Here is a 136,806-nt window from a genome sequence, read left to right as displayed (position 1 = left end):
AGTCATCTACAAGGTTGTCTTTGGAATGGATGAAGGGTTCAGGGCTCAGCCAAAATGACTGCATGTCTGATGCATGTTATTTCGGCTCTCCTCCCTGTATGGTTATTTTGGGCTCTGTATAGTTGCCCAACTCTGCTCCCCCAATGGCTGCCCATACTGGGTTCTGGGTATGTGTTGCATGGACATGTCATTGACACTGAGACTGTCTCAGGCATCTAAAATTCACGTGCCCATCTTGTAGCTCTGCACATTCCTTAGACTGGTGTGTCTTCGCATCCAGTGATTTTCTGACTGCACAAAGGGTTGATGCATGTTGGCTAAAATTAGCAACAACACATCTAGGAAGTGGCAGTATAACAACATTCATTAATCATAATAATACTTGTAATACTTCCTCTAGTTTCTGAAACAAAACCTTTTTAACTATTCAAATGTCATAGGAAAATTCTGCTGTTGGGGCTCACCAGCAACACAAAGCAGACCCTGGTGCTGAAATTTGCTGCAAGAGTTGTCTTGTGCAAACACATTGCTCTGTCAGAAGCAGAAAAATAGATAATGAATTCTTACAGATTTTGGTCCTATTTCCCCTCCTTTGCTTCTAGATATGCCCTTCACAGCACTCCCAGCTTCCACCTAGGTTGTCTGATAAAGTAACAAAGTGTGATGCCATCCCTTCTGGGTCCATGCACTGAAGGGAGCTAGGATTACAGAGAGCTGATCTCTAAGTTGCTGTTTATCCATATGGTTTGCAATTTCACCATTTGTGGAGGTATGGTACAAAACAGCACTGCAGACACTAAGGCTTTGCCTCAGAGACCAGAGGAGGAAAGGAGTTGTGTGCCAAATTGTCCTTTTTGATATCAATTACAAGTCTTTTGAAATCCTCTAATTTAAAACTACTTTGGCATATTTCTTTTCTCTCTCTCAGGCTTGTTGGTGATGTTCAGTTTTGAAACCAATTTGCACTTTGCTCCATCCTTGGCAACTACTGAGTTCCACCTGCACACCAGCAATTGCACCTACTGTGGGCAAAAGGGTTTAGAGATCCAACTTGCCAAGTCCTACATTGTTCTGATTCAGGGGCTACACGTTTTTATGAGCACTCACAGATTGTTTAGATTGTTTTTCTTGACTATGCAAGTTCCCAAATAGAAATATTATTACTTATATCCATCAAGCCTCTCACTAATTCAAATTCTGCCCTCAGACAAAAAAAACCATAAAATTACTCCTAAGGGAGGAGGTTGCTTCTGAGTCACTGACAGAGCAGCTTGTTCCCTGTTCTCATGGGCTTCCCAGCATATCTGGCCTTTATTACCCTCTCTTTCTGGTTTTATGAGTCCTCTCTTGGATTACAATCAGCTGCCAGAGTCCTGCAAGGTGGCAAGAAATGAACAGGAACATCTGGGTATTTCTCTTAGAGCTGCCAATCACTGTCACTGCTGAGTAAATGACCTGAATGGTGCTCATTCACACTGCCAAGTAGCACTGAACATGAGTTTGGGGCATCTTTCAGCAAAGAAATGTAAAATTATGGATCTGTCCTTATTTTTGTGTTTTGGAGGCTGTTGGTCTGAAGTGATTAGGCACTGGAGTGTGCATGTTATAACACAGCATGATAGCTAGCCATTCAGTGACCTAGCTAATGAGGAAAGATGATCTCACTCTGTTTACGAGAAGCAAAATTCTTCCTGCAGTGTCCAGATGGCAAAACATTTTGGTGTGTGGTAGCATTTCACTTCCGTATGACTGGGTGAAATCCTGTGTGAGAAACAATGATGCTGAGCCTTAGTCCTGGAAATCCTCACACGTGCCACGCTCTCACCATAGAGGCAGTGCCTTTTGAACCAAAAGCAGAACTTTGGCCTCACCTTTAAATGCAGTAGCCAGGCTTGTGATTGCCTGCAAAGGCGAGTTACATCCAAGAGCTTCTGGCTGCCGGAATATGAGGACCATGGTGGGCTGTGGTACTTTCAGGGACCCCCATTGAAGGAAGGAAATGATGAATCTGATTCCATGCTCTTAGAAGGATAATTTATTATTTTATGATCTATATTATATCAAAGAATACTGTACTAAACTATACTAAAGACTACAGAAAGGATACAGACAGAAGGCTAAAAGATACTAATGAAAAACTGGTGACTCCAGAGCCTTGACACAGCTGGGCTATAATTGGCCAATAAGTAAAAACAATTCACATGAAACCAATGAACAATCACCTGTTGGTAAACAATGTCCAAACCACATTCCAAAGCAGCAAAACACAGGAGAAGCAAATGAGATAATATTGTTTTTCTTTTCTCTAAGGCTTCTCAGCTTCCCAGGAGAAGAATCCTGGTGAAGGGATTTTTCCAGAAAATATGACAGTGACAGTGGGCCGCTGCTGGTGTGTGATGTGCCATTCTCTTGTGACAGTGATGAGTGTCTCTAATGAACATCAGAGTTGCTCCCCATCTCAGATGAAGGCAGGAGCAGGCCTGACTGGACATGTTAGCATCACTGCTCACTTTCTGGCGTGCAGGACACTAACTGATTGTGACATGGGGAACAGCGAGATTGGGTTTGTAGTTTCTGCTTGTTTGTTTTATTGTTTAAGTTAAGAGAACTGTAATGAGATAAAGTACCCTCTAGGAAAAGCTAATTGGATTTGAATAGGTTAATTAATGGAGACAGTCACCTACATAACCCCTTTTTTTCCCCCAAGTAATGGAGATCTGCAGTCTGCAAGGAGTAAAAATCAGCACAGTTTATTATACAGTACTCAGGTATTGGTTAACAATGTTATTAATGGTTGGTGAGGAACTGGAAATAGTTTTTCTCTTCAGGTAGGACATATGTAGATTTCAATATCATGAGCCATACAGCAAAGTATTCACCACCAAGAGGTGGTGATATATATTATATTATACCTCAGATTATATTCTGAGGGTTTTTTTCTTTTCAAAAAAATACAACCCATTTATAAACAAGAATTAAATTATGACAAAATGATGAGCAACCAGCAGATATCTACTTCATGGTTGAAGTGCTGGTTGAAGGTCTTCATCTGAAATAAAAACATTTCCCATTTACCCTGAAGAAATTTTCTTATGATTACTGTTAATATTGATTCAGCTGATGAACTTGCAGTTGTAGCATTCTTGGCCACAATTTAACGACAGTGAAAGGAGAACATTTGTGTCACATTCCTGCTGCCTGTTGGAGCAGGAGGAAGATATAATCCAGGTATGGTAGTAGAGGTATGGCTGTTTTCTAAACTGTCGCCTCCCATAGTCTTCAGGAATCACCTGAACCAGGCAATGCTTAGCTGGTAGTAAATTTGATAATGTCTTTCTCAGAGTAAATGGGGGATTTACAGAGAAGGAGCAGAATTTTCGCTCCCTCAGACTCCACAGGAAAGAGGTGTCAGAAAAGAAAGAGTGTTGCTTTAGGCAGCTGGAAGGGAGGGGAGAACGATGATGGGATGGGACCCACAAAAGACCACTGGCTTGGGTGGGAGTTTAGAGGTGCTGGGAGAAACAGGTTAAAATACACAGTAATGGAAGGTACAGGCTGTTTGAAATTTCCTTTCAGCCTGCCAGACTGGTACTTTGATGGACCAAGGGACAGAGTTAAGGCTGTAACACTGACAATTCTAATTTTCAGCCATGGTGCTCCACACCATTTTCTCAGTGTTAGGTGGGGTGTTTCTAGGAAACACAGCTCTTCTGTTAGGTTTCCTTAGGGTTTTCCTTTAAAGTAGAACCATGCACTTAGCAGAAGCTCAACGTACCCAGGACTTTACCTTCTCAAGTCCCTGCTGGAACTTCAAGAAGGCTTCAAGCTGTTGAGTCAACTGGAATGTTCCTACCTCCTGAGGTATCTCTGACTATGTCCATGATGAGGGATGGCTTCCCAGAGACACTTGTTTTGGCACTTACATACTGCTGATTGTAGTGCTGACAGACAGACTAGCTCTATCACCCTGTGATGAAATCAGGCATCTTAACTGTCTTGCAGGATTTAGAGTTTTTAAATGCTCAGTGCTTATACCCTCTGTGGAGGTCTCTTTGGAGATCAGGTTTACCAGTATTAGGTCTTCTTTCAAGTGCAAAGTACAAGAAATGAGCTACTGTGCAGCAGTGTAAGAGAACATCTCTTCCCATTGTTTTCCCTTTGATTAAGAGACAAAGGAATCCATGGCTGAACTTCTGCCACTTGTCAGATTTCCTTTGGCTACCTTGCTAAACTGCACAGAATGCCATGATTTGATTTGCTTCCTCTTTTTTTTTCTTTTTTTTTTCTTTTTTTTTTTTTTTTTTTTTTTTTTTTTTTTTTTTTTTTTTCAGTCATAGCGGCCTAATAGTGAGAGTAAATATTTGAACCCTATTGTTCAGCAGATTTCTGGACATTTTAACAAATGCTTCATGAAAAGTCATACTGATATGGTGAGGTGTAATCAAGTGGTCTTAATGTCACTCTAATATTTCAGATTCCTGCAAGTCTTTCTGCAAACAAACTCAGAATCCCTTTAACTGTTGTTACAGCTTATTGAGTCAATAGGCACAGCTTCTAACAAACATGAAATCTAAGTTTGGCTCCTACTTATCCTTTTCTTTTACCTTTTTTCAAAACTCCTTATTCATCTTCACCATGGCATTTAATGCATTGAATGTCCTGAATATCCTTAACAGAGTAAATATGTTAAAGGTCTTGTGCTCTTGAAGCATCCTGTCACAAGGGGATTTTCCTTGGAATACAACTGACACCTTCAAATTTGTCTTCTTTACACCAATAAATATTCTAATGAGATCATATGTGCCAAGAGCATTTTCTGTCCTCCAGTGTTAACCCCCTTGCATGTCTCCTCAGGTCTTAGAGCAATCAGGCCCATCATTGCTGATAATCAGCCACAGCTCCCCTGAACAAACATGGGCCCTGCTGGTGCTTGGTCCACAAACCAATGCCAGGCTAATGAGGCAGCATGAGCAGGGCTTTTTTTCTTTGATTGAGCTTTGGGAATGCAAATTCCCTTCTTGACCTCCTTAAGCAATTTGGTTTTTGACAGATGTGGCAGAGAAATTCTGGCAAGATACAGCTCTCTTTAAAGCAGTACTTTTACTTTACCATGACCATTTGCCTACAAGAATGCCCAGGTTTTGTGCTGCAAAGTGTAGCACAATGGACAATCCATGGACAATCCATGCTGGGACAAGAGACCCAGTTGCACTGAACACAGAAAAGGGATTTAAGATGTAAGTGGAGCATGAAGGGGCCAACCATCTGACCAGGAATTATACAGAGAGTTCCCAGCAGATGTCCATTTCCCAGAGTTAACAGAAAACCTTGGGAAGCAGAAGATAATGTAGTTAGGCCTTGAAGCCCTGTTGTCTAAGATGGCTGGAAAAAAAAAAAAAAAAAAAAATAGAGCTTTTCCCACAGCTTCACTCCAGGTACCTAACTCAGTAGGAACAGAACCCGGCTTTTTCTTAGTGCAGGGCTTTATGTTATGTCTGGTAAACAAATTTGTACATCTTATTTTGAAAACCTACAGTCACAGAGATTAACAAAGCCCAGAGGTGACAAAAGTATTTAAATTAAACTTTTCCTCAGCCACCACTAACTCTACTTTCCAAATTAAATGTATAAAAGTATATACTTGACTATGTTTATGTACAAGAAGAGAGCCTATGTCTGCAAAATGTCCATTTACATAACAGCCAACTCTTTTTCTGAGAACTCATATAAGGAAACTTCTAAAATAAATCACAAAGTAAATTAATAATTCAGAAATCTCATTTGTATGAATCCACTTCATAAAATATGTGTATGTGTGAAATGGAAGTCAACTGACCATAAAACAAAGCAAAAAGACATGAGCTCACTGTGGAAGGAAAGCTATTTTTAGTCAAGTTTTAAAGAAATGCATTCTATTCAAGGCTTCATATGATGCTCTATTAAATCATAAGAGTGAAAAGAGGTTCTGATTTAAGAAGAGATAGCACAGCAAGATACAACGTGTCAGAAATGTAATTGTGTACTGTGTGCTGATGTTCTGCTTGTCCTCAATTTGTTGGAGCTGACCAAACAGGGAAGATGATCATAGCCAGGAGAATCTTAACCCTCAAGAGTCCAATTCCACAGCTCTTACATATAGCAGCAATATTCCCCCCTTGTGTAATCAATAGAGCAATTATTTAAGAATTCACAGGAAGTAAATCCTCCAAAGTACAATTTTAGTCACTGGGGCTGGAGGAGACAGCTGTCTTTGAAAATTAGGCTATAAAGATTAAACTCACAAATAATATTGGCATGGACAGAGTTCCTCTCAGTGGCAAATGAAGCCTGGGTGTCATGCAACTAAATGTGTACTGCAAATCTGGCTCCAAGTGCTGGTAAGACCCATCCCTGCCTTACCATGTTCCAGCAGAATTGGTGAGCCCTGCTACCTCCAAGGAGCTTGACTTGTCCCTGAGACACTCATGACTTCTCTTGTGGCACAGCAACCTCTTCTAGTCCCAGTCACACAGAATTCTTTTCCTGTCATGGTTGCCAAAATCTGACATACAGTCAGCTTGAGCAGAGGCAAAGAAACATATGTTTAAATAAGAAATGAAAACTATTCTGGGGTTAAAATGCTATCTCCAACACAAGGTTTGACAGCCCTGATCATTTGAAGGAGAGAAAGGAAAGACAGTACATTGCAAAAGAGGCTTCCTTGCCCAGAGCTTTTCTAAATTACTTGAACCACAGTTTCTTCTCAAACTTCCCAGTTTTGATGAGGTCCTCAGGTACCTCTGGAGTGAGGAAGGAGCAGCCTGTTTAAGACTATTCTTCCTTACAGACACTGAAAAAGGACTCTCACAGTGACAGAAAAGGGACTTTCTGAAACCCAGATGCCTTCCATCCTTCTCTTGAGGTTCCTGCTGGTGCAGCAGGCACAGGCAGGTGGCAGGAGGTTCAGGCTAGAATTTGCCATCAGAGGCTCTTCTGTGTCCTCTCCAAGATTAATAACTCTTTGTACCCACAAGCTGTACTGCTTTAGCCATTCCAGCACAAACACAAACGGACACAGCTAACCTGAAGAGAACATTTAGGACATACATCTATACTGCCCTAAAAAGTACAGGAAAAATACTTAAAGTTGCTTTTGAAGTTATTCCTGTGTCTCTTTTCACTGCAAGTCAGAGAAACAATTAATTGGTTCCCTACTGACAGCAATAAGTGACTTTTCGTTGGAAAATAGATGCTCCTGGTGACTTCTGAGGGTGTCGCAGAAAAGTGTTGGAAAACTAACAGGTCCTTAATATTTGTGTTCTTATGGTTATAGTCATAGTGAGGAGGACCAGAGAGAAGCCCTCACTATGCCAAAAAACTCAGCAACTGTTCCACATTGTTCATAAATTAGGACATCTTGTATCTAGAGAGGAATTGAATAATAGGCTCATTAAGCTTCAATTCATAATGGTTTGCTCCTGTTCTGCAGTGGTCAGGAATGGAACAATCCTGGAAAAGTCAGCCAGAAGAGCCAGCACATAGTTCCAAAATACTCCTATTTACCAAGACAACCATTCTGAATAGGTAGCAAATCCAAAGGCAATAGGAAAAATGGTAAAAGAAGGAAAATAACTGAGAACTTAACTTGATAAACATCTAAGGAGGCCTGCCTGAGATAAATTGATGGATATGTGTGCTGCTTGGCACTGTACTTACGTCAACCCTTGTTTGTTTTCTAGGTTTTTCCTCTTAACCCATAATATGACAGGGTCATATTTATTTAGTGTTGCCCACACAGCTAAAGGTCATTTGATGATGGGTAAAAGATAGAGAGGAAATCTCAATAAATGTCATTTGCAATCTGAGGGAGGGAATAACAAGAGTGACTCATTTTGAGAACACTGAGCTTTCTGAGCCAAGGCATCCATTTATCTGGAGGTCTGATGTAGCTCATCTTTGCTCCAGAATTTTGTCTTTGGTGGCATCTGACTTGCATAGGTCTGGGAAAATAAGTTGGAGGGAAAAACAAATCAGGTGGCTTTCCTCTCTTGCATCCATGCTGCCAAAGGAAAAGATAAGCAAAATCTGCAAAGACTCTCAGGAGACCTGTTTCCCTTCAAATTGCTCTATGCTTAGCATTTTTCTGCAAGCTGTCTGTTGGATATGAGTAGGTCATTTCATCACAAGCATGTATTTTACAAGCCATAAAATAAAATTTTTAGCTCCCTCAAAGTTCTTGCTTGTCCAAAGCTTTGCTTTTCCTTTAAAATTGCTCACATGCTTTGAATGCAGAGTGCCCCGTGTCTGACTTCACTACTCCATTGTGACACAGAGAGGGCAGATCAAGGGACATAATGGGGCAACAGATTGGCCAGCATGTGTGCAGGGCTGTAATTCCCTGTTCCTGGCTCCTCTGGAAACAATGGAGGAGCAGAAGCAGCTGCTCTGCAGAGGAGATGAGGCGTAACATCTCCCTGGGAGCTCTGCCTGCCCAAGCACCCCTGGCCCTGCCAGTCCTGGGCTGTCCTGCAGTCCTGGCGAGGGCAGGCCAGCTCCGAGGGCTGCTTTGGGCTCTGGTCTCTTCCTGCCTGGCTGCCATTTGGTACCACTGCCCAGCATGGGCATCTTGCTCCAATCTGCTGCACTTCTCCACGTGCTGGCTCTGACAGGAGCAGCAATGATGCTGATAGGGTTGGGTGCTGGACAATCTTGGGAAATGAGTTTGGCCCTTAGTGTGTGACAAGAGGAAAACAAACAGTGTAGAAAGCACCAAAGTGTGGCTTAAACAAAAAGACTTGCTAAAGATGTGTCTTTTTTCATGTCCCCAGCTGGACTTGCTGAGTTCATGGATTTTAATGGAGTTATTCCAGCCTACCTAGCTGAGATTGCAGCCCATTAGATGATGTATGGCCATGTAAAATTCCAGTGAGTGGTACAGTTTATTTTCTCATTTGTTGGTTCTGCCATCTGGCATGGCTTTCTTATATCCTTCTCCACTCACCATCCTCTGAAAACATATTTTGTGTTCTCTACAGACTGTCACTTTTCCCTTGCCAAATATTAGCTTCATGACTGAACACTTCTGGTTCCTTTTGAAATCACTTCACAACATCACTTTTTTCCCCCGACAATACTCTCAGGTGTCAATTATGAGATGTTGGGTTGTGTTGCCAGGTGCACTATGAGTTAAAAGAATACAGCTCCAGTTTGGTAAACATTTGTGCAGCTTCACAGCTTTAATGGGTCCTGGTGACTATAAATAATAAAGGGAAACTAAATAAAACACTACATCTTGTAAGTCACATGTAGGTTGGCTCCATTTCGGAATTCACTTCCTGAGAGAAGAAGGTTTTTTTCTGCTCCATTTTGGGGCAGACAGGTATCATCCTGTCTGATGGCACAGGATCATCCTGTAGTGGATGAAAAGTCATGGACGTCACATACTCCAGAAGGACACATTTAAACTATAAACTCTGTGATTGATACAGACCATGTTCTCCCAAATAGGCTTGTGCTCACCTACTGAGGGGTGGGACTTGGAATTTTCCGCAAATATTCCCACATTTAATTTCCTTTGACTGGATAGCTACAAGAGGTTGTTCTAAGTATGAAAAAGTGCTGCTGAGCTTTTCTCTCTTGAGACACACCTGAAGAAATACAACCACAGGTACTGGTTGGTACTGTCAGCTGATGCTTAGCAAGCAGGAAAGGTGGGAAGCAGAAGCATCAGGGTGAAGCCTCCCAGTCCTGCTCTGACAGAAGAGTCAAGGCACAGCACAGGGGGTTACTTTGAGCCCTCAGTTCTCATGGAAGTGGGAGGTACTCAGCAATTCTTGGGTGGTCCTCAGAAAGTTTCAAGGCCAGGTCTTTTTTTTTTTTTAGGACATTATGTATGGGTTGAACTACTTAGAATGGATAAACAGCAATTAAAATAAATTGTGAATATAATATTCAGAGGAGGTCACCTCTAGGAGCAAATAAAGCAGAACTTTTTCTGCCCTGGAGGGTGTCCTTTGGTCAAGTCTGTGTTTGTAAAATGATTAGAAAAAATGAGATATATTTAAAAAGACCAGGAGCAGCAAGAACCAAACACAAGAGAAAACATTTAAACACAAAGGCAGGGTGGCAGAAGGGCCATGCATAGAGAGAGAACTCTTCTGCATTTCATTGCTACTTCTTTCACACTTGCAAATACACCACTGAGAGATTAACTGAATGAAGTAAAAGCAAGGATGGAATGCAAAAAAGAAACTGTGATTCCCTAATAACTGACTGGCAAACTGATGTAGCGGATCAGTGAATGCCATGAATCATTTGCAGACCAAGACCAGAGAGTAAAGGGGACACAGTCCACTCAGCTGGGCATCTGTGCAGGGCTTTGACTAAGTGAAGCATTCAGAATACCTTTGTTTTTTCTCTTCTCAATTATAACCTTTTTTCACCTCTTTTCCTTCCAGATTCAGCCATGCACTTGTTAGTTTACCTTGCCTAGTTCTTACTTTGTTTCATCAAGTTAATGGAGAAGCTGAATTTCAGTTTGTTTCACTTGTTTTTTACCAAGAGGAAATCACACCTAAGGATTTCTATCATATTTTGTTCCATTTCCTCCAAGTGCTGAACCTTTTATTGGGTGAAATAGAAAAAAAATCTCATATTGGGAGAAATAAGCATTGACTGCTGCTGTGCCTGATACTATTTCATATTTTGCCTCCACCTGATTGTAGCATCTTGTAATTGGAAGACCTATGGAACTTGCAATCAAATTATTCTGGTGTATATGGAGTTCATATCCAAACAGTCAGATATGAGCATCCCACAAACATAAATCAAATAAATCTGTAGAGCAGGAGAAATTTGTCTTATCAAGATATCCAGAGCTGTCTGAAACCTCTCCTAAAATCAAAGTGTCATGCATAGCAAACAGCTTGGAGGAAGAGTAGCAATCAATACATCAGAGACAGACAAGAAATGGAAAACAGAGCTGTAAATTTAAGCATCCCTAATGCCACAATGCTTCTGAAGCAAGTTTGACACACCTCTCGTGCTTTTACACGAGATATACAGCTACATCATGCCCAAGATTTTCAAAATCCTCACTTGAATCTGCAGTTCTGTCAGAGTCTGAGCTGACCAAGGTTGCTGTTACCTCTTGACTACCTGCCCCTCTGCCCCATGACACTGATTGGATTTTTCACCTCTCCCTCACACTGGCAAAACCTGTACCTAATCCTGCAGGGAGTTGGAGAGCTAAACTGGAAAAAAATGCTTCTTTTCCCCTCTGCACACCTCATGAAATGATTTGCTCGTTTCTCCCCCTTAATTGGTTCTCTGTATGATCACACGAGAAGAGAAGAGAAGAGAAGAGAAGAGAAGAGAAGAGAAGAGAAGAGAAGAGAAGAGAAGAGAAGAGAAGAGAAGAGAAGAGAAGAGAAGAGAAGAGAAGAGAAGAGAAGAGAAGAGAATGGAGAGAGCATGAAAGAAAAGGAGGGGGGCCATCCCACTTTAGGTCATATACTAAAGTGCTGTGAAATTGTAGCTTTAGGAAAACAGCCCCACTCCCAGTCATGCATATGTGTGGATGTGGATGCTCCAAAGGGACTGCACGTTCACTTTACTGCAGTGGCATATGTTTACTTTGATACAGGATTCTTCAAACACTGGGTCACCTTGATTCATGAACCACCATATTCTTTGGCATTTATACTTCCAATTAAGTACAAAAATTGCTCTTATCTATCATGGTTGTACAGGAAATCTTCCCAGTAGGTTGAAACTGTGCAGTGTTTCCTTTCTTCAGTCCAGAAATAGTCTGAAATTATACTGATGAGATATAAACACTGCCCAATTTGCTTGTTTCTATTCAGGCTTTGACTCAAAACCTTATTGACAACATTATAAATGTCAACATTTGATACATAATACATGAACACATTTCAGCAGATGGAGAGGAATAGAAATGAAGCCAAGATGCAGTTGAGGCTGGTCTTGGAATTGCTGGAAGGAGAAGGATGAAGAAAGGAGAGATGCCAAGAAGGAAGTAGAGCAGAAAGAGAGAAAGGAAGATGGGAAGGAAGGGAAGAGAAATCACTCCTACTGAGTTTTGCTGAATCAAATACTAAAAGAGGGAAGGGATAATAAACAATCCATTACCTTCTGCAGCAAAAGGTGAGGCTTTGCCTTTGTTCATTCTGGGAAGCTCTCTTTGAGACAAACGGGAGCTGTGCTATGGACAGAAGGCAAACTGCTTGTCCATACTCATACCATAGTCCATTCTCCTTGTCCAGGGTGGAGTTTGCTCTCTTCCACAGGATGAACAGGGTACCCCCACCTTGGTCAGAGACAGCTCAAGTGAAACAGCCTGTTAACCACCAATTTTAGATTAGCAAGAGTAGCCCACTGCCCTGAACCAGTAGCTTGTACCAATACTACAAACTGCATTAAGCTTCTGGAAGGGTTTTGCCATGACTAAAAAGAATGATCATTCTAGATTAAACAGATACAGAATGCTCCCATTCATCACTCAGTCTGTTAAAAAATTCAAACTATTTTAAAAGGCTAATTGCTGCGCAGCAGAAACACATGGCATCGAGATGAACTGCCTGCAAAACAGTCATTGCAGTCTGCCAATGCTAACTATACTTTTAGGGGCTAAGAAAAAGATGCCAGAGGACAAGATGAGAAACAAGGTGAAAGTAAAAGGTAAACTTATGATTTCACATTCTCGGTACCATGTTACGATTAACTATTATCACTACCTGTGCATCAAACAGGCACAGAATGTGATTTTCAGAAACCCCTTTACATTTTCTAAAAAGGAGCTCTATGAACTTTCTCTTTTCTTCTTTTTCCCATGTTGCTTCTGTAATGAATATTCACACTTCTCTTCTTAGAAAGACAGTTGATTTGTCCCAAAGTGTCTGCATTTAAAATATAAGTGTATTACTTCTGATATTCACTATTTCCATGCTTTTCTTTCTCAAAATTTAAAACAATAACAACAATGCAATACTAAGAGGAAATTTCCATAGGAAAACAAGGAATCTTTTCTATTTTAGATCCTTGGTAACTCCATTTTCAGAGCCGATCAGTTTGTCTGCTTTTGGTCTCAGAATTGCTTTTCTAGCCTTCAGCAAGTGCAATGCACAAGTAAAAGTCTGACAAACTTGATTCATGTGAGGAAATAATTTTTCTGTTGTCATAGAAACCACTGCAAGACGATCCAGGCATGAGTAAAAAGTAACAATGAAAAGCAGGTTGCTGGTTCACCAATGAATTTCTCTTTGTTGCTGATGTCCCATCAGTAATTTCCTTGCCCTCTAAGGCAAAAAGGGCAAAAAGATGGTATCCAGAAGATTGGCTGAGGGGAAAAATTTGCCTAGAGGGAGGCTTCATAGTCCTGAGAGAGGCATGTCTCAGCCCAGAAGAGGGTGTGCAGCCAGCCCAACTTCTCCAGCAAGGCTGCAGCAGGGAAATTCTTCCCAATAGGGAAATTCTTCCCAATAGCAGTTCTTTCCAATAGGGAGCAAAGCCAGACTAGAAATCCCTCAAGCCTATTATAGAGACGTCCATGCCATGGTGGAAAGAAGCAGAATAATTTCCTTCTCTTATGCCATGGGTTTGCTTCCACTAGCAGGAATGAATCATATCCACATTTTAATGTTTGCATGGCTCTTGGCACCGTGCTATACATAAGCAATTTCTGCTTCAGTAAGAGGAAGCATTCACCTGCACAGCACCAAATACAAGCGAGTAAAAGCATCAATGAATGCAGAGCATCATGGCATGTCCATGCAGAAGCCTCTGCACCCAGCCCAGCACTGCCTGCCCACAAGCTCTGTGGCACAGCACAGGCAACTGCACCCTGCCCAATAGAAATGATCACTCATTGCCATTTTCGCACGATGAGAGCGCAGGAACGTACACTGTGTGCTACAACACCTACCCTCCACTCAGGCTCCACCATCAGGCATGTTAGGGGGGTCTATCCCCAAGATTTACAAGGGCAATGAGCATTGCTAGTACTTGCCACTACAGCTGTCAGACTGACTTGACATTATTTCCCAAGGGAAATCTGTTTCTGCATCTGCTACTGTTGGTTCAGTTTACAACAGGCTTTCAGCTAAAGGGCTGTTGCTGTGGATCCCCGGCCTCACAAAAAGGCAGAAGGACAAAAGTATTCCTGCAAAAAAATCAGAAAGCCTGCAACATTCTGTGCAGCCTTTGAGTTCCTTTAAGTAGAAAAGCCAGAGGATTTTAGTCCAGAACGCTCCACTGCTGAAATTATTACTGGGAACAGTCCAAAAAGAGGAGGACATGGATAGATTGTAACTTTTTTTGCCTCTCATGCTGAGTAGTTGCAGTATGTCAATAATTAGAAAAGAATTTCATGAACCAATATTACCTCTTTTTCAGCTGGTACACTGTCCAGACAATATTGTTTCCTCCCTATTATTTATAATTTGAAAATAGCTGCCAAACAATCTCTGAAAGTCCTTTCTGAGATGAAACTTACTGCTTATTAATTTTGCAAGTGTAGGAAACAGAGGTAGACCTAGCATTGATTCTGATTCCTGATAAAGTGGAAGCAGCTTTTAACACTGGGTTTGACACAGATTATGAAAAGGCATTCTGAATTGATATTTTCCAATGTTCTCTGTAAGATGCATTCTTGTAGGTTTCCATGCAGCATTCATTTTTTAATAAAGAAAAAAATACAGACTACAAGGGGCAGCAAGACAGATGAAATAAATGTGCCTGATCTTATAAGTGGACATTAGTGGACATTTTTGACAGGGCTCACTGAATCTTAGTTATAAGAATCTGAACAGAAAGCCTCATTTGCTCCTGGTCATTTGCTCATTGTAAATGACCATTTGCAATGTGGTCATTTGCTTCTTTTCTCGAGAGACAAAAGTGCACGGAGGATAGAAAATAAAAAAGAATTCTGTTATTGTCATGATCATTGTTGCCAGATGATAAGAAATCTGCCACTTCTCCCGTATGTGCACATGTACATGTCTCTTTTTATGTTCACTGCCTGTCCACAGCTTGTCTCACACATGCATCTCTTTATGTCTCATTATCACATTTCATTCCCATGTTCTTTACAGTGCAAAACAAGATGTGTACTTGGTTATGAAAATGCTACAGGGGGTTGAGGGCAGTTTTGCATGGGAGATGCTCTATTACCGTGTCACTCACTGCTCCTTCTCTTTCCTGGTCTTTGCAGATGAATCCTGGATGAGTTTCAGCTGGGGTGCTTCTGGCGCTGGGGAAGCTGAGATTCAGAGAGCAGGTTCTCAGCCCAGGTCCCCTGGCATGAGACTCACACACTGCTATCAAACTTGCACTGAGGAGCCTGGAGGTCTCCTCCCACCATGCTGAATACCGAGTCTAGAGCTTGGCATAACTGCTGGGTTGCTGGGGGAAGATGGTCCTTCCCAGTTGAACTCTTTCACTCTAGGCCCACATATAATTTATTTTTTTTTTTTCACAGAGAGAGGGCTGTTGGCTATTAACCAGCCTAGCTAGTGAAAGGGGAGTAGGGGAGGGAGAGCACAGGCTTTTGCTGCAGCATTATGCTATCCACTGGTGCTGGCTATTCCTAAGCCATTCCTACCTGTCATCCAGGCTCCTGCTGCAGTTTGTCCCCTGTGAATGTGAGTACTGATGAACCTTCTGCTGCTGCTGATCTGCTTCCCCTTTCTCTTGTGATGTTAGCTGTGTGTTTTGACCGGTGTTCAGCAGGGGATGCCATTACACATCAGGACCCAAAGTCTCTTGGAGAAAGCTTTCTTTTCTTGGAGGAAGCTTTGTTTTCTTGGCAGCAGGGGATGCAGAGGGACCACAGTGGGAAAGGATGTGGCACCTTCCCTAAGGGAGGGGAGTAGGAATGATTGGAGGCAGAACTGCGAAAAAAACCCCATTCAACTGGAATAGCAAAGGCTGCTGAGCAACGGTGGCTACTGTGACCTGAGCTGTGGGCATCGTGCTCAGCTGCATGACCTACACTCCCCAGAAAAAAGTGATCCCTGGAAATGAGTGCTGGAGTCACCTGCGTGCTCAGAAGGCACAGCCGGGACTGCTGCATCCTGGGGTAACTGTAGATGCAGCGCGTTCATCAGCTGTTGGTAGAGATGCTTACGGAGAGATGGGACAGGAGAATGGTTGTGGAGACATGGAAGAGGAGAATTAGAGGAGTAGCAGCAGCAGGCAGGTTGGTGGGAGAGAAGATGTTGTATTTGCTGGGATACAAATATAAAACGCACAGCTGCCAAATCAAACCGTTCCCCTTGCTTGTTTCCTTTTTTCTTTTTCTAATTTTTTTTTTTTTTTTATTTAAGGAATAACCAGTGACTTAAAAACAGAGAAAGATAATAGTACGCCCTCCTTTATATTCCAGAGCGTCCCCCTTCTCCCCGCTGTTTGGCACCGCGCCCACCTCCAGCAGGCACTTTCAGATGCAGATTTCTCCCTGAATAGGTGTGGCGGGGCTCTTTGTCCTCATCTCCCCACCTTCATTAGCGGCCCTGCTGCACTTGGGGGCCTCCCTCAGCTATCAGAGGCACCAGGGCCGGCCAAGGAGCGGAGCAGAAAAGGCTCCCTTCACACGGATTCATTACCATACAAATGGAGGAACACCCCAGCTATGCAGAGGGCGGTATCTTTCTAAAACATGCGTAAATAGCACACAAAACAATGATTACACAGCGCTTATGCTCCAGTTGAAATTCACCCTGGGTAGGCTGGATAAGGCACATCCATACAGGATAAAACGGGCTCTCTCTGGATCTGCAAATGGCTCATAGATGTCTCTTGAGATAGGGGCGCTGCCTGGGGCATGGGGGACTATCTGGGTAGTAACCTACCAGCAGGGCAGCAAGCCGTGACAAGAAGACAGATGAGGAGAGGAGATGATCCCCGGTGTGTCTGTTGCCCTGGTTCAGGCTAAATGTTGAAAGATGAGACATCTGTGTGCGTGTGGCTCAGAGGCCAGTCATCCCACATAAATGGTGCTCGGAGGTTTGTGTCAAGCAAGACTCTCAATTATCAAAATTTGCTTTGGGTAGGAGAGGGAAATGCTGGGTAACTCGTGTGCTCAAGAACTGAAAACCAAGCCTGGTTTTAAAGTGCTTTTGGTCAAATATAATCTGACCTCGTGCTTAGTGAAAATAGTGTATAAGAAACACTGTGAAAAGTCTATTTTATATGAATATATTACTTCTTTAGCCTTATTGATGTGTGAATGATAACACCATATAGAAAAAAAGTATTGCCTGGTGAGAACACACTCCTGGATGAACATGAGATGGGATGTCACAGGTTCAATTCAAGGAATTGTAAGGAAGAAAGAGATTGATTTCCTCAGGCCATTTGGGATATGTTCCCTCTCTGCTGGAAATTACACACTTCTCCATCAAGATTGCTAATCTCTCTAAATTTCCTGAAGTTACTTAAACTTACAATTGAAGTTACTGTTACAACTTACAACTGAAGTTACAACTGAAGTTAATTAAATTACAACTTCTGAAGTTGTAAATATCAGGGAAAAGTTTGGGAGGAAATAAAAAGTGAAAACAGATCTGACAGCAAAGAGAGGTCAGGCCACAAATGGGGTAATTAAAGAGCTGTCCATAGTCCAGAAACTGGGGAGCTCCTTGCCTGGGCTGTTTCAATCCAGCATTTCTGGACAGGGGCTCTCAGGAGGAAGAAGATAAGATATTGAGGCAAAGCCTGTAACCCTCCAACTTACAGGTTTGCAGAAAACAGATCAGAGTGGGAAGAGCCACGTGTGCCTTTGGGGTCAAACCCCTCACACAGCCAAAGGACCATCACAGCCAGATGTTGATAAGTTAGTATTGCCAGGACAAATAGTGTCAGTCTCTCTGAGGACATCTTGTCAGTACTGAGGGCACAACCACTCCAGAGGGTGGCTGGACACTGGGACAGACTCCCCAGGGCAGTGGTCATGTCCCCAGACCTGCCAGAGATCAAGGAGTGTTCGGACAAGGCTCCCAGGGACATGGTGGGATTGCTAGGGTGCCCTGTGCAGGGACAGGAGTTGGACTTGATGATCCTTGTGGGTCCTTTCCAACTCTGCATATTCTGTGATTCTGTGATCCCTGAGGGCTCACTCAGGGCCCTAGCTGGATGCTATGCCCAAATGTGACAACAAATACACAGCAGCTCATCCAAGTGTTTCCTTTGCACTGCACTAGGCTGGGTTATGACCCGAAATCCCTCTGCTGCCAACAGTCACAGTGGCAATACAGGGAGCACAGTTTAAAATCATTTAAAATCAGGGTTTTCCAGTCATGGCCTGAGATTCATTGGAAACAAATGACAGAACAGCTTGGGTTAGTGTAAGGCTGACAACTGTGGGATACACCCACAGCAGCTTTGACACCAAACACAAATGATAACCAAAGTACTTGTGCAGCTCTTCCACCTCTGTTCTCCTGCCCTCCTCTCTCACTGGAAGGCACTAGGATGGAGATGGGTGATGGCATGAGAATGCAGCCCTGCAGTGTGGCTGCACAGGCTCTGGCTGGGTCTGCTGCTCGCTTGAATTAGACCTAGAGTGCAGACAGATCCTGAGGGGCTAGAGCTGAACAATGTGGCCTGGGAAAATCCTGGCTCATCAATTCCAACTCTTTTCTTGCCACTATTAAAAGATTTTCTGAAAGCATTTTATAATGTCTACCTACACCAACAGCCATACAACATGCTGGATTTGTAACCATATAATTACACCTTCCAAAATAATATATTCTTGCCCTGTAAAGACCTGAACAAGTAGGTAATAGGCATTTTTTTCAGCAAGTACTCTGGAAGACCTTCAAAAGCACAGTCTGCTGTGGAAATGAAGAGGAACAAATCACCCTTTCTATCACCTCTTTGATTTATGGAGGGGAAAAACCTTAAAGTCCACCATGTTTCTTTGAAAACCAGCATAAGGCAATACTGTCTACAGAAATCTGCTTTATATCCTTTCAGGTTCTTACTTTTCAGGCATATTTGTTGCTATGTGAACACATATAAGCCTCTCAGTAACAGCTATGCTTTCAGATCTTTATTAACCAAAGAACTGGGAGACTGGCATATCCCCAGTCTGGAAGAGGAGGATAGGGAAGAGATCTTCTGAGCTCCGTGAAAAACAAAATTTGGAATCTAATTCAGGGTTTCTCGCAAATGTTGATCAATTGACCTGCACCTTGGATGTGAGCCATGGCTGTAGTCTCATTAAGAGATTCCAGATTAATCATATGCCTGTCAAAGAGGCATCTTAGTGAGACTTTTCTGCAAAGACTATTGATGTAAGTCCAGTTATGTTTAATTCTGGTAAATACAAGGGCAGGTTTTTTAGCATGTGTGTTACAGAAAGAGGTGAAGAAGTATGTCAGGCTAATTTAACCACAATTTTAGCACCAGTCTGGTTAAATCTGTTTCTAAATCAATCTAGCTCTGCTGCCTCTGTGACCAAACCACACACAGAAAGGCCTTAAAAACTGAAGTGATAAACCACCAAGGAGCAGCAGTTTTTAATGAAAACAACAGGGATGATAATTAAACTTCCATCAGTGGTCTGAATTGGCAGTCAGCTCAGCTAGTGAACTAATAAAGAGACGGACCAAATTCTTTACTGCCTGCCTGTGGGACAGATCAGCCTTGACAATGTTTCACCCTACCTCTCTAAAATGGGGTGAAAGACTATTCACCCAACAGGCAAAGCTGTTTCCATTTGGCATCTTCCTGCTTTCTCATGAGTTTTCACCTACTGTTTATTAAGTAGCTGTTCTGTATAGACCTCCCCACCCCATTTGCCTCTGGACTTCCAGCTAATTCTTGTCTCATTAATGCTGTTTTGAAGCGCACAAAACTTTTTAATAAGAATTAATTTCTTACCTGAGAAAGCCCTAATATGTAGTATACAGCAATATTAGCAAAGCCCAGTAGGTTTGGTACCATTTGATTTCGGGGATTTTGTGATTAATTGTGCAGCTTTGACAGTAAATGCATTTGGTTTATGCCAGCTGCTGATGAGAAAAAAAATTATGTCTTTTCCCCTAGTACAAGTCATATCTATAAATCACCAGGCGAATTCAAAAGTAGCTTCTTAGGCTGCTACAATCTCTACATGACAATGTATTTCTCTGACTAATTTCTTCAGAGCTATCCTACTGTATACGAACTTACAAGGTATTTTTGCTGAAATATTTATTGTATGTTCTGTGCTCCATGGCTCTCCTTAGCAGGTGAGCATTAGTGACATGGGATTTTTGTGACTGGGATTTGCATAACTTGGACACCATGAGCTCCCTAAAAGTTCTGTGTTTCCAAAGCTCTTCTTATCATAAGGATATGCTACAAAATGTATTGACCTTGTGTGCTTATTAACATGCTTTTACTTACTGTTTGAGCTTCTTGCAATTTGTAATGTGTTTTAACCTGACAAAATGATAAAGAGGTAGGGAGTAGAAAGGGAGGAACAGAATCAGCTAGAGACTAGACTGACTTATAAGTTTGCCAAATAATTAAGCCAGATAGCTAAAAAACAAGGACAACTTTTCTTCTGACCTATGCTGCTGCTCTTCAAGCATTGTACCCTCTTTCCTTTTGTTCCTTTTCTTCTGGGAAAATATACTGTCTTTCCAGTTTACTTCCAGTGGGAAGATATCTTTAATGTAAATAATTTTTGATTTAACAACATATTTTTAATAATTTTTAGCATCCTTATCCTTTAGCTCATCCTTATTCAGTTTGACTTTTTCTCTTCCCTTTGTAAAATGCCCTTCATAATAATAGAATTGCATTAATATTTCTCCTTCAGCCTCCACTGCAAACAGGGACCTGAACCAAAGCCCTGGTTTGAACACTATTAGTAGAGGCACATCAGTTCAGGTGGGTTACAGCTGTGAAACCTGCTCTGTAATACTGTCAGACAGAGCAAACTGTCAGATCATCAAATATGATTTTAAATGAAGTCTGAACTCTAAAAGGATTATGGAAAGAACCATTTTCAGATAAAGGCAAGGAGAATTACTCCAATTACACTGAAGGAGCTAAAAAAATGCTCCTGAGCTCCCTCAGTTCTAGGGGTTTTACTGTGTATTTGTGTATTTTCTAAAGCATTCTTTTCCTCTGTTGTCCCTGTCTAACACACCACACTGCATAAGTGTCACAGTGCATTTACATTTTTCTTTGTTGCTGAGGACAGCCAGCTTGAATTAGAGGCTGTTCATAGCCAAATGCTGAAGAATTGGGATATTAACTTGTGTGTGGCAATGGATTAAAGCAGGGCTGTCCCAGCCTTTCTCCCAGCCTCGCAGGGGAGGGTGTTGATGGGTCACACAGCTGCTCCTGAGCTGCCACTGCTCCTGACTGACATATTTTTTGCTTTCCTCTAACACATCAAGCTGTCTGTATCCTTCTGTCAGCTCCAGGCAAGGATGGCAGCCTCTGAGATAAGGGCAGCCTGATGAGGCAAGGTTGGTACTCGTGTCAGCCACCCCTGCCCTTTTCTGCTGCTGCATGGGTCTGCACACTGCCAAAACTCTGTCATTCCTGTCTTCTGGGCAGCTACTGCTTGTAAAACCAACCTACTACTTTACAAAAGTTATTTTTTGCACCCCAGACTGAGGACTTGTGGAAGTCCTGAGTCACTGGGAGGCCCCATGGAGGCTCTGTGACCTGGGTTGTGGGTGTAGTCCCACCCAAGTCACCCTGTTTGCATGAACAGGAGCATTCCCTTCGCTGAACCCCACTCCTAAGCAGAAGGCAAAGGACCAAGTAGGGGATTGAATGTTAAACTAAATTATTACTATTCAACCTAACTGGCTGCCTCCCCCCAAATATTTGAAATTCAAACAGATCGTGCTCTGCACAAAGCAAGCCAGTGCTCTTAGTTGGGAATGGATCTGTTATTGCCTAGTACCACACTGAAAAAACATCGATTTCCACACACTCTGCATGTTCCTAAAGGCTTAGGAACTCATGTCAGCTGACTGTGTTTGTACTGGCTGCTCAATCACTGCACCAAATGTGCTCTGCAAACTAGTCACCTTTAAAATGATAGTGGCACCTTCATGAATGAATTGCTGCCACCAGATTTCATGGGTTTCCTTTGGGTTTTCTCAGGAGAAAAAAGGAAAAGGATGAATATGAATATGACATGATGACAGTAATGTTGAAGTGATTTAATTCAAGGTTATTAATATACATTTGGAATTTTTCCCATGTTTTTAAAATTTCATCAGGGACGTTTACTGCATTCCTTTCTTGGCATTTCTTTCAGTCTTTCATTCTCTTTCTCTTTTCTCTTTCCTCTTTCCATTGTCCCCTTCCTCTCCTTTTCATTTACCTCTTCCTGTTCCTGTTCTTTTTCCTTCTTTTTCTTTCCCACTCTAGTCTATTATACATTTTTGGCTTTACTATTCTATTACTTTTTATTTCAAGAAAATTCTAGACATGTGATACAGTTTTGCATGCTTTTGCTCCTAATAATAATTATGGGTCAATATTCACACCCTATAAATTTGGATGGATAAATTTGGTGCAATTCTACTGATATTAAGGGAATTTTAACTGACATTGGACTCTAACCTGACATTTTAATGATTGATTTGCATGGTCTCAGCTGCAAGACAATTTGTCTGAAGCCCCCATTAAATCAGAAAATGACTGTTTCTGACTGAATATGCCAATCATTCTAGCTTATCTAGTGAGAGATGCCACATGCTTTCTCCTGCTTTAGCCTTATTTTTTGACAGCTACTTACACTATTTACTGTCTAATTGGGTCTGCCAATCCTCCGTGCACATCCCAATCTGTCCAGGCCAGACACAAAAGTCTGAAAACACTTCTAAAATCTGCATACTGTTGTTGATTACAAGATACAGGGGTAAAAAAAAAAATGCAGCCTAGATGTGTCAACATGCTTACTTCTTTATCATTATTTCCCAGAAAAATAAAAAAAAATGCAAAAACTGACAGAAGAAATTATGTCTGAGCACCTGGGCTGATTCTGATTATAAGGGGAGGAAGGGTACTTTGTACAGGACAAAAGCCACATTTTCTTCTGAGGCTTTCACACTGGCAAGGCAGTAAGGGCTAAATCCTGCCAGTTGTTGCTTGCTGTGCTGTGAAGGAGGAAGAGGAGGAGGAGGAGGGAAGTGCTGCTCCCCAGGCAGTACCAGGAGATGCAGCTTGCCTCAGTGTGTGTCTGAAGGATGAGGATGCCCTCACACACAGCAATCCTGGCAGGGCAGGCCCTGCTTTGCCTCCGTGCAGAGAAACAAGAACTCCCCTGTGCTGGGTCCCACTGTGAAATCCTGCTCATCAACACCAGGATTCTCTCCATGAAGGATACATCTGCCAACCTCACAGCTGTGGCTTGCCAAACAGCACACCAGCATTTGGACTACAGTTTCTCTGTGGGGTTGCCAGAGCTCTGACATCTGCCAGGACCTGATCCAAAGCTCATGGGATTTAATGGGGGAAAAAAAGTCCATTGATCTTGGTGGCTTTGGATCTGTCCTTTTGCTCATCTCCTTTGATGATTTATACAACACTGACATGCATATTTCACTTCTGAAGCACACAGAGCACATGGTTTTAATCTCACCATTTCCCTGATGACAGGGAAGGAGCTGTGTTGGCAGCTAAGACACTGAAAAACATTCATTATTCTGTATATTATTATTACTTTTTACTTCCCCACGGAAGGTAGAAATTACAATAAAAAATCATAAATATTTTGTTTTACAATCTTTGCTTGCTCTTAAAGGCAACAGTCAAATATTGTAAAGTGCTAATTTTTGTGTATGCGTAAAAATGATGAGAACGTTTTGTATTGAAGTGGGAGGTAAGAGAACATCAAGACCTAAAAGCCACTGAAAAATTAAAAAAAAAGCCCCTCTTCCCTAGAAACAGCTTAGAGAGGGAATCTTTCCAAAGTACCAGGAAATTCTCTTCTCAGGCTGGAAGGTGAGAACATTGCAGTCTTGTGAAGACTTTGTTTATAACATCCAGATTACTGGGCCAGTGGCAGCAGTTCTCTATCACTTACACTGATCTGCACCAAGTCCTACGGTAGCAGTGGCTACAAAACAGACGTAAAGTAAGTCACAACTCAAGATTCCTCCTGACCTCGAGAGCTGTTTTCAGGAGCAGCCAGAACAGCTATGTTGTCTGTCAGACCCAGTATCCCATGCATTTCCCCAAGGGATCCCCCTTCAGCACCCAAGTTCATGGAGACAGAGCAGCTCCTGCCCACAGGACAGACCCACAAACAGCAGGCATTTTCATAAAGCAGGAGGGATGCTTTGCTATATTTCTAGATTTTTCATTCCTAACCCAACACCTTTTTCCTTCTTTGTTTCCTCACTGGCTAGTGCAATTTTTTCAGCACTAGATGTCAGTGTGGACTTGCAATACCAGACTGCTCTGTAAGTTTTCTCTAACAGAGGAAGAATTGCTACCCAGAATGAACTCAAGCCTCTCCAGCCTCATTATATGCTTTCTACAAAACAGGTCTTTTTTTTTAACTGTTTAAACTCCACGTGGAAAGTGTAGAACTGCTTTCTGTCCTTGACTGGGATTGATATGGCTGAAAAAAGACCCTATCTAAATTGTGATCACATCATGACTGAGTTAAAGAGGAGTTACCATGAGTCCAGAGGAAAAGCTTTGCTTAGAAAATAATAAAGAAAAAGAAATGGTTCTGAATTATCTTGATAATTTGTGACCCTGCTAAGAAAGCATTGCACAGGTGGTCCATGGGGATGGTTAATCCTGAGATGAGTACTTGCTGAGTACTCATCTCAGCAAGAGCCTACTGACAAGACCGAGTCTTTGCTTTCCTACTGCCTAGAAAGATACTGCATCATCTGGAAGTGTTTTGCTACACCAGGCAGCTGCAAGGGCTGTTCTAACTTGCACTTGATTTACTATTTGCCTGGCATTTTCTGAATACTGAACTGAAACCAGCTTGGGGCAGAACAACCAGCCAGGAAGTGTATGTTGGCTTTCTGAAGTGATGAAATGCCTGGTTTCTACCACTCTTCGGAAAACATTTTGCTTCTTTAAGAAATTTAAGTCCCTCATTCCCTATGTTGTTATGGGAAGGCTGAGGAAGGTGGATGAACCCTGACTCCCCTCATTTGGCAAGCAGCAATCTAGAGCAAGACACAGCTCCTCTTGCTCCTGGAGAAGTACAAACTGGGGAAAGGCAAAGCAGAGAGAGGAGGAAGTGGGTTCACAATTCTGATTTCTCATCTCTCACGTTCATGGGTTTTGGCTTCTGTCGAGTGGATGAGAGCCAACACAGCAGATGGAGCCTTTTACACCACCCTCCTGCTTGGTTTCCAGCAGGCGTGATGCACAGAAGCCGGGGCAGAAAACGTTTCTGGCAGAGAGCACAGAGCTCTCTGACATCCTCCTGACCCGGTACCGCTGTAGCTGTGATCTAGGCCTTCAGAAAAATCCACTCATATGCCTTTGTGTTCCTCACTAAGCATCAGCTAATGATGTTTTATCCTGATACACGCATTAGAGTGCCTAGCTTTTATTGTACTTTATGGTTGTTACTGTCCCTTTGACTCCTGCTGCACAAAGTTACTGTGATACATGTGACTGCCCAAGCAGCTGTGCTTAACATTCCTATGTGTTTTTGTTTCTCATTATTAGGCTTATCAGTAGCAGACTGCAAGTAGTAGGCTGTAGAATATTAATTAATAATTCATATAAAATATTAGAAAATACTGTGCAAAAAATAAGGACGAAGGCATTTTTTCTTCTGGGCTCTGAGAAGTTAAAGCAATATTTTGTAGGTAATAGAGAACCTGAGAGAATACAGATTGTACTTGGCAAATCTAGTATCACGTGTCTTTACCACCTGCTCTCATTCCTGCATTTTTTTGCTGTTATTTTTCTGTAACACTGTTTTCCATATACTTACCTCTTTCTATAGATATCTGGCATTCAAAGAATTAGTATCAATAATGAAAGATGTATCCTGTAAAAGAGCCTTGCCTGCAACCTCCTTCTGAAGACCGATTTACCTGCGTAATTCTCACTGTGTCATGACTTGAAGTGTCTTCCTTATTCTTAACCATCATGAACTGCTCTAAAAAGCTCTCTGTTAAGCCACCTGCCTCTTTAGGTGCAGCAGAATTTTGTGGTCCCAGTCTGCATTGAGAAACAAATTAGCGTAATTCAGGGATATACCTCGAAAGACTACCATTATATCCCCCTGCCCAAGTAAAGGGAGTTTAAAGTGATCAATCCAATTGTCCTGCCCCAGCTCCCAAATCCACATCCAGCTGGCATTGCTGGGTACTGACACGACATCTGAAAACAAGAGAGAGTAAACGTGCTACCCATCTGTTAGTTTGTCCTCCACCCCCTCTCGGAAGTCACAGAAACAGAAAAATGAGCTGGATGGCACCTTTCAATGTCAGCGTTGTAGCCCGGACTGGCATGCCCACAGATGTGTGCATCATGCCTTGCCCAGATAAACATGCATCCACGTCACTTCATTGATGAAATGGTGCAGATTCCTCCAATGGGCATAGCCTAAGCAGCTATTTGTCTTCTCTTGTTTCTTAAGCACGTAAAAAAATGAGGGTTGGGGGTGGGGCTGTACCTGCATGAAAGATCAGGAAACTACACAGAGAGGTGATTAATGCAAAGCTGATAACAACAAAACCCCCACCAACAAGTAAAACTAATACAGTTTATGGCGGAACCAGTAACAGTACTGGCCTGATCACATACCAAAAAGGTAAATTTGTATGAATAGCATTTGGTATTGCCTCTGGTTACCTACATAGGTACTCAGTGGCTATGATAATACAACTGTGAGTGTAGGACAGCATAGTAACTATTAGGGTGAATACCCTTTCCTTTGAGAAATCTTGGACTGAAGTATATTTCCTAAAGTACTACTTTACAGCATGTGGTAATGAAGTGCACAGCACAAATTGCCATTTTGTCAAGTATGTTATTTCCAAGTATTTCTTCCTGTACAAAATGGTCAATCAATAAGTCCAGTCAAAATGTCAGCTTATTTTCAAGATTAAGTTATCTTCTTTGTGAACATCAGTTTTCTCTACAGGCAACTGTAGAGTACCAAACACAGCATATTGTTTGCAGTGTGATAGAAAAGTCAGAAAAGCATAAACTTCAAACAAAAGATGGAAGGCTTTAAACAGAATTTTTATAAAGCAAGGGTGAGCCTCCTTACCCTTGTGAGCATCACCACACATTTACAAAACAATTTTAGAAATCAAACCTTGAGTTTGACAAGCAGCTTGGTCTTTTTATTCCATGAAGATCTCAACAAGTTGCAGAATTGTTTTTCATGTGTCAGCGCAAGCATGTGCCCAAATCTTCATATGATTAACATCAATATGTGTAAAGAGTTATTTAATGCAAATAAAAATCAAAATCTGGATAATGGGGTCTCCTGCATCTATAAAAACACCAGACACCAGCTGGAGCATCACTGACACCAAAATCTATCTAGAGGGATTCCTACAATAGCTTTATGTATTGTTTGCAGTCACACTGAGAGGGATTATATGGGACCTATTTCCCTCAGTGCACAGATGTGAACGTAAAACAGCCTCATCTGCTGGATGGCCTACTCTAGCTGCAGATGAAGGCATGTACATTTCACATGTCTGATTTCAGGGGGATAAAGCAGCTCTGTTTTGCTTTCCCTATGAGCAACTAAACACATCAGAAGTCTCTATTTTCAGTTATCTGTGCAGAAGTGGTGTGCAGAGCTATTTCTTTCAAACAGATTAAATACACAGTAATGTAAAAACTGCACTGACCTCTTCCAATCACAATGTGCAGTTCTAGCCTGGTACCTGCTCAGAAAATCTAGTTGGCTAAACCTTTTTAGAAGGTTTTAGAAGCCCACAGTAGTTATTATAAAATTAAGCTGTATGTTATGAGGGTATGCCATTACTTTGCAAATCTTTCTCCTTTACAATAGAGTGTCTGATTGGTTCTGAGCAGAATGAAACTCTGGCTGGCTTTATTAGTTCAGGGTCAGATGCTTCTGTCAGTAATGAAACCTTGCTTAAATCCTTGTTTCAGTGTCCCTTTAAAAGCCATCAAAGAAGGGGGCAGGAGGGGAGAGGGGAAATTATCTGTCTGCATAGCTCACTGTCAAGCAAATTGCAGGCCCCTGCTCCATTTATCAGCACACATTTTCCAAAATGTGCAATATTATGAATTTACACCTAATTTTGTATGCTTAGGGCACACCTGTTCCCCGGTATGTTCAAGGAAACTGGTCAAGAATCAAGTTCATTATTTTCACGTGCTGATAGACAAAGTGGTGCAACCAGAACTGAACAGGAGGTATGCAGCTTATAACAAAGAGCATCGAGTATATTTGCCTGTCTAAACCAGTTTTTTCCCACTATCCTGGACAAGGAACAAATAGTGCTTATTTAAGTATGACTACGATTCCCTAGATATGTTTCTACAGGAACAAAAGCACCATTCACCCATATAGACCTCTACAAGTTAATTTTTATATAACTATCCGCTTTTCCACTGAGTTCTTGAAACCTGTAAAGTATGGTCAGCAGCAGGATATTCTACTTTCTCTCTGCAATGCTTCCTCTCATCACTAGTGCTTTTCTTTTGTAACTTACATAGTTTTTATGCAAGCTACTTCTGGAGTGTAGTAATGAACAAATGGGTGTAGGTTACAGTGCCAGACACTTGCCTCTACAAGACTAGACAGCTAATAGACATTTGTTAGAAGAAATGTTAGCTTGAAAACCTAACTGTACTGTTGCTTATATAAAGCAAATTTTCACATCTAGAAAAATTTCTATTCATTTTTCAGAGAGACCAGGAAGAATTGAGGGGAGAAAGCTGGCTCAGAGGCGTGGCATGCTTTTTTTCCTTAAGATGTAGGTGTTATTTGAGAGATGTGCCTTGTTTAGACTCACACTTGATAGTGAGAGAGCTACAAATATGTCCTAGATGCAAAACAAAAACTGAAGCCTACCAAAAACAAAAAAAAGAAAATCACATTGCACTGGGAGCCGTCATGCTGTCTGAGAAAGGGACACAGGCCGTCCTGTTGTTGTGATTTCTTTTCTGTGAAATATCCTAGGCTGTTAAATGTAACTTTCTGACTGTAAGACTGAGTAACTGGATGTCTTTTTTTGTAGGGCTTTTTTTCACCACAGGCTTCATAATTTAATCCTAAATTGAATAAAATGTTATTCAGAGTCAAATATGATCTGTATTTAATATCTGCTCAGTTCTTAAATCCACTGTAAAAAAAGTACAGAAAGTGCTGTGATAGTGTGTAGCAATGTACTATTTTCAAAGTGCTGTTTATTCTAGCAGCTGAACAGCTCTACTAACACTCAGTAGTGGAAATTTTAAAAACTCCATAAAACTCTGAGCATGCTCCCTGTAACCCTGCTCCAATAGGGCTCAACATGCCACAGGCATTCTGTGAGCAGCAGAAATTATGAGTCATGTTTGCAACATCCTTTGCCCAAGCAGATTCCTGGAATCTAGCAGGATAGGAATTCCTATGGTAGCTTTCCTTTCTGTGGGAACATTAGAATCTCTGTCTTCTACATTACCACTTATTTTCTATACTGTTAATGTCTCTGAGAGATTTGGCCGAAGCTGGACAAGGATTTAAAAAGTAACCAGTGGTGGCAGAGCAGACAGCATATCCACACTGATTTTCTTTCTGCAGGGAATTGAACTAGAAAGTGCTCATGATTGATCTACTTTGGAGTATCTACCACTGCCAGCAGAGACTGCAGCTTATAATTCACAAGTGGGGATGACATAGCTTGGGACGGCAGATTATCGACCCCAGCTGTCTGCCCAACACCCAGCACACAAAAGACTCTTCATGAGACAGCTGTGGAATCACTGCCTCTCGCTGAAATGGGCAAACAGTTTACACCAGCATTCTCTAAATGGGGTTCAGAGTATTCACAGAGCCTCTCAGCTATCCAGAAAAGTAGTGTTGGAAGGATGAGTTAGGGCTAGTACCCTCCTGTGCCACCCCCAATGATGGCACCTCTTCTCGCAGACCCAGCTGTGAGCTGCAGTGATGCCAGAATGTGATGCCACATGCAGTTGCAAGAGTCATGGCAAAAGGAGGTGGAACAGGAGGCCTTTCACATCTGAGAAGGAGCATCAAAGATGCCACAAGTGTAAATGTAATGCTTCATAATGCTTTGTATTTTAATTAAAGTTTGAATCAGTTTTATGGTATTAATTATAACATAGCTTGGATACTGTGCCACTGTGACATAGGTAGGAATGTAGATGGAATCGCTACTGAGACACTATGATGGAGAGTCCCGATGCACTGCTTCATGGTGACACAGTCTATTTTAGAGCAGACAAAAATCCATAAAACAAGCAGTTTTCCTCAGATGACCGACTGTAGGAATCATGTTTATATAAATTCAATGTATGGGACACTCAGTAGCAAACAAGGCACAAACAGTTTTATGTCTCTGAATGTTTTGTTATGATCAAACTGTGCCTACTATCCACACGGGTATTATTCAGTGGAATAAATTTTACAGCTTAGTTATTCCTCGTGTAAAAAAACGTGACTTTGAGTGACAGACTGAGGTATACAGGATTTTCCTGTATCACCTGTGAACCAAAGATGTCAGAGATTTTCGTCCTTCTAGTCCTGCTTCCCGGTATATCCATAAGTCACTCGGTACATCCAGGTTCTCGGAGAACAGAGACTCGCAGTCAGCCGTCAGGGTCGGAAGTCGCCGACCCGGGAGGGCTCCCAAGGGGAGCAAGCGGCCCTTTCCCCCGCTGTCCCGCCGAGCCGCGGCCCAGCCGGGCGGCCGGGAGCCGCCCCAGGCTCCGAGCTCGGGCATCCGGGCGTTTGCTGGAGCCGCAGTGGCGGAGAACCGAGCGGCGCGGCAGGAGGGCACGGGAGGGCACCGCCGCTCCGCCACGCCGGCCCTGTCCGCCCCGCCGAGCCGCGCCTCTCCTCCACCTGCCGGGGCTCGGACGGAGCGCGGACACGGGGGCCGCGGCAGGCCATCCCCAAGCACGGCCGGTCGCCTTCCGCCAGCGCGGTCTGGCTCTGTTCCGCTGCCCGGGCGGGCGTGCAGCCCACGGGACACGCCTGCGGGCGAGGGCACAACGAGCTCCCCTCGTGTGTGCGAGCGAGCGAGCATCCCGTCGCCGGCCCCATCGCGGGCGCCCTCCCTCCTGCCGAGGCGAGCGCGGCCTGAGGCCACGCGGGCCTCACCTGGCGCTGTCCCGCACCTTGCGGGAGGAGCGGCGCGGGAGGCGGGGCGAGCCGGCGGGCCCGGCCCGTTGCGCCGCCGTCGCCGCCGCCGGGGGCCGGTCTCCCGCTGGGCGCGGGGGGGGGAAGCCGAGGCGGCGGCCCCCGCCCGCCGTAACCGCTCCCCATCCCGCCCGCTGGTGCCGCCCCCAGCATGGCGACACGGTAGAGGAGCGGCTGCGCCGGGGCGACCGCCCCCTCCCGCCTCTTCGGCACGGGCACGGCGCGCCGCGGGTGAGCGAGCGGCCTCGGCGGCGCTGCTGTCGCCGGTGCCCCGCACAGGGCTCAGCGGCGGCGGACGAGGAGGAGGATGGCGGTGGCGGTCGCGGCGGCGGCGGGCACAGCAGCAGCGGCGGCGGGGCCGAGCGGCCGCGCGGCGGGAGCCAGCATCGTCCCGAGCAGCTCATGGTGGCGCCCCAGACCCGCCAGCAGCGGCCGCGCCGGGGCCGCCAGCTGAGCCGGATCCCGGCGGGCGGCTCTCCCCTCTCCACACCGACCCACCGAGAGACCCGTCCCTCTCCCCCGACGCTCCCTCTCCCCCCTCCCCGGCGCGACCCGCGCCTCGGATAGCCCCCGCCGGGGCCGGACTGCCACCACCCCCGGGCGCTGCGGGGAAGGCGGCGGCGGCGAAGGGCACCGGGCAGCGCCAGGCGGCGGCGGGACCATGGGCGCGAAGCAGAGCAGCCCCACCGCCGCCAATGGCCGCACCCGGGCGTACTCGGGCGGGGATCTGCCTTCCTCGAGCAGCAGCAGCAGCGGCGGCGGCGCTAACGGGACCGGCGGGCGCTCGGCAGGCGGCGGCGGGCGCTACGCGCACCTGGCGGCGGCGCCTCACGCCGCTCCCGGCGGCGCGGCGGCCGCGGCGGCCGGAGGAGCGGCGGCGGCGGGGAGTGCCGCGGGGTCGGCACCGCGGAGCAGGTCCTTAGGGGGGGCCACGGCCTCCGGGGCCCGGGCGGCGCAGTCCGCCTTCAACATCCCCCACAGCAGCGGCCCCTACGGCTCGCAGGACTCGGTCAGCAGCACCCCAGAGGAGGGCGGCCGGGAGCGGCCCGCGGGGGGCGGCGGCGGCGGCGGCTCCTCCGGCGGGCCCCGGCTGGTGATCGGCTCGCTGCCCGCGCACCTCTCGCCGCACCTGTTCGGAGGTAAGGGGCACTGCCGGGGCGGGAGGGTTTGGCTGCCTGTCCCGGCGCTGCGGGGCCGGGGTTGCGTGCGGTGGGATGGGGTGTGCAGGGTCTTTCCTCGGCTCCGAGGTGGGACGGATAGTGAATCATCACTCCGGGGAGAGCTGCGGCTCCTCCAGGCTGGCGTCCGGGATTGGAGACGGGGCTCTCGGGCTGGCGTCTCCCTATTGTCTGTAAGAAGAGCTGTGAACGGGGAGGTTAAAAATGAAACGAGCCCGGCGGCGGGGAGGAAGCGGAGCCTCTCCGGCCGGCGACTTTAGACTCTAATAGCTGTAATCAGTGCCTGTGTAAATACTCATGCCTACTACTTACATAATTAGAATTTAATTGGATCATGTGTCTCCGCCGTTTATTCTAAAATCGGACCAAACCCCTCTTTAGGCACTGATTAATTACTTGTTCCTCTCTCTAAGTTCTCGGGTTCTCTGTTCAGAAAGTCGGTACAGAAAAACAGAAGTTTAAGTAAGTTTCTTTGTTAATGCACCCTCTAAGAGGTGAGCAGAGCCGGCTAGCTGTCCGTGCCGCTGCAGTACAGGCTTGCAGCACCGGCACCCTGTAGCCTTGAGGATGGGCACATGTGCTCTTGAGGCAGGAGAAACACTCGGCTAGACTCTAAAATAACCAGGAAGCTGAGGCCCTTGGTGAAGCACAGTAAACACGGAGCACATTGCAGTTTTTTTGTCTATCTTGCGCTACTGAGATTAATTGGGCTGTATAGGACGAGTGTTTTACTGCCTGTATTTTTTACCTTGAAGTTGGAAATCATCTTGTTAGTTGCCAGCTGCGTTCAGAGTTGCTGGCTCCTTTAAGTACTGCTCAACAGCCTTTAGGCTGTTCATATAGGTCAAACAATGCGCAAATTTTATTGTTAACTGGATGTATTCTTCAGCTGACGTTTTTATTACACACATATATACTTACAAAAATATGTACCTGTATAAACTTAATACCCCAAAGCTTTTATTTTGGGGGGGGAAACAAGAGGCTAATGTAAAATTTCTACATTTCCTAATTTTTATTAATCTATTTGTGAATACTCCTTGTAGGAGGTTGGATTTCTCGTTTTCTGCGATTCGCCCAGCTTTTAGCCAAAGCAGAGCTGTGTGCAGCCTGACCCTGGCAGGGTACATGAGGTTTCCGTCACATGGCCTGCCGCTTCTGGCTTGGTGACCTCAAGTCAGCATAGCTGTTACTTCCTGTATCTAAAACTGCCTTGTCCCAGTGGTTGAACATTAACAGAAAGATGTCAAACCCTATTATGATAAAATAATCTTTTCCTCTAAGAAAGAAAACATAACTATTCTCATAGTACCAAGCTGGTGGACGGGAGTGCTTCATTGCAAGGATGTTCATCACACCACCAAAGTATCTTGAGGGGGAAGAAGGTGCATGTGGTGATGAAGGGATGCTCTGTCATGGAGTATTGTACAGCTCGTGCTAAGCACAAGGGAATCATTAGAATGTATAGCCAATTGTTGCTCAAAGGTGAAACTTTTTTTTTCCCCCCTCAGTGCTGAAATACTTTACTGCAACTTGCCTTGGTGCCAGGAGGGAGTGGATTAAATGTAAACGAAGTGATGAGGATTAATAACCTAGGAAGCTGTATTCAGATGCAGGAAGGTCTCTTCAGAATAACTCTGGATTTGATTTTTCTTTTCTATGGCATGTAATAATTTTTTAATTGCTGTACTACACTGTATTTTGTCCTTGGAGTGATGCAAAGCTTCTTGCTTTTACCAGTGCAGGAGGAGTGCCAGGAGGGGTACACTGTCTTCATCTACTCACTAATAAATAAGGATTGCCATATGTTATAACTGGCAAGTTTCAAGATACAGTAAGATTTTTAGTGAAGAAGCAACTGGATTCATGACTGTCTTGTGACCACATAAAGACATTGTGTCTTAGTGGGATGAATAACTGCTTAATCATAATACTGCAACACCTGTGAAGAAGACCTCACTTGAAGCATTATTCTTTCTTTCAATTTAAATATTTTGTGATGTTGATGATACATTACTCCTCATCCCACTCAGTGTTGCCATCTTTTTCTAGTTGCATGCTTTGTGTTTTCTTGATTTCTTGTAATAACTACATGGTCGGAAAAAGTAGCCCAACTGGAGATCATACATTAATAGCATCAACGTTCTGAAAAATAACTTGAAGCATTGTTTTTGTCCTGATGATAACTAGCTCAAGCTTGTCTAGGTGTGGTATCTGGCATTTATCTTGTGTATCTTGAGCATGCTTGAAGTCCCCTCCCTTGTTTTGTAACTTGCAAATTAGCTGGATTATTTCTTTTTATCCTGAAAACGGATGAAATTAATTGTGAGGATTAGCATAGCAATTCTGTGAAAATTAAAATAAAAAAAGAAGGACAATAATACCGTCTGTAAGTTGAACCGAATCTCCAGCTATTTATGTTTTTAGGTATACTGCTTGACTTGGTCAGTCAGTGCCATGTGGGTGTGGCATTTGTTAAATTACTGTAATTAATTTGCCATTAGTGAATTACACTCTATTGTCACTTTTACTGAGCTGTTTTGCATGCTGAAGTAATGTATAAATATTAACCCTCTGTTGTAACATGCTTAGATCTATACTAAGCTTGTTAATACACCATTTGAATGAGAATATAAAGGTTACGTTATGTTCAGCTACTGCCTACATTCCTTTAGTAGGAGCTGTAGTACTGACAGCCTTGCCTGACTGTGACGGTCTCATGTTCCCATCTGACCTCAGGCTAAGGCACTTTTATGAACAACACACGGTGGAGTAAATACTGCTGTGTAGCTTGGTCTCTTCTCAGCAGGAGTTCAGTTCACTCAATAATCAGTGCCTTGGTCTCACAAAAATACATATATATATGTATGTGTGTTTAACTTTGTGCTGTGAGCATGCCTGAAGTAGGCTTAGGGCGTTAAGTAGAGTGAGACCCAAATTCCATAAGATCTTAGGGCACTCCCAGAGAGGCCAAACCTGTGCGTGACATTCAAGAGCTTTCTTGCGACACAGTGCCAAGTTCCAGCTTCCTTTAAGGTGATAACACTTATCGGCAATTTTGACCAGTAGTTTCCCTGCTCTGTTCCTCAGTGAATGGGACTTCCCCTCTCCTCCAGCCCCAAAGTAAATATTCTTACCTTCTGTTATGTGTAGAAGAGTTGGCCCTGAGGACCATGGGGCCAGGTTCACATTAGTTTTTCCACTGTGTTTTTAAAGATTACATACTCATCAGCACTGCAGTGATGCTACCACTGTAGTTACTTGGTTTTGTCAGTGATGCAGTTGGTTCAGCTAAAAATGGACTTTTGGGATGGCCTTTGCTTTGGATAACTGCTGATGTGTTACTTCCATCACTTAAAGTGTTGACAGCTCCTTAGAACCCTCTTCGTGTTTTTTTTCCTGTTTCTGGGTGGTCATAACTGGGAGGATTCTTGGCAAAAACACCTAGTATAAGTATCCTTCTGGTGTTCAAATTTAGGAATGTTGTTGGAAGACAACAATGCCTTAAAATTTTTTTCTTTTTTTTTTTTAATTTTGTCATTAAGAGTCTCTTAGGGAGTAATATATAAAAAATCAACTGAAGATAGCAAAAACTCAAACATACTGAGTTTTTAAAATTTTCACATCAGTTCTTCTTTCAAGATGACTGAGTAGAGACTGTACAAGTATTATACAGAATCTCAGTTTGTGTTGTATATGGCCATAAACAATTTTATATGATGTTTTTACAGATAGATTTTAAATATATAGTGTTGTCAGATACAGCTGTTAACAGCCTTCATGCCTATGTCAAAATTGGGAGCAATAATTTGGAGATAAGGTTGCACCTGTTCAACTTTATTAGGAGAAGGAAGTTTGTTTGTCACGTTCTTCTTAGGCCAAATAATGATCAGACTTCTATTATTAAGTGCTTTACAGTGCAGGATTTATCACCAGCTACTGAATGAATAATATGACATGGGCAGAACCTTGTAGGTACATTATAGTAGCATCTGTTTGTGGTAATAGTTAGTATAACTAATGAATGAATTCTTCATTCTATAAATGAAAGTTTATGAAAGCCTCAGGTTATAACCTGAATTTCTAGTTGGATTGTGGGAAGAAGATAACAGTAGAAGAATGTTGTGAATTCTCAGAAGAGTTTTTTAGATGTCTCTCAAACTGCCTAGAAGGCCACATCTTGTTTTATTTCCCATCAGATCTGTTTAGTTATATGATACATTTGGATGTATTTTTGAGGTTCAACTGTCTTTTGGTCACTTCCTTGCCCTTCTCTTCCAGTATGACACAAGTACTATGGCTTTGAGAAATTATGAAACTCTGAAACACTTCAGACTTAATGCTGATCCCATTTTGCAAGCTAAAGGGGCATTCTGAGGTCTTTACCCCCTGACTTGGGAGAAAAATTGGAAAATGTGCCTTGTAACAGGACTGTTGGGCTGGTGGGGACAAGGAATAGCTATGTTCTGCTACATCATTGAGTTGACTTCAAAGTGAGAGAGAACAGTCACTTTTGCAGTCTCTGAAGATATGGGGGATTTTGTAAATACGTTAGCATCCCCTTCACTGAAACACAGGTTGAAAAATCCATTGTGCTGGGAGAGAAGTCCAAGGATAAGTCTATTGATAATGAGCTTTAGAAGGTCTGTTCTGACTGATGAGTTTGAGGAATTCAGTCCCTTTGCATAGTCTCACTGTTCCAGTGTTTAGTTGGGCTGCTCTGTTCCTGTGTACATTCATTGGGCAATATTCAGCTCCTGAGCTGGCAGCAAAGGTGTAAACCCTCCTGAGTCAGGGACAAGAAAAGGTAGCAAAACGTCCAACACCACCAGCCACCTGCTCCAGCTCAGTCAAGAGAGTGCTTGTAGTCTCAAATGTTAAGTGTTTGGACAAAGTGAGCTGAAAGAAGAACTGTTTGCATCTTCTGATGGCACTCATGAAGTCCCGGGGAGTCATCTTTCATTTCCTTCAGTTGGAAGCAGGTCTCTGTGCTGATGAGTAGCTTGGGGCAGTGAAGTAAAGGCTGAGGTGAGTGATGGGGGATCTTTGAAAGGCACATTTTTTTTTTTTTAAGTGCTTTTTTTTTTTCCTTTGTTCTCCTCTTTCTACTTGGTCAACAAAAGGGTTTGGGAGAAGCTAAGTAATAAAAAATGGCAGCACTGCATTTGTGGGAGAAATGTAAATAGTTAATCATCTGCAGGAAAGGAAACAGCCTAATTGTAATGGCATATATAAATATTTCTTTTGGCTATCAAGGTAGTGATAATACCTGATTGAACCTTTGCAGTGCCAGTTCAAACAAAGGCCTTTCTCTTATTTAATGTCTTTTGAACACCTATGCAAGCCTGATATTCTGACAGTGTCTCTCCTCATGTTCTGTCCTATAATTACAGTTTAGTCTCCAACAACCTCCCAAGTAATTTCTTTGTTTTATAAAGAAAGCCTTTTGTCACTGCTAGAAATTCAAAACTATTTTTAAAACATGTTGCCTATGCATCTGTTTGGGTAAGTTCTCCTCCCCTGTTCTTGTCAGCTGCTCAAGGAAAACTTCATCATGCAAAGATTCTTGAATTGCTCTCTAGGCCTTGCAGGAAACTTTCAAGTTTTAAATAAAGTTGTGAAAATTTTTGGGTAGGTTTTCCTTGCTATTTGAATGCAACCAATTTTATATTACTTTCAAGATTTTTCTGCAGTGTGTCTACTGCTCATTAATGGCTTAATTAGTTTCAGGAGAGGTGTATGGTCATTTCAACAGATTGTGTTCATTTACTGTGGTAATGGAGCATGTTGTTCTTGCAGATGTTTAACCTGTGAAAATAAAGTGAGAAATCCTTGAATGCTCTGAGTTTCTATTTTGGAGCATCGTTAAAGACATGCATCTTTTCAAACAAAAGAAAACAATTTATATAAAACCACAACTACCTGAGTAAAACCAGAAATGCATATCTTAAGCATCTAGGAGAGTGGTTTTGTTGTCTATTATCTGGATAGATATTTCCTGAACAAGTGCCTATGGTCCCAAGACTGCTTTTCCTTTGTAAATAATCATCGTGACTTTCATGAGGATATCTCAGTGTGCATCCAGAGGCTTTTGACCTCTGTTGTTTGGTAGGCTTCAAATCCCTGGTGCTTTCAAAAATGGGAAGGTAAGCCATAAAACGAATGAGGCTGGTTCTCCCTTTCACTCAGGACATGCTTCTATTTTCTGCATGGAAATTGAATAGTATTGACCTGGAGAGATCAGGAAGCACACAGGAAAATCTCATAGTGCTCGAGGTGTCTGACTGCCTGCCAAACAGGACACACAAGAGTGTTGTGTGGGATTTGACTTGTTAGCACTCTGTTGTCTTCAGGAGCTGACCTAGCTGGGTGTTTTCTTGCTAGTCTGCTCTGTCTCAAAATCAGACCACCACAGCCTGTGCACAGTCCCCAAAGGGTGGTGTGCTGCATACCATCGGGGATATTTTTAGTAGATTCTGTTTGCTGACTGACTTAGTGTGCTATAAATACAGAGTTCTCATCTGGCATGCACTTTGCGTGTCTTCTAGTAACTTGTAATAAATTCACCTAAGAATAATGGCAAGAAGCAAGCTGTTACGATTTGTTTGGCTTTCCATACAAAGTGTCATTTATATAAAGCAATTATTTAGTAACATTTTAACTGTAAATGGCTTTTAAAACTAGTGGTATTCCAAAACACTTCTTTGTTGGGTTCTCATAATTAGTCCTTACGTCAGATTGATTTATACTGCATTTTCATTATGGTTTTAAAAGTTGAAGGTGGAGTTTTTAGGTATGGGAGTTTACTTGAGCATCTGGAATACTGTCAATACTAGTAAATTACAGTCTTTTTTATACCAATGCTAGCATATTCCATAAGGGTTATTCTCTGGTAAAAAAATGAAGCTGAGTTATGACTCTCATGGAATTTCTTTCCCCTGAAGTATAGGTATATATACAATTTCTTGAGCTGAAATATAGTTAGGGCACTTACAGGATTCAATGCAGAAAGGGGAGGATCCCATGTCTTATTAAGATACAGATGCATTTGTCTTTGAGTGTTGAATTTGACACAAAATTGAAGGATAGGTTCTTCCTGAGTTGTACTGAGAATAACCTAAATGTAGTTGTTCTGTATTGCTAAAATAAATCTGTCATAGCATGCACTAACAGATGTGAAGTTTTCCACATGCAGCAAAAGAAAAGTCTGCTCAGAGGTGCTTTTTGTCAATTGCCTGAACACATAAACAGTGTTTTGAGAATCTTAATTTTTTTTATAATGAAATCTGAAAGACTATCACAAATCTGGTGATAGTCTTTCAGAAAACTTACAAACTAAATTGTCATGCTGTCAAGAATCTTAGATAGTCCCCTGAAAATTATGTTACTTTGAATCTTGATTTCCTGCAGCTATCAGAAGTTTTGCTTATTGTAGAATGAAGAGTATCACTCCTTTATTATTCAGTGTGAATATGGATAAAAGTTCCAGTTTGGGAAAAAAGAATCTTGCTTCTCTTAAGAAAATGCTGTGGCCACTACCAAATAGATCAGAGCATCATCAATTAAGCAAATGTCAGAGAGACAATGATGGACAAGCTTCAGATAATGAAGAACAATGACAGTACAAAAATGTGGTTCTCTGTGGTCATTTAACTGCTTTGCTCTCACTAGGAGGCAGTTCTCTTTCTTCTCAGTGTCTTTGCTACATCAGCAAGGATGACTGAAGTAGCCTAAGGTGCCAGACTTGAGAATTTGCTGTCCATTTTCTTGTGTCTGTCCTTTGGGAAGAATGAGTTTAAAATCACACCCCTGTGTTCTGAGTATTGGAAAGCATACTTTGCATGTGTATGAGTGGCTCAGGGCTCCTATATCATCTTAGATTGGATAATGATGGTTCATCTTCAGAGCTGATTGTGATGAAGTTTTCTAAAAGGTGGTATGGCTGAGTTCAGGCATGAAGTGCCCAACTACAGGGTTAGCTGTGCAACTTTCCTTCTGATTTTTCAATACTGTGATTGTTTTCAAACTCAGTTGTAGATTAGAGCTGGTTTAAGCGTTTGAGTTTTAGGGGTTTTTTTCACTCTCTTAGCCATGTGGGTGTAGTTGTTAGAGGCAGTCAGATCAGTTTGGATAGATACTTGTTTTAATTTTATATTGGGAGTATTACTCAATGAATGGCAAGTAGGTGGGTTGCCTGAGTACAAAGCAGAGCAAAGATGACCTGGTTTTTTATCAAACCTTTAGCAATCTATTAACAAATTACAATTCCGAAAAAATAAAGCATAACTGTAAAACTATTTATATATTTTTAAAGTGCTGTGTAAAGAAATAAAATACCTGGCTCGTCCCTGCAGTAGTGCCATAGAGCTGTTGCTGGCTGAAGAGAAACAATCTACTAAAGCAGCACATAAATGAAAACAGCATGAAATTCACATATGGAAAAGAGCTGCATGCTATCAAAGAAACATCCTTTGAATATCTAATTCAGCTGTCCTAACATTTGCATACTAGTTATCTAATATTAAAATACCAGATGACAAGTGTAGAGACATTGCCTTGCTTTTTGAGGATTGAAATACAGTTGAAATTAATTGAAGTAATGCATATTTGCTATAGCTTGGCTGTTGGATTAGTTTATATCCCAGTGTGCCCTATCTGTGAATTTGTGTGTTTTGTAAGTGATAACATTTTCAAAGACACATGATACTGAGCTTCTTCTAACCATGGATGTAAAAAAATGAAGTGTTGAAAATATTATTGAAATAAAATACAGTACTGAAATAGCTTCTGGTTTGGAGGAAATACAAATGCCATTGCTAGAATAATAAACTGTGTACCAAAATAAACTGGTTTTCATGCACTTGATAAGACTGAGTGTCAGCATAGAACTAGGGAGTGGAGGAAATGTTCCTTGGAAATGTGGGACTAGTTTTGCTGCAAACAAAGGGATAAGAAAGCTAATGCAAATAATGTGTTTTACAGTGTGCAAGGGCGGGAATGGATGATGTGTTCAGCCCAGGTTATTTCCTTTGTGTCTCCACTTGGCCTCTCCAGTTGTAAAGCAGACAGTTGTGTTCAGCTGATGAAGTCGGAATAAATTCATTTGATGAAGTTCAAATGATGAACACATTTGGAGCTGGAGGGCAAAAGTTCCTCCTGATGGGTTGGGCTGGTACATGTGACTTCTCTGGAGGTGTGCAGGCAACCAACCTTTTGCATATATTTAATGATTGTATATTTTGCTTTAAAGCTTTGTTTAGAAGAAATGTTTAAAAGCATTGTAAGCTTGGATGATGTAATTTCTTGACATTAAATGGTTTAATATGTTGGGGAAATCCATTAATTTGTGAAAAGTGGGCTGAAATTAAGCTCTCTAAAGAGAGCTTGGACTGACAGCAATGTTGAGATTGTTCCTATCCACACAGATTTGTGTGGTCATGGAGTGGTTGTCAAAAGCATTCTAATTTTTAAATTCTGGCCATTGTTGATTCTCTTCTGGGATTGGCTAGCCAAGAAGCAAGTTGCAGGGAAAGGCTGCCATGTTACAAAAAATATAAGGCGAGGCATACTTAGCATTGATAAAACTATTCAGAGTATAATTTTTGCCAGGAGTTAAAAGAAATAGCAGAAAATAATGTTTATTATTCTAAAAGCAAGGACCACAACAAAGGTCCTTAATCTTTTGCTCTGATGCTTAAACAAGTTAAAAGGGCAAATATTTAACAGGTTTTTAAAATAATTATTTAGCCAGTGGTCAAAACTACAGCTTGACAATACCCTTGTATTTTCCAAAGTGCTGTAAAATACTGGTTATAAGATGCCCCTTTAGAGACTCCTGTTTTTCATCACTGTTCTGTCATGGATTTGCACTATCTCTGGGCTGTTAAACAGCTGTGTCCCACGGCAGCCTAAAAGTTTGTTAGCTGTAGCATGCAAGCATTCTTCGAAATATGTTTAAAAACAAATATTTGTATTCAACATGTTCCTGGCCCAGCACTATTCACAATGATGCTGAATTAAAAGGAGTGAAAAATATAAGCGCCCCAGGAAATGTTAAATTATCTGGCAAGGATGCCAAACTTGTAAGCAAGAGAGAAGGAAAAGTCTGTATGGAATGGTGGTGTTCATTGCATTCTTACTTAGAGGGAGTCAGGATGCAGGGATACGAGTACTGATACAGTTTTTTTCTAATCTCTTACACTATGGTCCTGTGACACTAAAGCTCTGTGTCACTTATTGAGAGCCTCTCCTTTTTTCTTCCTTTTCCCTGCCCTTTTGCTGTTTTCTGTGTGGATGAGTCATCTTACTTGCAACACCTTTATTAGCAACTGTAGTGCTATTGAAAACAAAAATAAATATGCAGAAATACTGACTTAGCTGGATCTTAAAAATGCTCACATTTAAAAAGATGATCAGTGTTTAGGTTTAGGAATTGTTTCTTTGTTTTTCTTAAAAGACATAATTTAGGGTATTATATATAATTTGAATTTTAACTTTATTATCCTGGTTTTATCTAGCAATTGTATATCAGTACTATTAATGGAGGAATAACACTGAAGAGAAACCTACTGAAGTAGATAATTAGTTCTGTATCCAAGAGAAGAGGCCATTTTGATTAAATTATTTATTTTAGGGTATCTATTCATAGGTATTTTCCTGAATTCAAATTTTTCTAACTTGCATTTCCCCAGACTTGAAAATTGTGATGTAAATTTTGCTTTTTGTTGGCGGTGTTTTGAAGCACATATGAATTAAAACTGATTAAACTTGCTCCCTCCAAGAGCTAACCATGTAAATGGGCTGTACATCTAGCACAAGGCACTACAGCCTGCAATTTAAATGTCAACATATTAAATTCTAATCCTATTGGTTTTCTGTTTATGCCTTAAGGATTTGTAAAATTACAAAATTACACACTTGTGATTTGATTTCAGACATGTGAAATTTCAGATAGAAATAGGAAAGGAAGAAAAGCCTCAAGATAGGACCTTATTTTTCTTTTATTTTCCCTCCTGGAGTTTCTCTCTGACATACTAAGCCTCATGCTCCTTCAGGCAATGATGATAAATGTACTAGGTACAATGTGTTTGAGCTATTGGTACAGCTGAAACACTTTGAGGACAGTTTTACTCCAGTCATTGAGCCTTGCTCCTGCAGAACTTCTTGTTTGCTCACAAATCTACCTTGAAGGGCATAATCCCATTTGTCAGGAATTGTCATCTATAACTGACAAGGATTTCTTCCTCTGCTGAAGGCGAAGGAGCTCTTTCTGCAGTCTCAGTGTTCATGCTCTTAAATTGTTACATTTGTAGGCCTCTGCAGAAACTCATAAATTGTAAGTAAGTTGTTACGGTGCTTTCCTAACCTTGGAAGTCAGTGAATACTATGGCAATTGAACCCTCTGACTGAGGATTGCAAATATCACAAGTACTTGTTCACAGAGACCTAAGTATAGAGGAAAGATACTTTGCCCTCTATTTCAGTCAGTTGTTGTTGTAAGCAATACTTAAACATTGCTTTTTCCTTTCTCACAGTGTGTTTTGGAAAATAATTAATAATTTTAAAATTTTCATTATTATATTTAGGTTATGCATACAATGACTTTTCTCCAACAACTTTATGCAAATGGACTTGTAAAGACAGATTTAATTCTAATGAGTGATATGTGGGCTGAAGTCTCTCTGATGTTCATAGTACATGAGGAGACCTTGGGGTTCCTACCAGCACTGGAATATGGGATCAGCTGGGTTTAACCCATTCCAAGCGGATGATTTTATTCTTTCTTAATTTCTTAATGGAAAACCATCTAATTTCTCTGGTATTTTATTTGGACAACTGATTTTACCATTGGAAAAATTCCTAATAAGCAAATTACTCTTACTGTTTTGCAACTGATTTCTCATTTTGAATGCAGAAATTTGCAATTGATGCATTTTTTTTAACAGATAATTCTTTTCTCATTACCATCATGAAGGGCTCTTTGTTTCCTTTCTAATTGCATTTGACTCTTGCTAGCTATTAGCTACAGTTTCAATGATGCATATAGCCTTGAAATGTAACTGAAAGGACATTTATTGCACTTAGTACCTCTCGATTTTTATTGCCTCTTACTTTGAGTTAGGTTTGTAGAAAGCTCTAATTTGCTATTTGTCTGACAAATAAGAACCAGGGTGGTAATGAAGACAACATTTAACAATAAAGCAACTGTCTTTAAAAACATAGGTTGTTTGTTTCTGTCAGTGGCTGCCTGCCTAGTGAGATTCAGGAGGATAGATTGATAAGAGAATTCATTGAAAACAGGCTTGTGTGTAGAGTTATCTGGTGTTACTGTTTGTGTTAGCTAGTAAACATGAAGCTGCTGCTTCTTGTATCAACAAGAAAGCCAGCAGCAATTATTCTTTAAAACTAAAAGCAGCTGTTTGGGCTCTAAAAAAACTGTTTCCATAACACAGATGAAAGTACCATTGTGACTGTTTATACAAATTGGCACTCGTACTGTATAAATAGAGGAGAAGTTCAGGATTTCTCTTTCATTTGCATATACCTCATCATCCTGGTACACAAACTGAAGTTTTTATCTTTCTGCCTTTAAGCCATGAATCTCAGCCTAAGGCTGAGAGTAAAACTTTAAAGGGCTTGATCCTGGCCTGGCTGCAGAAGACAGACCTCATGTATTAATATGTTCGTGTCATTCTTGTGGTATTTGGCTAACTGCACTTAATAACAGGATTACCAGAAGACTGGTAATGAGGATAAATCGTTTGGGGTTAACAGCGGCTGTGTGGAGGCCGAGGAGAGGAGAAGGCCTTGCCCCAGGCGGGTCCCTCCCCGGGCCGAGCCGAGCCCGTTCAGCACCCGCGCCCTGGACAGCTCAGGCGGAGCTTCGGCCCGCGGCCGCTCCCGCCAGGTGCTGCGGGCCTGGGGGCCCCTGCAGCCCGCACGGCAGCCACGGCACACCGCTGGAGCCGAACCTGCCCCTCCGGCCCAAAGCTCTCGGGCTGGGCCACGCAATCCTACTGAAAGAGCAAAAGTTCCTGATAGAGCCTCATTTGCCCCAGTGCCCTGCGGTGCAGAAAGCGGCTGTGACAGCCTCGAGGGTAGAGAGGGTACACTTCCCTGGAAGGCTCTTAGTCGTTCTTTCCAAGTTTGGCTCGCAGGCCTGCAGTGATTTTTTTTTTTTTTTAATCAGACGTTTATCTACTAGTTCACTTTTATCTTAGAAAATAGGTTTCTTGTCACAGCTTTCCAAAATATTGCTAAACCAGCAGCTTCCTTCTTCTTAGTTTCATCTCTGTTGTTTGTCTTCCACGTGGTTTAAGGACTTTCTGGACCCAGTTCTCATTTTCTGCTGAAAGTTTTGTTAGGCTTGTGGTTTCAACTGGACTTCCCTGCTTGGTTCCTCATAATACGTGGAAGTAGAAAAGAAAACGCAAATTATGCAGATCCTTGCTGTTCTCACAAGGAACGCTCTGTTTAACGTTTAATGCTCTGTGACACCAATGTTTTAAAAAGAGAGAATTAAAGTATTTGAACTTTACCTGGAGAAACCTCTGATATGTTTTGAGTTAGTTTTAGAAAGAAGCCTTTAGCAGTAGGAGGCTCACTGAAAGATTAACCTTTAGAAATAATATTAGTTTTTCTTGTCAAGAAGATAAAATCTCCAAGGTGGTATTATGAAATATTTACTTTTGAAAAGGGATAGCTTTGTATTCAGTATTGCTGAGGTAACAAGACAAGATCTATCTTGTGTTTGGAAGAAGAAGAACAAAATGTGAATAATTAATTTCACTTAATAGCTTTCAAAGCCCAGATGGAAAACACAGCAATACTTCGATTCCTGCGTGAAAACAAGTTCTGTAAATACTTCAGTGACCTTTTTTCTTTCTTTTTACAACCCTGCTGCAGAGAGCTGTGTGGTTTGAATATTTTTTTTAATATTGTTAAGTGCAGTTTATTTAAGACAGTATGTGCTTTTTATCCCCTACTTGCTGTCATCTTTTTAGCAGTGTCTTGTAGGATTTGCCTTAGGGGTAGAAATCTTTAATAAATATGAATTCCATTTTATGCTGAAGACCTTTTGGTATACTACTATATAATTAGAGCAGGTTCTATAAGAACATTGGCAGGTTTATTTGGTTTGCTGCTAAACAAATAAAAAAGGAACACACATGCATTTCTTGTACTCCCTACTGGAAGAGATAAGATGAATTGCAGGAAGAAAAGAAAATAAACTGGTTTTGCTATTATAGTTGTTGGAGTGTATTTTATAAATAAAAAATGGAAATCCATCACTAAAAAAATTAATACTAGAGTTTTATTAGTGTCTTGGAAAAGATGTATTTCCAAATCACTTGTCCCTAAGTTATGGGTAACTTTGCTTTGTTTGGGTTGGGTTAGGTTGTTTAGGTTGGCCCCCTGCCATATATGTGGGAACTGTGGCAAGTTGTTGGGTGATTTCCAGAGCTGCATTCTACCTTTCAATGCTATTTTTTCCCCCTCCTCTTAATCCTGCTTCATTTGAGACGTGATATATGACATGATTTTATTTATAAGTCCTGCGGTTTTACTGAAGTCACATTCTGGAATTTATTTCCCTGATATTCTGATTTCTTAGGTTTGGTATAAGAACAGTTTTTTCCCTGAATAGTTACAGAAACATACAGAGATTGGACAGTGAATGAAATACTGTTTGTATTTTCTTGGTTGGGGATGGAACCCCACCATGCACATTTACATTAAATAAATTTCAAACCTTTTTTAACAGATTAGCCTGTGCAAGACAAAAGCTGGTAGTTTTATAAGGGTTTTTCTTTCCTTGATTAATTTTCAGTTTCTTCCTGTAAAACTGTCCCTGAGGGAACAGGAGTTGATAATACAAGTTGTCATAACTGGCACTTTAGAATATGTTCCTGTATCTTTTGTAAATTGCTTGTGTACAAGCCATTTGCCTATGAAAAATAAGGCAGCTTTGTAGCTGTCCATATTAATACATTTGAGATCAGGATTTTTGTCTAAATTGGTTTTAAAGACTCTGATTTGTGTACGCATGTTCTTGCCAGAATACTAATAGATTAGACTACTGTATTATTCTTTTAATATCTGGAACTGATTCCAGAAGCTGTTTTATTTTGTGGAAAGCACTGCCCTCAACTTCATGACAAACCAGGCCAGGCCAAGAACAATAAGGTACTGCAGGAGTTATAATCCCACCTGTGTTGTAGGTTAGTAACATGGTGAATTGACACACATTTGATTTTGTTTTTCTGAGCCTAGATCACCTGTTTCCCCTTGAAGCTGTCACTGTATGCCTCTAGAGTAACTAGGTGACATTGTAACAAGATCAGTCTCGGGACTCAAGATTTAGTGCAACCCATATGAATTTTATTGCAGGTAGACACCTGGTAAATGAATTTTAATTTTTCTTCTGGAAGCTATTATGTAGATGTTCAGTGCTGTGAACATCCTTCCTTAATTAAGGTTTTAATTTGCAATGTTGTTTTGAATATCTCTGATATCAATAAATATTGTCCTATTTACACATACCAAAGTAGGACAATTTTCTTGGTTTTGACTTCTACCCAAAAATGTATTCTCATGTATAAAACAATTCTATTTTCATATATATGACATAACCCTTCCTACTGCATCTATTTTTTCCTCTTAGGCCAGCTTCTGGATAATTCCGATGCAGTTTTCAGTAAGCACCAGTTTTACACCAGGAGCAGAATTTCAGTCTATCCCACTATGTTCTGGGCAAAGTACCTGACAGAGAATGTGTCAGTCTTCTGTTCACAGAACAAGTTCAGCATTCACTCATTTTGCAACCTGGAGCTGGAGAGACTCCCTGAAGGATTAGAGAGATGTTAATTTTCTGTGGCGTGCCTTGCAGAGATATCTTCCAGACCAGAACTGCTGTTGTAGGTTGTAGTATTATTAGAATAAATTGTACAATGTCTGCACAGTTCTGGAAAGAAGAGACATGAGTTTAATGGTTTAAATGGCATTTGCACTGCCCAAAGCCAGGAATCATATTGAGTATTGCTTCATTTCAAGGGAAAGATCCAATGAAAATAGGTTTCCTTAGTGGCACGTCTCTTGGTTTACTGATCTCTGATTTGATACAACTGCAGTAAAAGACAGGTATGGCAAGACCTCCTCTAGAGAGAAGAGTGTGCTTTTGTGGTGACTGGCAGGAATGCCAGCTTCCCTTAGGAGCTTTTATTAAGTGTTCCCAAAAATGGTAGTTAAAGGCAAGTTTTAAAATGTTACTTGATAAACCCACAAAGCCTGAAGGTAGGGGCTGTCCTTTACATGCCTATGACTTACTTCTCAGAAGTCTTAAATACAGATAGAATTTGCTATGGAAGAACTGGAACAAGTCTGTCTTTTCACCAGAGCTCATGACTTACACCTGGCTTAATCTCACTATTTTGTGTGTGGCTGTACTGTGAAATTTATCACAGGTGTTCTTGCACTTACCTGTGTACAGTGGACTTCCTTGCCTTCTGAGGGCTTCTTCCACAATGAAAGGAGTGGATTTAAACTTGTGTCCATGTGGGAAACAGCTATTTTGACCTCTCCTAAATCCCGAATAAGAAAGCCTTTTAGAAAACTGGTAACAGTTTAAGTGTGATTTATACTTCAAGACTGTCATGGAGATTTTATTTCATAAGACATTGAAAGCACATCTCCTGTCTACTGAAACAGAAGTATTTTTGAGGTACTAATGTTCCTCTTAGATAAAGGAGAAAATTTAATTTGAAAAAGAAAGTGCCTATAAATTATGTTAAGTGTTAGAATTAACAATGTGATAATTCAGTGCCTGAACACTTAACAGTGTGAAATCCTTCTTACATGGGCAATGGTTTGATTAAGTAAAAGTGCCTTGTAAGAAGTATTGTTTCCTTCACAGACTATTTTGGAAAGTTACAAATTTCAACCTAGAATGACAGGCTTCTATGGGAAAACATATACAAATCTGTGTCTAATTGGTTTGACCTTGGGGTAGTAGTTGTCCTAAGCAGTCTACCTCAGGGCTTTAGATGCCTAATGTGTGAGAGGCACTAAAAAATAATTTGAGTGGCTCTCTGAAGAGAATGAAATCCCAGGTGTTGGGTTATTTGATGTGTATTGTGGAAGGTTTTTTTCTTTAAGTTGTTTACGAATAAAGTATGTGTACAGAACATATTCTGGGCACATCTTTCATTAGCTTGTAGCATGGAGGTTTTTTTTTTAACTGTTTGTTTGGAGTTATGTCATAGAAGAGTTTCTTTGGATGCCCCTTACTGGTCTTTGCCCTCCAGCTTCTGTTTTGATCTTAATCTCCAAGTTGGCTAATACAGCAGAAAAGGAAGGTGAAGGGATGAACGTGTAAATAAGTTAGGAGTGCAGGCTCAAACTCAGGCATTTTTTATGCTGCCATCAAGAACTGTTCTAAAGAGCTTTTTAATTCTTTCAAAGAATTAATTTTTTTACAATGAGCATTTTATTATTTATGTTTAAATTATGCAGTCTACTTGTGGTAGAGCCTTGCTAACTCATTAGGTAAGATGCTGGTTAAGTAAGCAGTACTACCTAGAAAGGCAGAGCAAATTTATGTCACTGATTTACTTTTTCTGTGATCCTTGTCTCAATGGCATTGTGAGCAAATAGTCTCTAGCTGTCACCTTATATAAAAATGCCTTAGGAGACTTGTTTGACTTTCTGTGTAAGGTAGGGCTAGTTTCTTACTGCCTTTTTCAAGTATAAAATAGAGACATTGCTCCCATTGTAACCATTACTTGTTCTTGTCTATTTTGGAGTGTAAGCTCTTTGGAGGAGGGACTAATATATATATGTGAACAAACATATTTTTACCACTTGGCATGCTGTGATTCTGATCTCATATGGACATTCCTGAAACAAGAATACTAACTGTGATTGCTCCTTAATCACTTGTAAGAAAAACCAAAGCCAACAAAACAAAAACCACAATCCTCAATAACCCTTCTTTTTAAAGTATAATTCATTAGCATGTTGCAGTTGAGTTTTCAAACTCAAGACAGTGTCTGTTTTTTTTTTAATGAGTATTGCCTATGTATATCAAAGGGCAGGTCATGATTTTCTTTGAACAGTGAAGAAAAAACTCGTATCTCTTAAGTAGGTGTAGGTTCTTTTACCTTCAGTGGCCTTATGGATGAGTTAAGCAATGAAAACATGTAACACCCTAAGTGACTGTGTAATTAGAAAAGTAAAAACATTTGTGTTACTGTGTCATTTTTTCAAACTGCTGAGAAGTCAAACTATCATTCAGTCTATTTTTTTCCAACTGCAAATCCCTGTTAAAATTTATTTAGATTCTACGCTCTGTGTGTGTGTATGGATGCATATCTGCATCTTATAAGCATGATCTGGTTAATGTAAACAAGATGTTTCTCTTCTACATGCAGATGTTTAAAAAGGGATAACTAACCAACTTTCTCAACAGTTTGACTGATAGACCAATGCAGCAGTTGTAAACAGCAAAAAAAAAAAAAAAAAAAAAAAGGAAATGCTCAGTAGCATTTCTTACCAGGCATATTTAAAATGTGAGTGATACAGAAAATATGAGGAGTTTGTTCAAATGGTGTTTTCTTAGCTGTGAAGAAGGAAGAATTACATTTTCTGCCTCAGTTACTGTGGTAGCAGTGATGTAATATGTAATTTGAAAGTTTGGTAGGTTTGGGATTTATGGATGTTCTTAAAGATTTTGTAGAATATGTTATGGGTGCTGTGAAAGACTAAATATAGACAAATCTCTCATTGAGTTATTTAAAGCATGCAACTCAATAGCTTTTCTTCACTTGTTACTGACAATAAATACTTGGGGGGTTATATCTTTTTGACTTCAGTTCTGTCTTTTTCTAAACTAATAATGCATCTTCTTTACTGTTCCTCTTACTAGGCATTTTGGATGCTTTCTTCACAATGGTACATTCTCAAATGCTCTTAAAAGGTTCTGTTTTAGACATGGGAACTTTTGCAAAACTAGTGGTTGCAAGCACACTTTCCCAAAATACATTTTCCCAAAATTTGTATGCTGCTTATGTTAAACACTTAAATTATGTTAGTACTGAGGAATTTAATGATCTCATTCCAGTGTACACTTTTGAAATTAACATGTTTTGTAACCAACTCTTGGACGTCTCTGTATATTGTAATATTCTCTTTAATTATCTTAAATGTCTGGCTTCTTATGATCCAACACCCCTAGTCTGGCCAAGGGTCCATACATTAAGGTAAATATTCTCCAAGTTGGAAGAATAAATGGGTCAATGTAGAGTGAACTTCTCTTAGCTGAATTTTCCATTTGAAAACAAAAGGCTGCTTTATGATAAGCAGAGAATGTCCATGCTTTTAGATAAAAAGTTAATCCTTAAAGAAAATTCCTCTGTTCTGACAATGAATGGTATTTTTAAGCCAGACTTTTCTAATACGTTCTCTTTTTATTCATAAGCCATACTCTTACTCTGGAAAAAAGTCAAGCCAAACTAACAAAAACCACAAAAAACCATCCCCAAAACCCTGAACAACCTCCCCTCAACAAATTCAAATAACCAACCAACCAGCCCTCCTTACTCAACTCTCACCAGTTTCAAGTGAATGGAAGTAAATGAGCGCATTGGTTAGATATTTCCCTGCTGAATTGATAAATGATGACTGCTTTGTGGAGAGATAAAGGGGGAAAATACAGAGTATAATGATAAAAGAAAATCTGCTGTTATGCTTAAGTAATAAAAATTATTGTTGTGTGATGAAAAAATAGATGAAAAGCACAAGAAAACAAGTATGCTTTGAAACCTTTGTTCCTGGCTTTCTTGAAACTGTAATAGGTAAAATTTTCCTGTTCTACTGAGTAATAAATGTAATAATAAGTACTTTTGGTATATAATTTAATGCTGCTGTCAAAAAATGAATCATTATTCTGTTTAGAATTAATATATAAACTCTTGGGAACATTCCACATAATAATTTAACATTTTACTTACATATATTCTTCCCAGATGTAATCTTTTTATTTTGTACTCTGATTTTTTTGTCATTGATTGGTTTTCCCCTTTTTTTTTGTTTTGTTTTTGTCACTGCTACCTCTATTTCTGCAGGAACAAGTAGGTTATTGGTAAGTATTTCAACTAAATCAGACTTTACAAAGTTTTGCCTTAGTGAGGACCTCTTTTTTTTTTTTTTACCCTCACTTACTTTGGTAAAAACTTTGTAGACAACAGACTAATTGTCTGTAAATGCTGTGCTTTCTCAGGTCTCCATTATCGCCTTGTTTGTGTAGTAGAATAATAGTTCTCAGATTCTCCGAGAGACTTTGTCTTCTGCATGCTTTCAAGCAGCATCATTATCTGTGCTGTCTTCTAAGATGCTGCCTTCTCCTGGGGCTTGCTCCTTTGTTCCTGTCTGCTGCGTTTCAAGTGCAGTGTTTACTTTGTCTCTCCCATTTCTTTTTTTCATAAGACCTCGTACGCATTTTGGCCAGTTTGCTCAGAAGACTTCTCTGCGTCCAACAAGATGCTCTGTTTCACGTATTCAGTTTAGTCATCCTTGTCAACCATTATTCAGCCATTTTCACATCATACCTCTTCCCTTTTAGCTATCATTAAATATATTCTCAGCATGGTATAGCCACCCTCTCCTCTCTTGTTACCGTGCTTCATGTAATTTTGATCAGATTTGTTGTGCTGTACAGTACAAGTTTTGAAGATATTTACACCTGTGCCTTTTGAAAAACTAAGGCTTGATTCTTCTGGTCTTGGAGCAGCTCTTCTATACTCTCTTTTCAATGGTGTGATTTCTAATGGAAAATTTTCTTTAGCCCTGGTATGTTTTTGAATGTAGTGACTTTATTGACAGTGTGAAGTAGGGCAGGGAAGTGTAGACAAACTGGTTCCCTGCACTTAAAAATTTGTAGGTGTCTTGCCAAATGACTCAGTTGCCCAAGAAGTGCCTTCTGACAACAGAACACAGTTGTCCTGTCTGCCTTCCTCCATTTGTATTGTGAAATTCTGAGTGGAAAGACAAACACCTTTTCTCAAACACCTTTTTCGGGTGTTTGAGAAAAATGTTACTCCAGGCAGTAAATTGAGGGAGTAACAAAATTCAAGAAGAAAGAAAAAACCCAAATGTATAGGTTCAGGAGAGACTGGGAATGAGAGAAAATTCTTCCTCTTTGAACTGAGGTCGGTGATTTAAGAAAAAAAAAGCTATGGGAATATGGGGTATCTCTGAAGTAAGAGTTTTCAGGCATTTCATTTGCTTTAAAGTTTTCAGACTTCCAAGCTGGCCTGCAGTGGGATTGTTTGTCATCATAACTGAGCTAGATGAACATTGGCAGGATGATCTTGCCTGCTGAGTGTAAATAAAATACATTTTTGCCCTGAACCATTGACGGTGCTTTCTGGCTACTTGCTTTCTGAAGAAGGTAGTCAGTTGGGCTCAAAAATGTGTCCACCTGGCTGAACTTCATATTCAGACAACAGCTCAGCGCCATGAGGTTTCAACCGAGTGGCAAGTAGTCCCACTTGTGTAGAGAAGCCTCTGAAACGGTGATAGGGTTACTTTCTTCCCATACTCCTTATGCTACCCTGCTGATGAGGCTAGAGGGGGACCTTGCTCTTGTCTCTGCTTGCCAAAGATCTGATGATGGAGAGAGAAGAAAAGTGTATTTCCTTTCTTGTCCTTGAGTCAGATTTTGGAAGGGAGTCATCCCACCTACATAAAAAAGAGAAGGGTTCTCTCCCCTTCCCCCTCCTTTGGGAAAATACAATGGAAGTGAAAGATATTCTTCTGGGCAAAGTCTCATTGTTAAGGGGAGTTTTTGGTTGCTAGTTGAAAATGTGCTTCTCAAGTGTAAGCCAAAAGCTAAAATCTTCTGGGTTTAGGGTGTGGGTGGAGCCTTTTTGTATATGAAAACCAAAGCTTGCTCCTAACCGAAGTTTATATTCACACTTGTCAGTCTTCAGCTACTTCAGCTGCATTGAGAAACTTGTGGTGGATCTGTGATGGGAAGGGTGTGACGTGTTTCAAATGGAGGTAATGAAGTAGTAAGAGTGAATTAATGGCTTACAAGTCACTTGAACAACTGTTCCTGTTTATGAGCTTGTCAGTTTGAAAGTGCAGATACTCTAGGACTTTGGATGACAGAGACTTGAGCAATATCTCCTTTAGCTTGACTACAGATCCCTATGGATGATGGGACTGGGGTGATAACACTGACCCCACAAAACAGGTTGAGCTAAAAAGGTCTTTCCTTCTCCCTTTGTTGGGTGCTTCCATCGATCTGAAATGTCACTCTTAAAAGGCTGTTCCTCTAATGACAGCTGTTCTTATTGTTCTGTTTAAAGTTAAGATCAAGCTTTCCACGGGTCTTTCCTGCCTGTAATTTCATCTTCTGGCTGCAAGATATATTAAAATTGGGCTTTTTTCTCTCTTAATAGTTGTGTTCATTCTGTTTCTAAAACTGTGCAGCTGTCAATTATAATCATCATCACATGATACTTTTACACTGATATTAGACACCTCAATTGTGTAGTTGATAAAAGCTTTGTTTATGAGTCAGAAAATGTCTTATTCAATTTATCTTCTTCATTCTGTACTGCATTATTTTTCTATGATTGCTACTGAAGATCTAACTTTCCCACTTACCAAGATGAAGGGAGCTGAAGAAGTTTCTAATAAGATTTTGTCTTTCATAACTTTTTGTTTAGGAGATGAAGTATTATCCAAACATATATTTTCTTCTTATTCTGTGGACTCCTAAACTAAAATAGTTCAGATTTGGTTTTATTCCCCACTTTATATATCCCCCTTTCCCACTGAGTTCTGTGGGACATTTAAATCAGAAAACAGAAGAGAAAATCCCTAGTTTCCCTCAAGGAATTCACAGATTTGTTTACTTCAGTGTTATGGCAAAAAAACGGGGAAGAAAACCCCACTAGATTATGAACCTGAAATCAGTAAGTGCTTATTTGTTCTTACTGTGGTTCAGTTTTCTAGAAAAGACAGAGCTTAGAATGTTTGTACTGTGTTCCTTATTTCTGTTTGATTTCATATTCTCTCCTAAAGTGAGGGGAGTATTTCTTTATTTCTTTTCATCTCCAGAAGTCTTTCCAGGTGGTGCTGTGTTCTTCTGGCTTAGACAATTGACAGCAGAAGGAAGGATGAAAGGTAGAGAACTAGATGTGATTTTTCACTGAGACATTTTCTTCCTTAACAAAAAACTTAAGTGCATAAAATGACAAACTTTCTCTGAGTAGCTATTTCTGTGCCAGCTACAGCACCTAGAAATTTTCGTGTAGAAGGTTCCCTGGGAATTGGTAATGCTATTTTTTCTTTTGCTTTCTAACTTTAAGACTTTTTAAAATGTTAGTTCTTTGTTCTTGAATTTAGTGTGAAATAATTTTCATATTCTCTTTGATGGCTAGAGTAAACTTGTCAGGCAAGATCTTAGCTGTGTTAAAGCAATATGCTTTAGTGTACAAAGCTTCGTGGTTTTGAGCTTACAGAATTACTCATTCTCTTTTTCCATTTCAGCTGTCTGAGGAGAAGAGAGAATTCTGTGACCATATAACTCTGATAGACCGTGTGGCCTTTACTGGACAGCTTCTTTTTTTTGTTTTTTTTTTTTTTAAACTACTTCAATTTTTACAAATTAGTTTACAGAAGAAGGGAGTAATAGAATATTATCTTGACCAGGACTGTTACTTCAAAAAGAAGCTGAATTATTTTGATTAATTTTTCTGCTGTCCTTAAAATTTTACTTCATAGTCTTCTACACAGTTGAACAGAAAAGGAAGAAGTGGAATAGGCAGAGGCATTATGCTTTGAATTCAAAATATTTATGCTATTTTGATGTATATTCTTGTAAACCAACTTAAAAAATTTGGTATAGGTGAAAAAGTAGGTGGATGCTGAAATAGTTGGGGAAAAAAGATCCTACATCTGCTTTAGGAAAGCAATTCGAATCAAATATCACAGTGGTCTGCTTTGGGTTTGTTTTCAGTCAACTTCTTTTTTGGAGGCGGGGCACGTGAAAAAACTAAATAAAATGCTAAACTTGTAAGCACTATGGAAGGCAAAATTTGCATTCATAATTTTTTAACAAGTTAAAAAAGTGCCAATAATGGATTAAAAAAAACCGGATAAGAGTTAATAAATGTGAGCAGAAATATAGCACTAAAAATGGACCTAGCTAGCAACGGTTCTGCTGAAGATTTAGGGGTTGTTGTGAGACATGAGAGGAATAAGCCAATCACCTGTTGGTTTAAAATGTGCCTACCTATATACACACACCCATAAAAGAGATCTCAGTGTGTATAGATAGATCTATATATACTAACACCTAGTGTAATGGAACAGTGTAATAGGTAAGTATTAATGTATGCTTAGAACTTAGGAAGTCTTAGCCTGAAATCTCTGCCCAGTTCTTGGCAGTGCACCATGGTAAGATTGGAGAGAGGCCAGAGGACAAGAAGAGCAATAAAAGGTTTGGGCATCAGGGCCTGTGAGGAAACATTAGAGTAACCTGTTTGTTTTCAGACTAGGGGAAAAAGATAAAGGGTGCACACTTCCCAGTGTCTATGTGTGTTTTGTACTGAGCAGAGTTACTGACTGTTCTCCATGTCTTCTGAACACTTAAGAAGTAACCAACCCTTTTTTTGTGTTGTATTGTTTCCTTTTTGGCATCATTATGCAGGCTTTCTTTGTGTGATAGTGATTTGGCATACCACCCTCATACCATCAAATTTACTGGATGCTGTATTTCCAGATTGTCTGTACTTCTTTTTTGAAGTACCAAAGAACATTTGTGAATATGTAAGTAACATTTGTCAGGCTTCTTATTCTCAAATACACCTTAGAAAAAGTGTGTGGATGCAAGGATTTCTCTTATGACTTCTTTAACTGCAAAACAAGGTAGAATTATCCATCTTATTTGAAAACACAAGGATACAAAGATTTAAAATAGTAATATGCTGCATACATTAAAAGAGCAGCTGCTCCCATTCTACTTTGGCTTTGGCAGTGTTCCAGTTGATGTTTTCTGCTGAAAAGTTACCCTGATCAGGCTCATTCAGTCTTTTGTGTTGGTGCTGGTTTTATTAGTGCTTACTTCTTTCTACAACTGTTTAATATTGTCTAAAAGGATCATCCAGTCTTCTGTGCAAGTCTAATATGTTTCTTTATGTGCAATTCTGTGACACTCTGCCCTGTGTTGTCTGGAAGCTCTTAGCAGTTTGGTTTTTTTTGGTTTTTTTTTTTTTGAACCACTAAGTAGATATTCCAGAATAAGTGCCAGCATGATTTTGTAAAAATCTTAGCAATTGGGAGTTTGTTTTTTGTTGGATGTTTATGTTTGCTCTGCTGTGCGCTGATGTGCAAACATAAGCAGCCTGATGTTTGCAAAGCAAGGCAAACACAGTAAGGCATCACTAAGAGGTTGAAATTGGTGCTGATAGAACGGGTGGCCACCCATGAACCTGTCCCTGTGGGTAGTTCCCAAGTCTGCCAGAGAGGAAAAGTGTGAGTTAGTTAGATGGTTGTGAGAGAAGATGGGATTTCTTGGCTAACTGGAGGTTCACTTGCAAAAGATGTCAGAGCTTGAAGAAAGTGATACATTCAAGAGAGACTGAGACAGAATTCACCTCTGCCATAAGTCCTCATACTTAAGCAGGTTTTCTCTGTCACCTTGGGATTTTCTAGTAGCTCTGCTTCAACTTTCTGTTTTGTCTCCATTTCTTGTAATTGTAATTTTTTTCCAGGATTTTGGTTTTGTTTTAAGTAATGTGTTACTTTCAGTATTGTAGTTGGGGTTGTGAAACTATATGGTGGGAGCTTGTAAGAATTTGGCTCCCTGCTCTCCTAAGGATGCAGTTGCAAAAGTCAGCTAGAGGTGTGTGCTTGCTCGGTTCTGGTGCTCAGTTCTTTAGTGCTGTACTTCAGAATGTAGGGAATGGGGGGAGGGGTGGTCCTTCAGTTGATTTAGGGTGTGTCACAGCCTGAGTTCTCTGCTATGGGAGAAGGAAGGACTTTGCAGTGACATGCTGACAGTGACAACGCTAATACAAAGGTGATAGTTGTCATCTGGGACAAAAATAAGGGATGCTGTGAAATCAACACCTTCCTAAGAGCTGGATTTTTACCTAGAGCTGTATATTATCTGTTGTGCTCCTTTTGTAAAGAGAGTGAGAAAGTAGTTGATTGAGTTTCATAGGTTTTTGGAAGACACTTCATGTGACCTCATCTGATAAGTGCTGCCACTTTTTTGTCCAAATGTCTCTGAGGTATCTACTAAACCCAGTAAAATAAGTCATGTAGAGAGCAAGTTATTTCTGACCCGTTGCTGATTGTTAAAGTCATGTGAAATTTTCTGTAAGTTATTGGAATAGTTCCTTGAGAAGATGGTAAAAACAAACATAGGCTATAAATGTTGTTAGCCTGCTGGGCAGGGCTACAATAGAGTCTTTGTTCTTTCCCAGTACTTAATTGTAAACTGGGTCATGAAACTATTGCCTTCTGATTTGAGGAAAGGTAGGAAAATATGAGCTTTTTTAAGGATCTTCAACTGGCTTGTCAACAGTGTATATTGTTTGCTTATTTATATTTTACAAATACAGTTAGAATAAAGTAAATATTTTGTCTGTAGTCAAAATAATTGTTCTTTGTGGTTACTAAAAGGAGTTGGAGATGGTAATTTCCTTCACACAAAACTTCGACTTTGCATCTCTTGGAGAAGATGGCTAAATCCAGAAGCTGGATTGCAGTGGAACATTGTGAAGGAATGAGAAATCAGATTTCACTTGTGTTTAAAGAATGTTTCAGCAAGTGTTGTGAGCCCAAGGCTCTTTTTCTACTATTATGCTAGTCTCTGGCATACAGCTGACTGTGGTCACTGGAAAACCATATTTTCCACAAACAGACCTTTTACTTTGGTCAGCTGAGTTGTTCCTTAAATCTTAGTTAAACGTGATGTCCTCTGTTCTTTGGGTTCTTCAGTTCTGCACACTGAGTAGAGCTACAGCAGTCAGGTATCCCAGACTTGCTGTGTCAGGAGGATGTTTGTAGTAGTTGAGCCATTGCCTTCACATCCCCCTGACACAGGACAAGCCACAACAAAATGTATTGTTAAAATACTTACTGTACTGCTTTATACTGCTAATCTGTGCTTTAGAACACAGATTATTTACTTGGTTTAAGGGCAGGTGCATGGTGGTAAATCATATTCATCTGAATACTCTAGAGGGATAACCTGAAATATTTTTCACTGCTGTCTATCTTGAAGCATGGTTTAAAGTAAAAGCAGTATTATTATTAAATTATCATTATTAGTTACTCAAGCTGTCCCCAATACTTTATTTAGATTAAAATATTTCCTCCAAGAATTCCTGGGATTTGTACCTTCTTAACACTGTTAACTTTAACAGTAGTTCTAAGGACCTGTTGGTGTTGTCCCTGCTCCCTGTCACTCCCAATTACATGTGCTCATGACTCTAGGGAATAAGCTAGAAGAGTTCTGTCCAGAAAGCAGAGAGAACTTGTTAATGACTGTCTCAGTGCTTAACTGTCCATGAACATAAAAGTTAACTTGCTGTAATGCAAACACCCCCTTCTGTCACTGCAGGACTTGGTCTGAAGCATATAAGGAAGTGAGAGGCTTTTTCACATCAAACTGTGTTGTCAATTATGCCATACAGAAGCTTATAAATGACAATAATGCATAGGTCTTAAGTCTAGACAAAACCTAGCAATCAGCAGCAGTAGGGTGGTAAAGATTGAGAGAAAATTTTACCCTGGGTCAGTTTTTGAAGAAACTTGTTACAGAACAGTAATGGGTGGTGGGTTTGGGTGTTTGGAAGACTGAATTACTCATTCTGATTTTAGTCATGTTGTGGTGTAGCCTGCTGTCCTGGTTTAGGCAAATTTGGGAGAAAACCTCTAAAGGGGTTCCTCTAGAAAGCAGATTCAAGCGGCCTCTCCCCCAGCTGGTTTGGGAAAACATTTCCTTGGAGAAAAGTGGAAAAAACCTTGTTTATTTAACAGGCAAAGTGTTCACCAGCAAAAAAATGAACAATACTAAACAACAAAACCTCTTGCTGCTCTGAAGAGATGATAAATTCAGGAAGTCCTCTTTGTGGGCTGTAGCTCAGCTCACCCAGTCTGTTGTCAGTCCCTCCGGCAGTGTCCTGGGCCTGGTGGGCAACAGGTGTGAGTGAGCTCCTGGTGTTTTTCTGGGTTCTTCCGTCCAGAGCAGGACGGAAAAAGAAAAAGAAAAAACACAGTCCAGGGAACTTCATTGCCTCAGCTAACCAAAAACTAACTAAAAGCAAAGGAGAAGTCTTTCTCGCTGTCTGTTCTGCAGACAACACAGTCCAGGAGCAGGAATGTGGAGGAGTGAGTGCAGTTTCTGAAAACAAACTCCATGCTTCTTCTCTTCCCCCCCTTTGCTCTCAGAACCAGTCTTAAAGATGCAAAACTTATTTCTGAGCTAAACAGACAAATGGGGATCCAATTCAGCGTCATAAAGTCACCCCAGGACACCTGTGTGAAGGAAGTGGCTGAAAGGTCACTGATAAAGCTTTCAACAAGTAAATGAATGCTTTCAGCTAGTTTTTTCCAAAAGACATGTTTGGCTGTGCTGTGCTATGCTTATTGATCTGTTGTTTGTAAAAATGTTTGGGTTGGGGGAGGAGAAATAAAATCAAGAAGAGAAGAGCAATGTTCAAACTGAAGTGCAAGATTGACACAAAGAAGAAATAGATATGACTAAAATTGAAAATTGGAAGAAGCAGAACTGTACTTTATCTCAGGAAGTGGTTTCCAGCACGTGTTCAGCTGCTGCCCTGAGTTCCTTATGGTTGTTGCTAGCTGTCTTCTTTGACTTGCTTCCCATGAGCTGCCCTAAGAAATACATAATTTTCTTGATCAGGAAAGTGCAGTACTTATATCAAGTGCTAATGCTTCAGGTTAGTTGCTTGTCTACACCTGGATAATAATTAACAGTAAAGATGAAAATTCTCAGGCATCAGTTATTTGAAAGTGCAGCATCAAGTTGCTTGTCATCCTTGACTGACTTGGTTTATTGTGGACTCCTGAGGTTTGAAGTACAAAAGCAAGAGGCAAGAAACTAAAACATGTGGGAGCAGGCCCAGATGGGAATGCTGGTGGAGGGTGCAGTGACCCTTTATACAGGCCTGCATCATTACTCCCCACAGCATCAGAGAGGTGGTTGTGCCTTTATGCTGAGTGGATGTAGATTCAATGTTTTTGCTGAATGTTGTCCTATTGGACAGTCTGCCTGTAGGTGTACTCCTTAACAGCTACTATGCATTGAGATCCCTGTTGGTGGTTTTTTTGTCTCTCACGTGTGTGTTAATTATTCAGCAGATCAAAATCAATCAGGCTCTTCTGTGGGTTGTAAAAGTTGTCCAGCTGATCTTGTCCTTTAACTGGAAGATTGCTGTCTTTAGCAATGACATAAATTAAGGTATTAAGCACTTTTGTCATAGGCTGTGATGCAGTTGCATCACAATCCAGACTGTCTTAATTATTCTTTACCCCATGTTGCCTGAGGCGGTGACCTCAAAAGCTAAACAAGGTCATGTTTGGCTAGGATGAGAGCAGTCAGACAAATTCAGTGCTGCAGGAAGTATGAGTGATTCAGGAGGTGAGGCAACACCCCTGAGTTAATATTTTTCCAGGGCCCCAGACTGGTAAAAGATGCTGCAGCTTGTATGATGAGATGTAAACCCAAGATCCTTGTTTAAATTTTCAGTAGAATTCCCAGTAAAAATGAACATGTTAATTCAGGATTCCTGCACAAGTTCAAATTTTAATGGCTCTGTCCTCTACACATTTGTAATTTCTGTTTTAGTAGAGTCATATGATCCTTTTGCTCCTGCCCTAAACTTCTTTTATGTTGTTGAGAAAATCTGTGTTCCAGAGGTGTTGACAATGTTTGCAATTGTCAACAGAATGATTTCCAGAAACAATTCTGAGGTCCATCTTGAGATCTTTTGAAATCAAGGGAATCTTATTTATGTAAGAAATGTCAGGTCAAAACTGAAAAGCCTCCAGGATTTCTTTTTTCTTTATTTTTATATGTGCAGAATAACTTTTTGGCTTGAGTATATATGTTTGCTACATGGTCAAGTATGCTCACACTTACGTATTTTTATTTTCCATAGGATTCAAGTGCCCTGTTTGTTCAAAATTTGTATCTTCTGACGAAATGGATTTACATCTTGTGATGTGTTTGACAAAACCAAGGATAACCTACAATGGTAAGAAAGAAGTAAGCTGATAATTATTTATTAATTTTAAACATCGGTGTGATAATAGTCCTTTACTTAATAAGATATTCTGGTAACTGGTTTGGTGGATTCATAAATGATGTGGTTTTTTTGCTTGTAGTTTGTTTTCTAATTAATTCCTAAGAACTTGGTCTTTATATACTGCATGCCAATATAATTTGCCGTGTGTCCTGCAAATATAAAATTATTCTTATTTGAATGTGTTTATTCCATTTTTTGACCACTGGTCAGTGTGTGTTTATTGTCCAGTTGAGATATGTGTAGCTTACCCATCCTTTCATCTAATGACATCATGTAGTGAGGTGGGTTGATCGCGTCTCCCAGGGACTTTATTAAGGACTGTTACTTGACATGCTGTGCATTTGCACATTATTCAAGAAAATTAAATTTCTGGGAGGAACTAAAGGACTTCTCCTTTTTCACTTGATTCTGTATATGATACTTCATGAAGACTGGTTATATGTTTTTGTTATTTTAATCAAACTGGCCAATATTAAATGAATCACGTGTAGTAGCACTTGTTCTTTTCCCCTACTACTAAGCTCTCCTTCTGGGCAAGCTTTAATGCAAGGCAAACAGGATTTTTCCCACTGAGATCAAACCTTTCTATCACCGTAGCTTAGGCTGACACTCAGTTCTACGGCGAGCACAAAAAAAGGCTTGAGGAAACAAGGAATTAGAAAGTCTTACTGAAATTTTAGTGCCTGCTTTGGCAGAAAATCTTACAGTGCATCTTCAATGAGATTATTGTTCACCAGTCATCAGATGTCAGAATAGAATGCAGTTAGAAAGAAATTGTAGAGAGGAGAGGGAGTTGGGCTTTTTTTGCAGGTGAACAGCAAGAAGCTGAAAGTTGGTGCTCACAAGTTATATCAGGGAAAGATCTAATTCAGTGTTAGGTAGAAATGGCACTTGAAGAGGTTGTGCAACCTCCATTCTTGAGCAATTTAGTCCAACTTGGTCATGCTTTAAGTGAGGGGCTGGACCAGAAGACCACCAGAGGTCCCTCCCAACATAGTTATTTATGTAGTGTCATTGGCTCTTTGACCCTCCCTGTTAGGGTATTCTACACTGGACCATTTTATTGAAACAAGTCTTGAAGAATGGTTGGGCCCATCTTATTTTTTGGATACCATAATGCTATCCAATGCTACTGGCCCTTAACTGCAAAAATAATTTGAAATGATATGCTTAGAGTAGTGAAATCCATTTGAAAACACAGTACTTAGGAAAAGAAAAATTTCTTTTTTCTTCCTGGTGTTACCACACATATATTTGAGAAGGTTGACTTCGTCTAACAAAGAGGGCTTTTTTTCCTCTTTATTTTTCCTTCTTAAATTCAGGTCTGAGCATTTTCCAAGATAAAGTGTGTACTGAGGGATGTTGGACATTGGAGAGAAGAGGAGCACACTAGTCACCCCAGTCAGGGTAGGAAAATGCACTTGGGATCAGTTAGGGGGGAGCAGGAGGCGGCAGACTGGCAGAGAACAAGCTCTGGCTCTAATCCATCTGATGGGGTGTGCACAAATTTGACTGACTGAAATCCTTTTCCCCTGCTGCTTCCTACATGTACATATGAGTGCACTCAGCTGACTAACTTTTGTTTGAAGATATGGTAATTATATAATGTAACCTCTCAGAATCATTTATGATCTTTGTTTGAATCACAATGGTGCCATATTCAGACTCCTGTTTCCATCTTGAATTGTTTCAGCTTACACACTGTTGGTTGCAGCTCCTTTGGGCCATCTTGTTACCTTTGCACAGTTTAAGTCAACAGATGAGCACAAGTAAAACCTGTGAGTGGCAGCTGAAGCCACTCTGGATAATCTGCAGCATGACAAAAGCAGTTGTGGGCAATGCAATAGGAGTTAAGAGCAGCTTGTCATCTCTTGGCTTAGGAGTGTGTCTGCTGTACAGTGAGCCTCAGAAACTGATTCTAGGAAATGGTTATGTAAGTGTGAAATAAGGAAACTATCAAATTAGGTAGGCTGGTTTGAGAGAGATACTTATAAGTATGGTCTCGTTTTCATAAACACTTCAGAGAAGTGTGCATTGATCCTGGTGGCTCCAGTTGGTTAGCTCCTGGAGTCACGGACTAAAGCTGAAATTATAGCCTGTAGCTGGCTATTTAAATTACTGCAGCATGAAGAAATTGAGGATATGGCTTCTGAGTTGTGCAGTGCTCAGTTGTTTTTTTCTGTTATTGTTGTGGTCCCTTTAATGAGGCTAATGGAAAAAATTAGCTAGCAGATTGGTAACCTAATGCTGCCATGATTTCAGGCCCAGACATGTATATGAATGTCTATATGCATGCATTTTTTTTCTTGTCTCTTTTGCTATTTGTCATCATGAGATCAGTGATGAATCAGCCTTTTTGCCATAGGCCAAGGGCATCTCAAGTTTTCTTTGAGAGAAGAAAAGATGCTACTGTTAACTTTTGATACCTGCTTCCAAAATGGAAGGTATCTCTTTATGCTTTACTTTCTCATTGTTATCTTGGCCTCATGCCATATATACTAGAATAGAGCCAACCAGGCATTTGCTTGGTCACTGATATTTGCCAGTCCTATTATCACTAGAAGGGAAAATATCTTTTTTTCTTTTCTTCCTTTTTTAATCCTCACCTTCTTTTATCTCTGAGTTTTTTGTTGTAAGGAGTTGAAGGAAGCCTTAGACCTTGCAGGTGCAGAACTATTTAGAGATTGAGCAGTTGGATTGAACTGTGCTTATGTCTAGTTCTGTTCTAGATGTCTTTCCTCATGGTACTGTAAATGTATTAGTTATTTCTAAGAAACACCAGGGAGCAAATTGTATGTATTTTGTCATTCTGAGAAGACAAACCCTTCTTTTTAAATATGAGTCTGAGGCATACAGTCTCCCACAGAAAAATGTTACGAGACTGCTTAGCTGTGATTTGAAGTTTAAATAAATTAATGAGTCCTCCCAGCCAGTCTCTAATTGCTTTCTGAGCTACCTTTGTGCATTGCATTTGGCAGTTGAAAGGGTCAGTGAACTGCAAACTCGGGCAGCTGTCTGATTTACATGTGTTTTCTGAAAGAGTGGTCACAAAATTGTCTCAGTTCTATGCTGGGAGTTGTGCTGATTTTCATATAAATATATCAGTACATTTTATTAGCCTTATTCTTTCAAAATCACGTGACTTGCCTGCAACAGAGATCTCATTGCTGACTGAATTAGGCATTTTAAAAGAGCTCTTTCTTTTTTTCTGTGGAACTTTGTTCCACATTCCTTAAACTACTTGTGGTGTTCACACATGAACCAATATCTAGGCGTTTTTATACAAAAGCTGGTTAAATGAATGGTATTGTGCAGGAAACATCATGGTGTTTGTCTTTAAAAACCTTTCCTAGTTAGCAAATGCTGTTTTTTGCTGAGTTGAGGAGCCAGAGTAGGTCCCATGCACTGGTTAACCACAGGTTGCCAAAAGCCAGTTTTTGAAGAAAGTGGGTTAATTGCTAGTTGACAGGGTTTTTTTTTAAAGAAAAAAAGACTCCTAAAATATTGTGTAGCCATACCTAATCCTCTGAGCTTCTCTAGAGTGTTGAATGAGGCCCCTTGCACTGTCTTGTTCAAATTTGTCATGGTGACAAGCAGGGAGCCCACTTAGGGACTGCTCTGTGAAAGATGTTGCTTAAATTGTAGCCCTGTGTTTTGGTCAGGTACGGGCATTTATGTAAAGTTCCTCAGTGCTTTGGAAGCAACTTACCTTAAACTCCTTGCTGATGATTACAGGTGCCTGGTAAAGTTTAGATTTTGAATATAATTATTGTGTTGTTGCAATATTGATACAGCTTTTTTCACTGGAAGATGTTTTATAAAAAATTGAGGAGACACAGGAGAGACTCATGACTTTAGATGCTTTGCAACAAACATACCCAATACCTTCTGATGAAACCCCTCACTTGATTCTGAAATAATTCTGGTTTTCATTTTTAAATTCCTTTGTTTGTTTCTCAGCACACTTTGTAAGACTCCATTAGTTTTATTATTACTCGAGGGCCCCTCAGAGGGCAGGGATAGCAGCCTGGCACCTGGCCAGATGGGGCAGCCAGTGACCCTGGAGGGCTGGGGAGAGCCAGTCAGCTCACTAGACTGGTTGGCTGGCCTGGCAAGCCAGCCTGTCCTCTTTCAAAAGTTTTGATTGAATTAGCACATTCCTGTGGAATATTTTGGGTTTCATCAAGTCAGCACTTTCTGTTGGAATGGTGTTCTACTGGAAACTTTCTAAGCTCATCTCCTCAAAGCTGCTCGCTCAGGGGTGGTTCTGCTTTGACATCAGTGCTGCTCTTGCTCAGACTACTCTGCATTTAATTCACATGTGGCAGTGGGTCTGACTGTTGGCCAGCATATTTACTCGGGTTCATTTTAAGGGGAAAAGCTTTCACTAGTGTAATTCAGAGAGGAACAATGTTGAGACATCCAGTGCATGAACCGCTGAAGGTTTTTTCCTTGCTTGAAGTAAGGACTTGGTAATTTTTTTATTTAAGTTACAATTAGTGAATTTTTTAGACCTATCATATTAAAAAAACGGCAGGAGATCCAACATCACAGATAGCAGGGATTACAGATATGATTTTATAATAAGAGTTTATCCAATTTCTTTGAAATGGAGAATTACTATGGGGAAAACTGTTATAGACGGAATATTAAAAATGAAGGTACGTGTACCAGAAGGAAAAACAGGAGTGGAACTCAATGTGCTCTTCCTCTCTGGCAATGTACTTTGTTTTCTGGGGTGTTTGTATCACCAGGAACAAAAGAGTGGAATGTTCCCATGCTGTCTAACCAAATTCACAGAATCACAGGATATTCTGAGTGGGAAGGCACACACAAGGATCATTGAGTCCAACTCCTAAGTGCATGAACCACGCAAGGATAGAAACCACAACCTTGGTGTTATTAGCACCGTGCTCTGACCAACTGAGGTGATCTCTAACTGACTTGGGCCACAACAGTGCAATTGATTCAGATGAGCAAGGATGCAAAGCAGGGTTTTGTTGTGATTTAAACACACTGTTTTTTGTTCTAAATTGGTTTGAGGTGTTGTGTCAAGTTTTGACTTGAGAGAAAAGCATTTCTTGCTGGGACTGCCATATGCTAAGGCCTGTATGTGAGCAGAATCTTGAGCTGGAATCTGTGTAAGCAATAATCCTTCTAGAGGAGTTGTCAGCATTGAAATGATGGCCATAACATGCATTTTGATCAAGAGCAAAGACTTAAATACTGGCATGAGTCACTAAAGGATTTAAAAAAAATATTTTGGAAACATTCTTTGTGAATGGGGCTGACCTAATTTTTAGGTCAATTAAAGTTACAACCTTTGTTGATTGCTGCCCATTTCAGTGTCTTTGGGGCAAGATACTTATGCCAGAACTTGTTGAGTTCATACTGCTCAGCAGAAGGAAAGAAAACCAGTGCACCTTAACCTAAATTTGGAAGCACCAAAATGCATGATTCTGGTAGTCCTGGCCACTGCAGTGACTTGATTTGCTTGGTCACTTCTGGGCATCAAGGCAGAGTATTCAGCCAGGCTGATGCTGTCAACTGTTTTGACTGAAGCACTCAAAACTTCAGGAATGAAAAGGATTATTAACTTCAAGTTAATTTCTCTGCCAGAGTTCCTGAGATCATACCTTGAAAGACCTTGCAAAAGGGCATCTTGCCAGTCTGCCTGGAAAAGCTTAAGCCTTCCTCCTTGTCCTCATCCTTTAATAGGACTAGACTTTTAGCAGAGCAGTACAAAATAATGCTAAGGCAGATCAGTTATTTCATTCCACTTTATCCAAGGTGTAAAATTCTCCACAGACTTTCTCGATTCTGTAATTTTTAAAGTTTAACAAGATTGCTGGCTAAAAGTTTCTAGTTTCTTACTCTGCCCTAGGTGGTTCTGTGCTCTGTCCTCAGGGATGCTGGGGAGGCAGAAGAGCATACTTTAAAAGGTAGTTTAACAGAACATGTAAAAGACACTTATTCCCTGCTTGCAGTTAAAATAGTGGTATTTACTCTTTCTTTTGATCTTGTGTTCTCATTAACATCCTCCAGAGTATGTAGGAGGTTCATTCAGTTTCCCCAATGCTTTAAAACTGTTTTCTGCAGTAGTTCTTGAAAATATAAAGAACTGTTTAACTTCAAAATTTTTTTAATGTGGTGACAGTAGAACATTATTATAGTAAATAAAATTTTCATCTCAGACATTTGCACAGATGTTCTTCTGTAATTAATATAATAGTGGCCCAGACTTCTCATAACTTGTCTTGCAAATCATTGTTAAATTTGAGGAGGGAAGAGATATTGTGTATTAAGTAATGTTTGATTAAAATATATTGACTGGTTTGTACTTTCTCCCTTTAAGAATTGTTGATAATGTTTGGACAAGAGCAGACTTTTACTGATGTTCACCAGTCTAGGCCAAAGACTTGTCCAAACCAGACTGCCAAGAGGAACAGTAGCAAACTTAATTTCTTCCTGCCTTTGATCAATAAAGCTGTGTTTCCTTCCCGCCATCCCAAACCTCTCCTTCAACACTTTTTGGTACCTCCCAGAAGAGCATCACTGCAAAAGCAGGCTGTTACATTTCAAGTTTGTTGGGAAGGGAGGTTGTTCACCTTGAAGAGTGATGCTGATAAATGTCACTAAATAAGACCACACTCTAGCTCAACTTGTGCAACCTGTGCCTGCCTCCTAAAGGGAGGAGGTGGGACCTGCTTCAGTGACCCCATTCCAGCCTCAGTCACTGGATGAACTGGGTCAGTCTCTTACAGTGTGGAATTGCAGCACTTTTAGAAGCTGCAGTCTCTTATCTTTCCTCCACACCCACAAACTGTCAAAGCTTTGCTATGGAGCCAGAAAAGTAAGCTGTGTGTTTGTATTGGTGTGGCTGTGAAGAAAGCTCATCAAATGGGAACACAGTGTAACTGACAGGGAAGTACTTTGAATGTCTGCAGCAGCAATTCCCAGAACTGCAGACTGCCCCATTTATCTCTGAAAGATATACTCATGGAGATGTGGTGGTGGTGGTTGAAGTATCAGTATTGCTTATTGTTTTACTTTATATGCAAGAGAAATGTGGGATATAGATTTGTAAAGAAGCCATGACAGCTCACTTTCATGGTTCAGGTTGGAGGTGCTCAATAGATGATGCTGGATTTTCTTTCTACTGTAATGAACTAAAGTGGACATGCTTGGATCCTGCTGAGAAGCACATACTGCAGAGATCACACCTATTAATATCTTAATCTTTTCTCTGATTTGTTGTGCATGTGACTTACTCTTTTAACAAACCTCTGGGGAGAAGTATTTTCTGTGTACTTTCCCTTCAGCCAGGCCTAAACCTGCTAGAGTGAACTTCCTGTGACAAAGCCAAGGCAAAACAGCTTCAATGTCATCTCATACTTAATTCAGTTCTTGAGAGCAGGACAACATTTTTTCTCAATACACTGGAATTGCCTTTATTTAAATGCATACCTGTGCCATGGGAATATTTTGGATAAATACAGTAAAGCTTTTGGAAGCTATAGAACAAGCCCACTTGTTTCTGGAAGAAACAGAGAAAATGGGATCATTCATGTGCTGAATAGCTCAAGTTACTTCTCTTGCTTATGTGCCACTCCTTAAGCTCAGACGCCGCTGTTGCCTTTCTGTTGCGCCGACAGCGCTGCTGAAGTCAAATGGCAATTCTTGTCCTAGAAAATGACAGACACACCTGTGAACCAGCGCCGCTGGGAGCATCTGCGGGTGACACGGGGAGGGGACCGCTAGCCGCGGTGCTGTGTGTCGCTGTGCTCCCTTACATAATGGCAGCGCAGGGCTGCCTGCAGCAGAGCCCGGGGACAGCTCTGCCCGCCGTGCCAGCAGTGCGCACCATGTGATGCGGGCAGACAGGAGCTACCTTCCATGCCTTGCGCTTAATCAGTCTTTAGCTCGGAGAGGTCATTCAGAGGATGTCATAAATCGCGTCTGCAACTGCTGCAGTCTTGTGACTGCTGCGAACTTAGCTCCAGGGGAAATAATGCTCCTAGTTTTGCTAGTTTTCTGTGGTAATTCTGCAGTCTTTAAAGCTGATACGTCTAAAACCTTAATATTTTACTCGTTTGCTACCAATAGTCTGCCCTTTTTTATTTTTTTTTTCTTAGTTGTCCTGTGGAGACAAAACCTTGAAAATATCCCTCTTCTAATAATAGAAAATGTATTTAATTTGCTGGATTTTGAAATAATACTACTTGAAATCATTAGGTCTTAAAAAATAAATACCAAAGTACATCTCATTGAGATGAGTGATCTGTGTAGGAATTTCATGGTATTTCTTACCGTAAATTTCTCACTGTTTTGCAGGATCTAGTACAGATTATTTGCAGATCAAGACTTTCTCCCTTTTTCTTTTTTTTTTTTTTTTTTTCTTTTCCCTCTAAAGAAGTATAAAAGATTAAGAGCTACTCCTTCTGGCTCAGAAACTGCCCCAAGGGCAGATCAATTTTAAACTACTGCCTGAAATGTCATTTGCAATTTATTTTTTTTCTTCAGATTAAAATCTTGCTTTAAAACCTGCTGCCCTTTGATTACTTCAGTAGTCCTGTGCTTCTGAGCTGCAGACTCAGCCTTTCAATGCACAAAAGAAGTCAGTCCAGCTTTTGTAGGGGATTCCAGTGATAAAATAAGGCAAACTCTTCAGAAACAAGCTGGGTGAGAACACTGCTAGTGTGATAGAGTGCTCTCACTTCTAAACTGGGGATTCTTATCACTCTTACACAGGGGAAAGATTACTAGCTTCTAGTCTAGTTTCTAGTATTTTTAGCAAAATCCAGAGATTCTAGAACAGGATGTAAAACACCCACTGACATAGGTACAAAATACTAGACTTGCCTATTCTGTCCTCCCTGGGGGAGCCTCTTTGCTCCCCAAAGTTTGCATAACTTTGTCTCACGTGGCTACAGATATGCTCAGCTTCAGAAATTACCCCAAGTTCTAACATGAGAAACTTCACTGGTGTTTGTTGCTAAATTATATTAACACTCATGAAACCTTGTTAAAACTTCCTCATAAAAACCTGAACTACCATTTTAACCCTGCACTACCAGCTATTTCTAATTTGAAGCCTTATCAGATTTTCATAATTTTGACCATGTTTCTCATCCCCTCCTTCCTTGTGTGAAGTTTCATTAGGTACTATTCATGTGTATTGTTAGGTATTTGATAGCCCCTGTGTAGCTAAGCAAGAATGTAGTATTCACTGTTAATTTTTAGCCCATAAATAATGTTTATTTGTTTGGAATGAAGAGGTGGAGGAAGGAATTGTTTGGTTAGCACTTACCTTTTTTCTTCGCCCAGTTCCAAGGAAGTCTGTTTTTATCTATGGCTTTATTAGCTGAAAGGATGTCATAATGGTGTTCAGTAGTTTTGAGAGTCTCTAAATTGAAAAAACAAGGAGAAAAATAAAACTTTAAATGGCTGTAGAAATATATTGCCAGATTATGGGCATGTAACTTGGAACAAATACTGGAGAAGTGTCTTTGGGGATGTTTGGTTTTTTAAACACATCTTCCATGTTAACCTTTTTGTGTTATTGTTTGTGAATGATCATGATTGCTGAGAACTGTTGGAATTGTACTTGTTTTTTATTTCACTTAGTCACTTTAAAATTTAAAGGAAGGTTTATTGATGGTTTCTTTTTTTTGTTTGTTTGTTTTTTTTCCATCCTCTTGCAATTCAATACCTATGTACTCAGTATCTCATGGGGTAGTAATAACCTGTAGGTACCTGTTAGCACCAGAAATACCATATCTCTATGCTTGCTGCAATAAATTATAATACTGGATAATGGTTTAGTGTAGAGTAGAAAAACTGAGATAACTTTGAAAACTCTGACTCAATATCTGATGTTATCAGAACCTTTGCATTCAGACATGTTTTGCATTCCATCTATATCACAAGGATAATTGTATTTAAAATAGGAATAGCTTGTAAAAAGCAGTCTGTCTGCTGCAAACAGAAAAGACAGACAAGTAAAAATTATGCAGTGATTTATATCCTTGTCCCATGTATGCGTGTTAACACCAGACATTGTCTTAATCTGGAGAAGGCTGATCTGGAGCCTGCTGGGAAAAGTACCTTCTAGGCCTAGCACCTGGCACTGGGGTTAATAAGCCAGACTTCATGCACATTGGGTTTTGGCACCAGTGTTTTCATTGTCTGTTGCTTGGTAATGCATCCTATCTTCCCTAAGCACAGTGTCTTAGTCACACACACCTGCTTTTTCTCCCCCTCCTGTTTTACCTTAGGCTCATAGTTTCATCTTTCATGCCATCTCCCTGTGCACTCATTTTGCATCAGATCAAACCAAACTCCTCTGCTTGCAATGAGTCAGTTACTTGGCCAATGTTAAAAGACTGGAAAAAAGATTTGGCAAAACTCATTGTGCTTAGGGCATCTATAGGAAGCCTGGAATAGGAACCTGAAAAAGGACAAAGTGAATGAAACATGGAATCAGATCCTTCATCCAACTTCAAAACAAGTCACCATTAAAGTAACCCATATTGCCCAGACTAACAGGATAGATAACTTCATCTGAGCTGCTTCTCTTCATCCCCTCTCTCTGCCTCTGTTGTTCAGGGACACTTACTGCCCTACCCTTTCCTTCTGCAAAGCTTTCTAGTGTGCTTGTTTTGTCTGCCTTCTGTCATGTGAGAGTTCTCACGCATTTCATTAGGCCAGCCTGTCCCCATCACACTCCTAGTTCATTGCAGACCGTGAAGAATGAAACATGTTATTTGAGAATCTTTGCAATGCAATTTCTCTGGCTTCTGGCTGTAGTTTCAGTGATGGTGAACTGTTGAAGACTCGTCATTTGGGAAACTCTTCTCTGCAATCTTTTGAGAGGTCTTCTGTTGTGTTGGGGATAAAATAAATTTAGTCCCTTAAAGAAGCTGACAAAACAAAAGTGATTTCCTAAACTCAGTGGGGATCTTTTTGAATGGCCACATCAACATCCTGCACTTGTGAGATCTTACCCAACTTAGATCTTTCCTTCAGCTTGATCAGACAGTCATCTTCTGTTGTTTCCTTTGCCGCATCTGTGCTCTGCCTTACCTGCTAAGTTTTTAAGAACATTGTTGGTGATAGCATCTGGTCTTGATTTGCAAAAGTTGCTCATTTTAACAGACTTACAGCATCTGAGTGAACTATTCCTTCTGACTGTAAAGTTACGTGAAGAGACCTGTTTTTGCACTGTATTTTTAAGGAATTCTTCACCCTTCCCCTGACCACATTGGTAGCTTTTCTTCATGAAATCATCAACTCAGATACCCAAGTGATTTACTACCAGAAGAAGCTTTTATAGATAAAATATTCTTGGGGTTATATGCCTTGGTGGGGTTGGGTTGGTTTTTGTTGTTGTTGTTGTTTTGGTTAGTTGGATGAATGGTTGGGAGGTTTTTTGGGGTGCTTTTTTTTTTTTTTTTGTGTGTGTGTGTTTGGGTTTATGTTTGTTTGGTTTTGGGTTTTGGTGGTTTTTTACTTTTGGTAAAGAAGTTATCTGCTATGCAAGGCAAGCTGGAATTCAGGTCTCTCATTTTTCTTGAGTGTGCTCTGCATGGTGACCCTGCCTGTTGCTTAAGCAGGGTTATGCTGAAACATGGTTCATGGTTCACCCACCTTTCACCCACCTGGATTTCTGGGCAAACGTGCATGTATGGTTCGCCCACCTTTCACCCTCCTGGATTTCTGGCCTGCCAGTCCCAAGTTTTCAATAGATCTAAGTTGATTTTTTATCTGTCATAGCAGTTTCTTAGTACTGGTATAGCTTGGTGGATATGCATAAGCAGTACTTAAATATTTTGCTCCGTTCTACTCCTGAATGAACAAAAATTATAAAAGATCTGCATCCCACACTTCTTTCTTGCCTGCTTCTGTAAGTTACTTTCATCCCAGCTCTATCTCCAGCTCCCTGTAAGAAAGGATCCTCTCTAAATGCAGCAGACTGTCAGCAATACAATCTGGTTGCCTCTGGCCATTTAAGAAACCACTCCTCCTTTTGTAGCATACTTGTGGTGCAAGATCCTTTTTGATGGTAAAGTCAGCCTTGAGAAGTGTAAATCATTCTTCCCTGATGGAGCCAAGGAGGATGTATTCCCCAAGTGATCCTTTCTTTAGGCTGTTTCCTAAGGTATCTTGTTTTGCTGCTGTTTTGTTTCTTGTGGGTTTGCCCCTTTACATGCTGCTTTTAACTCCTGACATTCAAGATTAACATTCAATAACCTGAGAGGTCATGTAATACCAATGAAAACCCAAGAAAGCAGCCAGAAGGCAGCTTCCTTATTCCATGTGCTGCAGTGAGCAGCTTTGTTTCAGGCAGCATGTGCTAGGGTACACAGTTCGTGGTGGGATCTCACGTGGGGCGCAAGTTTGCTATGGCTGCATTCAAGACTTTTTCACCCAATCACCTTCTGAGAAGACAAGAGCTAAAGTATTGTCTCCCAGAAGCAATGCTTCTGACAGGAGCATGGGGTAAGCCTCAGGACAAAATACAACATGCCAAGGAAGACACTTCAAGAACCCAAGGTACCCCTTGAGTCATTCGAAAAATAAATATGTCAGTTCACTTGAAGTGGGGACTTAGTACAAGATGGGTAAGGCTGGCAAAAAATTCTTTTTACATCATGTTTTGGAGGACAAGACTGTTTATTTGTGGTTCATTTATGAACAGGTGCAGCTTTTTGGCCCCTACCTAGACTAAAATTTGGCAATTTAAAGACATAGTGCTTACAAATGTGGTGAATGGAACTTATCTCTAATAATCAGTGCAACAGGAGAAAGTTATTTAGCTATCTTGAGATTATTTAATGTCCAAAGGCATCTTAAATTGCAAGCAGACTGATTAAACAAACATTGGAAAGAAGCAGAAATTTTAGAGTCAATCAGGTAATTGTATTGAGAGCAAACTTGAATTACTGTGGAAAGGCATAGTCACTAGCAATAAATCTCAAGATGGGAGGACAAGACATTTCATGGCCTGTTGGGCTAACAAAATTTATCTAGTATGAATACCTATATCACCCCAACACTCTGTCAGCAGTGTAAATATGGACTGTGAAAGCCGGTACACTGATAACAGTAGCACAGGAATGGCCATGGATGTGGATGCTTGGAAGTGAGGAGCTTTATTTCTCTACTTGGCCTTTTTTTTGCAAAGTGTAGCTTTTCACTGGGATTCCTGAGGTGCAAACTTGACTTTGTCTGCAAGTAACATACTTTAATTGGACTTTGTATCAAACCTGTGTTATTTATACTTGGGGTTTAAATTTTGAGTTTTATTCAGAACCATAACTTGTACTGGCACCCTCTATCATATAGCTCCAGCTAGGTTTCCCTTGTGGTGTGGTCACTGAAGCTAAATCTCTCTACAAAAGAACTCCGTTTTCTTCGGTGTGCAAATCCTTCTGCCTTCTGTATTAATTAGCTACCTGCATACAATTCTATTTAGTTAAATTATGACTACACAACACAGACTTTTTTACTCCTGCTCACTTAAATGTATTTCTATCACTACTGTTTCAGTTTTATCTTTATCTCACCAGAAGTGTTTTTTCTCTACCACAGACCCGACTGTCATCTCTCTGAACAGGAAGCGTCTAGCTATTTCTCAGAATTTACTAAGCTCAGAATGTCCCACAAAAATTTAAATCCACTTCTTCAAATGTGGGTTAGCTAAGAAACAATGAAACTTCTGCAGCCATCTCCTTCCATCTCAGCCTGGTGTTGCCACACAAGTATTGCCACTTAGGCCTAATTCTGCAAATATTTTTCTTGTGTGACTTTCCCTTTGTGTTTTGCAAGCTCCCTCCCCTTTACTTTTGTGTTTTAAGAAGAGGGAACACCAAAGACAGTAGGCAGTGTGTATGCAGGAGGTCTTTCATGATGGATATCTGTTTGTACATAGCTATCTCAGTCCTGGACCAACACTGAGCAATGAGAGAGGGATGGGGAAAACAAGGATAACACTTGGACTTTGAGTAGGAGATTGTAAAGGACTGCCTGTTGCAAGGGTTGAAGTGTGAGATGCAGGAAAACATCACCACACCCCCAACCCAGCAATTTATCAAGCACTTTGTCAGTATTTGATAAAGTGTCACATTTGTTGCAGCTTGTTAGCTTGCTTTGGAGAGGTTTAGCTTTTGTATATTGTGGCTGGGGAGGTATTTGTGGCTTGCTTAAGTTCTAGGTATTACCACATGAGTTGTGCAGTGGTGTTTGGGGTGATTGTATGCACAAAAGTTACCACCTGTGCTTCTTTGATTAGCGCAAGGGTATTGGGTTTTTTCAGCAGCATAGAAGGGAATTTGGATTTAAGTAGTTCAGGGGAATTTGGATTTAAGTTATTTACATGCTCAATTTTGTGGTGTTGTGAATCCTGAAAACTGCTTAGCTGTGGTACAAGTTAAAATATTCGATGTTAAATATCTTCCCTTTTAAATATGATCCAGAGGAGGTGGCTTATATTAGAGCAAAGAGGAATCTTTCTAGTTGGGAACCCACTGCTTCTTCACTATCCTGCTGAGGGTAGTGAATTTCCACTTCTGGCTGTGAAAGCACAATCTTCATAGGTGAACTAAGCTAATGGCTTCAGCTCTGCCTTGCTGAATCTGCTGACTGACCCTGTAGCTGTGAAAGCTGAGTGGCAAAATAAGCATCTGCAGTGACAACTGAATGATGTTCCTCCTTCTGTTGGGAGCTCTGAGCACTTAAGAATCATCTTTCCTTCAGAATGTCCTTCTGGCTCAACTTTTGAGCAGCAGTGGATGGCTGACTTGGTCATCCAAGAATGATCCCAAGAGAATCAAGAGTATTCCTCTTGTGGCAGCCAGAATACTAAAAACCAGCTGTAATGTCAAAGAAACTGCTGGCTCTCCTAGTGCTTAGGATGGACTGGGAAAGACAGGTTTTGCTTGCAGTCAATACCAGTTTGCAAAGCTCAGTCACTGAGCTACATGAGAAAAGCACTTCCTGTGCATAATAGCTTTCCTTCCATTCTAGGGTCTACTTCTCCCAAGGACATTAACCCCATATAAGAAGGCTATCCATATTGTTTGTATCAGGTAGTTTAAAATATTTCTGTCTTCCTCCTTCCTCCAGTGCCTGCTTTGCAGCAGAAAATGAAATGAGATGATGGAGGGCAGGAGGAGTGGTAGAAAATCCAGGTCTAGAGAAAACACATTTAGGGAAAATGAGTTTGAAGAGGAGGAAAGCATAGTAAGAAACAGCCAGAAAGAAACGGAGAGGGAGAAAAATAAATGTGACAGAAGCCATAAAGATTTAGTAAATGAAGTCAGTAACATTACTAAGTGTGTAATCACATACACACATGCTTCCTGGCTGCTGAATAGTAAGGTACCTGTGGAAACATGTAGGTCCTCCTTGACTCCTTGTGATATCAGCAAAGGTGATAGCAATAAAAATGTAAGTTCTGCAATATGGATGAATTCACGCTCTACATGTGAACAAATATATTGGTTTCTAGATGTCTAGAGCTCTGCATACTCCCTTTAAAAACAAGCAGAGACAGTCTCTAGTAATTTACTAAGACAGTTTTTAGTCATCAGCTTCAAAACAAATACATGGTAATACGTACTATTTAATAAAGTTTCATCAATATTTTTAATGGTTGTTGTTTTACCAATTTTAGAGCCAATGCTGTTCAAAAGATATATTTCAATTAAGTTTCTGTTGTGCTCCTGAAAAGATTGACCTTTGTGGTGTTCTTCACTAGGTAAGTTAGTTGGGATGGCAGCTTCCATGGACATTTAAGGTTTTAAATTTTAGAAAAAATACACACATTTTGAAAAGTTGTCATATTGAATTGGGTCAAGGTGTTTCTAACTTAGTGCTCTGTTTCCAGTGAATGCTCAGAGTGAAGTAAAATACTGCAGCTATAAAGTGGTAGCTCCCAAAATATATTGACATCTCCATGATTTGTTACCTCGAGTTTCTTGAGCCTAGGGCTATATCTGCATGTGTTTTAAAAGGCAAAACAAAAAGCATCAGAACAGATTTTAATTACCTGATCCAGAAGGTATGCAGTGCATACGCTTTTGCAGTCCTCAGTTTAAAGACACTTTAATCACAGATATTGCCTATAATCCTAATCATAGCTGAGTTAGTGGCTTCTGTAGTTATTAGATGTATTTTCAAAAGTTCTAAGAAAAGTTTTTAATTGGTAAAGTATGTGCAAAATTGCCTGAGTGCCTGTTTTTTAATCCTCTACTACATATTTTGTTATAAGTGCAGAAATGCCACAGAATTTATTTTCCAGTAAAGATAAAAGCCGAAGCTTAGGAGGAAAAATTACTGACAACCCAAAGTTAAAACAGTAGTAACTAGGGATAGAGGAGAAGAGGAAGAAGTATTTGAGCAGACTCGGGAGGGAAATACTATGCTCTTTTGCAAGATTTGGTCTTTGACACCAGTCTTTGGCTAGTGAGTACTTGCTCAAGTAGCTGGGAAAGTGGAGGAGTGTTTACCTCCTATTGGGGGCAGTGCACTTGGATGTGGGGGTGTGGTATTTGTGTATGTACCCACATGTGGGCGAAATGGAAAAATGTGGCTTATTTCCTCTTCCCACTTTCATTTAGGTAATACACTGATATAAATGTTTTGATCATAACATTGATGAAGTTTTAAGCTGCTTTACTTTTCTTTTGGTTTGTGTGTTTTGTTGTTGGTTTTGGTTTTTAAGGGAAAAATTTTAAAATAAAATGTATCTGCTGAATCACTCTGCTGCAGGAAAACAAAAAACCTTTTCAGACTGCAGTGATTCTGTGCAAAATATACAGATTTTTCTGTAACAGATATGTTTAAAAGTCATTGTTAAATGGCCTTTAAACTGACTTCCATCTGATACAAGCCACTGTTGTAGGAGAGTGCAGAACAAATTCTGACCGGATCCAGGTCTAACTGGAGGATTATTCACTCCTTTTTCTTTGTCTGAGATTGATGATCCGAATCACCTAAAATGGTCAAAAGGTAGTCAGAACTAAGGTGTCATAAGTCTGTGATGGATTGGTTTTGCTGTCATCACTCTACGTGTGTAATTAATTATGAGCCTTATTATATGGGTTTGGAGTATGTTAATGTGCAAGTTACACATTTAGAGCAGTTGGTTTTTTGCACTCATACCTTCAGTATTTATGCACAAGAGCCTTAGGTAGGATTCATGAGGTTTACACAAGCAGGGAATGCTGATTCCTCATTATTCCAGAGGAAGAGGAGCATTGAGACCTGTTAACACAACCTCTCCTGCAGGGATGGCAGAGCTGCACCGTGTTTCCTGAGGTCCCGTCTGTGCCGGCCGTCATTCGCACCAGCTCCCCCTGGCATGACTGGGCAAAGCCAAGTGTGTGCCTGGTGCCTCGTCCCAGTTGGAAAGCCTGGGGTGAAGCCAGGGAGGGCAGCAAGCTGTTTGCCAGGGACTTGTGCAGTAGGGCCAGTACTGGCAAAAGGGAGAGTACAGGAATACTGGAGGGAAAATAAAAGGAGTGTCAGACACGCCAGGGCTGGTGGGAGGTACAAATGTTTGAATTGGCATCATGCCCTAATGTTAGCCAAAAGGTGCAGAACCTTGTTAAATCGCTCAGTGGGAGTTCAGACCCAAGCATTGTGCAGTCTGGGGAGTGCAGGATAAGCCAGACATGTACAATAGAGAACGATGGGAAAGCTGTTTACAGGAATGCTTTCTTTTATAAACTGTTTTTATCGGACAGCCTTTCAATTTCTCTTATCAAAGCTTGACTAAGTGCTTCCCTCTTGAGAGTGCTTGAGGGAGTGAGACTGGGATTTAATTCACTAGAGGTATCTTAGTCCCATTTTGGTTTGGGTAACAGCTGTTGATCTGATAAAGGGACTCTGTGAAAAAAGTTACTTTTATTAAGTATGCTCTGTATGTATGATACATGCTTGAATTATTAATGGTGCTGCTTCCCACAACCCAACTGTGAGAAGAGAACTGCTCACAGGAGTTCTTGTAAAGTTTTGCAAAGAGGTGGTCTAGGAGGATGAAGTCTGACAGCACCAGACAAAGATTGATATCTCTGTAGCCAGATAATGTCTGGAGAGTATTTGCCTCTTGGTCAGATATTAGAATACCTTTGTATTAAAAAAAACCCAAACAACCAAATACCAAAATCCAACCTCAAGGAAGTATTTATCCTTAGCACCCTCTTCTGGGCAAGTTGACAGGTAAGAGTTCTTAAAATATTTTCTATTGTTTTAAATTACCTTGTCTCCCTAGTATCGCCAATGTTCTGAGAAGCTTACAGTTTCTGATCAAACAGCAGGAGTTTACTGTGCATAAAATACATTTTAAAATTTTCTTCATTGTGGTGGATGTATGTTGTTTATATTTTTGTTTTGAATATTTTTCTTTATAATAGTTCATGCTAGATATTTTTGACATCTCCGTGAAGGTGCTACACACATGACATTATACAGGATTTTTAGCATAACCAGTGAATGTCGTGGAGACTGAAATAAGCACTGCCTTAGAACCCCAAGCACCTGCAAGACAGCTGACTGTCATTTAATGGAAACAATGTAGACCTAATTTCCTTTTACTTTCTTGCTGCCATGGTAGCTTTCTAGTAGTCTGTCATTCTCTGTGTTTGGAATGCCAGTGGCGATGGAGCCACAGGAGAGAACAGCATAGAGCTGCTGGTTTCTCAGTCATAGCTGCAAAAGGTACTCTCCATAAGCAATCACTCGAGGTGCCTTTTGACAATGAAGAGGAAGCTTTTTCCATGAAACTATGGAAACTTGAACATGTGGACTTACTTTGCCAAGTGTGCTCCTTTCTGATCTGCCAGTTTGGTTGCTGTGTGGCCTCCTGTTGGGAGTGCCCTGTGAGGCTGTGTCTAACAGTGACTTCTAATTTGTATCTGGCAAAGAGGCCCTTATGTGATCTTCTGTTTGTGCTAGGACTGAATTCTGCATCCCACATTCTGGCTAAGAGAAGTGTCCAAAAGATATGGTTTTTATGAAAAATAATATGCTTCCCCAGAAACGTTTTAGTGAAAGCCAACTCTTTTGCATTCCTAATAATTTACTTTTTCCTCCTTTGTTCTCGGACTTGGTAATGCTGCAAAAAATTCAGTCTCCAGGACTCATTGGAGCTATACAGCAATGACCTTTCCTTCACAGAAATCTCACATTCCTACAGTTGGGAGTTTCATACTTTACACTGAGAAAAAGGTGGATGGGATATAGAACATGCTAGCGTGGTGAGAAGTTGAAGGTGTGAAATATGAGTTACCAGCAAGGCTGGTGGAAGAAAGCCAGATGTAAACAAGAGAGATGAGTAGGAGAGTAGAAAAATCAAATGACAGGCTAAGTGTTTAGAAGCTAGGAAGAACTTTACCTAGTTATTTACCTACAGTGCCTTGTCAGAGGAATGTTACATTCAGGCTTGAACTTAACTTCCAGGTTAAGCATAGGTTAACTGAGCATAGGTTCTCATCATGAATCTTCAGTCATTTGGTGTGTCACTGATCCTTGCCTTTCTGCAGGACAAAAAATACCTTCTTCTCTAGCTGTCCTTGATGTTCTGAATAAAGAACGTTTTGCTTGTAGTAGTCTGATTCTTAACCATTTCACTTTGTGCTCTTTCCTCAGAGGATGTGCTGAGTAAAGATGCTGGGGAGTGTGCAATATGCTTGGAAGAGTTGCAGCAAGGAGATACTATAGCACGGCTGCCTTGCCTCTGCATATATCATAAAGGGCAAGTATTCCTTAGGATGGATGTAAAATTTCACAAGGTGGCATTTATGGGGTAACTCTTCTTAAGGGGTGCTTAAAGAAGTGCTTAAACTTAGTTGCTTTTTTGCGTTTAAAAACAACAAAGAAACAGCAGTAGCAATCTTAAAGATGTCTTTTAAATGACATCTTTCTCCATCTCTACCAAATGTATTTGAAGTTAATTTTCCTGCTACAAGTTTCTCCTTCTTGGAAAATCACCTGGATGGGGAAGGAATGTATATCATGGCTGAGGAGCTTAGGTCATGTGGGCTTAAGTTTTGTCAAATGATAATAGAGGAGAGGAGGCGATTGGTTTTTTAACCTGTTTCATATAGTTTTTTAATAAGTGTCTGTACTTTACAGATAGTAAAATGTCAGTGAGTGATATAAGCAAGATGATAATGTTAGTAGCTAATTAATCTGTGTATGAAATCTGTAATTTGTAAAGTGTTTCCTTAGAAAATTTTAACACTTAAGAAATTTAGGTTGTCAGCAATGTTTAATACCCAAATATTACTGTGGTTTGGGGTTATTAATTTTTCCAGTGATGTGTGTATATGCATATACTTCTTTGTATAATATAAAATTCTACTAGTCATTGAAATGGAGAAACCAATTTATATTCATATCCTACTGCTAAATATTACTCATATTCATGTCAATTGTTCTCATTTTTTGTCATGTATCCAACAGCTGCATAGATGAATGGTTTGAAGTAAATAGATCTTGCCCTGAGCATCCATCAGATTAAGACAAGATTCATATTTTTAGGTAATGTTTATTTATGTTCCAATAATAAATATCTTGATTACCTGAAATAACTGTACTATTTATTTTTACTTGTGAATTTATTACTGTGTCCCAGAACTACAATATTAATCAGTAAGAATTGATGTATATTGCAATATAGGCAGAAGGTTTCTACATCCTTGCATGGCATGGTCTTTCCAGTTTTAGTACTAGAAAGTGGCAAGTCAGTGTCAAGAAACCTTTAGCATTAACTTTCTAAGAGTATTTTTCCATAGAAATGAAACAAAATTAAAATAATACAATTATGTCATTTTGGATTTTTCTGTGAGTACTGGCATGTATTTCTGACAGAAGTATTTTGGAATCATATGAAAAGGTTGAAACTAGGTATTTTCAAAACTACCTTAATGTTAATGCATTCCAAAATGTTTAAAGCATATAAATAAGTAAAAATTGTTGACATGTTTCTATCCCATCTCACAGAAGTTTGCATTTTTCCAGCTTATGTTTTGTGTTAATGGTTGCAGATCTGCAATCTCTGTTAAAAGTTTAAAGGATAGTTTTATTCTTTAGTTGACTGACTCAGAAACTTTATCTTACATTAAATAATTGCCCCTAAGCATTGCAAAGCACACCGACAATCATAATCCTTAGAGAAACAGAGATATCTGAAATCCTATCTGGTAGCTGAGAGTTTGGTTTTGTTGCTCTGAAGGAAATGAAAAAAAAAATCTGAAGTATTCATGACTAGAATTTATTTGTGCATTTGTTTCATATTGCTTCATGTGTCTGTTTTGTAGGGCTAGCAAAGAAAACCTCAAGGAAGATATCCTGCTACTGAGATAATTGTTTTTATCTCAGGGCAGTGTTGCCAAATTTAATAACCAAACACATTTCCTATACTGCCCCCAATCTCTGGTTGTGGCAGTAGGCTGCATGCTGTTGGTGAACATCCGTGTCTCTGTACACGCTCATGGCTGTCCAGCCTCATGTTAAATTCTATTTGCTTTTTCCACGGCAGGGATGGTGATAACTGGGGACTTAGGAAGAAAGGGGAAGGAAAACTCAGTTGTTGTGCTCATGCTGTTTGAATGGTTTCTGTACTGAAATAATGGTATTTTCTCCTCTGTTTTTCCAACAGCTGCTTCCACTGATCAGAAAACATAGGAGATGTGAGGTTCTCTTGCTGAACCCAGCGTGCCTGGCTTGAGACTTAGTTCTTTGTGGCTGAAAAAGGCAAAGATGGACAGTGACACGGAGAAAGCATTGCAGACACCGTTACTTGACAGTAGTGCTCAGTATACCAAACACTCATGCAAAGGACACACAGGGATTTTGAAAATGCTGCACATCCTGTAACAATCGACTCCCCAGAGACATTACTGACACTGTTTTGTATCGAAGGCCAAAGTTCCATATTTCAGCCTAACTTCTGGTTCTGTGAAGAAGCAAGTTATTGGACATATTTCCTACTGCCTCCAGTGGAAGCGGAGACGTTCGATACGTGCTATCTGAGACCCTTGCAGGGGGACGGCCCCAGATCGGAGTGGGAACGTTTTCACCTTCTCGTTGGCTGAAGAACAGTACATGGCAAACTAAATAAAATCTAACAGTGTGACCTTAATTTACTGAATTCACACCCTGTTTTACGTTCTTCACTTTTTTCAAGAACAGAAAACATAACCCGCTCTGTGTAGGAATACTGTATTTCAAAGTTTTGTAACTAAACCTTTGTCACAATGCAGTCCAAAGAGTAAAACCAAGACAGGTAACTAATTTATATTGATCAAGCTATAAAGATTGTTGAAATCTGCACATTGTATTGCTATTTAAGTAACTAAAACGTCTCTTTTATTGCTCATGAGTCAAAACGACAGAAAGAAATGCAGCAAAGCAAAATCTTACAGCTATGCAACTTTTTTTAAAATAGGAAAAAAAGAAATGAATTACCAATTTTAAGTGCTGCCAGTTAAGGTAATTTGTTTAACGGGTATTTTTTTAAAGATGTTTCAGGTAATTATTTTATTGTACTACTCTCATCTCCAGGCTGCCTCCTGAGGTGTAAATGAATAACTGCAAGTGTGGGCACGGGGAGAGGTTTTTATAGGCATGGGTGAGATTATATCGAGGTGGAATTTGTGTTTATTTTTCGAACATGTGCAAGTTCATGTTTCCTTGTTTGAATGTGTTTTTCGGTCGCAGGATCTGTAGTACATTGCATCTAAACCCTTGGTGTCTTCATGTGGAGACCAGCATTTGACAGCGTGGGTTTGCGTTTAGTTTGGGTTTTTTCTTTCTTTCATTCTTTTTTTTTTTTTTAATTCATTTGCATTTGTTTAATTTATTATTATTTTACTGTGTTATATTGATATACCAGAGCTCCACAAAACACAGGATGTCTCTGGGTGGGTACACCGAGTAAAACTGTGGATATGTATTAGTTCCCACAAAGTATCACAGTTAAAATTAATTTTTTTTTTTTTTAAAGACAATGAACTGGAACAGATATCAGGGTTTAGAAGCATACTTTTTATATCAAGAAAAAAATTAATCGTAGTAGTTTCTGAATTTCACAACACAGGGAAGAGTTTATGAATATTTATTAGCAACAGTATTCTTAGTGAGTTTCAATAGTTAAAATAAGTTGCACAACACTTCAGACTTTTTTTCTTGTACAGAAATAATTCTGGTTGGGTTTTGGTTTTTTTTCTTTATTTTGTTTAAGTACACATTTCTCTCTGTTGCTGCTGTGATTTATATCAAAAAGGGCAAAGAACAGGAGCAACTGCTGCTATCTGGAGAAGAAGTGCAGTTCATGTTCCTAAACTCTCCCGTGTTGCTTGAAGAGCACTTCTTCCCTGGATAACATTTTCTCCTGAATGTTGCTCTGTAAAATGCCTTTGTTACGCTGCAAATCTAAAGGAGTCCAAACTAGATAGATAGTTGTCGTAATTGCCAGTGCAGTTTCTATACTTTTGGGCTTGCATCACTGGTTTCAGCTGAACCTGTAAGCTATGGGGCCCTGTTGAGTTCTCTTTTTCAGTGGGAGCAGAATCATTTTGTCACACATTCGATTCTGTAGTCACATCAAATGTACAGTCATTCCCTGTACAGAGTCCTTTTTCAACGAGAATATTTGTGTTGCCTTGTATTATCTTGGGGGAGGGAGGGAGGGAGGGGATGAGGAATTACAGCACCTGTGATACTCAAATAGTGGTGTTGCCTGCAGGCCCATTTTCCCAATATTTTAAACTCCTGATATCTTCTGAAAGTAAAACTTTTCCATTTGCATTTATTTAACGTTTACTGTTGGCTTAATGCCTGCAGAAACTCACCTGTAGTCATGTAAAGGGGGTAGGTCAGTGTTTTGATGTCCTGTGCTCTGAGGTCATAGATAGTCTTTGGCTTTAGGGTTAAGTACGTAAATACAAGAAACATAAATCTGTGTACAACTTGAGCTCAGTTTTGGTAGTTCATACTTCTAGTTCACTTACTGTTTCTTCAAAACCCTTCATCTTCTCTATTCAGATGGAAGTAGTTGATTTAAAGACCTAGCAGTTAGGACTATTGTCCCATGTTTAGGAACAGTGTTGGAAAAGCACCATCGCACTGGTGATGCTTTTACAGGCAAGAGTCCATTGCTGCTTCCATCAGCACAGTAGAGCAGCAGTTCCTTGTATTATTTGAAGAATTGATACAAGGTCAGCTTTAGTTTGATGTTCTTGGTATCCATAAATCTCTTCTGAAAGACAGTGGGAGGTTTTCTTGTATCCAAACCTGTAACATAGACCAAGCCTGGAATGACCCTGAAAGCATGAGAGCAATGCTTGGGTTTCAAAACACCAGTGGAAACTCACCTAGGTAAGCTTTCTGTCACCATCAGCTGGTGATGACCATGCTTTAGGCACAACTCTAGTCACAGACAACACCTTCATTTTGAAAATGTCCTCACAGGGATGTCAACTCATTGTGCTTCAGAAGGGAAAAATAAACACCAAACAAGTCCTGTGTCTCAAACAAGGAACACCACACTTGTCCACAAGAAGCAATAACTTCAATTTCAGTGCGATATGCTTCTTTGCCTGTAAATATCTTGAGATTGCCAATTCTGTGCTTTTTCAGAGTATTTTCGGTCATCTGGCCTATATCTTCCCTAAGTATGTAAGGGTGTGAAATAATTCCCATACTCAGGTCTGCCATAAACATGCTGCTTGCCAGCAGGGGAAGAGTAGATTTGACACTGTCTTGAAATGTGCGATTTTTCTGAACTTGTAACGTACCCATGTCTCTCCAGTAGCAGCTCGTGTTTTGAAGTTCATAGTGGAGGTGTCTGTGAGTTGGTTTGTATTTAACCATACCCCATACAATAACAAGGGAGTCAAGACTGCTGTCAGCACAGGGCACCCTTTGTCCTGGCTCTTACAAGTCAGTATATCTATAATAATGCTTCCCTTTGGAAGGAGGTAGCTCATTTTCTTGCAGTATGTACATTAAGCAATGAGTTGAGTAGGATGTAAAAGCAAAAATACGAAGCACACCACAAATTATTGGTATTTTATTTTTGGGAGAGATAAAGCCAAAACCAGATGGTCTTATTTGTAGTCAGGTTAGCTGTCATAATCAAGGGTAAGTGTACTGGGTATTTTGGAATGGAAAACATGTAGGCTATGTACAAAAATGTGGGTGGATACTTGTGACCTTGGTTTTTTCCCTGCTTCCCCCCTTATGATGTAAAGGGGGTTTATGACTGAATCTCAAGATTTATACATTTATCCTACTTCTTAATTTTAGGAGCACTGGGTTTTTAATTAAGCCTTGCTGAAAGGCTGGAGAGCTGGTACAACAGACTGCCAGGAAACTGAAATCTCAGCAAATATGGGAAAAGATAATTTTTATTCAGAGATGTGGATCTTTGGTGTTTCTGGAGGGATATGTCTAATATGTGAGATGTGCTTAAGAACGTTTTTAGTGCACTGCCTTTTCTCTGTGAGGGTTTTAGAAACTTGCTCCATTTCTTCTGTGTTCCACCAAAAGCAAGGGACTTGGCACTTGAATGTTACTATTCTCTCTTTGTAAATGGTGGCAGAACGTTGGTTTTGGTGCAGGCAGTGATCTCTCTGAATTTCTTGTGGCTTTTAGCCGCTTTGTGTATTGAAAGAGTATTTGTGTGCAAATTTGGTACTAATTCTGCTGTGCAGTTGGGATTTTCCTGCTGAGAGACTACCACACACCTGGGAGTGCCGAAGTGCTACTATGGAATCTTCCAGCTCACCTTTGCTAGTGGAGGGTTATCTCTTTTTTTGATGAGTGCTATATTTGATTATTCACTTTCTACCCTTCCCAGCTTAAAAGTCATTTTAGTGTCCATTTCTTCTCCGCCTAGTTGAAGATGAGATATATGTTAGGCCATATTCCTGTATGAATAGGCTTCCCACTGGCATCAGCAAAAGTGATGTAAGAGGTTGTAACTGTAAGAGAAGGCTTCTTATGGGTTTCCTACAATCCAGCCAAATGTGGTTTTTTTCATGCAGCTCCTACCACTTAACTTTTTGTCATTTAAAACACCCTGCATGAGAAATTCACAACAGAACTATGTCCAGGACTTGTTTCCTGAACAAAAAAAATCTGTGATGTTTCTGTTTCTCCACCTGCTTCTAAAATCAACTTGGAGATGGTTTTGCCTGTTGGGGGTTAAAAAAACCAACCCAGTCCATACTCTCAAATTACTTTTGGTTATCTTACTCCACAATTATAGGCTGGCTTTCCAAGCTGCTTTTGTTCTGTAAAGTCATGTCTCAATTAGTACATCAGAGCTGATGATGGGATAAGCTGTAAAATGGCCTCACTGTGGGGCATTATTAGTTGTTGAAGACTTGCTCAGGTAAACCACCATAGGAGTATCCTGCACCTGAAAAAGGAATATCCTGCACCATAGGAATATCCTGCACCTGAAAAAGGCTGGACTTGGTTCTGTCTTGGATCTAATAAGTTGCCAGTGTACAAGAAGTTGAAGGCAGCCAGCCCACTCACTGATCTTTCTGGCAGCTTTTAATCTATGTGTGTTTGTTTGAGAGACTTTTGCCCTTGGGTGTGCTTTGGCAAAGATTTTGCAACGATAAATAGGATTTGCTCGATTTTGGCAGAGCTTCAAGTGTAAGTAACCCGACGTTGCAAGAACATAATCTGTTGCTGAATCCTGTTCCTCTTGTTTTCTCTCAAATCTGTCCCCTTTAACGCTGATATGTTATATTTCATAGTAAACACTTCTCAACACAACTGGTCACAAGCTCTCAAGGTGTGAAATTCTAAGAGGAAAAGACATCAAAGCTTGATTCTATGCTCTTGCATATATTAAGATGAAGCTGGAATATTTGTTACCATACAGTGAAGAATTCTCCCCTAGCTGATATTGCCAAAGCACTATAACTTTCAAGGAAGAAGGGAGGTGGCTTAGCTGTAGAGGGTATTCTTTAGTGAACTACATAAAAATTACTTTAAGAGCTGCAGCTCTTAAAATTTGTTCCAAGTAGTTTTTATGTAGTGGCACTGAATGAGTGGTGATCCAGTGTTAACCTTTATCCCTTGATTAAAAGTCTCGTTCTGGCTCTTCCCACCCTTTGGCAGATACCTGCTAGTAGGGAGCAGAGTGTGTACTCCCTTTTTTTATATGCCTCTTCCTACAGAGCTAACCTTGCCCACAGTGAGTTAGAGGGAAGTCCATGCTAGCTTCTGAAATGCCACCTGTACATGCAGTGGTAATGGACAAGATAACTTCCTTCATTACCTGGAGCAGAAATCAGAATGTAATTTGCAATGTCTAATGTAAATGTAAAATATATTTGTTTGTTTTGTTGTTTTGTTGTTTTGTTTTGGTTTTTTTAATTGAGCAGTATGATTGCAAGTTGACTTAAGTTGTTCTAAGGTACTCTTTTCAGTGGTTTGCCAGTACATAATCACGAATGAAAATATTTTTTTATTGATTTTTAGGTTGTATGTTAAACATTCCATTCATGTAAAATATGTACAAATATATGTAATAAATCTTTTGAAGCACAGTTTTCCTCACACTTCCAGGTGATTTTTTTGTTTGTTTGTTTTGAAGTATTGGTGCAAGAGGCATTGCTGTGGGACAGAACTTCTGTATGTCTGTGCTGCAGTCTGAGCTGGAGCAGAGGAAGGAAAAGCAGTGCATGGTTTAGAACCACAGCCAGAAAAGCAGCTTGGCATCTCACCTCTCTGCAGTCCTGCAGGTGGGAGTGCAGCCCTCTGGGCCAGCCTCTGGCCCCTCTGAGTCCCTCTCACTCTTCACCCACAAGCTTCACCCACCCTCTCACTGCTGTCCCACAAGCAATGATGTGACAGGCTTGTATCCCTCTGGCCAGGGAAGGTCTCAGCAGACGAGCTGATGTAGCTGCTGTTTTGTGGGGGTGGCTGGAGGTGAGATCTCTGGTTAACGCATCTTCTGTAGATCTTCAGCAGACATGATGGCCTTCAAGGTTAGCATAAGTTAGAGTTGCCAGGTCAGGAGGTAGAGAAACTCATGGGTTGTTTCCAAACTAAAAAAAAAAAAAAATGGAATATGGGGCAAAGATGGTAGCAAACAGTCCTTTCTCATCACCTGGAGTCTGGGAACCCCCGTCAGAGGATCAAGGTAACTTTCACAGCTGCTCTTTCCTTCAATTTCCTCAAACCCAAATACCACTTTAGCTTCCTCCCAAAACACTTCATGGTTGCTTCTTTAAAACTGATTCCCTGACAGCATACCTGTGGCTGGGCAGTGCATGGATTTCTTTGTCCTGGATTGTTCCCACCATTCTGGTCTGTCCCTAAACAGCTGGAAGGAGGCCACTGTAACAGCCTCCTGCAGAGACATGTTGCTGGAGGAGGGAATTTCTGCCCAGAACCACTGTGGGTGTTAAATTGTTCTCCAGTGGAGCATCCTGACAAGAGCAGAGCACTGTGATGTGGACTGCCTGGAAACTTTCTCCTGCGGCAGTGGCTGCAGCTCTGCAAGTCAGGTCACCTGCAGCAGGTAGCTGTGCATGTGAAAGACATGGCTGGGTGTGTCACCACTCCAAACCTTCCTGCCTGGCCTGGCAGGAAGCAGGGAGCTGTAGCCCTTGTGCTGAATGTAAAGTGAGATGAGGACAGGAGCCCAGCTGAGCCATGTGGTTTCAGATAGTGTACGGGGTAAGTCTGCTGCGGGGAAGGTGTGATTTTACACCTCTCCCCCTCCACCAGTTGGGAGTGGAGCTGTGGGTGCTCTGAGTAAAACCAAGTGCATTTCACCAAGGTTAGTAGAGGATGTGGGAGAAAACGAAAGAAGTTCACTCTCCAGGCAGGAGATTCTTCTTGGGTGCTGCTCCCAGCCAGGGCGACTTGTGCAGGCTGATGGAATGTGATCCACAGATTTATGGCACAGATTGCCCCACGGCTGTGAGCACATCCTTGCTCCACTTTTGCCATAAGCCTTTTGGTGTGGCTGGGGGTAGCTGAACCCATTGCTAAAGCACAGTGACTTTTGGACCATCACAATTCTCTCTGTGGGATATGATAGTTCTAATGCATAAATTATTTAAGTCTGCACCCAGAAACAGTTGGATGCAATAACTGAGGAATATGTTCCTATAATTTGTTAGAGTAACTTTCTTTCCACCACCCCTCCCCACTTCCCGAGCAGTCCATCCCAGTTGCCTTCTGGAAAGCCTGAATTCCTTAATTGGAGGTCATTTCTGTGTTTTCCTCCTCAGTCCTGAGTTGTGTTATGGAAGCAATCGATAACTAGTTAGAGCTGAGTTTGGCTGTTCATCAGAAAAATCTGCTGGAAATCATTCCAGTTCAGTAAGTACAGGATTTCAGGTGTGAAATTTAAATTAGTGGCATCTGTTAGTATCACATCCTACCTTCTTCCCTATGGCTGGGAGGCTGGGATATGGGACATGCCACTTCTGCCCTGAGTTGCTTGTCCTGTAGGGTGAACTGGGATGCTGTGCTGGCCCCAGGGTGTTCCTGGGAACCCTCAGCAATAGATGGTGATGTTGTAGAAGTGTGTGTGTGTGTCTGGCCCTGCTACCACACGCTGTTGTTTGGTACCGCCAGTGGTCCATCCAGCACTTCTGGATACTGTGTTTATTTTAGCAGAAAGAGGGAACAACATACACCCAGCAGCAAAGAGAGCAGGAAGGTGGGAAGAGTCCCCTGCAGCAGCAGGAGCTAAACAGGGAAATTCTTCCCCTGGCTTTTGAGTGCCTTGTTCTGTACAGTCTCATTCTCCTTCTGAAGCTATGACACCTGAGCAATGTCTGTGCCTGGGGGGGGTGCAGGCTGGAGCCTGCTGGTGTCTGCAAACATCCATCAGTGGGTTTGTTCACTAGAGGAGGCTCCCTGCTCCATCCCACCCTGCAGGGAGAGGGGTGCTGGTGTCCAAAAAGCAAAACAAGCAGAGCACACTGCTTGTGAAGTGCTGTGCAGTTCATTCCTGCTGTCTCCTTGCCAGCCAGCCACTGGGAAACAAGGAGCCTCGGCAAAGTGAGATGGAGTTTTCCAGCCCTCATGTAATAAAGCATCTGTTCTCTGAGGGGGATGAGATCAGGGATGCATGGTGGCAGGGAGGAGGGTTTGACATTAATAAATAATTGCATAAAGCCCATCCTCAGCTGACGCAAGATGACTCACTCCCCGTAAAGGCAGGAGCGTAGAGGAGGCAGATCTGAGGCGCAGGGACACGGCCCCAGCTGAGCCCGCTGGAAATGGCAGGTGCTCTGTGCCTCCGCATTTGGCCCCTTGTCTTCGGAGTCATGCTTTGTGTCGAGCTTCTGCCCTACTTTCCTTTCTTCCTGTTTACAGATTGCTTTGTTTGAACATGCGTTTACATTTTAACAAAACCTCCCCCCTCCCTTCCCTCCTAGTTGTTTCTGTAAGCCGGCTTCAAACAGGAGGAAGAGGAAGCCGCCAGGCCTCTCCCCGAGCGCCATCGGGCCCTGTCACCGGGCCGTGAGCACCGCGGGGCTGCTCCCGCCCCGCCGCGCTCTTCTCTGCCGCTCCCTTCCCCTGCGGACCCGGGTGACTTCTCAAGGGAGCAGCTTTCCTCCTCACAAGTCACCCGGGCCGGGATTAACATCTGCTAAACTCAGGATTAAAGCGTCTGGCAGGTAATAGGAGCATGAAAGCTTGACGGCTTCATTTGCTCCAGTCCGTGAGGTCCGACTCTCCCGACTTGCGAGGCTCTCGCAGCTAATTAAGTTGCCGCCTTGAGTGTACAAGGGAAATCCCCAGACAGGAGAGGCCGCGCATAATTTAGTTGTTTGCAAGGGGCTTGCTGCAGCTGGAGCTCTGGCTCCCTGCCCCACGGGGGCAAGGGGGACACTTAGGCAGCAGGGCTGCAGCGATGGAAGTGTCCCTTCAGCCATGTCACCAGCAGCCACCTGCTGAGCCAGCTGCCTGCGTGGGGGCTGGCATGGGCAAGCACGGCACCTCTCAGACCAGCACTGCACAATCCGCAGCTTCCTGGGGCTGCTGGGAGCCCCCCTGCCAGCAGCCCCGGTGCCAGCAGCAGCTGCAGGCCCTGTGTGTGGCAGGAATTATGTACTGCCACCCTAAAGGGTTGCTTGAGCCCTGCAGGTGCTGACCTCGAGTGGGTGAAGTGGCATCAGCACTGCCCGAAACCTGCTGTTTTCCAGTGCATCACCCCAGAAATTCCCTGTCTGCAACAGGAACAGGACATTTCCTGCTTTCCCAGTATAAAGCAATGTCTGTAGTTTTTGCCCCTGGCTGAGTAAGGCCAGTTTTAATTCCTTCACCCACCCGCTGTGACCTCTCATGCCTTGATGCTCCTGAAGCTGAAGCTGCTGTTTTCTCTGAAACATCATCCCTGTTTTCACATCCCCCTGTGTACCTGAGGGCAGCTATTTCAAACTCTGCAGCTCTTGCCATCAGCTGTCATTTATCTCTGGGAGTGGAGAATGAATACTCGCTGACCTCAGCCCTGTCGAGATTCACAGGGGATTCCATCAGCAATTTCCCAGGATTGAAGAGGGACTCCCCCAGCACCTGTGACACTCCCTGCATCCTCTCACCTTTTCTTCCCCCTCTGGCAAATGAGGAAGGACTCGCTGCAGTAGCTCTGCTGTGTTTTCAGAAGGCTGACCTATCCCACAGAGCAACTGAGAGCCTCCAGCGAGCAAGGAGAAACCTCCTCCTGTGAGTAAATTTGGAGTCCCTGAGTGCAGCTGGCAGCTCCCAGCCTGGCCTCCATTTTCATCTAGCACAATCCTGCTGTTCTGTTTCCACCTACTAAAGCAGCAGTTGAGGCCTTTGTGTACAGCTGCAGCTTTTTTGTGCCAGGATTACTTGTTCCATCAGTTGAAAACCGAGTGGTTTCTGCAGTGACCTCTCTTTCCTCACAGCAAACCCATCCCTCGCTGCACCTGGCTCTGATGCAGGCTGACTGCAGCCATTTGTACAGCTCTGCAGTGGGCTCCTGTTTTTGTCTGCTGACACAAGGTAAGGGAGCAGAATGAAGCTCCAGAAAAGCAGGCATGGGTGTCTGTGGTGGCAAATGCAGGCCTGTGTATAAGGCCTCACAGACTGGATCCTGACTTCGCCCGACACAGCTCTGAGAAAGCCAACACCTCTTCATGAAAACAGAAGCCTGCCACAGCAAAAAACGACTTGTTTCTCTGCAAAAGAATTCTACAGATTAGGACTGTTATCCTGCACCTGTTTCAACAATCCCAACCGTCTCAGCTTTAAGAATGAAAGCAGTATCTCACAAACAACCCTTTCTTGCAGGTAGACACGTTGTCCAAGACTGACCAATTACCATGGGGTAACAGCTTGTTACTGACCAACAGGAGATAGACATGGGAGGGTTTATAAAACTTTATACAAAGGGATGTAAAAATATAAAGCTTTTTTCACTCCTGAAAAGAGTGTCTCGTCTCTCTGAAACGAGGTCAACAGTGACAGGTGTCTTGCTGTATTTTCGGCATCAGTACCACTCCCTAGGCACAGAACAGTGGGATTGGGATCCTGCCCTGGCTGTGGTTGAAGAGCAAAGGCTGCATGGCCTTGTGCCACCCTGCAAGTCATAAACTGTGGTCTGTCACCTGGAGACACGTATGACACCAAGTGAGCCACACCAGGCTCAGACAAACTGAGGACCTGGCAGTGTTCGACTGGAGCAGGACTGCACTGTGTCACAGGAGGGCTTCCTTGAGGGCTGCAGAGTTATCTGGAATGAGTAAACACACACAGCTTGCACCAGCCTAATACAGGTGGTGACACCTCCAGCCAGCAAGTCTTTGCCCCCAGCAGCAGGAGGTGGAAATGAGAAGAGCTCCTGCAGTCAGTGTGGCAGGAGGACTCCCAGGGTGCAGCATGGCTGCAGCACATCCCTGAGGCACCACTGTGCTTTCCCTCGCTACCTCTAACTGGATTGGCACCTGCTGCTGGAAGGGCCCCTCATAGGCAGTGGCAGCTGTGAAAGGCCTTCTCCAGCTGTGGCAGCTCCTCTCTCTTGCTGCAGCCAGAATTAGTTGGGGTGTCACTGTCCCATCTTGATGCAGCCAAGCACCTGCTTGACAGGGCTTCAGCAAAGCCCGAGCACTTGCAGGCAGCTTGTTCTTTAAAAAGCTGTTTATTATCACAGTGGACAAATGGAAAAACATGACACAGTGTACAGAGAAGGCTTCAGCAAATTACAAACAAGTCTGAAAAAAGTTACAGTTGTCTCTGAGTAAACAAGACTCTCCCTCCAAGCTGCAGAAGTGTTGCTCCAATGCCCCTTACAAACAGGCCAGTAAGACTAGGAAGAGCTTCAGCCAGAAATGCTATGCAGATAAACAAGGGATGTCCTGCCGCTCCCAGAGCAGCAACCAGTTTGCCCAGCATGGCTCCCAGAGCTGTGATGTGGCCTGTGAAGCAAACCCCCTGCTCTGGGTGAGCTGGGAGCAGGATTCTATGAAACCCCTTGGTTTTGTTAAACCCAGAGTGAGCTGTGCTCAGACCGTCAGCCTAGTTCAAACAAATGTTTGCTGCCCAAAGTCACCTCTGGAGGGAGTGGCTGTGACTTGCTCTGTCTCTGGCACTGTAATCTTGTTCAGTGCCAAACTCTGTCCTACATGGAGCTGGGATTGATCCTGCCACCACTTATCCTGAGGCTGCTGCAGCCCTGTAAATCCTGCTGCCCCCAAAAACACCCCCTGGATGCCCAGCTTGTAACAGCCAGGTATGGAACAAGATTTGCAAGAGGGGCTGAGCTTCTCACTACAAACAATGCCAATGGCTGCTCTAGCCCAAAAAAAGGGGCATACGTGACTGCACTGGAAAGTTTGGGGGAAGCTGTTTTAGTCAATTAGTGAAACAAGGACAGGAACTGTCATTTTAAATGTACTTTCTACCTGGTAAATGAGCAAATAATTCTGTGATTAGAGCAAAGTAGGAGCACACTTCCTCAAACACAGGCAAATGACACCTCTGGTGAAGGCTCTTCCTTGCACCAGTATCTTCTCCCTTCCATCAGAGTAGGCTGGCAAAACACACTTTGACAAGGTGCATGAGTCTCTGATTTGTTAAAGTCACTGAGAAGTCTTTAAAGGCTTTGCTTTGGCAGATGTTTTGGCAATTGAAATCCAGCTCATCTATAACTGTGCGCCCTTTTGCTTCAGTAAACAAATGGCTCAGGTGCACAAATCATTCAAGTTAGCTGAGTTCCCTCTGGCATGGTTGAAAAACCTCATCTGTCTCCCTGTGAAAAATCAAGCACAGAGGAAAAGCCTCTAAAAAATAACTAAGTTGGTTTTCTTCCCTTTTTTTCCTTTATAGCTGCAGGTTTTGTGAGAAGCACGGTGAGTATTTGAAAATGTGTTAGGGAGCTGAAGGGAGTAGACAGAATTGAGGGCTGGGAAAGGTTTGCTACCACATAGGAAATGGAGAAGCTCTGACCTACAAAGCAAGCACTTTCTTTGCTTCATGGGGCAGATTTGGGAGATGGGGAGGTAGGGCTTCATTGGTATGGCATTTTAACTGGAGATTCTTCTTCCAACTTACCAAGGTTTTGTGAGTTAGTCAGCAACTGAAGAATTGTTTCTCAAAGTTTGGGGGGTGGGGGTGGGGAATGGTAACATGGGAGAAGGAAGGAAATGGCTCACACTTTTCCATTTTAGGTTTATAAACTCAAACTCTACCCCCTACACTGTGGGGTAGAGTTTGAGTTTATAAAGCTCCCACAAAAAATAATCAAATACCCCACTCCTTTGCTAACTGATTTCTTTTAAAGCCTCTAAAGTTACACTCCCTAAACAATAATAATTTGGGGGAGGATAATGTTTTCTTGCTGGTCCTTGTTATTTCTACTGCCCCTTGCCTTGCTCTGTCCACTGATTCAAGCACAGACTAAAAGCTTTCCAGGCCAATCTCAATCCTCCTGTGTGCTTTCCTGTTGCTGGGAGAAGGGATTTCTACTTGACGCAGTTGATTTTCAATCGTCCTTTCTCCCCACTTATGCTGGGCAACGTGACATTGGTGTAGTGCCACCAGCACGGAGCCTAGGCCAGGAGCCAAGGCAATGAACAGCCTGCTAATTAATTGTTCACAATTCTCTCCAGACCCCCTCCCCAGAACAAACACTGTGGAAACAGGAGGCAGCCGTTTCTATGCAGCCCTCTGGAAATTTGAAGCAGAAGTGGTTTACTGCCCGTGTTATGGCTTTACAGTGATGGTAGTAAGGGCTTCTGGTTGCATGAAAGAAAATGGATTGGCTTTGATATGGGAAAAAATGATTACTGAAAGTAATCTGAGCCTGATGCATCCGTTCCTACCCATCCAAAAAATCCCAACAACAAAAAAAAGCAGTGTCTACGATGCTGCCTGTAGTCAGTGGAGAAAGAGGGACCTAATTTCTAGGCAGGAAGAAGGAATTCATGTTCAAAACACACATACCAAGCAACTATTATAGATACCGTTTCTGGTAAAGCTGTGTATATATTAATTTTCAGTTCTGAGGCAGGTAATACTCAGAGCTGGTGGAGTTTTTGCATCTTGCACCCTTTCTTGTTTATGCATATTTGTGTGTCTTTATTAAGGTATATAAATAAGTTAACAGATTATTTACATCCCTATACAGAATAGATCTAAACTCAGTTATCAAAATGCATACACCTGCCAGTGGATTTAGTCTGTTAACACGTTGCATTTCATCTTCAAAGCACCAAACAAACATTAATTATTTACCCAGGCAACTTCCCACTCACCAAAAGGATTAAAAATAACAGGCAGGGTAAGGGATGGAGCTGAGGGAGTGCAGTGTGTTCATAAAAAGGCAGCTTATTGTGTATCTCTCTCCTGCCACGAGCACTGTAGATTGATGCCTTTATAAACTCTGCAGTCCAAGTGTAGGAGTAGCCTTTGTTAACACCAGCTTGGCAAAATGGGAAAGTCCTCATTCAAAAGCAAATGATCCGCTCTTCATTTTCAAAAGCTTTGGCCTCTTCTTGGCTTATCAGGTTCCCATTCAAGCTGGAGGAGTACAACAAAAGGGATGTGAGTGAAAGTAAGGTAGTGACCGTTTCCCATCATCTATGTGCACCATCTTTGGTGCAGAGGTTTGAAATGTCATGTGGGCTGCATGCTTCTCAACTGGGAATGGGTGTTAGGCTGGATCCAGCACTGCTGTTCCCACTGCACATCCAAGGAACAAAGCTTCTCCCTCAGAAATAAAACCTGAACACACACCTAAGCCCCAGTAACTGAACTTGGCATCGGAAACCCAGCTGTTTGCACTTCAGAAAGCAGCACAGAGTGGACAAAGGTTCTCACTGTGCAGTGGGCTGGTTTAAACATATTTAAAGTCTCCAGAGCATTTTGTGTCTTTCATGACAACATGGGAAGAAAATTCTGTAAAGTACTCAGGCATTATTAATGTGAAATGACCGATAGCAAAATTTTCAATTCTGGCTACGTAAAGATAATCTACATTGATACTTACACCCCTGAAAATGAGCAGCCTGGCTAAGTGCTGCTCTCAGAAATGTTGAAATCCATTAAACCATGTAGATTTATGAAATTACTTGGGTTAATGAATGCCTCTGAACATTCAGGCCAGAATCAAAAGACAGATTTCAGTCTGAAGATTCAGAATGATCTGAGGGGTAATTGATACCTCTTCTGTAGGGGAAAGCTGACAGTGACTTTTGGAAAAAGTACCTCTTCCACATCTCCAGGGAACATACTAGTCAGACAGTGAGTCATTGTCTTTCTAAGCAGGAATTCAGTGTCCTTTCACTAAAACAAATACATATATTTAAAAATAAATTTCATGTTCAATAATAAGGCAGCAGTGCTAAAACCAGCTCAGTTCTATTGACTCCTGAGCTCCCTGAGGTGAGGGAAGGAATGTGGTATTTGGCTTTCTGCCTTAAATGTACACGTGTGACTATGTGATGCCCACATAATCTACAACAAACAAATCCTACCAAAAGTTAATCTTCTTGTAGCTTAGCACTTTCAGTATGTTTGGAGCACCGCCCAAAAAAATCCAAGCACAAATTCTGTGAACCAGACTAGAAATGCTGATTAAAGGTAACAATCTCCTGCTTATTTGGCATTTAGGTCCTGAAAAGCATGGACATGTTCAGAAGTTTAAAAATAAAAACAACAAGCAAAGCTGGGTCTATAAATTCAGGCCCTGATTCTGCAAATCAGTGGTACAGACAGATGTGAACCAAGAAAACTGCCTGACATTCATAACACACAAGGAAATGTTTCAATGGCAGTGGCTTTTTACCTGTCTGAAATCCACAGCTGGAACTACAACCCCTGCCTCACATAAACTTGCTCTGAATTTTTTAGGCTGGGAAGTAGTAAGGCCAGTAGGGTTTTAAAGGAAGTTTACAAAGTGACCCTTTGAGAAAGGGACCTTTACCAGATTTCTTGAATAGTCGTGTTCTCCTTGAGAGCTTCGCTGAGGCACTTCACCCCTTTGGCTGTAATTTGATTCTGGATAAGCCTAAAAAAAAAGCATTTCATGTCAATCTAACATGCAAACTAATTTGCAGCACATGTACAACCTATGCTCAGCGTTACATTAAGGAGCAGAGCTGTCTGCCACAAGAAAATGACTGTGATTTTATCTGAGAGCATGGTACACAGTATTGGTCAAATGGCCCACATGCACTTTCAGAAACAGAGCTCACAGTATTCATATTTTCCTTTTAATCTTGCATGTGGTTCCATTCGGGAGGTACTGAGCAATTTTAATTACACAGCTGACAAATTTCTGCTATGTTCAGTAGTGGTATGGGATTGTGGTATTTAGACTGAGACAGACAAACCTCTCAGCTCTGCTCTCTTACTAAGAAGACTGTGAGACATTTTTAAGTGATGTACAGAAAATTCTGAGTACAGACCCTGTGTAGGCCTAGTGTTTTAGCAGTTATGATCTAGAAGCTGCCAAATCCTCCAGTCTTGTTTATCAAACCAACAAAATCTTCGGAAAATAAAACACCGATTCTGACTCTGGTATGAGCAGGTGCAAGTCCCAGTGAAACCAACTTACCAGTTATAAATTATGTCTCATCTGAGCTTAGGGAAGGAAAAAAACCATACATAAGATCTTCAAGCAGTGAAACTGATGAAGCAGTAGGTAACTCTTATTTACCACTGTAGACCATCCCACTAGCTAAAGATGAACAGAGGCCACTCATCTGCATGAGTATAAAAATACTCATCAGCCTTGCTTAATTCAGTACTCACCTTTCAGTCTACCATGGTGAGCCCCATAGCTGTACCATTCCATGTGACTGGTTGCATGAATCCCTCAGGATTCAGGACGAGGCTGAAAACTGGAGTGTACTGAACAATCTCTGAGGGAAGGAGGGAAGGAGGCATTCCCATTAAAGGAGTTTCTGCACTTGGAATCAAAATGCAAAGGGATCCAGTAGAATCGTTCAGCTACTGGAAAAAACCTCAGCCTCAAATACAACTATCTATATAGGTCACCATCTTTTGGAGGTATCCACTGGTGCAATCAACAAAGCCGGATATCAATTTGTCCACTGGCAGACACCTTTGGACAACACTGAGCCATAACAAAGACATTTATCTTGATTACTATGCCTGCTTTGGCTGTGGTAAGTTTTATTATGAATTCAACCCAAACTGCTCAGTGAATTATATCTGCAGCTGTGCACAAAGAAATCAAGCACTTCTCCCACTGTTTTTTCATTTTCAGGGTGATGGGCACCACAGCTTCTGCGTTCAAAAGAGGCTATGAGTACTTGGCACCCATGACAGCCAGCATGCTTCCTGAGGGGCTGGAACTAGAATTAATACAGGGAGTGTGCTAGAGTGTGGTCAGCCAAGTCTTTGTAAAGTATACAAAGGGACTCCATGTCTGATGTTCCCTTGATCACTTGAGATGAATGGATGGCTATTTTTTTTTACAGCTCACATCTGCCCAACCCCATCCATTGGCAACCTCTGGATCAGAAAAGCCAATACTGCGTTTTCTTAGAAGCGTAAGAAGTCTTACTGTGATTGCTAGAAATAATCCCTGGTTTCCTGAGGATTGATGCCTTGGAGATGAGTGTCTTGCATCAGTGTATTGCTAGCCCGAAAAGAAAACATCAGGCAAATGTGACATGTATCTATGTGTCTGTCACCTAGGTTCTTGGTTGAAGAGTTACTTTCATAGCATGATAATAAACAGGAAGAATTTTAATAACCTTATTCTATTCTAGCTGTCTGCTTGGGGTTTTAGGTTTTTGTTTTTTTGAAACTTTTGATTTTGAGGCCAGTACTGTTCCCCTAACGAGAGATGAAATCAATCATTAGTTTGAAAGTTACCAGAAACGGCTTGAACTTTTCCCTGTATGGAAGCAGGTTCCAAATGCTAGACAGCAGCTTTATTAACTTCCCGTTAGAACTGTCTACAAGCAGTCAGCTGCATCCAGACCATGCACAGAAGCTGTTACTGTGACCTACATAGACTTGGAAGGTGAAGCTTTAATGTAGTGACTGCCAAAGAGCCTGTGCCACTGTGGAATGTAACTCACCATAAATGCACCAGTTTCTTGTTGACCTTCAACATCTCTGCAAAACTCCTTGCTGCCTCATCATCCAGCTCGTTTTTCGTCAACCTAAGTGGGCAAGAAAATGTCCATTTAGGATGTTGACATTATTTTTTAGGCCCCTGTTTTTGCAGCTTGTCTGTGACTTAGCTTTAGGCAGCCAAAGGGGAATGTGCTGTTCCTGCCCTGAGCAATTTATAAAGGCTGAACACAAAGAGATACTGAAGAGAAGCCCTGGAGGTAAAAGAGACAAGATTATCAGATCTTTATTTCTCTGAGCAATGTTCTAGTGATACTTTCTCATGATACTTTAGTGTCTAAAAGGTGAATGAGGTGTGGTGGGAAAAGGTACAGACAACACTGAAGAGGTGCAAAAACTGAGGAGAAAGAACTTGACTTCAGATGATGGAAAGGAGAGAAAATGGGGAAATCAAGATGGATGGAGCAGAGTGAGGCATGACACTGGTCACTGGAATGTATCCCAAAGGACACGTGCTGCTGATCCATTACTCATGCCCACATTCTTCCAAAGGGATATCTTATAGCTTGCTGACAGGGAAAGTATAGGGGATGAAGGCAGGGAGAGGAGGAAGGAGAGTAGGAAGGGTGATGGGATTGGAGGACTTAAACCAGCATTTTGCTCTGGAAAAGGAAGCAGAGGAGAAAGAGACCACACTATCAATTACCAGAATATCCTCACGGAGTTGTTGTGCTGCATGGCTTCAGCAATACTCTTGCCTCCCTCTGTCGTGATGCCATTGAATGCAAGACTGTGAAGCAAAGATACAAATGTCTAAGAAGCAGCACCACTTGGCTCTCCCACTGCAAAATACAAGGGAATATCCTGGATGATCTGCTTCCCAGATGTACAGCTCAGCATTTGTGTGTTTTAAAGAGTCACATACTTCACAAACCACTGAGCCTTTACAACTTTTACAAGTGAGAGCAGTTCACAGTCTGCAGCCTGAGTGCAGGTCTATCAAACAGTCCATGAGGTTTGCTGTCAGTGAGTTGGGCTCTTGGGACTGACAGCAGAGTTGCACTCAGTAATTTTGAGAATTGAGGCTCTTAACAAGGACAAAGAGTTGTGCTTAGCAGTACACAGGTTTTTACATGTGTTTGTCATCCCTGTACGAACGGAACGGCACTTTGTCCTTTAAGTCCTTCAGGCATCCAAATACTTCATTCTTCTTCCAAGTACAACACCTTCTGTTGTGTATGGAGATATGAGCTTGTAAATACTTTCCATTACAAACCACAAACATTTCTTAGTCTGCCCTTCATTCTTTGAATAGACATATGCAAAACCATCCAGTAAAAATTACGTTCTGGGCTTTAGGAGTTCAAAAAGCATCTCCCCCCTTAAAATAATGCAAGGCCTCAAAAAATGTAGAAAGGGGAACCAAGTGGAGCAATAGCACAAGTATGTATTGGCATGAGTCCCTCCTAGCTTCAGCTTAAACTGGATATTCTCAGTCAATCATGCCTGGGCATAAAAATGGCAAATAAAGTAAACTGATGCAGTAGGGATTATATCTTCCCTTGGTCTTCACATAAAGCTACCACAGGTGCTTACTATGAATTCTAATCATGGAGCAAGATTAGCCAGTGGAGGTAAGAAATGAAGTCAAAAGCAAGTACACTGCAGAGCAGAGGATTCACCTTGCACAAGTGCCAGCAAACCCAAGCTTGAGACAGCACAGTTACTCCTCTTTATTTCTGCAAACACATTCATCAGCATATTTGCTCTCATCTGAGAATCCCTGAGCTCTGATTCAAGTTCAAAATGTTTTCTTTCAAGTCTGATGCGTCTGGATGGATTGTGCAATTATGGGAAGATGGCTATTTCAGATGGCTTTTAAGTTTAAATATATCTAGGTCACTGCACCTGTTCAGCTTTTAATTTTTAAGCTTGACTACCCACTTGCAGAAAAGAGGACAAGGCACCAGCTCTGAAATCCCTGGATCTGAAGTGGCAGCAATAAACTCTCCAGAGATTCCCAAACTCCCAGAGTATTTCTGAAGAAACTAGTGCCATGTGCCACCTTGTGGGGAAACTAAGGAGCCTTGCCTGCTCCCTCATCGTGGAGGCCATTGGAACTGGGAGACAAATAGAAAGGGTCACCATGAACCCAGTGCTCCAGCTGTGTGGAGGGGCTCCAAAACATCTTTAAATCTTTAAATCCCCAGCCAGCATTTGAAAGCTGAGCAGGGAATGGGCTGTTTAACATGCTGGTTTCTGCTGTGCTTCCAACCTCACCTGTGTTATGCCTTCCAGAAGGCTGGTTTGAGATCCATCCCTGAACTCCAGTGAGGATGACATATCACTAGCACTGAATGTGTGGTGGTGTAGCTCCACTGGAGCACAGCATGAGCCCCAATGTAAGAATGTGCCAGCCCCTCATATTATGGCCTACAAAGTACTTTGGTAAGAGCTGCTACACTTTCTCCATATAAACTCTTAATATTGAGCTCACTGGGAACCCAATTCTGTGACAGCTGGTGCCTCCTCCTGCTAATGTTCCCAGATCAAAATGGCACCCACTGACCATGTGCCTTCACAAATGCCACAACTCTGTGTAGCATGAGGGGAGGAGGTGCACACAGAGGAAAGGATGCCAGTCATGTGGTATTTTTAACGTGCCTAAAGGCCACACAGGGCTTTTTGACAGTCTGGCCTCTCGCTTGCACCAGGGACCTCTTGGCTGCACAGCAAAGGCTGCAATACCAGATGGCATTCCAAGGCAACTCTTGGTGGAAAGAGTCATTGCTTCACAGCAGGATGGGAAAGCCAGCACTGCACCGAGCTGCTTGGCTCTTCCAGTGTTTTACCTCACGTTTGTTAACCTGGGGTGGTTCCTCAGGGCCTCTGCAAATGCCTTTGCTCCTTCGTCTCCAACTTGATTACCCCACATCCTAGTGAAGAGAGGAGAACATGAGGTATCAGTTGTGCTGCCCTACTGACTCTTGGCAATGCATTCTCCCTGCTTCTCTCCCCTCCTCTCCTTCCTGGTTTCTTCACAGTCTTTCAGGCTTGTGAGGAACCTGGCAGGTACCCTCCCCAGTGAGGCAGGTATGTTCCACTGCCTGCACGTGGCACCAGTAACCTCTGCTGACTCACCAGCACCCTCAGGCCACAGCACAGAGCTAGCTCTAGGAGACAGCCTGCTGCAGCAGGAATGCTTTAGGGATCACCTTGCTGCACACTGGTAAGAAATAGTATTTCCAATGACAAAGCAATCCTTGATTACACAAAGGATTATCTTGTGAGAGAAGGTAACGTGGTACAAGCTAGAGAGATTTGATCAGAAGCTAGGAGTACCTGGTCAAATCCTTTTTATGCAGAGTAACCACTTTGAAAATTCACCCTGTATTATGAGGTTTGAAAACACCTCTGCTGAAGTCCATGTTGTTGGGTTTTTTACAGGGATCCTGGCTTGATGACTCAGAGCCACACTCAGCTTATGGGTAATTAGTTGGCAGCTCTTTTAAAATCAATTGAGCTCTGTGGTATCTAAACATATGGATTTCCAGTAAGTTCCCCAGAATTTCCTTGTCCTCCAGAGCCAGTGCAGTTTGCTATTTCAACATTTCTGTCCAAGCTATCCTAAGTCCATTTGGAGTGATCATTTCCTCCACAGGAGAAAACAGGAGTCCTTCACTGAAATTACAGCAAGTACAGCACAGCAGATCCAGCTATATGGAAGTGTGCAGTTTGCTCACTGTATTTGTGAAATGTTGTAGAACAAGATTAAAGGCCAAAAATCTGATTGTACAAATCCGATTTCCGCGTCTCACAACTACTGTGATTTTCACAATGGCCAAGCAGAGGTTTTAATTCCATGTATTCAAGCACTAAATTTTAAGAGATGTGTTCTCCTGTAAAGTGAAAAGAGAAACTGGGATTTGCCGGAAGGGGGGGAAAAAAAAAATAAATCAAACCTAGCACCTTTCCTGAGAAACAGGGCAGGAACTAAAGGTTTGGAGTACATGCAGACCTCTCTCCAATAATAGCACTTTGCAGTTAGGGACAGCCTAAGGGAAAAGGACGATGTGAATACCCTTTTATTCTCCCAGCTCACAACTTTATCAGCATGTGATGCAGAAGGTTTGACAGGTGTAACAATGACATTCAATAACTAGATGCAGTGCCAATTGTCATAAAACCACACGGACTTGAAAATAACCAAGTATCTCTAGAGGAGTTGTGTGCCATAAAGAAAGTGGCTAGCTCCATATAGTGTCCTCTTGTTTGTTTGTTTGTCCTTTAAGATTCTATCAAAACAGTGAAAAAGAAAAAAACAGATGCCAAAACCCAAACCAAACATTGTGTGAACTGAAGAACAACTGTGCAGCTCTCCTCTTCCATGGAAAATGTGGCTATGCCTCTATACTCATTTGTTCTAATGCTGTTGTTGAGGAGGGAAGGAATAGAAGGAGGAGAGAAGGTAAGCATGAAAACAAGGAATCCTAAGGGATTTACAGGTGCCTGGCCAAGATCAAGCCCTAACTTCTATTCTTTAGCACTGAACTTACCCAATTTCAAACATTGTCTTGCTCTTCTGGATGGCCTGGGCAAGGCACTTCCCTCCTTCGCTCGTTATTTTGTTTGCTCCTATTCTGCACAAAGTACAGAAATTGATGAGGTGCATCACTTACAACTGTGCAGCTATCAGAACACCAGTTCAGAAAGCCACACAAGTACTTAAGGCTAATTAACTCTACAGGTTACCTGCAGTTATCAAAGATTAACCCAGAGTGAAAAAATACTGCAGGCACTTGACCTCTGACTAAAAGACACAATTTTATGTTGTCTTTTGCATATTTTGCATGTCAGCCTTCCAAATCAGAAGTATTGCAGTAGAGTCTTGGGTTTGGTGCTCAGTATGTTAGAAATGAGTTTTAGGAACTGATCCTCAGGGCAAGGACCCCAGCTTTGTTTTTAATAGAATTCATACTGTCAGCAATTGCTACAGAGCTCATGAATTACATGCAGCATGTTTCATGATGCCACAGGGAACAGAATATTTCTTGACTGTGTGTTTCCACAGTCAAGAGGGGACTGCAACTGATAGGCAGAGACTGCAATAATTTCAAGTCTTTCTGTTGAAAGCACAGGCTCTACGCAGTGGCATAGGTCAGTGCAGCAGTCATTCTCTGGCTGGCATTTTACACAAGGCCTCTTCTATTTTTGGCCTATGTGGATATCAAATGGCTGGAGTTCAAGGGAGAGATAATTGCATATAGATTGATTTAAAGAACAGACCAAACCCCCAACCCTCCCCCCAGCGCCCAAGCCACTATTTACATAAAACTGTCTTGTTTTGCTGACTTTGGGCACATGAATGTGCACTCTATCTCAAAATAACCTCTAGGGTTACTATGTAGCCTGAATGCAACCATCTTTCAACAGGCTTTTTTTGTGAAAGCTACATTAAATAAGCAAAGCACTGTCAAAGCACTGAAAAAACTAAGTGCTCCTGGGTTTCAAAATTCTGCAAAAATTTCAAGTAGGAAGGATATGGCCAGAGTGGGGTTTCAGACCAAGTCAGTGGTAGAACAAGGACTAGAACCCAAAAGTCCCTGGCTGCCTACTCCTACATTCCCTCCCAAAGCTGACCCTGCTGCAGTTACCTTTGGTTTCTGCTATGGTCACAATTAAACCATTGGTTAATGATCTACCTTTATGTCCAACAAACGTGCATGGCCAGACACTCTTATCTGGGGAAGTTCCAGGAATTAAAGAGAACAACTCACCAAGTGAATTTGGGGAATTCCAGGGTTGAGGTATGACACCAGCACAGCCTGACCCCAGTGGCCCATAAGAGGTCAGGAACTAAAAATCTTGGTACTAAATCCAAGGGAATTTGCCTGCTGGAAGCAGCAGCAAGGTTCATGCACAGCTTAAGCCTCGCTTATGTGCTCAGACTGGATTTAGGTAAAGGACAGGTCTCATGCACTCCTTTAACTCACTACTGTATTCCAGAAAAGACTATCAATTTAAGAGTTTCACCTGCTGCCATCCACTGCTAGACTGCTGCAACACAAATATACAACTGCAACCTAAATTATATTTTATTTCAAATACAATTTTTGTCTTTTTTCCCACTCTTCCTCCCCTTTCAAATTGCCTAATCTTAATTAGGATAGTGTAGAAAGGAAAAACAATCCAACATACTTAACATATTCCAGGCTTGAACACTCTTCAATTAATTTTGCAACATATTTGGCTCCAACATCAGTGATTTGGTTGTTGTATAAGCTTAAAGAAAAATCACATTGGTAAAAATAGGTTATTACTGCTGTTAAATATTTACAACCTGAATGTTTTATGATGCACACATAGCATCTATCTTTTCTGTGAGGCTTTGTACATATTCACAGTTGCTTGTATTTCTATTTTGATATATAATTCATATTGTGATGGGCTAGATATAAAATATAAGGAGACCAGACTGCAAATCATGAATATTTATATAATTTTTAAAATAAATGGTCTCCACAAGCAAACAAAGTTTCTCTTTATTCCTGTGCTAGTACAGAAATAATATTGCCAGAAGATAAGTCAAAAGACAAAACACCATAATGTACTTTTGGTCTTTTAAAAGTCACAAAATCCCCTTGCAAATATTACTGTAGAGCAGATACTTGAGCACTTGTACTTACATTAGGGCACCAGAGGAAAAAAGCTATTCTTGGTATTCATGTTCACCTTTCAAAAAGTCATTTTTATGTAGCTACTTAACCAAGAGCAGGAAGTCAGAGCTAACGTGCCTTCCAGCTTCAACTTCATTAAGAACTAATTAAGCTCTTGAAAGAAATTGGTATCATGAACATGACACTTGAAACTGCATGTTCCTGACAGCAGTCTCTACCAAGCTGTATCTTCTTTGCATAGTTGAAATAAATCAATTTACAGTTGAGAAAACAGCAGGCTCTAACTACACATGCTCTCTTGCTTGCAGTCTATCCCTTCCACAGCAGAAGGTATAAAAATTAGCATGCTCACACAGTTCAGTAACCTGACAGTGGTCCACACTGTGCCACAGAAGGGTTTGATGCCAGCAGGAGGCTGTAAGGGAGTGTGAGGGGAGAGGAAGCTGTGGTCCTTGTCCCAGAGAACTGTCACAGAATCATTTCTGATGCAAAAAGCTGCTTTGCTCAAACTGTAGTTTCCACCCCACCTCTGTTGTGTCAGTACTGACAGCATTAGAGTTTTATTTTCTAGTATCACTGCTGAGTGTTTTGCCCCCAGCTGGGTACATACCCCAAGAAAGACACAATTTGGTACTTGGAGAGTTCTTCATACAAGATTCTTACACCGTGATCTGTGACCTGATTTACACTGAGCCTGGAAAGAAGGGAATGAAAAGTCTGAATCAATATATACAAGAAATGTTCATCACCTGTGAGTTAACAAATGACTGGAGGCCTATGCATTTTCCTCTGATATTTTAACAGGTCTTTATGCCACATATTAAAGGCTGTTAAGGGAAATGTGAGCTCACATTCATGTGGCTCACTCCAAAACTGATAAAAATCAGAAAATCCCAGATCTCCTAGGTAATGCTCTGGAAGCTGTCCACAGAACTGAGAACAATAAAATGTAGGAAGTCAGACTCCAGATAAACATCTCACCCCCCTTCTGTGCTTACTGTGATTCCAGGAAGAAAGTCTGCTTAACACCCTAGCAAAAGCAAGCTGTCCAAACTACCAGTCTTGCAATCTTCTCTCTGAGTACAGAGTGAAAGCCAGGCATCTTGAAAGTCACAACACATTCAGGCTTCACCCAACAAAGGTTGTGAAAAGCCCTGGCCAGAAAACAGAACTGCGCTCCCATGGGTGTGCTAGATGTTTCTAATTTTATTGTCCCAGCCAGACACAAAGCAAATCAATGTCAGTCATTCACAGAATAAAAATGCTTCTTCTCGCAGTTGTTTGGGGTGGGGTTTTTGTTGTTGTTGTTTTGGGGGTTTTTTTTAATAACTTCTCAAGCTTTTTCACCTTATGGACAGGTTCAAGTGAAGCATTCCAATTGCCATGAATCACATTTTCTGGGTAAAGCTGTCCCTCTGAAAACATTTTGACCACATTTAGTGTGCACACAAACTCAGTACCTGAGGATTTCCTGCTGAGAGTCCCTTATCACCAACAGCCTCCCTAGCCTTAGGTAGTTAGCAACCTGGTCCCTCTGGAATGCACCAGCACACAGGAGAGATCAGCCAATTTCTACAGATCAGGACAGCCTGCTTCTTTGAAAGGGAGAGTTAAGCTCTTGGAAACAATATTTCCTCACCTGCAGAAATTTCTCATTAGAAGTAAAAGTTCCAACATCTGAAGATCCATAAAGGGACCCTAAAAGGGCAGCCTAAAAGACTGTTTTGGTGCTGGGGATGATGTTAGGATCACACTGTGTATGGCATGATCACATGATGGGCATGAAGAATGAAAGGCTGGCCTTTTCTTTGTTTTGTCTTACGTACTTATGCATTTTCCCCAGGAGTTTCCTTATTGCTTTCTTCTGGGAAGTCAGTCAATTTGCAAATAACTGGGGAAAAAACCAAGAGTCACTGGCTTTGATTTATTCCTAGAGGAAAACAAGGCAAGGCACAGCCAAACAAGAGGAATAAATCCAGTTGCTAATAAAAAGTTCTCATGAGGCTGAAGGAGCTTTAAAAAAGAACCTGATTTTCTGCACCTAAATGTTTGGACAAATAAGATATACCTACATGGTACAAGCTCAAAGGGCTGGAGGTGAAACAATCTGACCTGTGGTGTTAGAGGGGGAGTTTGTTCTCCCTGTTCACACCAAGCCATGTCCTCCCTTCACATGACCTCAGGGGAAACACCACATCTGAAGGCATCAACTACATTCTTTCATGGATGTACATGATAGTTTTTGTCCTACGAATGCCAGACATTTTGACAGGACGCAAAAGCAAGAAATTCAGAACTTCTGATCAAGAGTTATTGTGAATAGGAGAACCTCCCTTACCCCTTATCACCAAGGGCAGAGATGGCCTCAGGCAATCTTCATATAATGGAGGATGCCCTTTTGTTTCCTTTTTCCCTTAAGCACCTTCTCTCATAAAAATCCTTTTCTGAGAAAAACAATTCGAGATGGAGCTAACTAAACCTACAGGTTTAAACAGTCTGTGCTTCTAAGGACTTCTTTCCACCCTTTCCATTTTGGTTTCCAAATTCAGCTTATCTCTGCTCCTGTGACTAAATGAACAAAGATTTCAGAAGATCTGAAACATTAATTTCCAGCAGCACCAATCCTCATATTTCTCCACTTGCGAGATCAGCTCCTTCAGCCTGCCGGTTTGTGGAATAAACGAAGAATATGCAAGGACCTTCTTACATACAGAGACTCCTACCTGATCACTGCAAGCTTGCTGAAACAAGGTTGCAGCTGCTTTATTCCGTAGTCATTGATGTTGTTGTTGTCCAAATCCAGAGCCAGGTGCTTTTGGAAGTGGTGCAGAAGGAAGGAAATGGCGCTGCAGTCGGCAGAGCAGGCGTTGCAGTAGGTCAGCTTGATGTAGTTGGCGTGCATGCGGCGGGCTGCCATCCTCCCCACCTTCTCACTCTGCGTCTCGTACAGGCACCTCAGCATCCACACAAAGTTGGGCTGCACCTGCACCTGATTGTAGCTTTTCAGCCTGGACCGAGTGTAGCCTTTCAGGCGGGATTTCATGCTCTCCCCAAGGTATGTGATGAGTGTTTTTCTCTTCCTCTTAATGACCGCAGGTGAAACTAAATGTCTGAAGACCTTCTGCCTGGATCCAGAAAGCAGGCCACAAAGAAACATGTTGGTAAAATTAAAGTGTTCTTTATTTTGGAAAGGATCCTCCCCTGCTAGTTGTTTCTTCAGCCAGGGGATACGAAGGCAAGTAGGCTGGGCAGTCTCCATGGAAGAACATTCATTGAAAAACTCAAGTAACTCCTTGGTACCCACCTTCTCCTCCATAACCAAAAACAAAGCTGTGAAAAAAGACTGAAGGGTTAAGTGCAAGAACTCATAAGTGGCCTGACTGTCACAGCCACTGTAACCTTTAACTGTCCTGAGAAAGCCCAATTGCAAATCTTCTTCAGAGATATTTGCTGATGAGACTTCCTCCTGCTCAAAGACAAAGGAAGAGTTCTCCATCCCTTTGTATGCCATTTTACCCAAAGCTAGAAGACTTTCCTTTCTTGATTTGAACACCTCTGCTTGGCTCCTGATATTGCTCTTCAGCAAATTTTTTTTCACAGATCGATTCAGGTGTACTTCAATCATGAGCAAAAATACATCTGTTAATGTAACAGAACTGTCTGGAAGCTCGTGGCCATCAAACCACTGGCTGGAGTGGAAGTGCTCAAAGCATTTAAAGATAATCCAGCAAAATAAAGGCACTGAACACAAACTGCAGAGATTTGGGTTAGCTTCCAGCTGATTTGACACCAGTGCTCTTTGCTGCTCATCTTTGAAAAACATAGCTGTGTATTCCTTCAGGTTGTTCCTGGAGAAACCGCGGAGCAACACTTTCTTCCTAATGATGTTTTTTTGGATCTCAGTTCCTGTCCTGGCAGTAAGAATTTTCTTGGACCCCTTAAGAAGCTTTCCTCTGAGAAGGCTTACGAGCAGTGCCAGGGGGTGGATGGGTTCATTGGGTGAGCATACCTCAGGTACACTGCTGAGATCAAAGTTGGAATAGATCTCATCAAAGCCATCAAAAGTGAAAAGAACTGTATGAGGGAACTGCAAGATGTGATGGAACACTTCTGCAGGGTCCTGGTCTGGGTAGCAATTATATTTGAAGAGCAGGTCTTTCAAACATATGGCTTCATCTTCCTTGAAGCAGCTGAACATCCTACAACGAAAACTGAAGAAAAACTTGGCCCCTATGTCCAGTTCCTTCCTGGCCCAAAGGCTTTGTATCTTTTGCAGCAAGATGGATTTTCCAATTCCTGCATCACCGTAGACATAAACAGTCTCTCCATCTTCATTAATTAGCCCAACTGCATCATCAAAAAGGGCTTCTAACTGATCCACATGGCCAAGACTCTCATTGGTAAAACTGACCAGCTCCATAATGCTGTTGGAGTAGATTTCTTCAAGCAGCACCTCCTCCTTCTGAGTGTACAACATAAAAAACTTGGAGTCCCGTCCCAGTTCATGTCTGAGTTTCTGGCAATACCTGCTAACTAAAAAGACAGTGAACTATTATTAAAGAGACTATTATTTAAAAACCTATGTATACAATGACCCACCTCTCTGGGAACTCAGAGGGGGTAATAAACAAAAGTAATTCTAATGTGGAAAGGGTTCTTTGGCAGATTAATTCTATTTGTGCTGCCATCATCAACCACTTGGGAAATTCAGGTGCTAAAGAAAGGTCACATGTGAGCCACCACTTCCTGAAAGCCAGTACTGATGCTGCATTGGTTTAAGGGGCTGCTGTCCTTCAGCAGAGACTCAAAGCCAAGTCCCTGAGCCTTTATTAAAGGCTGCTTAACTCTCTGCAAAGGCTTGTTGGAGTTGTTGGTCACTGATTTCACTGTACTTATATTCTAACTCCAGTTCTACCAGGTAGGTGGTTATTCTTGCCTAACTTCTTTAGTCATTTATATTATTGTAAATAGAAGTCATGCATTTTAGAAACCTAATACCAGGCACCTCAAAAGATTTTTTTTTTAAGATGACAAAAAAGCCACAGGAGAATCTCAGTTATTGCACAACGTTGGCCTGTGGTTTTCAACAGAAACTTTGCTTCAGATGGGGGCAAAGTAATTCTTATATTTATGTAGTATGGAGAAACCTCTCCAGAGGAAATAATTTCTGCAATACTTAAACTCTGATTTTTAGGGTTGCTAAAAATCATCGTTTAGGGTGACAATAATTATGGTTGGAATGGACTTCAGAAGGTCTAGTCCTGCCTCCTGCTGCGAATGGGATAATTTCTGACATCAGATGAGGTTACTCAGGGCTTTGTCTAGTTGGATCTTGAAAAGCGCCATGGAGACTGCACAGCCTCCCTGGGCTACCTGCCTCATTGCTTGCCTGTTCTCATCATGAAATACTGGCTAGTCCATGGCCAAAACATCACAGTGTTGCTAATATATTGTAGTAGAGGCCTGGAAAATACTACAGCTGGCACAAGATGGTTCTGCCATTGTGTTACATACCCACAACCAAATGCAGAAAGAGCCTGAGTTTAACAAAACAGGATGTAATTTATCAACATCACCCTTGCGTTATATAGTGTGCCTTATAATTTGGCTGATTAATTTTGCCTTTTAATTTTCCCTGGCTGTGCCTGCCTAAACTCTTACTCCCCTGTCACTTGGTTGGAGCTTCCCTACACAGCAGGGCAGTCCTAAGGGAAGGGATAGAGGTGCATGACCTTACCTGGATCTGTATTTACCACAGGTTTACTACAGATATTCTCTGAAGGCTCATAACCTATTTCATCCAGCCAAGGCTGAAGCTCATAGTAAGCATCAGTGACTTTCTGCAGGACATAGACGAAATATTCCGAAACTTCTTCTCCCTTGCTTTGAACCAAGTCTAGAATTTTGCGAACCTAAAGAAACACCACAGGAAAGATCAGTGATACACAGAATTTTATCACAGTAATACCTGTCAACTGCTTTAGGATCCTTTCTGGACTGGAGCAGGGGGCCAGAATCAAAACTGGTGCTTCAAAAAGGTGAAACTAAAATCCAGCTCAATTTAATTGGAACCACCATAAAACCCAACTGCTATTTGTGTTTGAATGCTGCGAGAGAGTTGGTTCTGCAAGTTAAGGTCTGAACTTGGAGCTCAATCACACTAACCAGAAACAAAATGGATAAGTACCACTCCTCAACAGGGAACCCAAAGGATTTCCTCAGCTTGGCTAGACAGTGTATTTTAAACCCTGTGCTGTTTAAAATGAAAATAGAGGTGGTTTCTCAGTGCCCTAAACTCAGCCTCTGTTTTGTAAATACTCTAGTCACATTTGGATTTACTTCAGGATCCAGGCAGGTCCAGAGCAGGATAGGCTGAATCCCTCCCTGGATCTTAATGCTAAGCCAAAACCCTACAACTTTTCCTTCCAACATAGCAACTCAATTCTCCAGGCTCTCTCTGCACAATGGCCCCTCTGCCTGCAGTTATTACCAAAACTAATGGCTACCAGGCAGTGGCTGGAGCAGTTCAGCACGAAGTGTCACCTCCATGGGCAAGGCAGATCTCTGTGCACCAGTACAAGGCAGTCCTAGTAAAAAACCCTCTGCAAGACAGAGCAGTCATCTGAAGGCATATTTTGAATGTCAGGATCCCCTTGCTAGAAATGAATGAAGAATGCAGTTCTAAACCAGACAAAGAGACTGTGGTCTCTTGTGAGCTTAAATCAGGGTGATGTACATGCAGCACAGCAAACATGGAGCATTTTCTGACAATTTGTATGCGTTAAAAAGCAGTTTTATGCCTTCCAGAGAAGCTCACACAGAGTCCACTTCACTTACACCACTGTGGCCTGCTCTCTGTCTCTGCTTAGACTCCTGATGCATGGCCTCCCCCTCAGCTTTGGTACAACAACCATGCATATTATGCCAAACAATAAGAAATTGAGATAATCATACAGTGTGCATTTATTCAGCTTTGACCCCACACACAGTGTGAGCACTGTGTTACCATTTCAACATGTCAGCAAGAATGATTATTTTATGAAAATCTGCACTGTTGGTGAAGTCCAAGGTCTTTGAATTTTTTATGGTTTGCCTGCCCCTAACTGTGACAAGGTTCTGAAGCTGCCTGATTGGTTGGTCTGGGAAACAATCTCCTCAGCTGTTTCAAGCTACCATGCAAAGACCAACTGTGTAAACGGTAATTTTCTCCTAATGAAAGGAAATAATTCTTGCTACTAATGTCCAAAGACGAATTAAAACCCCAAATATGCCAGGATACATAAATTTTCCACAGAAACATTTACAACGTACATAGGTCTTTAAAGAAAAAGGAAGGTGTTCACACAGACAACAAACAATCATTAACTTCTAAAACAACATTTCATTTCTGTCTCTCCTAAAGCAGGATGATCTATCCCACAGCATCCTAAGCAGATTTTCCTTGCTGTACTCTAACAACCACGTGGCCACATCTTTATCAGAGGACAAAGCTGCAGCTGGGAGGGACAGAACAGCAATTATCACCCTGCTAAATTCTTACAGCTGCCAACGGGCAAAACCAGCAGTGCCAGCCGAGCTGGAAAGGGATGTGCTGGAGACACTCATCCAGGAAGAACGGATGGGAAAACTCCAAAACAACAAAGGTTAGAACACGCACTAGATGTAAAATTGTCAGATGAACCCTTAAAAACTGGTGATAAACTGAAAGTAACCAAAAGCTTCACTGGCTAGAAAAAAAAAAAATTATACCTTATCTGCTTGAGTAGGAAACTGGACAACGATCTCTGCATCCTCAGTGGAGAAGTAGTCGTTCTTAATTAAGTTATCAATCAAGCACTGCGTGTTTCGGATCCTACCAACCAGAAGCTCTCGGTGAACCTTCAGCAAAGCAATGAAGGACTGAGGGCTTGCTCCTGGAGGATTTTTCACAGAAATGTCCACATTAGCACAAAGTTGGCCTTCCATAGTTGAGATACCAAGAAGCTGTTCCACCAAGCCTCATCTTTGAAAAACTGTCCATTTGTAGTGACAGGTCAGCTCGGATTTAACTTCAGGCAAACAAGAAATCTGTCCTTCGCATCACCGAGCCTGCAAAAAGTAATTGTACAGAACCTCAGTTTAAACCTTATTCTATGCACATACATCCTTCAGTTAGACATCACAGAATACTCCCAAATTTTCTGTAGTATCATGGCCAACTTCTTAATAACGTTTCTTCCTTAGGTACTTCCATTTATTTGTTCAGGTTTTGAAAAATAAAATGCCTACAACCAGCAGTCTGTCTCCTGTTACCAGTATTATACTCTAGCTTGCCTCAAACACCACCACTGGCATCTGCTTTATTAACTGCCTGTTCCTAATGCATAATTTAATATTTTCATTAGTTTTTCTTGTTTGAGTAGACAAAGCAGGGCATCTGTCCAAACATAATCTGGACAAGGAAATAAACAGAATAAAATTATACTTCATAGCAATTAATTTTGTAGGAGGAATTAATTTATAGTAGCAATTCACTCTGCTTTTTCGTTGTTAACAACAAGGGACTGTAAGAAGTGCTGAAAATATAATACCTGCTCCTGAAAGCAAGGCCTTGTGAGCTCTGAGGCAGTTTTAGCTAAACTAGGAAAAAGAGTTTAGTTTCTAAGGATACAAGGTTCACCAGGCGGGATGTTATTTTGAAACCACACTCTTTAGCATGACTGCTCTCTCCTTGTCTGCAAATATATACACATGTATGCCCTTGTTCTCCAAACCACATCTTGGGAGCTCTTTTTAGATACCCATTTATTCCTATTTTTATCTGCAGGGCATAAAGCAAGAGGAATCAGGATCAGACTGCTCTCTATAGTATTACTAAAGCAGGGCTTCTTGTAATTTTAGTTAATGTGCCCACCATATAGTAGGCATGAAGTTATATTGTAGTTACAGTTCAACAGTAAGTTCCTTTAGGTACTATTTAGGTACAAACTTGCACATATGATTTCACATGCAGGAAGCTAATTTTTTGCCAAGATCACAACTGAATCACCTCCACACAGAAAGTGAGAATCTGCATGATCAACACAAATGACTGACAATGCCCAGTAACAGTTAAAACATGCTGTTGGTTCAAGCAGGTCAAGAGATATCTGGAAGAATGTTCTTAGAATCTGATTACAGTCATATTAACAAAACCAAAAGACAATACCCTTCAACAATTCTGTAAATGTGCCAACTCTGCTCCTACAAAATTCTCACAATTTCCCAAGACATTTGCAGTGATGGCAAACTTTCTCAAATGCTCCCTAGCACTCCCCTGTCAAGCTATAACTGAGTTCTGCCAGCTCACAGATTATTCTAAATGACCTGCTACTGGAACAATCTCACTTCTATGGGTTTTCTATATCAGAAGCTGCTGTCTGCATCAGTGAAGCTTCTCCTGCTTGATGCTGGAGAAAGACACAGTTTATGCTACTACATTTTAGTGATAGTAACTATCTACACTCAAACCAGCAGGGCAAACCAGCTTAGCTCCTCAGATTTCCCAACAGGTCCCAGCTTACAGTTGCTGACCGGCATGGATGCAGATAACTGCATTAAGAGTTAGGCTCTCCAATGACTGAGACCTGGCAAATCCCCAGCACAACTGTTCTGGGTCACAGCCAACTCCCAAAAAGGCAAAACTGTTTCCAACAAACGGAATGTAACCAAGTGATCTGAAATTCTTACCACACCAGTAAGTGACTGCATCTACTCAGACAAATCAAGCTTTCATTACCCCATTCAGATGACCCACCCGAGGAAGTGGCTGGTTTCTGAGTCACTCAACTTTCCAGAAGCCACACTGGCACATCTCTTTGTTCAAGAAAGCTCACTCTGTGAATGAAGACCAAGCATGCTGAAAACATAATTTAGCCTTAAACTTTTGAAGGCTTTAGTTAAAGCGATAGCATCATCTTAAAACATGCAATTAAAATATTAACCCTATTCTTTCAAGATACTGCATCCACCCAACATTCCTTGCTTGCTTTGGTTATTTAAGGACCACATTATTCTAATGCATTTTCTTTCTTCCTAATTTGTAAGAAGAACTGAGATAAATATTCAGAAAACCATAAGAACAAACCTACATGCTTTCAAGTGCACAAAGCAAATAGAAGTATTTTCTTCACTATTTCAGTTCCATCTACAAAGAGCATAAGAAAAGAAAAAGGAACTACAGCAGCAGAACAGAACATGAAAAACATGGAATGACCAGAAGGTCTCAAAGATGTCTGTCCTGCATCTGACTACATCCAAGTCAGTACAAACCATGTCTGCTACTGGAAGGGGTATGCATACAAATGCTGCAGGACAGAGCACATTCCCATTCACACAGGGTGATCTGCAGGAGAAGGGAGAAACAAGAAACCAAGCAAAAAGGAATATAAAGTGTGGCTAAACATCAGGGAGAAAAGGAGAAAGAACAAAAATGCCAAGCAGGGAAGTCAGAACTGGCAATATGAATTCTGTGCATGATAACATACTCAGTGATATTTTCAATGAAAATACTAAATTTAATGCAAAACCCCACACCATCCAGTAATGGAGTACTTAGTATTTTTCATCAGTCCTTTTTAGCAAGAATAAAATGGAAATTCCCACCATTCACAGACTAAGAAAATCCATACCAGATGAAGAGCTGAACACTTTAAATGATGCTGGAACAGAAAGATTCCTGCTACATGTATTCATAGCAAAGTGTATCAGCTGTATGAAGAAACTTGACATTCATGATTCTGTTTCACTAGGGCTTTGAGTTGTTGGGTTTTTTTTGGCTGTTGGGGTTTTTTTGATGGTGTTTTTAAAAACATGAGGCCAACATGAGGTCTCCAGCTAATCTGCAAGCCCATCACCTCTCTTTCTGCAAAGAGTCCCAGCTTCCTTAGTGCTTCAATATGAGTTTTTCAGTGAGGGAACACAAGGTTGCTAAGTCTCTTGTGGAAGGATCTGTCAGTTTCACAATGCTAGGTTACACATCTGGTATGTTTAAAGGTAAATGCTTATGCAGGTTATAAGTAGGCATTGAAATAGGCATTATGAATAGGCTTTTAAATAGGCATTCCTTACTAGAGTGCATACAGTGTTCTTTGCCTTATCTTGGGCTCTCCAGATGCTGAGTTCAATTCCAGTGCAATCTGTGTGACTGATGTTGCATCAGTCACAGGGGATGCTGTTAGAAAAGACTGAGTCACACATTAATGTGAGACACCTCAGTGTATTGCCTTCCATTTCTGAAAGGGAAAAAGTGAGTAAAATCATTTTTCTGAGAGACACCTTAAGGCTCTTACAAGTTACGGTCAAAACAGATCACCTGTTCTAACAGCAACAGCTTGTGAACACATCTATTTAGAGAAATGAGCAAGAAAAAAGGAAAGACTTGCAAGCTTGACAGAGTAGCTGAAACAGCAGAACACCTAAGAAGGAATGGAGACAGATAAGACAGAGGATACCTGAATGAAGCAGGAGTCTGGTATGGGGAGACAACAGGAGAAAGACTCATGGGGAAAAGCTTCCTCTCTGGAAACAGAATGGACTTCTGGTTCCTAAGAGGAAAAATTACAAAAACCCAATAACTTACTGAAGAGGCTGCCAATGATGCTGGAGAGGAAATGCAGTTAGCCATTTTGAGGACAGAAAGTCCTTCAGGTGAAGAAGGCAGAAACAGACTAAACGGAATTAAAAAGAACCCGAGAGCAGAACACCTACCCACCAGCTGTAAAAGCCAAGAAGAAAGGGAAGACAGGGTCTTGGCCAAATGAAATGCTGATGGGGATTGAAGAGATATGAGAAGCAACAGCAAGTGTGGCAATCAATGCCATCATAAACCTGTGCAACTGAGAATAAAAAGAGGAAGCAAGATGAGGATCAGGCCAGGAATAAGGAGGGAAATGAAACAGGGAAATGAAATTTGTCATAGTAAGAGGTACAGTAAAAGCATCGTACTTCCAGCAAGGTTTTGTACAATCCATGTCAATAAGCTGCAGTGAATGCACTGGTACTTCTATCTCGTGTTTCTTCTGAGTTCCCTCTACTCTCAGCACTCTGCAAGCATATTTACATTTCTACTTTCTCTGGCCCTGCCCTCCTCACATCCCTTTTTACTAATATCTCCTAGCTCTTTCTTCTAACAAAACTGTGATGCCTGTTCCACTTCCAGGGCTGCAAGACCCCTGGCAGCAAAGAATGTGCTGGTTTATTGCAAAGTGTTGAAAAGTTTATTGCAAGGTCTTGTCAAAGGTAAATTCTGTAGATAAAGGGGCTGAAGGATCTTACAGAACAGCTAAAAAACATTTCAACTTCTGGGTCAGCTAGGGAATTGAGTCCTTATTGAGCAGGCTGCTCCAAAGGAGACTGTATAGAATGACACAGTAAAGACAATACAAGAAGCAAATTAATTAACAACTGTACCTTAAAGCAACTAATTTGAGACCAATCTAGAATATTTCTGGAGAGCTGAAAACTCAGTCAATTCTACTTCTTCTGCAGTCTTGCTATTCTGACAAGAACTGTTCCTCTAAATTGCTGTGAAATAAAGTCCTCTGCTATTACCTAGTTACCTGCAGCCAGCAGCTGGATTATCTTCAGGATTTACACAGCACCTAGTAGCCAACTGTGGCAGGACAAGAGTGAAGCACACAAACCTGAGTACCAGCCCAGGGCTAGGGGAGTCCCCACTAGCACAGCCTTCTGTCTGTAGCATTCAAAAGACGATCACTTTTCCAGAGGTGGCTGTATGAAAACAATGCTCTGTTTCACATGAAATGGAGCCCTATGCCCTCTGCATAGTCAGATGTGTTTCCAGAGAAAAGCTGTTTTACAGTGCCAGTTACTCATTACAGAACCATTACAGCAAGAGGAGAACTGGAAATTTTGGTATGCTTGGTAATCCGGTCTCTATCAGGCCAGCATAAATTCAACTTTTTGCTATCATTGGGAGAGACAGAAAATAAGATTTTCCACATCTTATGTCATGCATGCAACAGCAGTCAGTCTTTGACTATAGTAAGTGAATAAAACACCTATTTCCACACAGCAGTTCTCACATATAAAAGAACTTCAGCTATTTTCCTTAGTTCAAGAACAGTAAAAAAAATGCAGAGATCACAGGCAAATGGGCACATATGCTACACAAAAAGTCTGCATGTTTGAAGAGAAGCAATGCAATGTATTCCCAAAGGTACTAAAAAATAGCCTTTTATTATTATAGCAAAAATGGAGCATTGGTAGGGCTTGTACAGACTCCCCGTGCAGATCTTAAATTATTCTGTTTGTGTGAATTAAAGCATACTCATCACGCCCCACTTCACAATGTCTAACTACCATCAGTGATGCTACACATGTCAATAAATGCCCAGGGAGCCATATGTTAACATCATGTTCCTGTAAATCCATTACAACTCGTGCTCTTGCATCGCTCTGGGGTCCCAGAGATCAGCATCTTTCAGTGGTTTTTCCTCCCTCCCCTCTCTCAGTCTCTTTTGACTGTATCAGAAGCTTTTGCAAGCATCCCTAGTTATTTGAAAAGCAACAGATATAAAAGAACACAGAAGAAATTACTTCTGCCTCCATCTGGTAAAATGACAAGCTTTTCTTTAAAAGGCACAGGCTTTAACAGAAATATTACATCCCTCACAGGTTTTGTTCCTACATATCTTAACAGATTCCTCTGTTATAGAAATATAACTTTATATATAGTGTTTGGATGCATTAAGAAGCCCCCGTCAAGAAGACTTTATGTGGCTTCCTTGTAACTCCTTCCCGGTGGGAAAAGATCAATAAATAATAAGGAGCCACTACTAGAAAGCAAAGAAACTTTCTCCAACCAGAGAAATCTTGGGGATGTTTTTTTTTTTGTTAAGAGACAGAGGAGGAGGGGGCAATTTACTGCGGTCTATAAACATGGAACTTTTCTATTATCATTCACTATTTTCACATTCAACCAGAAGTCAATCCTACAAGGAAAGCTGCAGCTGATGGAATCACGGAACTGATGGAATCACGGCCAAGCCACGGGGCACCATCCTGCCCTGCGAATCGCTCCCGCCTCCTTCTCTTCCAGCTTCTTTCGCGTGAAGTGGGCAAAGCACCGGGGCCTAAGCGAGTGCCGCGTGAGTCCGTGACATCCCTGGATTGGGATCTGCGCTGCGGCTCTCGGGGAAGCAAATGGCTCACCGCACCCGGCCACGGCCGCTCACGGGCAGCGAGGCGGCCGCCAGGGCGGGAGGGGAGCGGTGCATCCCTCCCGCCTCCTCCGTCCCTGGGACCTCGCCGCCCTTCCTCAACAGCCCTCAGGAGCACCACGTGCTCGTCAGCACCTGGAACACCATTTACGGCGGGCAGCGCTGCTGTGTTTCGTACGAAGGCGCCGTCCCCACGCCGCGGAGCTGTGAGCGCTGCCGCGCGTCCCCGCTCCCACTCCCCGTCAGACAGCGCCGGCCGCCGGGCGGGACGGACCCTCCTGAGGAAACACCAAGGAACCCCGAAGTTTCCAGCTCAGGAGCGGCGCAGCCCTCCCCCTCCCACCTTGCAAGCCTTTCACGCGGTGCCACAGAAACTTTACGGAAAGCAGACACTGGAACCTGCCAGCCCTCCCCCCGGCAGCCCGCCTGTGCCCCTGCCCTTCCCCGGCACTCACCGCGGCGGCGGAGGGACGGAGGCCAGGGGAGGAGCCCACGGGCACTTCCCTCACCCCCTCCCGCCCCACAGACGGACTCTCCTCCCCAGCGGGAAGCGGCTCCTCCCCGCGCAGGAATGGCCCAAGGCTCCCCCGTCACCAGCATCGCATTGCCCTCCGCACCCACCCTTCCTGCCCCGAGAGGTGCCCGGGTCCCCCGGCAGCGACCATTTCCCTCGGTCGAGCTCCCCCCGCGCAAGGATAGTGCCAGAGGAGTGCTTCATGCATAGTTTTGCGCTCCCTAGTGCCTGTACATCCATTAAAAAACACAAATAGCCAACGGAGGCTTCAGCTGCATTCCCACATCACCAGTTTTTATTTATATCAGCAACGCACTCTGCACAGGGAGGTTGTGGAGTCTTCCTCTCCAGAGTCATTCCAAACACACCTGGACGTGTTCCTGTTTCGTCTGCTCGAGGTGACCCTGCCTTGACAGGGTGTTGGACTGGATGATCTCCAGAGGTCCCTTCCAACCTTAACAATCTGTGGTTCTGTGATATTCTTGAGGGGTGCACACTGAACAGGCATGGCAGAGGTTTGGTAATCACAATTTTATTTACTCAAACTAGATAGTGCTAATACAGAAAGTACCATGTTTTACAGCAGTCACCGTGCCCAACTCTGGCAACAGGCATATTACATCAGGACAGCAGCTACACATACCTGGCAGAAGTTTATAGAAAAGATTTTATACAGAGAAGACATGGGCAGTCTGTTATTTTATCATTTATCTAAGCAGTCACACAGTGACATCAATTACAACTTACACCTCTCTGTACATCAAGAGAAAAAAATACACTGTAGAGAAGATAAACCAAATCTCAGTGATTTGACATCTTCCAGATTGTCAATTTTTCCTTATCCCTCATAGACAAACTGCAGGGGTTGCAATGAAAATAAATACTCTGTATGTTACAAAAGCTTCCAGTTTTGCATTGGATTGTCAAACTGTGGGGAGAAAAAACCAAAAAACAAACAAACAAAGAAACGAACAAAAAACCCATCAAAACAAACCCCCCAAAAAAACCACCAAAAACCCAAGAGGCCAAGTCTGTTCATTTATGGTTTAACAGACAAAAAACCCCCACAGAATAAATCTCCTAGGACTCAAGGGAGACTTTCTGATTTCACTGGACCAAGCCCTAGATAGACAAACCAGCCAGTCAAAAGGTAATTTAAAAAAAACCCTTAGAAATATCAAACTAAAATGAATTCTTTTAAAAATGCCTTGGTTATAGCTAACCAGTTCACCTATGACTTTCACTAGACATTCAAAGGAAGGAAGCTATGACAGTTTGAACAAGATGCTTTGCTGAATTTTGTCTTCAGGCTCAGGCTGCCTTTTGGACTCACACTTTAAAACATGGAAGGAGTTAAAAAATGCTACTTTTTTATTAACTATAAAACAGGAACTCCATAGCATCAGATAAGTTGAGCTTTAAACCATTAAGAGAAGTAGCAGAGAAAAAGGTTTAGCCTTAGAGGTTTGAGTTTACTTTGCATCTAACAAATGTAGTCATGTATACAATATAACCTTTACAAACACATGACCTGATCCTGCAGCCCTTATTCTTCAGAAGGCAACAGGTGCCAAAACTCATGAAGATGGCCTTTTTCTTTTAAAAAGGTCAGTAAACTGGACATGAAGCACAAATTTACATGCAGCACTGCATGACAGTTACAGAAAGATAATTTCTAAATCTGCAATGTACTTCAGCATGTAGTCAAGCTATACATACAAAAAGAAGTTACCAATGTCAGTGTGTCTTCAGACTGCAAGTTATGTCTAATGGTTTACTGTAGATGCACAGCAAACTCATCTTTTCTTGATAAATAAAGAAACTGCTGATCAGCACAGTGAGGAGAGGTATCTAAATCAAGGTGAATGGCCAAGCAAATAGAGGCATTCTATGCAGAATTTATTTTCTCTGCTTTAACAGCAGCTTCAATCTCTTCCATGATTGGCACCGGTCCTGCATAGTTATTAGTTTCAATAGCTTCTAATTTCTCCTGATAATCAGTTGGCAAGCCATTCTGTTTTGCACCCATGCATATAACCTATAATTAAAACAGAAAAAAAAAAGCCTTCAGTAACAGAAAGGACAGACTCCTCCAAACAATCACTTGAGCAGGAGGAACCGTTTAAGTTAGCCAGAGAATTTATCTCAAATAGCACTATTTACACCTAAGGTTAGCCAAAGGCTTCTGGGAGACCAGAACAGCATGAACGAAATTACTCTGAAAAGGCTTTTAACTACCCTGAGATCCTGATGTGTTACTGAAGTGCACAAGCCTCTCTAATTAAGCTGTTATTCAGTTATTCAGTTCTTTCTTCCAGACAGGATGATAACGTCAATAATACATGCTGCTTCTCACTCAGGTGTGACAGTAAAGTTGGCTGAAAATTTAGAAAGTGGTTATTCTTAAAACTAAGCTGTCCAAAGGACAACAACAAGTACCTAGACAGGGTACAGGAATAGCAGAAACAGACACTTAACTCAGTGAAAAAACACAGATTCCTTAGTTTGTTACTGCAGCTTTCCTTCCATACATAAAATAAACTGAAGTATTGGTGCACAAGAAAAGGTGTGACAGTGAGAGGAGAAGAGGAAGTTGTAGGAACACAGCTTGAAGGAGACACCGTCAAGGTTGCATATAGAAATGAACATTCTAAAAATGCTTTCATGCATTTAACGGCATGCATTTCAAAGATGAGGCATCTAGAAAGAATGAATTTTATCACAAAAAGTACATAAAAGTAGATTGATGTAGTTCAATCACTGTGTGCTAATGCAGCCATCTTTGAAGTTCTTAGCTCTCCTGCCTGGTTAACTAAAACAAAACAAAAAAAACCAAAACAAAAAACAAAACAAACAAAAAAAAAGCTGGGGGGCACAGGAGAAGAACAGAACTAACATCTGCTCCTGACAGGACCAGGAGGGAATGATAAAGTTGCCAATAGTGGAGGTCTGCACTCTCAGCATACCAATGAGAGCTGACACACAGCAAAAGACTATGTATTAACTCCCTGAAAAGCCCTAAAGATCTGCCTTGCCACGAGGTGGGTTGGCAGGGAAGAAGTTTGTGAAAAACCAGAGCCTGCTTTCTAAGCAAGCCCTCTCTTCAGGAGTCCCACAGCAGCTGGCCTTAGCTGTGCTCCTGGAAGTCAACTCATAGGAGTGAGTTCCTCAGTTTGGAGAAGGCAGCACACTTGGGATTTACCAGGCTCATTCCTGGTTTCTGCAGTTCAGGTAGGAAAAGCCAGCTGCAGTGATGTCTGTGCAGCAGCACTAAAGCTGCAGCACTCAGACACAGCCACACCACCCCAGCCCGGGCCTGCCCAGATCTCACAGGCTAAGCAGGTCAGGCCTGCTGCATGACTGGATCATGTGTCTCTGCAGAGGCAGTGTTGCAGAACAGTGTTGAAACACTTGTGCCTCACCAGCCATCAAGGGGGAACCCTGCAGAGCCCTGCAATGCTGCTGGAGCCCTGTGATGTACTGGTGATGTGTCTGGTAAAAAGTGACAGCTGCATCCTGTCGTGATAGCAAGAACTTCCCAAGACAGTAAGGATAATCCACGTCCTGGATTATCCTTACCGTCCAGGTGCTGCATTTTCCCCACAGAAGCTTCCCTCTGTCCTTGCAGTGGAGTACATTAATTTTTCAAACAGAGATTTGCTGCATATACATGAGAAACATCCTCCAGAAAATCTTGTGCCAATCACAACTAATTCCCAAGTTAAATAGGGGATTCCTGTAAGGTTCAACTACACCAAAAACCCCAAGCTGATTTAATAGGCCTGTAAGAGCTAGCAATCTCCTGTGAGTATCATCACAGCAGTACATTGCACAAGGACTGTTATACCCTTACAGTTGTCATGCCTTCCATGCACTGTAATCAAAGTACTTATTAAATAGCACAGACATACTGCATTATAAACTTCTGTACACTCTTCCAAAATTAAAAGTGCTGCAACACTTACCTTTTTATACTGTGGAGAAGGGGGACCAGAGACATAGTCCTTCATCTGGTAGCTTCGACAGGTCAGTACCTTTCCTGCTTGCGTGTGGACATTGACTTCTATTGGGACATAAATGCCATCCTCAACTCCCTCTTGCCTGTAAAAGACATATATTCCTTTCATGTCAATTATTCAATCCATCTTTCAAACCAACCATGCAATTAAACATAAGGATTTATTACAACAGAATTCAAGGCAGGACACTGGTCTGTGCTTTAATATACTTAAAGAAAAACAAATGAAACAAAACATACTTCAATGCTTTTTGTGCAAACTTGTTTCATATAAGAAAATATGTTTTTACAGAAGCAGCATTCAGTTTTATCATTTCAGCTCTGTAAGAAATGATGACTTGTGATTATCCTGCAAAGTCAGAAAGAGAATATTCCTAAACTAATTACTGTGGAAGACAGGTAGTCAGAAAGAGAAACACTAGTAAGATTATTAGAATTAATGAGCCAGACACATGTTCCTTAGCTGCCACTCAGATAAAGAAGCAATTGCAAAGTTTTATCTTGTCCATTGTGTTACCTTTTAATAAGGGGAAACTTGCACAACTTGTGCAATGCACTTTCCAATGAATAATCCAAGACACCTTTTAACTTGCACAAGACATACAGAGCAGTAATGAGCTAGGTCATGGCAAAAAACTATTTGGGTTTTTTTTTTTAATTAGCAAAATTATGCTTCAAAAAATGAAGACTCAAAACCAACCTACTTACTCAACCAACTTATTGTCCTCAACCACTGGCATTTAGCCACCAATAAAAATCTGAGAAAACAGCAAGAAGTAAACGAGAAACTTAAGCAATACAAGAGACTGTATAGCACAATTAACTTTAGATGTACTTTAGCTACAAGTCATAACATGGTTTTAGCCCTGCTTGTCCAATATAAATTTGACAACTCATCTTTCTCAAAGACTTGCTACCATTTCAAGTTATTTAATGTACAGAATGTGGGCCATGCTAGGCAAGGAACTAGGTTAAGTGCAAGTACAGACTGGAAGCTAACTGCAGATTCAAGGCCAGCAGACTAAAAATAGGTCATGTGGTTGTGTGAGAGCAAGAAAACTGTTTAGTAACATCCATTGCTAGACTCTATGAGGCAAAGTCATTATTTAGTCTGTAACTTACAGATTTGTGAAGTACAGAGGACAAGAAACCTCATAGAAGTGGCTGAGACAGCAAAGAAAATGAATTTGAAGCCAAAGAGTTCTGCCATCTAAGCAAAAGGTTCCCTCCCATATTTGTTTTCTATATATTACATTGTTTTGTTAGTATTTCAACTAGTTACATGCAGACTCAATTACACATTCCCTCCTCTGCCTCTGGATAACAAAGCATAGACTACCCAGATTAGGAGGGTTAAAAAAAAAAAAAAAAAAGTGGGCATCTTCTTTTTGAATACATGGTAATTTCAGGAAATAACTTGGTGGAGAACCTTTCAGCTTGCACATAGCCAAAGGATCCCAAGACCTTCAGCAGGAGCACCTGCAAGCTCATTTGAGTGAGTTAGGAGAGATTCTTAGAAGACCACTGTTGACTATGATTATAAAAGCCAAGAACACATCCCATTTCCAGTTTGCCTCCATGGCATCAAGGAGGCAACTGGGAAAAAGTAATCTGTGGAGCTGGTGTCCATGCTGCAGATTTTGGTGGTGTTAGAGCACTCAAGGTACTCCAGTACCTTAGCAAGCATTGAAATTTATCCCCTGCCAAACAAATACCAGGGATCTGCAATCCCATACTATGTCAAGTGTAAACAGTGTGTAAACACTTACAGAAGTCAAAGTACAAAATACTGTCCCCAAGGAGGGGAAACACAAAAGCAGATGCTGTCAGACAGGATGATCATATTGAGGAAGTTTATGCTTCAGGAAAGCATGGTCAATCAGGAGTTTTAAGTAAAGGTCAGCAGAAGGGGGTCAGGATGTTTAAGTGCTACTGTAAGCAAGAGCAGAGGAACTCAGGAGATAATAAAGCAGGGACATGTGAAGCTGTCCCCAAGCACAAGCATGCCAACTGGATGCCCATGCCCTCTTGCTTGAGGCTAACACTCCCAGCCAGGACAAGAGCGCTCAAGAGTGGCCATTACCATAAGGTGCTAACAGAATTTGGGCAACAGTTTCTGTTGTATTTCAGCTTCACCATAGGCAACAAAAAGCACATTGGAACCAAGTTTCACTGCCAGAATTTTAAGGACATGTTTACACACTTGAATTGCAGCAGTATCAGAGGAAGGAGAACAGTATTGAGGTAGTGCTTTCACTGGGTTTATTATGCCCTGCTCCCTTGTTTGCACTAGCCCAGATTTCTACTGGAATTGTCAGTGATGAACTGCTCTGAACAAACAACCCTTGTGTACCAGAAACACCATGCTGTGCAGGCACATCTCAAAAGCTGCAACAAGCACAGGGAAGCAGGCAAAGTTTTGGAGATTACATTCTAAGCCCTGTCTTAGACCTTGCAAGAAGTCATGCTATTCCTTGCTTTGTTTAATCAGGCGGTCTTTTAGACTTCAGCCTGGGAGCAACTTGCTCAGGATTTCTTGAACGTCTCTTAATGACCAGGCACAGGTAGAACATTCTATACCATCCATCGTAAACGTGTAGGCAGGCTCTCCAATTCAAAGGGGGAAACTATAACACCCCAGCTCTCTGCCTGGATGTTCCTCAAGCTCACAGAAGTTTACATCCTTGGAAGAGAAGACATGTCAAGTAACTTCCTCAAAAGGTCCCTTTGCCTGAATTAAAAATCTCTCTTCTGCAGTCTTGTCCTTATCCCTTCCTCTACTACTACGACTGGAGTCTACAGATGTGAACAGACAGACATTGATGTCAGTCTCAAAGAAAATTCTCCCTAAGGTAATGGGAAAAACACCATAGGACAAATACAGATTTTAGAATCTTCAAACAGACAGAAAATTGGGAAGACAGGTTAAAAAAAAATAAAAGAAGCATGATCTATTGACTTCAAATCAAGGTCCACAGATTGTTAAAATACCCCTAAACGTAGCTTTAGCTTGAAAACAAAGCTATTTTAATAACAGAAGTGTCAGAAGTCAATACACATACTGTGAAACAGAATTCACGTATTAAAATTGAAAGCATCTTCTTGATGCCAACACCATAGCTTCCACACAGTTCTTTACCAAAAATTAACTAATTTTCAATCACTCCCTAAAGTAGTAGAAGACAGCAAAAGTTAAGTCACCTACTTATCCAGCGAACTTAGACTGCAAGTGTTCATTTTCCACACTATTCCCCACACTTCATCTCCAGGGCTCTGAGCAATGGTAGCTGTACCTCCATGCCAGACAGAACTTGTCCTGCCTTGATGATGGCCAAACTCGAGCTTAAAATCCTGCAAATCAAAGCAATGCAGTGAATCAATTTCCCCTGGAAATTAGGGCCGTTGGCTATTCTTGACATGAAAGGGGCAGCCAAAGGACAGTAGTACACATGCAGCTGGAGACACAGAAGGAAGAACAGACAGGTGCCACCTACCTGGTGTCAAATCCTTTGCAGGTTTTTGTGACAAGACTTAAATGCTACTATGCAGGATCCAGGAAAATAGTAAAGGTAAAGAAGTCTACAAGATGGTAAGATTTGGGTCCTGTCCTCATGCACTAATAAGACTACCCAATTACAAATACCATCCCTTGGCAAAGCCACACTGTTTACTCCATCAACAGAGTCATCTTCCTGCCCCACAAAATGCCCCCTATTTAACCAATTTCACTAGAAAAATGTTTACTTAGATGCACCAAGTTACTTGCACAAAGGTTTACTTGAGTCATAGACTGAAGTTACAGATGAGGACAAGTAACTGCAGGGCAGCCCCAAGGAAATCCTGGATAGAATTAACTACTCTCACTAAAGTCTTATTAAAAAAAAAAAAAAAAAAAAAAAAAAAAAAAAAAAGAAAAAAAAAGAAAAAGAAAAAGGGGGGAAAAACCCCCACAAATTTTTACTTTATTCCTCCGGTTATATTTTCTTGGACCTGACCTGCACTGAATAGCTGCAAGGAGCTGCATAAAATCATCAGGCACCACCCTAAACCAGCAACAGAGATCACACAGAAACAGCAGAGTTCACTGTGGTTCTGGGAGCAGGAAACTCTAAGTTACACCATGTGTGCAGCTGCATCAGGCACTGCTGGGCAGATGGGAAAAAACGCAGTAGATACTTTTTTGGGTCAAGAAATTGGTCTTTGGTCTTTCTAAGTACCAGTGTAATAACCTTTCTGTGCTTGTTACACATCCCATTTCTAAACAGCTTTTGGCTGAAGATTAACAAAGCTTTGAAAAGTAAAATTAGAGGGAAGTTTATCTCAAGTTTAACTGAAGTTTTTACTTTAGCTTAGGATCCAAAGCACTCTGTTTACCGGCTGTTTCTCCTTTTTTTAAGCCCAAGTGGCATTATCACAAAGCAATCAATAGGAAATCAGCTCCAACCTTCCTGCAGTCCCTCACTCCCCAGCATCAGTGATTTTCCAGCTGGAAGCAAGGGAGTGAAGCCACGTGGTGCCAGCAGGGAACACAGCAATCGGTCAAAGGCCAGCTAGAGAAGGCAGCCAGCCTGCAGTGGGGAAAGAGGTGCTTACTGACTAACCTGGAAATCGAACTGAAGAAGCCTGCTTTTATTCAAAGATAAGCACACACTACTAGTACCTTTCTCCCTGCCTTCAAGGTCTGATCCTGCAAGGTTCTGGGCTCTCAGCACATTCAGTGGAGGGGCAGCTGTAAGTTCCTCACGCTTAACAGGAGCAGGCCCCAGATGCCAGGTTGCTAGTCCCAAGAGACAACAAGTATCTGATTATGGGGAGTTTATTAATGACAAGTTTTCTGAACTTCTTCATAGACTCTAATATAGATAATTTCCTGCCAGTTACTCCAAGAGAACCTTCAAGTCATTTTTAAGTGGTGTCAGTTGATGCTCTGCTCCTCCAAGCATCCTTCTAGTTGCACAGATCTGTACATCAACAGCTTTAATGACCACGAGCTGGTGTTTCCAAGCCTATACTAAAGCCAAGCTGATACAAATGGTATTTAATAACCCTGGCAGGGAGAGAACTTCCCTGTAGGGTGTATGAAGGTGTCAGCTGCAGATGTGCAGAGCTGGGTGAAAGCTCCCATCTGCCCATCACACAGTGCAGGCAGAGCTCCTCACCTGTACCAGGGACATCTCCCACTAGACTGGTTTGCTCAAAGCCCCATCCAACCTGGCATTGAAGATTACCTGAGATGGGGCATCCACAACTTCTCTGGGCAACCTGATCCAATGCCTCACTACCCTCACAGTAAAGAATTGCTTCCTGCTGCTTTACAATTCAAAGTAAAGCAGTTTTACACACGGGCTTGGGTCAGGGCTGGCAGCTGAGAAAGTTAAGTCCTGTCAGATAACCCCGCAGCAGTGGGACTACCACAAACACTCCTTTGCTGTGGGCACCCCCGGCAGCAGGCCCTGGGTCAAGAAGCAGAGGATAGCTAGCCAGGGTTGGAAGGGACCTCCCGAGATCATCTGTCCAACCCCTCCTGCCAAGGCAGGGTCACCTCAAGCAGGTGACAAAGGAACCTGCTCAGGAGGGTTTGGAATACCCCCAGAGAGAGAGACTCCAGAACCTCCCTGGGCAGCCTGTTCAGTGCTCTGCTTCCCTCGACGTAAAGAAGTTACTCCTCACGCTGAGGTGAAATTTCCGTTTTAGTTTACGTCCATTGCTCCTTGTCCTGTCGCGGAACAGAACCGGCACCATCATCTTGACGAGGACCCCCCAGCCTGATCCGTGCTGGGGCCGCCCCCGTGGGAGGGACAGACGGGCTGCAGCGTCGGACCGCAGGCAGCCGCGGGGACGTGCGGCTCCTCGGGGACGCTGGGGCTCCCTGCAGGAATGTCGGGCTCCCTCAGCCCCCCCGCGGCCCCGCCAGCCGCCCCCTCACGCACCTGCAGGCGCGCCAGGGCGCAGAGCGCGGCCGAGGGGTTGCGCAGCAGCAGCCGCTCCCGCAGCAGGTTGCTGCCGTACGCGTAGTACAGGAACCAGCAGCCGCTCTCGCCGCCCGGCTCCATCAGCCCGGCCCGGTACGGCACGTCACGGCACGGTACGGCCCGGCCCGGCCCTGCCGCTGCTTTAACGCCGCCCTCCCGCCTCGCTTTCCCTGCTGCTTCCGCCGCCGCCCGGGAGCCGGCGCGGAGCGGGGCCGTGACGCTGAGCGGCGGCAGCAGCGCCCGGGGAAGGCCTCAGGCGGCCTCCCGGCGGGGCCGTGACGCAGCCAGGAGCGCTCCGCCCCTCCGTCCAGCCATCCAGCCATCCAGCCATCCAGCCATCCAGCCGGGAGCCGGGAGCGGCGCTGGGCCGGAGCCCCCGGGGCTCTCAGGGCAGCGGGGCTGAGGGGCACAAGCCCTGATCTGGAGAGCTCAGTCTCCTCGTTCATCTGACTTAGCTCGTAACATTGAAGTCTCGATTTGATCAGAATGGAAAAGATCCCACGTTTTAGGAGAAAACTTTCACCTTTTTTTTTTCCCCCCCTTTTTTTTTTTTTGGGGTGGGGGGGCAGTTTATGGGGAGATTTTTGTTTGGTGGGGTTTTTTTCCGTTGTTTTAGTTTTTTGGGGTTTTTTGTGTAGAATATCGAAGGTTCCAATAATTTTAAAAGTATTACAAAAAGCTGGTTGGCTCTTTTTTAGAAGAATGTAATTTTGATACAAAAAGAGTACTGCTAAATTGCTACGTGCTTCATTATAATCCCTACATAAGATTTCTCTGTTTAGAAGGAAACATCAAGCTCAGCTTGCAAGAAGCAGCTCAGAGAAAGCCTGATCAGGTGGCACAGCACACACTAATGCCTGGAAAACCTGCCTGTTCCAGCATCTCAGCTCTTCCTGAGGGGCATCCTCAGGAATAGGGAGGAATAGGCTGTCAGCGAGCCGGGCCTGCAGCCCCTGGAGCCGAAAAGAGCATCCTGGCCACCTCTGAGATACACAGTGATGATTTGTTAATACATTCCATGAGAAGTGAAGTAGAGCAGCTTTTCCCAGCTGGGAGCACTCAGAGCAGAGTAAGGTGGGAATGTGCAAAGGTAAAAGGCGAGAAGATGCTGGTGTGTGGGCAGGCAGAGCTGCACACCCATGCATGGAGGCACCTCCTCTCCTTCCCTTGACAAAAGCAATGCTGGAATGGGACAGGAGGAGCCCTTACTGCTGGCTGCTGAAGCAGTATATACATATGTATAATACAGCCATGGAAAGCTGTATTTAGCAATAGTGTAACCATTAATGGTGAGATACCACTCATTAATGCAGGTCAAGTAGCCCTCAGTGCAAGCTGTCTTCCTGAGCAGAGGCAGCTGCTGCAGGATTTAGCACAGGATCCCTGGCACCACAGTGCCCAGCCTTTCTGGGCACATCCCCATCCTGCAATATGGAAGGAAAGCAGCTCCTTCCTTCAATGATGTGTTCAGTACTCCATTTGAGTCCCTGCTTTAGTTTTCCCAACACAGGCATTGGGAAAGACAAATTCATCATGAAGCACATAAAGTGATAAAAGTGATTCTGATCCTTCCTGACTAGTACGTTTCTTTTTTTAGGGATTATTTTTCTTATGTAGGAACCAAGTATTGTAAAGTGAGAGGGATTACACAGGTCATAGGAATATATAGCAAAACTCCCACTCCTCTCTCCCACTCCTTACAACATCTGGTAGCCGAGCTTGTCTTTTGAAAACCTGCTTTTGGTATATGCTTTTAGTCCCTTTTTCCTAAGGACATGCAAACTCTATGAGAAGTGTGTCTCTCTCATCTTGCATCAGCTTCTGGACTGTTGCCTAATTTCAACCAGAAAGCAAGGGGTTTCAAATATATCTAAGTTTCTGCTGATCTCAAGGAAAGAGTCAAGAGGATGGCTGTGAGACAGCAGCGATCCCACAAGGGAAGCTGCCAGAGGGGCCTGTAAAGCCCAAGGGAGTAAGCCTGCTGCTGTACAGGTTTTCCAGCCTGGGTGCTTGCTGCACTACAAACTGCTTGTTTGGGCTTTGTATGAGCTGTCCCTTGCGAGCTGAGGTAGACATTTCTTTCTAAACAGAAAAAAGTTACATAGGAGTTGCAGTGAAGCATGTAACAATTGTTACTTTTTAATCTCAAAATGACTTTGTAAAAAAACCCCAACCAGCCTTTCATAACACTTTTAAAGTTACTGAAACTTTTGCCATTCTGCTCAAAAAAAGCCATTCTTTTTATCAACACTCAAGAGTTTCAACAACAATTGTGATTTTTGATTCAAAAAGCATGTAGATTTTGAACACGGTGAAGCTTTTCTCCTAAAGCTTTTGTTCTTTTCCATGCTGTTAAAATCAAGACTTAAATGTTATGAGCTAAGTCAGATGATTGACAAATGAGGAGATGGAGCCCTTGATATCGTGGCTGGGTTTGTACACCGGAAAACCTCTGTTAGCAAAGGCAGCTAGAAAAATTACCCTGAAATTTATGGAAAGATGATCAGTGTGAAACACTGCCACTTGCAATTCCAAGTATTCAATCCTTCAAAAAGGCCTTTTCAAATTAAAATCTTTTGAGGTTTCCATTTTCTGCAGTCTGTACTTGTCGGAACTCAGGACATTCCTTTGGGAGTCCGGAGTTTCCTGGGACCCTTGCCAGGGGGCTCGGAGACCCTGGCACACAGCCCAGAACACCAGTGGGTTCGATTATGAACCACGGAATAACTTGTCACCTTTATAGAAAGAGATAAAAGCCACAATAGTGTAAATAGTGTAAGAATAAAATAATTACAGAGTCTAAATGTAGGTTTTAGGATTTTTGGTATAGGGGTTTCTGGTGACAAGATGGAGGGATTTGGGCGTGTCTAGCCTTTCTTCTTCTTCTCTACCTCCATCTTGTCTGGTGATGTTGGCACTTTTAGATTGGTCTAAAGTAGAAACTCACTGTCTAATATAGATGATAGGTATTGGAAAATAACTGTAAATATTGTACACGTAGTTTGTAGTATATAAAG

General features: G+C 41.8%; 3 protein-coding genes across 10 annotated transcripts; 1 reads left to right on the top strand and 2 right to left on the bottom strand.

Moving 5' to 3' along the window:
* Nucleotides 1-31,694: 31,694 nt before the first annotated feature.
* Nucleotides 31,695-90,415, top strand: ZNRF2 (zinc and ring finger 2). Its single transcript, XM_059847284.1, has 5 exons — nucleotides 31,695-32,445; nucleotides 62,688-62,783; nucleotides 82,488-82,593; nucleotides 83,304-83,381; nucleotides 84,502-90,415. The coding sequence occupies exons 1-4, from the start codon at nucleotides 31,968-31,970 to the stop codon at nucleotides 83,359-83,361; spliced, it is 738 nt and encodes a 245-aa protein (XP_059703267.1). The 5' UTR covers nucleotides 31,695-31,967; the 3' UTR covers nucleotides 83,362-83,381; nucleotides 84,502-90,415.
* A 5,563-nt stretch (nucleotides 90,416-95,978) lies between these two features.
* Nucleotides 95,979-123,819, bottom strand: NOD1 (nucleotide binding oligomerization domain containing 1). 8 transcript variants are annotated; one of them, XM_059847232.1, is made up of 14 exons: nucleotides 120,556-123,594; nucleotides 120,173-120,288; nucleotides 118,860-118,939; nucleotides 116,834-117,172; nucleotides 114,822-114,996; nucleotides 111,808-113,617; nucleotides 109,695-109,778; nucleotides 108,606-108,689; nucleotides 106,964-107,047; nucleotides 105,260-105,343; nucleotides 103,114-103,197; nucleotides 102,413-102,496; nucleotides 100,282-100,365; nucleotides 95,979-98,876 (listed from the first exon to the last, which is right to left on the bottom strand). In XM_059847232.1, the coding sequence occupies exons 4-14, from the start codon at nucleotides 117,047-117,049 to the stop codon at nucleotides 98,804-98,806; spliced, it is 2,862 nt and encodes a 953-aa protein (XP_059703215.1). In that variant the 5' UTR covers nucleotides 117,050-117,172; nucleotides 118,860-118,939; nucleotides 120,173-120,288; nucleotides 120,556-123,594; the 3' UTR covers nucleotides 95,979-98,803. The 8 variants fall into 8 exon arrangements, 5 of the variants coding, with proteins under 5 accessions (XP_059703215.1, XP_059703223.1, XP_059703204.1 ...); XR_009486596.1 differs by adding an exon at nucleotides 101,112-101,221 and having other exon boundaries at nucleotides 98,840-98,876; nucleotides 120,173-123,596; XM_059847240.1 differs by lacking the exons at nucleotides 120,173-120,288; nucleotides 120,556-123,594 and adding an exon at nucleotides 123,741-123,793.
* A 496-nt stretch (nucleotides 123,820-124,315) lies between these two features.
* On the bottom strand, nucleotides 124,316-134,003 carry GGCT (gamma-glutamylcyclotransferase). Its single transcript, XM_059847210.1, has 4 exons — nucleotides 133,748-134,003; nucleotides 131,023-131,168; nucleotides 127,765-127,900; nucleotides 124,316-125,837 (listed from the first exon to the last, which is right to left on the bottom strand). The coding sequence occupies exons 1-4, from the start codon at nucleotides 133,868-133,870 to the stop codon at nucleotides 125,688-125,690; spliced, it is 555 nt and encodes a 184-aa protein (XP_059703193.1). The 5' UTR covers nucleotides 133,871-134,003; the 3' UTR covers nucleotides 124,316-125,687.
* Nucleotides 134,004-136,806: the final 2,803 nt, after the last annotated feature.

The sequence above is a fragment of the Haemorhous mexicanus genome, chromosome 1 (assembly GCF_027477595.1).
Source record: "Haemorhous mexicanus isolate bHaeMex1 chromosome 1, bHaeMex1.pri, whole genome shotgun sequence".
Taxonomy (NCBI): Eukaryota; Metazoa; Chordata; class Aves; order Passeriformes; family Fringillidae; genus Haemorhous; species Haemorhous mexicanus.
The sequence above is the reverse complement of the archived record's forward strand: the minus strand, read 5'-3'. Positions and strand labels throughout refer to the sequence as shown.

Bases quoted from the DNA above. Each gene is read 5' to 3' on its own strand.
- ZNRF2 (XM_059847284.1), top strand. From the start codon at position 31,968: ATGGGCGCGAAGCAGAGCAGCCCCACCGCCGCCAATGGCCGCACCCGG. The intron at 32,446-62,687 runs GTAAGGGGCACT...TATTTTCCATAG, and splicing joins CTCGCCGCACCTGTTCGGAG to GATTCAAGTGCCCTGTTTGT. The intron at 82,594-83,303 runs GCAAGTATTCCT...TGTATCCAACAG, and splicing joins CTCTGCATATATCATAAAGG to CTGCATAGATGAATGGTTTG.
- GGCT (XM_059847210.1), bottom strand. From the start codon at position 133,870: ATGGAGCCGGGCGGCGAGAGCGGCTGCTGGTTCCTGTACTACGCGTAC. The intron at 131,169-133,747 runs GTGCGTGAGGGG...TTTGATTTGCAG, and splicing joins GCGCCCTGGCGCGCCTGCAG to GATTTTAAGCTCGAGTTTGG. The intron at 127,901-131,022 runs GTAGGTGACTTA...TGTCTTTTACAG, and splicing joins AGTCTAAGTTCGCTGGATAA to GCAAGAGGGAGTTGAGGATG.
- NOD1 (XM_059847249.1), bottom strand. From the start codon at position 117,049: ATGGAAGGCCAACTTTGTGCTAATGTGGACATTTCTGTGAAAAATCCT. The intron at 107,048-108,605 runs GTATGTTGGATT...TACTTTGTGCAG, and splicing joins TCAAGCCTGGAATATGTTAA to AATAGGAGCAAACAAAATAA. The intron at 102,497-103,113 runs GTAATTGATAGT...TTGCCCACTTAG, and splicing joins AACTCCGTGAGGATATTCTG to GTTGACGAAAAACGAGCTGG.